This window comes from Pseudopipra pipra, chromosome 5, assembly GCF_036250125.1.
Source record: "Pseudopipra pipra isolate bDixPip1 chromosome 5, bDixPip1.hap1, whole genome shotgun sequence".
Taxonomy (NCBI): Eukaryota; Metazoa; Chordata; class Aves; order Passeriformes; family Pipridae; genus Pseudopipra; species Pseudopipra pipra.
In genome coordinates, this window is record NC_087553.1 from 55,781,317 (window position 1) to 55,897,375 (window position 116,059).

A 116,059-nucleotide genomic window follows, 5' to 3' on the forward strand; every position below is an offset into this window, starting at 1 on the left:
GTTTCCTTTCTTTCTTTAAGTCAGTCCAGTCAAACACAATATTGATTTCTACAAGGGCAGCAACAGACCCTAAATCAATAGAAACCAGCAACCAGCAGTATCACAATGACAGTGACTTGAGTCCTGCTCTGGAATGAATACAGAACACGAACACCTTAGTGGGCAACTCTTCTGCCTCATCAGGTCATCATGCCTGAGAACCTGGCTCTGCAGTTTCTCAGTAATGAAATTCCCTCCAATTATTGAATGTAGCTATTTTCAAAGTACATTTCAACTTGAACATTTTCAAGTTCAGATCCTTAGTTTTGAGAGACTGCTTTTCCTGATACTGGTATGTGCATATATTGGTATATCACTTCAGCTACAGACCTGTATGGTTGATGTAGTACCTAATGGGGCCAAGTGGATAGTGGATAGGCAACCTCAAGGATTCCCCCATACATTTGTAACATTGTCAGCTGAGCTGCTGCAACCAGGAAAATATTCACCACTGGAAGTACAGTGGTATAAGGGAGTTATATAGCTTTAAAACTGGCCTCCAGGTCCTATTCTTTCACTTTGCCTTTATTAAGAATTTCATGATTGTCGTATGGCAATTTTCCATATTTTTTCTAAATATTTATTGGTGTTTAACTGAAGTCCTGAACTATAATGGTTTTGTCTAAAAAATGAAGTCTAACTACAGTATTCATCTAAATGAATAGGATGTAGTGGGGCATTTTACTCACCTCCAGACTCCGTGCCATTGCTTTCGGGTGACTCTGAGTGACTGGCAGTAACCCATCAGGCAGCAGAGACCTTGCCTGCAGTCCCATCACAGGTGATGCCCCACTCCTTGGCTGTCGAAGCTTCCTCTTGTACCTTGGGTAGAATAAGACTCTGACTATGCAGGTGCAGATTTGTTATTTAAAAAGTCACACGGGTGACTTTTCCCATGGCTGAAAGGAGACAAGCCAGTAGGAGCCATTGCAGTCATCATCTCCCAGCTGCCCTGGATCGAACTCCATGTCCCCCATTAGCTTCATGCCACACTGCTCCAAGACCTCAGGGTGTTACTGCCAGGTCCTCCAGCTGTGCCTAACCCCCCTTCCCTGTCTGCAGTATGCATCCTGTGCCTTGCTGCCATTTTGGTATTGGGCTGTTCAGGCCAAAAAGGCTGGGCACAACTGATGTAAGGGGGAATGGTGGCTTTACATTATGTGAATCACATGTCCTGCATACTGCTTATCATAAAATCCCAATTGTATGTAACTAAGTGTGATGGACAGAACTTTGTTTGGATGGGCTGCTTGAGCCCTGCTATCACTTCCCTGATAAACCAGGATTGATGTTTTAAACAAAGTGTTTTCCTGCCACTGTAAGGGAAAAGGTCGATAAGAAGGAGATCCTGTGGAGCAGGGATAATCCTTTTTATCATGTCAATTTCCCCTCTCCTGATAAGGCTGACAGTGTAAAACTCCCTGGGGGGGGGGGGGGGCATTCATATGCCAGCCTGAAGGTATTCCTCCCTAAGGAAGGAGGCACAACTGGAACAGTTAAAAGAAGGGCCAAACAGTGGCCATGTCATTAAAAGGGGCCACAAACCACCAAAGATCGCTGAAGAAAAGCCCTCCCCTGGGGAATTACTGGGGCATTCCCACATGAGCCTGAAAGTATGTAAGCCGTGGAACTCTTTGTTGTGTGGGCCCCAACCCCAATGGATCGACTGCCATGACGACTCTGACACAGACATTGAAATTGCACTGATCAAGTCTCGTTGCTGGATCCATAGTGGTGACATCTTCTCTCTTCACTATCTATTCTTGTCCTTTCCTTCTCTTTCTTTCTTCTTATGTATTTTCTTCATCATAATTTCATAGTTTTATAGAAAAGAACCAAAATGGCTACCTACCTCCTTTCCGTTGCAACCAAATTGTTTTAAAATAAACCTGCCTCATAAGTATACACAGGTCATTCAGTGTCATTTCACTCTAATCCAGCCCTAGGGATCTACTGACAAGAATCTTGGTTACCTTGCTTTAGAGGTGTGTTGTAACACTTATGCTACGAAGTAGTACACATTAAAATATTCAGAATAATAGGTATTTATTTTCAGTGCTATTTTCATTAAATATTGGTATAATATATGCATGTCTGAGGTAATAAATTAAAAATAAACTCAAGATTTCAGTCCCATATTTGTGCTGCATATTTTTTTCTACCATTATACATAATTTTGAAGCAAACACACACAGTCTGTAATTCTGAATGCAGCTAGGAATATTATTTTAACACAGTCACTTTTTGTTTCACTATAATTTTGCTGAGAATGGTTATTGCATGATACACTTTTAATAGATGTTTTAGTTATACTATAGTTTTCTATTAAATCACACATACCGTAATTATAGGAAGATGGGCATGAAGATGTGCTTTGAGCCAAGGATGGCAAATATTGAATCAGAGTGATAGCACATACCGCAGGATTATTGTCTGCCTGCACTAGAGCCAGGATCCAGCAAAGCCATTTCAGTGTGTGCTTAGCTTTACACGAGTCATTTCAGTGTCACCCATGGCCTTAAGTGTTTGCTGAATCAAGGACTAGCCAAATCTGCAGAACTAAATTCGTAGACTTTAACTGTGTGTTATTTGACAACAGGTTTGCTGGTTTCATATTTTGTAAGATATTTTGTAATGACCTCCATAAGATTTTTCGTATCAGTGAAGCACCCATGAAAGTTTCTAACCTGGTTCATAAATACACTATGAAAAAATAAGCAGCTACAATGACTCTCTTCTACACATTTTGTTAAAAGTAACACCTGGTTTGAAAAGTTAATAAAGTAATTTTTTCCATGGTAAAATATAGTTAAAAAAATAAACTCTTAATCATCTTCCATCAAACATATAAGCATGTTAAAGGGCGGGGCATACTTCAGGTATTTTCATTTATAAATGCAAGAGATTGAGTGTATCAATCTTTTTGCACTGAAATGCTGGTGGTAGTAAGGCCCTTTCAGCTAAGTCTCCATCAAGCCCAACATCAGTGAGCTAAAAAAACAAACAAAACCAAATTTTGCTTGCATATAATTTTTTCAAAATCCTGAATTTAAAAAAAAAAAAATCCTCTCTGCTTAGAAAAGAACTCTTATTTAACTGCTGCCATTAAAAAAGTATACCTCACCTCCATGTTGTTTTTACTTTAATCAGTAATTCTGAATGCAAAGGATTTAAACACTCACTAAAATTGCTGTGGCAAGCCATCAGACTCCTAATGTTCATAAATTGTGCTAATTCCCATTTAAATCAGGAAGCTATAGTTTAGAGCTAGAGCTAGTGGTTGTCTTAGTGTTAAAGGTCTATATCCACCAGATTTTCTTTATTCTATTTCGCAAATAACTGACAGTGCTCATGATGTGATCCTGTAAAACTGTTTGGTGTTTTCAGCAGAAGCTACAGTCTGTGTGAAAACTCTCCATGCTCATGCAGTGAGTTGCATTGCTGGGGGGACCATGTTCTGCACTGTAGTGGTCTCAGGCCCAGCCACAGGGGCCAGCTGGGCAGCCTGGGGCCTTCAGTACTCCACCGAGCTCACGATTGCCATTGGCTCGTCAAACGTTGCCAACCTTATCTGCTTTGGGGTAGGGATGGAGAGAATTTCCCCCGTGTCAGTCGGTGAGTGAATCCCATTGTCCATTATGTTTGAAACCTCCTCCTCATGGTCCTCGTACAGTGTATTGATGTGCAGCAAAGGGTGGGCTGAGTTGCAGTTCAGTGCAGGTGTTGGCTCTGGTTTGACCTGGTTCAAAGCCATACTGGTGGCAGCAGCAGTTGTGGCTATATGGTTGTGGTTACACGTGACAAAAGCTGCAGCAGCAGGCACAGTTCTGCATGTCTCAGATGAGTACAGGATCTCTTTTGCAGGATGAGGGGTGTCTAGAAGAAAACAAAACAGCCAGTTAAAGGACAGGTAGTCTGTCACCCTTCCAGTCCCTCAGTCAGGAGTGTCCTGAACCAATAAAAGTCATTGGCAGGTTTGCCACCGATTTCAGTGGGATCAGAAGTGGACCCTGAGCTGAATTTTCTTGGGAACCCTTGAGAAATCCAACAGGACTGTTTCAAAATAACAGGGTTGTATGCTCAGGGAAACAGGACAAACAACAAATGGGGTTTGTATATCTGGCTGTTTTTTACGCATGCTCATGCTTTCTTATGTGAATGATATTTTTGTAAAATGATGAAAAAAACAACTGAAAAATATATTTTATTCCCCTCTACAGTATGGCCGGTGTTTTATAAATGTTTTGATTTAATGTTCTGACAAACGTTATGACTATTGAAATCCACAGGATGGAATACAAAAGGCACTGGTAGTTTCAATGGGAAAAACTAGTGGTTACATATTGTAAGCCACTTGTCTTTAGAAAGAACTCAGCAATTTGACATTAACTGATGTCTCTTTCCAGAAATTATAAGTCTACCTTACCTGATGGACTGCAATGTAGGTCTAACTCAAAAACAAAGCTGAAATTTTTTAATGCAAATGGGGAGTCACAGAGCCCCAAAACTCCTGTAATTATTTTTTGCCCTTAAAATATTAAAGCACTAATTTAGATAAAGGTAATTGAGACCAGAAAACCCCAGTAGTTTTGAGGAGTTGAAATCACAGCAGGTAACTGGATAAGGAATGCTGTAGAATAGCTCACATGCATATTGGGGAGTTGGAGGGCTCTAAGGAGCATAGGGATTTGGAAGTGACAGAAACTTTTATACCTCAAATCACTTCTTTGCTGGGCAGTGGGGTGACGGTAGATGTCAGTCTGTCGAAGCCCAGAGGGAGGTCTTAGCTTGTAATGAGATGAGAGCCATTGCTTTAAGTACATACAGATTTTTCTGTAACTTCAACTGCATAGTGCTTCTTTCTTATGTCAGTAGCTTACAAAAATAAACAAGAAGATATCTGTCTATCAGTTTATCTACTGATCTATCACTTTTCTTAATGTTCAAATGGCTTTCCTCATCACTCTAGCACCTAGCAATTATTGATATATTTGAAACACTCCTTTTGAGTTAAGACAGGGACAGGCTTTCCAGGAAACACATAGGAAACTGAGGCGCAGAAAGAGCATCTCCTGTGAGGCCACACAGGAAGGGAATGGCAGAAATCCTGAATCCCTGACCAGCACCCACACTTCAGACTATCAATCCTCTGGTCCACATGAGACACAGGACAATTTAAAGCATCTCTTGTGTGAAGGACAATGTCAATGAGCTGAGTTGTGACTTCCTATGTGACAAACACATGCCAACTTGTAAGAGTTGGTAGTTAGAGATTTTTGTTCTACAGGCAGCTTTAACTGCCATTACTAGTCTTCCACATGCTCCTAAGGGGCTATTACTGATCAGAGGACTGCTCATCTACCACGGAAGTTTCCATATGACTTGAAAATAAGGCATGTTTGAAATGTGCCAGGTGCTGGTGGAGAATGAAGGGTATCATGGGGCCAAACGCTCCTCATTTCCTTGGCAAGGCATGACCACATTTGTAGTGGTCATGCTTACATTTAAAAAACTACCCACATCAACAGCCTGCATCCTGTTTTGTACAGCTCTACTGTAATAATCCTTACCCTCCACATAGCTTTTTAAGAGAGAGAACCTCTGTTTCTGAGACCTGTAAGCCCTGAGATTATTAGCTATCCCAAAATCTAGCAAGGCAAGTCAAACCGTTCAGATAAACTTTGAGTTCCTGAAGATTGCTATGCAAATTATGGTCTGTGGAGGTGGTATGGGCATTATGGCATACTGTACCTTTGAGAGAGGAGGTAACGTGAACTACAACATTTTCTTCCTGGTTTAAAAATCCACCCTCTTGGCTTTTTGATGTAGGCATCGAGGGGATGGCTTGAACCTCTGGCTTGGGTTTTTTGCTACTAAGTATATATGGATGAACATCCAAGGAAAAGTGCCGTGTGTGCTTTTTTTCACTGCTTGTGCTTGGGATAGCACTTGGCTCGGTTTTATGAGCAGACGATTGCTGTGAGGTTTTTGCAGCAGACTCTAACAAAGGAGCTATAAGGCTGTCTGTTGCTGTTTTCCTCCTCACAGGCTTCGGTTTATCAGGTTTATGGTTTTCAACCTTCATAATGGCTAACTGTTCCTTGAATGGCTGAGGAAGGGGATTGGTAGTCGGGATCCATTTCATCTTCTTCCTTGGTCTCTTAATGATGAGCTGTTCATTAGCATCAATGTCTGCTGGATCAACACTTGGGTCTATTGTTTGGATCCCTGAATCACGCATAGTTGGAGTAGCATCATGATTGGACTGGGCCAATGCTGCAAGCAGCTGGCGTACCACATTGTCATACATCAGATCGCTTTCATTTGTAATAAAATCCAGACGGTTCAATGACTTTATGTGGTCCCTATTTTCATTACAAAACATGGCCAAAATATTGATATCACAAAACTGGGACTTCTGCCACTGTTTCTTGGTCTTTATTCCAACTTTGTTCAGTTTATCAAATATGAAGTTAGACTTCCGAAATATGAAGAGGTGAATTAAGTTGATGAGGATTATCAAGTTCATGAAGCAGAGGAGAACAATATCTACACCAGCAATAATCCGCTGGAGCTGGACAGACGGCAGCTTACAGTTCACTCTGATGTGCAATTTGGAGCTGCTAGTTTTGTCTGGAGGCTCTCCTAGAGCACATGTAAATTCATTTTGCTTCTGCGTAGCATAGTAGGTGGATAAGTATGTGATTGGTATGATGCTTAAAAAGATGATGAATAGGTGCCTTGCAAGATAAAGCTTAGCTAAAAAGTTACTTCGTCCTCTTCTTTCCAGGTATTTCTCAAACAAGTTCTGTTCAGGGCTTTTTTCCTTCTCTGCATTCTCAATAATTTCCCTTTTTTCTCTCTCGGTGATCCCTGGGCCTTTGGACTGAATCTGTTTCTCTATTTTTGGTGCCCGCCCTTCAGCTGCACGGTGGTAGCAGTTATCAATCTCCTGAAGCAAAAAATTAAGCTCTGAAGTCAGCCGGGTGGAGGCGAGGAATTCCCAGCCCAGAGCTGGAATGTACATTATCCCAGCAAAAGCCAGCAGTGCATAAGGTAGGAACTTATGCTCAAACAAGGAGGGCCAGTGGCTGGCATCAACTCCTGGCAAGGCATCTTTTAATTCTGTCCAACAATATCCTCTGGCATACAAGGCTTGATCGCGGGTGAAGTTGTGTGGTGTATAACAGTATATTGGCTCCTCTGTATAACAGAGAGAAAAGTCACTGCTGTGCATTTAACCTAAAAAAGGAGCTCTGGAAAATAAACATTTCAAATTATATCAATTTTATTTTACCGTATCTTTACATGAGCATTAAGCCCTCCATGTCTACTAACCAGCTTAGCCTGCACACATCCTCGCAAAGCCCAAGGCCAAACTTTTTACCTGGAAGTTTTAAAATGAACCTGAGCTAAAAATGTCAGCAAGAAATACGTCTTTTGGTTTAGTTAAATCCCTGAAAACAATATCCTAACCAACTGCGACCTGAACTCTGCAAAGCTAAAAGACCTGATATTCACGACATGGTCAGTAGCTGAGGATGTTCCATGCAAATACTGAAATTTAGATGAAATTTAAGGTTCATCCCAGCTAAATATTCTTCCAAATAGAAAAAAGTTAGATGTAGCTGAAAGCAATGTTTTTAATACTTATTAACAAAGTCTATTCATTTGATATGGTAAAAAAAAATTGAAACTTACGACAAACAAGGATTTAGTCAACTGTATCCCTCTTAGGTAACATTCTTGAATTAAAGTGTGATCGATCAGGACAGAATCTGGTGTGTTACCAACTTCTTGCTATGGAAATTTAATTCTACATTAGAAACTGTAAAACTGTTTTTTTCACACAACATGTAATTAAATGGTGGAACTCACTGTCAGCAGTATTATGGAAGAAACAAATACTGCGGATTAAGAAAGCAATCAGACAAAGTAATGGGAGAAAAAGTATAGCAAGGATTATTAAATACACAGTGATGCAATTTTTCTCTCAAGAAAAGTTTAATCGCAGGTTGCTGGAGGGTGGAAGGGTTTATCAAAGGAAATTACACTCTATTTTTTTTTTACTATCAGCAGCAGGATGGTGGGATAAAAGGACTTTTGTCTTGACCTGGTAGATAAATTACGTTCTTATACAATCAGATTTTTCTAGCAATACATGAAAGAAAAATAGAAAACCTTGTGAAAACTAGAGCAGCATTAATTGCCTAAAGAACAATGACCATTATGAGGAAACCCTATTCAAAGAGGAAGACCATGTTTTTATGTTTTGGCTCGTAGAACAAAGGGACTATATTTTACAGTGTTCTGGTATACCTTTAAAAAACCTCCCAAAATGAGACCCATAGGGAGAAGGCATGTTCTCCTGACTTGAAAATCACTCAAGAACACCAAGCCTGCTCCAGTTCTGAATGTAGTTTACAATTCAGATCAAGAACAGCTCACTGGAAGAGAGTGGTGGCAGTGTTCTCTTAATCATAAAAATAATAAAAAAAAATAAAGTATCATGTTGTTTGATAACAATAAATAGAATATTAAAAATTAATATGCAGGCAAAACCCCCTAATCTTTCTGGCTTAACAGATGACTCCTTACTGGACCAGTTGCTTTTTACATGTGAGCAAATCAAAAGCTAGTTCTTTGGTGTGGAGGTATAAACCTCTTCTGTGACCTACAGAGATCTACATGCTGACAACTGCACAAAAATTCTGGTCTTTTTTTTTTTTAAGTGATTCAGTGAGAATTCTTTTCTAAAAATACTACCAATTTAAACAGAGTTGACAGAATAAATGCTGCTACCCAAGGCAGCATGCACAGTGAATAAGCCCAGCAAATTCTTTAATATCGCTTCTGAAGACTATTTTAAAATGATCTAAGTTCAATCTCTGAGAAGAGCTTAAAGCACTCTGAAGTTACACAGCTTCCCATTTAGACTATTTTGTGTATTTACAGACATGTTACAAGAAAAATGCTCACCGAGTCCCTCGGTTTCGGTAATTTACATGCCCTCTGAACCCTACCCATGAAGGGATGCATACAAAAAAATTCATCTCCTACTATCAAAGACTTATTGTGGGATTTATCAGGAGACCAGACAGATTCCTATGTGAAAATGTTCCCATGGGGAAATAAAAAAAGCAGCATGCTACATTTCTCATAAGTGGAAATTTTTTTAATTGGGTGAACTTGCCAATAGGAAACCCAATTTCCTGTGGCATACATGGGTTCATTTCTCCTAGGTCTCAACATCACGAATACTTCAGAAAACAGCAACAAGTATTCATACAAATCACTCATAAGGATTATTTTTTGATTGATGTATCAGTTGCTACTATCAAGTAAACGGAACAGTTCTTCCAGTTCTGTTCACTGAGACCTGAAAGCTAGAGTGACTTTTGCCAAAATTGTATATTTATACAACAATTCAATATATATTTATTTTATAAATAAAAAAAGAAACAAAATGTCTTAACATTTACATTTACACTGAACAGATACACTAAGAGATTAATGCTGCACCCTATCCATTGCCCTATCCATTGCTTCAGAGAAAAGGGGGGCTGTCCCAACCAGTAGAGACAGCAAGTGTCATTTTACATTTTGCCACTAATTCAGGTAAAGTTATTCCATAGGGATATTTAGCTTAACCCCCCTCTCAGCACAGGACTTGATTTACAAAGCATAGGATTGGCTTTAAGAAGCTCACTCTTCTAGAACATGCTCCAGACAATGGAAGTGAGGAATTCCCTTCCAAACTGATTCAAAGCAAAAGACTCATTTAGGTGTTGCCTGGCAGAAGAGCTTCTCTCTCTCTTCGTTGACAAGAAGCTGCCAAGCCAGATCGACACCAAGTTTGAGTAGCTTTTGTGAATGTTACCTCTTAGGTGATGGCAGATTTAACCTGGCATTTAACAAACACCCTGAAGATGTCTGATCCCATTATAGTAGGGTATGGAACTGTTTCTCCTCTACTGCAACCTGTGTCAATCACGAATAAATTAAAAAGCAGTATGTCAATAACTAATCTTGTTTGTTATGAAAGTTGGCAAAAACATACAGCTGGATCTCAATATGCAGATCTGATGAGGACAGCAGAGTAACAAGTTTTCCTCACATGTATAACTCACTCAGTAGTCAGGGCCCTTTCTAATACAGTTTCAAGAAGGCACAGCAGATCAATTTTTTTTTTAACAGTGTTCTCCTGATATGTAAGTAGTATGAAAAAAAAAGGCTGTAAGACTGTTAAAATCATAGCTCTGACACCGGATCATAGAATCAGCTGGGTTGGAAGGGACCTTCGAGATCATCAAGTGCAACCCTTGATCCACTACTGCTGTGGTTACTAGAACATGGCACAAAGTGCCACATCCAGTCTCTTTTTAAAAATCTCCAGGGACGGTGAATCCACCACTTCCCTGAGCAGCCCATTCCAATGTCTGATTACTCTCTCTGTAAAGAAATTCTTTCTAATATCTAACCTAAACCTCCCCTGGCACAGCTTGAGACCATGCTCTCTTCTCTTGCTGATGGTTGCCTGGGAAAAGAGACCAACCCCCACCTGGCTACAACCTCCTTTCAGGTAGTTGTAGAGAGTGATGAGGTCTCCCCTGAGCCTCCTCTTCCCCAGGCTGAACAGCCCCAGCTCCCTCAGCCTCTCCTCATAGGACTTGTGCTTGAGTAATATTAAAAAATGTATTTGTTTTCAACTTTCATAAATATAGAAAGTTCTATATTCATAAATATAGAAAGTTTCAACTGATACTCTTATTTCACCCTGAAAATCCTCAAGCAGTTTGGGAAGCTTCTTTTTCATATAACCATTCCAGTCACCATGAAACAGCTTTTTCCTGAGACTCCGCAGTTGAATTGCATATGGCATGGCTGTTCAATTGTGTAGGAAAATACAAAAGAGTAAGGTGCTGTAAAGAAATTTTTTTAAAAGCTTAGGGAGCATTATTATGGCTGAGTGGATTGGTCATCCTCTCAATGTTGTTTACTCTAAAGCCTATAAAAAGAATCTATTCCTCTGCTCCTTGAAAGCTACAGTCCTGTGAGCCTAAGGGACAGACATTCCTATAAAAAAATCTGGAAAGCAAGGTCATCATCTTCAAAATAATCTTTTGCCAGTTCCAAACAATTATGAAAAGGTGGTTAAGGGTGGACATGAAGCTACGATTTGCCCATTTGTGTATTTCTAGCAAAGGCAAAATAAAGGTAACTAAGCTGCCATTGTTATTGGTGGATGGAATACTAAACTCTACTTTTCTGCAGTAAATGTGATGCAAAACTTTTAGTTTTAGTTTAGTTACTGCAAAACTTTTAGTTCTGATGCTCAGAGTAAAGTCTCAGTAAGTTCAAAGTCTGAAGGTGCACCTACAGAAATGTGTTAACTGCATGCCAGAATATGAAGTTCAACATAGTTTCAGAAAAAATCAGTAGGAATACCCAGGAACAAATCCTGATTTCAGTAATACTTTCCTACAGTCACTGTCATTCCCAGGAAACGTCCCTTTGAATAATTAAGTATATTAATTACAAAAAAAGTATATTATACTTTTATCTTATACTGACTTGAGCATAAAGATGCACACTAAGATGCTTAGTTTCCCCTTTTTCAGATGTTTTTAACAGTTTTACATAAATACATTTTATTCTGCTCATTATGCACATTAGTAGCTTCCAAATATCCATAAAACTAGTCTCTAGGACAAGGTATGAGAGACATTTCACTGAATTTTTTCAGACGTGCAATCAAGATGAAATAATCAATACAGAATTACTTAGTTGTGTAATATAACTGATTATGTTATGTCACTTGAAAAATTAAAATCTTTTGGCAGCTGAGTTTTTTCACATGCTCCATTCTGCACCATCTCATCCCATCAGTATAAGTGCTACTTAAATGGAGAAAAAATTACTTACAGGAGGTACAAAAGGCATATTTTAAGGGAAGGAAAGTGCATGGCTGTGAGAAGATAGTCAAGGTAGGGAGAGGGACAAAGGAAGGGGCTGTACTCAAAAAACTCTTTCTAAAGAATCTAAACAGATGGTATTAAAAGAAGGAGGGAAGGCAAAGTATGGAAGCTAGGAGCTGTCAAGTCTTCTGCCTTTTAGAAAAGTCTCTGAGAAATGCTTTTGGGCTTCCTGGAGGCATAGGCTCCTACTCCTACTGTTCCCAACCCAGGGTCTGTCACCTCCTTTCAGTGGCTCCCCAACTATTATACTCTAGTAAATCTTCAACTTCCCTCTTTGAGAGGCCCTGAATTAAACACCAGTTGTCAGGCTGCAATAGCTAGGCATGAAAATATGTCTGATAAATAAATATCCTACTAAATTTCTAACTGAAGTTACTATACCACAAACTCTAAACTCCTCAAGAAAGGGGCAGGAATCCTGAGGTTTGAGGTTGGAATTCCTGTGAAACTTCCCACTACAAAAATGAATCTCAGATCTGGAAATGGAGTTAGCAATGGAAAAATCTGATAACTGCTATTCTAGAACATTCCCTGAAGTTATAATGCAATGCAGAATCCTGGAAATGCCGCCAGGAACCTCGGAAGTTACTGAGTCCCACATACCACTCGAAGCAGGATCAAGACTGATTTCAGACTAGCTTAATTAAGGCTTTGTCAGTCTGAAAACCTTCAAAGATGGAAGATGCCTGAGCATCCTATTCTGATGCTTGATTATCCTCAAGGTGAATTTCCTTTTTCTTTAGGTCATGTTCAGCAGGAATGGCTGATTCACGCGAGAATATTTTTTTTCACTTTTGAGAAATGTCCATTTCCAAAAATGGATGCAATGGCCAGTGGCACTAGGAACACATCAGGTAAAATACAGCTAGAAGGCTATCATTGACATACATCGAGCTCAGGCCTCAGTATTGCACCTCAATCAAAGGAAGAGATACCAGCAGCACAGTTTAACAAGGAAGCCCCGAGTGTGTGTGTGCACATACGTGTGTGTGTATATTTGCCTATCTATAACATGAAACACCTTGCAAAAAATGTGACATGGGTTATGGTATGCTGAAACGATGCTGTCAAGAAAATATGGTGAAGCCGTAGGTATGTATCACTCTCCATTGTCCATGCAAGTTTTTACAGGTCTTCCCGGGAAAGTGAGTGAATTGCACCTAACACATTCACTAGCCCCTTAAAAATAAAGACAACAATGGCAACCTCTTAGCATTCAACAGCATAAAAAGTAAGACCTGCTCCTAAAAAGACTTAAAACTTCAAGTATTGGGCATTTCCCTTGAAGCCAATGGGATTACTCACAGCACATAAAATCTGGCATGTGCATCTCTCTTTGAAGAACTGATGCTGTAGTGGGGTCACTTTCAAGCTTCTAAAATATTATTATGAGCAAAAGTTATTTAAATAAATATGGACAACAAATTTAGATGCTTTGGTAGACATTACAAAGTAAGAAAAGAAAATATTAGTAATAAACAGTATACGCCCCTGTGTAACAGGGCAAATGACTTTTTACACCTACTGCATTCCCAGTGGAATGAAGTATAGTTACCCAAAGCAAAATATAAACTGTAATAACAAATTGTGCATGTTTCCTGTGGCCTCCAGCTTTTAGAATTTACTCTGGAAAAAGAAATCACACCTCATTAATCTTCCAACTGAATTGCATGATTTCAGGATTCCAGTGCAGTAAATCAGTAATGCAGAAGAAACAGTACAATTTTGTAATCACAGACAGAAAAAAAAAAGTTTTCAGAAAATGTAATTCAAATATGAAAAAAATATGAAAATTCTTGTGCTTGCTATACCAAGGGAAAGGTAAGTATGACTCTTGTGCAAAAAGTTCTTCAAGGATCTAGAAGTAAATACTCAGCCTTACCACCATGGCCCTACATGGGTATAGGCAGCAGAACTGGTGCTTAAAGGCTGTGGAACAGGCTGGATCTCCTGGCCTCATGACAAGTGCCTAAACCCTCATACTGGAGACCCGAGCCAAGTATCAGGTAAGTATATTGATAAGTGCACTTACTGAGTCAAATATACTCTAGACTCACCCTAGCCTAGTGCTTCCTAGCAACTGGCATCTGTTTCTTGAAGAGGGCTGCTAAATATCCTCAAACCTGTGCCCAACCTGCTTATGAAGAAAAGATGGCAAGCCAGTCAAGATCTCTGAAGCACTCCTCATACTCTCCACTTGTCTCTAAGGAGTAATTCAACATTTAGGTAGAATTTCCGAATCTCCCTGCCCATCATTCCCAGTGCACAAGTTTCTAACAGACAAAATAATTTAGAAACTCCCTGAATTCAGCAATAAATGCCAGTATTTGACAAGGGTATTCCTAATCATACTGCTGTCCTTACTTGGTGTCACATACATGTGAGCAATCTCATATGCATGCCTCATTTATCTTGGGTACTAAAAGGCACAAGAAAGCAGGTAGCAAACTGTTTATTTTAAGAAACAGAAATAATTTATTTAGTAGTTTCTCAGCAATTTTTAAAAGGAAAAGAAGAAATGTCCTGGATCCTCTTCTCTCTGAAAAAAAAATGGATAAAAAACATTCATGTTACTAAGTCTGCAAATGTAGTCTAAGAAAGTAAAACATTATCTAAGCAGTATACATGTTTTCCATCTCAGTTACATAGTCCACAGGGAATATGTAACTCTGCCTTGAATGTGATTTTAACAAATGCTGGCTAATACCCGAATTAACTGACAGCAAAAGGAAAAGCTCCCTTAACTAGTTTATTTCAACTACTTTATTTAAAGGTTAGAAATTAGTACAGCGTAGGGATGGATCTCTGAAACTACTTTTGTGTATCAACTGTAGTCATACAGTCCTATTTAACAAAGTTTAGTCATATGAATAAGAAAACATCCATCAAAGTAAGCCTTAACTCAGCAAGCTAATTACTAAGAATTATTACTTTTATCAAAACAAAAAGACAATACCTTTAGCCTTCTTAGGGAATATTCCTTCCAAATCTGAATACAGGTTCCATGACCATGAAGTCTTCCTAAGGTACAAATTTCTCCATGATCAGCAAGGTAAGGTATAGCCTTTTTTGCCCAATCTCTGAAACCACTTGTCCTGTTTAAGAAAAAAATCTTGAAAAGAAAGTCCCTAAAGAAATGAGATAGGAAACCACTGCTCCTATTAAGTTTTACTGGCCTATACTCTACAAGGATTAATCATAATGAGTAAGAAGTAAATAAGCAGCTTCAAAGATGTAGAGGTATTGGGTCACCCACAGGGGTAACTGCAGTGCAAGGGCTGCAGCAGGTGTCCCTGTATTTCCAATTTGGTTTTTTTTTGCTTGCAAGACTGTTGCTTGAACTGCATACATTTTAGATCTGCAGAATCAATAAATTAGCAATGCACTTTCCTAGTGCATATATAAATTTACAGAACTATATTCCCTATATGTAATAAATACTGACTCTTCTAAAAGTAGCTGGTATGCTGAAGTTCCTTTACCAGCAATCTGAGGCTTAAAGATTTGCAACACCTGCTCAGGTTAGTCAGGAGAAAAAGGTATCTACTCCAACTTGGCTGATATGTTGAAGGCTGTTGGAGAAAGTTATTCCAGAAACTGCAACTATTATGCAGAAGGTGCAGAGACACCTAAGTGAAATCCATTCGGCTGCTCCTATAGAGGAATTTTCCTCAGCGATGAATTATCATCCACCATGTGATGGCCATGCAGGATGGTGGTAACAACACTGGAAAGAGAGCTTATTTATAGTGACTGTATTGTTGAACTTCACTAGCAGCATTTCTTTCTGTGCTCAAAAGAGCTCTGTGAGCATTCAGAAAACACCTGGAAGGAAATGACAATGCTTGTGATTGTACAAAGAGCTCTGTATTATGCCAAGATTTGAGGGAAGGTTAGATCTGAATCTAAAGGAATGTATTCATCAAAACATAATTAATGAAATTCAGCCATGCAGGCAGTCCTACAAAAGAGATCTGAATAACATTTACTTCTAAATTTAGCATTAACATGAGGAGGTGAGAGGAATTTTGGTGATGTACAGATCTTCCGCATAGTAGAAGTGGTAAGGTGTGAAAATAATGTTTTAATGTTTTGCGAAGATTAAAAAAATAATGTTGGCCAATTCAAAAATTGTCCTCTAGAGATGAAACTCCAAAGCAACTACACAGACATTATGGTAATATGGACTACAGAAACACCTAAAGTAAACTGCAAGAATAAATGCCGAAGTGAAATGAATTATGAAAATCCAGTGAAATTGATGATACATAGACAAGGGTGGCTTCCTAAACCAAGGGTCAAATGCAAAATACAACCACAGGAAGCAAAAGGAAACAGTAGGTTTGTTCTATTGCACCACAGTTATTTAATGACTAGAAATAAAAAAGATGGCTTATATTAAGTACCTCTTGCCATAATCACAGCACCCAGAAAACTTCATATTGAAAAAGAGGAAAAAGTTTGCTCATTAGGTAATAATATTATTTTAATAACATAGTATTTATAGGGCAGAGATGGCCAGTCTACTGCTTTTTGGAAAACTGGTTCCTCCATGTATAGAGAAATTGGGTTTTCTAATGTATCACAACTGTTTTGATTCATCACAGCAGAGACAGAAGAATTGGCAGCTCCCAGGGGCTCTGCCAGTTCCAGTGTGGAGGTCTCCTGACCTCCTGAAGAGATATGGATCTTTCAGAAGATAAGGTACCCCAACCTCAAAATGTGAAATAACTATTTGAGCATTTAACCAAAATGCTCTAGAAATAGTCACTGAGCTCTAAGCTGCAAAAAAACCCATACATCTCAGCACCTGGCTGCAGCACTGCTCCAGCAACCATGAATCTGCATGACAGGCACAGTGCCACTAAAGAAAAGCAAACAAATCCCCAAACCTTGCTATCATAATGAACTGCTGCATTTCCCAGTTCAAATGCAAGAGTATAATACATGCCTGGGACAAAATCCCCAGTGATGTAAATATCTGCACTGAATTCAATGTTTTTCTTAGAACAAATCCTGTATCACGTAAAACAAATGGCACCTCTACACAAATCATGCCAGCCTACTGCGAAATTATTCTGCTTTTGTAATTAAACATGTATACCTACTGAGGGTGCCTACTGCAGTTATTTTTAATACTGACAGAACCCAAGTAACTCAGTGACAATGCAGATTCTTTTTGAAGAGTTTTACAGCTCTAAGAAACCACATGAGCTGAGATTTCCTCTGCATCATGGATGCATGATTTCTATCTAGTTTAGAGACAACAGAGAGCTTCAAACGACTCAGGGTAGGTTTAAAAAACAGACTCAATCTTACCCTTATTTATTCATAAATTTTCCTCTTTGACAAAAGGTGAATAAATTAAGTAGCTCTTAAAAATATTTTTGACCATCTGTTCAAATTGCTGGTTATCTGAAAGGATGTAGTAAGATAAAACTCATCCACATTTTGGACCTCTTCACATATATGACACTTGAAAAAATGAAGGGGTTAGTAGCGCAAACAGGGTCTTTAAAGACTATATAACAAAACGATGTATGTGTGTCGATGAAGTTCGAGAAACAGAATTTATGACAGGAAAATATTTGTAGCTGCTAGGAACTGCAGTTCAGTGATTACACATGTATTGCTCATGGATTTCCTCAAGAATACTTTCTATCTACCATTCACCTGTGTAACTGCAAATCTTTAAATTATCAAAACTCGCAAAGTCCCAGCATGTATATCTTGGGCACACCTCGTGTTTGTATGTGAGTAAACTGCCCTTACTCTTTGGAAAAATGCAAACAGCAGCTGAACTGCAGCCAGCCCATGCTTGTATAATTTAATCCTTTTTAAGAATACGTGCTTAGAAAGCACTTAAGGGTAATGAGACACTTTCAAATTCTCTTTTCTCTGCTAATATCGCCTCACAAACAATTTCTGCACTGGTGTCATCAGGTACACAAAACATTCTGGCCCTGTACTCTTAGCACTAAGAATAATCACTTGGAAAAACTTCATCTTTACTTTCTTACTGTATGTTGTTTTAAGTGCAGTTGAAGAGAAAAACTGGAAAACAAGATCAAAAGTCATCTATTAGATAAGTCACCTAAGTAAGCATATGAAAATATCCTGCCACAACTTGAAACAGAAATACAAATTAGAAAAGCTAATCAAAAACACAAAATAAAACTCCATCTCATAATACAGAAATCTGCAGCATATACTGTTTCAACCATACTGTAGCATGAAAAGCAAAGAAGACATTGAACTCATGCATATACTGTACTACACAGTGAAGTAAGCATTGCTTACGTAAATCATTACAAAACAGAAAATAAAACACAAAAATTTGAACTGACCCTTCAGTCATTTAACTTACTGTCTCTTTCCATTGCTTTCTCATGAAAATTTTTTAGCAGAAGGATGGTAGAGGCTGAGCTATGTAACTGCTAAGAGACATAGAAATACAGTATTTTTGAGCAACTTTTTTTGTATTTTGTAGGCACTGTTTTATAAACCTAGCACGGAAATCAGTGCCACAGTTTGGCTTTTGACTAAAGTATAAAAATCAACTAGATGATTGCTTTGCTTTATTTTAATAAAGTACTGGTATTTAACAGCTTCTGAGAGAAAAGCAAACATGACTGCAACATGGAAAGAAAAATTCACTGTAAATAGAAAGCATGAGGCACTGTACAAGAGGGATATGACTTAGCAATGCTTTGACCACACCAGTTTTGAAACCAAAATATTTCAATATTGTGGAGATAACACATAACAAAACCAGCAATGTATTCTCCTTTAGGGCCCACCACTCTCTGGTCCCTTGCACGAAGAACTTCCCACAGACATTACTGATGGCATTGCTTCTGGACCCGGCACAACACTGAACTGGAATATTTAAACGACTCACTAAACACGAAGTGATACAAACAAATTAAGCAGCACATCATGAAAGTCAAGTATCTCTTAAACTACTGGATTGTAGAACAGTGTCTTGGAAGTTCAGCAAATGCCATGAGACACTTCACTACAAAAGGCTGCCACCTGTAGCACTGTTGCCAGTCAGGGAGGACAGAACACAGCACTTGCTGACCCAGCAGCATCCTACTTGTAGCTGTGGCTTGTGCGTACCAGTACCATGGTAAAAACAGGGAGAGTAAAGGATGAAAAACTCATGGCACATCTAACAGACCCACTTCAAACTGGCAATGAATGTTGCTGTCTAATACTCCACATTCTGTGCATTTTGGAAAGGAAGTGAAAATGGTAAGGCAGTGTTTTAAAGGACTAATACCTTTTTATCTAGACCCATACCACTCCAGACTGACCATGTCTTGACAGGAAATACTGAAACATTATAACTAAAAACCACTGCTGAAAACCAACACAAACTGTAGGTGGACTAGAACTACATAACTGAGATCCTTACCTACTAACATTTAATTAAAAGTTTGGTGGTTTACCATTTTTTTACCAAATATTAACCTAAGGCTGGCTTACGTTAACAAGGAAACACTTTAAATAAAAAGAACATCAAAACTTTTATCATAGGAAAGGGAACAATCCAGCAGGCTCCAATGCATCTAAAATGAAGAGACGAAAGTGACAACCTATACTCACAGGCTCAAAATTTGCTTCACCACCAGCTAGTACCTGGTATAATCACCTATTTATGCCCCAGGACAGCACAGTACTATCAAATCTGAACTCTCCATTCACATTGGTTGCATTTTACTTCTAGTTTGCACAGGAATAACTAAATGCTCAAGTTGTTAGGAAATGAAAAGTTAGATAGGTATGAGAAATCAAACCTTCACAGAGTCAAATACAAGCATGGACCTTTGCAAAGCACTGCATATACACCTGCATGGGTGCTCCAGCAGATGCCTAAGACTATATAGGGTGTGATGGGGGTCATGTCACTGTTCTGACAGAATTTCAAACACACAGGCATTCATATTCAAATAAAAAATGTAATTGCTATCTTTAAAGCACTTTTATTTCCAAACAAAAACAGAGCAAACCAAAGTTCTCTTGGGACCACCAACTGCACACACTGTTATCTCAACAAGGACATTGCTACAGGAAAGGTTTCTCTTAGCCTGTGCTGCTTTCTGTAGACACCTTTACCAACTCCAGGAAACCAGGAAACTCAAATACAGATCCACCCACTCAGTCAGAGAAAAATGCTTCAAAAACTTTCCTTATTATCCTTGAGGTCAACATACACTGGCCCTAAACAGAGGATGTGCAGGTTTTATATCAAGTTTGTTCACAGGTGAGTTCTAGAAAGGGAAACAATATTCATTCTTCTCTTGTTTGTGCTTCTCTTGTTGTGCATTGGGTAGCTGAATAGCGCTTCTAAATGATGATCTCATGATGATCTTATGCCCAGTATAAATATGGCACATGGATTTATTTTAATTAACTTTCTAGGGGTGTCCTTTCTGGAATCACACTGGTTTGCTTGAAAAACATTAAAGGAGAATTGACAGACTCAGAAATAACAATGTAGGAGGTTAGCTGAGTGACTTTCTTTCCTCTTATGAAAAAAGTTTAGGAAGTGAGGGCCACTGAAAGAATCATGTTACTTCAGCCATCAGAGTGAACTCCTGTCCCCATTGAAATCAATGATAAAACTCTTACTGCCTCCTTCGCAGCCTGAATTTAATTTTCAGGAGCATATCCTAGAAGTGTGTATGCCCTTCACTCTGCAGAGAACTCAACTGCACCCCAAATGCACTGCCATCTAGAAGTGAAGTTTGGAAACAAAATCTTATTACCGGATAAAATTTGGTTATGTTACAGATTCATTTATAGGGCTAAAGTGAACCAAGGATGACAGCCCTTTTTTAACCTTGAGTAAGACTGTAAAGACACCAAGCATCCAGGGCTGCATAACATGGAGCATGTCTAGCAGGTTGAGAGGCCCTCTGCTCTGTTCTCCTGAGACCCCACCTGCAGTCCTGCATCCAGCTCTCGGGCCCTCTGCACAGGAAAGATCTGCTAGAGTGAGTTCAGACGAGGGTCATGAAAACGATCAGAGGGATGGAGTACTTCGATGGCAGGCTGAGAGAGCTGGGGTTGTTCAGCCTGGAGAAGAGAAGGTTCCAGGAAGACCTTATTGCAGCCTTGCAGTACTTAAAGGGGGCTTTTAAGACAGACTTTTTAGCAGGGCCTGTATTGACAGGACAATGGTTTTAAACTGGAAGAGGGTAGCTTTATATTGGACTCAAGGAAGAAATTCTTTACTGTGAGGGGGGGGAAGCACTGGAATAGACTGCCCAGAGAAGTTGTGGATGTCCCTTCCCAAGGCCAGGTTGGACAGGGTTTTGAGCAACCTCGTCTAGTGGAAGATGTCCATGTCCATGGCAGGTAGTTGGACTAGATAATCTTTAAAGACCCTTTCAACCCAAACCATTCTATGATTTTATGATACATGTAATAGAAGAAAAGCACAATACCTAATTTAAAGTCTTCTGTAAAGCATTAAGTTCAGATGGATTGTGATTTATTCAAAACATCAGCATAGTATCTACTAAACAATTAGGTCTTGCCTTTTATGTTATTAAAGCAGTAATTTGTCACTTAATTTCTCAAAAGAGATGCAAAGATCAGAACACTCCAGTGCAAGGGCAAACAAATCACTTTCATGAAGAGTATATGAATTTACCTAAACAATGATTGCACTAAAACAACAAAATTAAATAAATAACTTTATCTCTGGCCTATGCACTACATAATATATTTACTAGAGATGTAATGATTTTTAAGGTTGTTAATTACAATCTTTTAAATAAACAACACGCTCTTTCTTTGTTGCAGGGCTGAACTCTGCTTTCAAACATGCTTCACTGCAGCCTCTGGCGCCAGAAGACTTACTGCTGCCCTGGGATGCCCAGGCTTCCTGTGATGATGGGGTGCCTTCTGCACACCCCCAGGGGAGGACACCCACACTGCTTGGCCAAGCAACTGCCACCACACTTGTTGCACAAACTGTACAGTTGCTCTTGACTGCGCTTTAAGCTACACTTTTCACTGACATAAGCTCAAAGGTAGAGCAGAGAAATAAGAGGCTCTTACCTCCTCTACCCACTCATTATATAGGTTCTTTCAGTGCTCAGCAAACAAGTTTTGTGAGAAACCACTGCTTTTAGGCAACTACACTTTTATGTCTCGAGTGCATGCGCCATTGTTCCAAAAGCTTTACCAGTACTGATTAAATAGGATGGTATAGCCCCCATCCACTGGTCAGATTATGTGACTAATACATCTGTTCTAGAACAAGCAGCAATCACAAGTATTGAGGCCATGTTGCTGAGAATACAGCTGTGCTGGGCAGGGCATGTCTCAAGGATGAAGAATCACCGCCTTCCTAAGATCTTGCTTTATGGTGAACTTGCCACTGGCTGCCGCATGAGAGGAGCCCCAAAGAGGAGATACAAGGACTCCCTGAAACAACATCTCAGCCTTGGCCATATTGATCAACATAACTGGTCTACTCTGGCCTCCAACCGGGAGGTCTGGAGACACACCATCTATAACGCTGCTGATGCCTTTGAGAAAGCACGCAGGATCACCCTTGAGGAGAAAAGGCAACGCAGAAAGAATCGTGTCTTGCAGAATTTACCACCTAAGGAGTCTTTCTACTGTGCCTTTTGCAATCGGACGTGCCTGTCTCGTATTGGCCTTTTTAGCCACCAGCGCGCTTGTGATAAACGTGGGTAGAGACCTTTCCCAAATCTTTGTTCGTGAAGCCCAGCCACGATGACAGCCCCCAGAATAGGGGGTTGTTTTCAGTTTAGTGGCATGATGGTATCTTCCCGCTGGACATCATTAACAGAATGAGGAATAATAATAAGTATCTGATAAGCATACAAGTGCCCAAAGGAAAGTCTGGGAAACTACTACGATATTCACAATAAAGGGGCAGTAGATACCTTACTCAATTTTATCAGCAAAGTTTGAACTTCCATACCTATTATTTAAATTGCACAGAAGCAGCAGTATCCAAAGCAAAGTTAGATGTTTTTTAAGATCAGTGACAGTGCATGGGTGAAAAAACACAAACTGCAGAATCAGCAGTAAGCATGTATCCACCTGAACTGTTATTTCCAGTGTCAGTGTCTCTGGACAAGCCTGACTTACTAAGAAGGCCGAGTAAAACTGTTCTGTTAAAGAGTGACATCTGATTCAGATCACATTAAAACTAATAAAAGTTTTGCTCTTGAACTCTGTGGAAGCAGAACTGAATCTACTAACCCCAAGCTCTTTGACTCAACCCTGAAAAAGAATCTCTTTAGTTTTGTCAGATCCTTAGAGTTTTTATATTACATTCTCTTGTATTTGCAATTTTTCCTTTTTTTCTCATATTATTTTTCTAACTGCAGACCATCTGAACAAACACATGACATCATATGAGGGAAGAATGTTACCCCATGTTTTCCCAGAGACATAAGGGTGTTTTCTGCGATGCCTTATAAGCTTTGCCCTGGCAGGATACAACAGGCTACTGCTCTTACTGGGTCAAAGCAGAATACGCAGTCCATAAGTAGACATAAGTGATATTGCCTTAAGCCCTTCTGAAAAACAAATTTGGAACACAACTGTCAACCTAGAGAATAGTCTCCACAGCACAAAATAAACTCAACTGCAGAAATATAGGCAGATGCAAGTAAATTCAGTAGACTCCCTTTCTTCCATGTATGTGTGAGGACCACAGTTTAGCTGTGCAGAGGGACATCCACTGTATAAATGTCAGTCTCTTAGACTTACACTTCCTCCACAATCTGCAGTCTCAGATGACTAGTTCATATGGAGCAAGTTACTGCTGTCTGAACAAGCAATGAGTCATCGAAGGGCTTCTGCTAGGAAACACTATGTAAAGGAACACACATGAAGGGGGACATGACCTTGCCTGCACCCAAGGTTGAGTTTAGGCCTACTGAGGCTCAAAACTGTACATCTCAAACAATATGAAAGCACATATATAAGTAAGGATGCACTCTATTAGCTTACCTAATCTCAAAACTTTTGCATTCCACAGAGAGTCCCCAAAGGTGACCTTGAATCCTGTCCTTCAGTTGCTATGAAGAGTTGGTTTTCATGTGCCCTGTAAACTTGGTTTCTCCAACATACCCCCATCCAAAAAATGAGGCTCTTATTAAGTGTGGCTGATCTAAATCTTGATCTAAATAACCGTATTTTTTTAAAAATTGAGGGAGATTGAAAAAGTTTTAACTACAATTAAGAAAAATCTCCAGACTCCATTTGCAAGCAGTTATTCTTCTAGGTGATTTATCTCATAAAGAAAACAAGTATTAGGGATATTAAGTGCTGGAAGTCAATCCCAAAGCAGGGAGGTTTTTACCAACCTCACAAGGTACAGACTTCCAGGTCCATCCCATATATTAAAGTGCTAATAATTTCCCATGGATCTTCAGCATGGAGCTTTAAGGGACATAAAAAGGAGTCATGCGCTGGCAGCTACACTCATCAAGCCTATACTTCACAAAGCAAAACAATGTTTACATATGCGCTAGTGGCCCAAAAGGTGTCATAACAGTTTACTGGATCAGTAATTTTCAAGGCTCATCAAAATGTGACCTTCCAAGACTGGTGGTGATGGGCAATCAAACCAGGCTTTTTAAATTGTTACTGGGTGTATGCAAGATGTAGGCCCTCAAGAGGAAGAGACACTGGTGATTTCCACTGTGATAATATTGCAAAGTACATTGTGCATGTGGCTCCATATACAGTATCAGCCTCTCCCTAGCAGGCCAGTTAACACTCATGTTGTAGCCGTCTGAAGTAACAACAGGACACTGCTTGACGCCAGCCAGGGTCCAGCTTAGGACCTGCTCAGGATCCACCTCAAGGAGCATTAACCTGCACCCTGTGTCACCCACACTGGCGCTCAGCGGCTGCAGGGCAGCAGACACCTCCCTGCAGGTCAGTGCCCTGGAGGGTGGCTGGGGACCCCTGCCCACCGCTCACCTGCCCGGCAAAGCGAGAGGCAGCAACTGCCCCCGTCAGGGAGCGGCCACCACGTCGACACCGCTCCCCTGCCCGCCAAGGCGAGGGGCAGAGGCCGCGTCCTGGGCACAGGTTGCTCTCAGGCAGTGGCTGCTGCCGCCCTGCCGCCGTCCCCGCCTGCCCAGGCGAGGGCTGGCAGACACCTCTCAGCACCAATGGTCCCGCTCAGCAGCCACTGGGGCACGGCCCTGCCCGTCCTTCCGCCCTTACCGGCAAAGTTCTTGGTGAAGACGAGGGTGACGAGGAGGATGGGGATGAGGACGGTCCCGATGGTGACCACGCGGTCGAAGGGCAGCTCCAGCTTCAGCTGGAGGAGCAGAGCCGCCAGTGCACCCGCCTTGTCATCCTGCTGCCCCGGCAGGATGAGCTCCTTCAGCTTCTCGCCTGCCAGCAGCGCCGTGGCCATGTCGGGGTGGTTATCGATGATGTGTTGCATAAGCAGCGGCGGCGGGCGGCCTCACGCCGCCGGGCCTCCCCGGGGACGGGCTGGCTGCGGGCGGTGCCCGCCCGGCCTGCGGGGACAACACCGACAGCGGTGACGGCGGCGCCCGGCCGGGCTGCGCTGCCGCAGCGGCACCGAGCGCTCCCCCGGCCCGGGCAGCGCGGGGCGGGCCGGGGTGATCCGGCGGCGGCAGCTGTGCAGGGCACGGCAGCCTCCGCTCCCCGCAGCCCTGCGGGGACGTGTCATGACAGACGGGCGGCGACATGAGCTGTGCCGGTGACAGCTGTGCCATTAAACGCTGCCTCCGCTTCGCAACCCGCGCTGTACAACAGCGGCGCCGCAGCCATGCAACCAGGCAGACCGGAGCCGCCTCCCTAAGTGCTGCAGAGAAGGAAGGGGGCATTTACCTGGCAACTTCGGTTCCCTCGGCTCTCGGAGGATGTTGAGCGAAACCGATGGCTGGTACAGAACAGCGGAAGCCGCAAATAAAGTTACACTGGACCTTCCTGCCGAAAAAATGTCCCTGCACCTCCAGGAGTAATAAAATCGCCCCGGGTGCGGAGCGGGAGGCGGATGACGTGCTGATGCTGGTTACAGCAGCGGGCGGCTGGCGCTCGCATGGAAATGCCCGCCTGCACCGATCGGCGGTAACGCGCGGAGCAGTTCAAGAAGGGGCTCGCAGCGGCTGAAGGGAGGAGAAGCAGGAGGAGGCGGCGAGAGCAGCCCGGAATGAACTGCAGAGGTCCTTTAAGGCATCAAAGCGAGTAGCTGGAGCCTGCGGCTCCGGGCGCGGCCGCAGCAGGGCGGCCGGGAGCGCCGCGGCCGCGCAGGCGGTGCGGCACAGGCAGAGGCAGAGGCAGAGCACAGCCCATGCGGGGCTGCGGAGCGCAACACGTTGCGGCGGCGGCGGCGGCCCCGGGCGGCGGCGGCGGCCGCGTCCCTGCAGGAGCCACCGCGCGGCGGCCGCACCGCGCATGCGCCGCGCGGCCCGGGGGGCACGGCTCGCTGTGCCGCGGGGGCGGCCCGGAGAGGGCTCGGAGAGAGAGGTCCTGGAGCGGCCCAGCGGGAACGGGTGGCCCCGGCAGGAGGAGGCTCGAGCTCCTTCCCTTCTCCATCCCCCCGCCCGCCCTGCCGCGCGCACAGCGGAGCTCAGGCCCGGGTACACAGCGAAGGAGCGGGTGGTGGTGAGGGAAAGGGGAACCCGCACCCGAGCAGGCTGTGCCCTGAGGGTCTTGGACCTGCAAGCACGTCAGGATTTAGGTGCTGCCATTAGAAAACCCTTCCTGATGCTGTCTTTTTGAAGCACAGGTGGGGTTGGACACGCCTGCTGGAAGAGCCTAAAGGCAGAGCACTTGCCAGAAATGCAGAGGTTGCCTTTCAGCCTGATGGGGTCCAGGCCTGTATCTTCACAGACCTTGCTGTCCTCCTCTGAAACAGGCTGGGAACAGAGCACGCATTAACACTCTGGGCAAAAGCTGGACCACACAGCATATGTGCTACATCACAGCCAGCAGCTATGATGTTCAGACAAGAGCTCCAGGTCACAGTTCCTTCTTCTCAAGTTGTTTATGTTTTATATTTAGCAGTACTGAGATGAAAACCAGAGATAGGCTTCAACAAATACTGCTGATATTTATCTCAAAGATTTGCAGTTGTTATCTGCAACTTGCATGAATAAAGCGTAGATTTTCCTCTTCACTGTGAAATTTTTCTTTCCCCAGTCACTGTGAACAATATGAGGCTTCTGCTGATTATTCAAGTTTCAATACTGGATGCAAACTTTAAATAATACTTCTTAGCAGGGGTCCTTCCATCCAGGCAGAGATGTAATGAGCAAGGCAAGAGGGATGTCCTGATGGTGACAGCTCTGATGAAGGCTCCAGGCAGCAGACACAAAACTGTTGGTGCCACATGCTCCTGAAGATCACCAAGGATCAGAAGGCAAGAGAGCCTAAACTTGAAGCTGTTACCATCACTTGTTCCATTTTCCCTGCTTCTCATCCTCTATGGGCTCTGTACCTCTGTTGGATTTCTGTAATGACCAACAAACGGTATCTGCCTCATGGGGAGAAGACAGGGAGGAGAGGTACTCTCTTCTTACCCCCTTGTCCAGGTACAGTGGGTGCTTGCAGTGTGGTCTTCTTGGTCACAAGGAGTATCCCAGGCAGCAGAGCAGGCAGAGCAAGGTAGGAGACAGAGCAGTGAGGATCCTGGTGCAGTGATCTTGGGAATAGAGTATAGCCTGTGTTGTCCCCCACATGTGAGGAGAAGTAGGGACAGTTGCTGCGTCAGGCTTCAAGGCTCAATAATGCCCCCCATCTGCAATAAGGGCTAGATGCACCAATTTCTCTTGCTATAGCTTTATTTGAGCTAAATGTGTATTTTATCAGCCCGTAATATACAGGCTTTCCATTCCAACAACAAAGAACCAAAACACCTTATGCCCTTGTTATTGCTGTTGCCAGAGGGATGATATTGAGCATAGGAGAGTACAGTACAGTAGTACTGAGGAAGTACAGCTGATCTTCTGAAAAACTTTTTCTCAGACTTTCAATATCGTCATCGTTTTACCATGCTTTTTTCTGCTGTTGACAGACTTGTCCTGCTCACAGAGAATATGGCTGAAAGACCATTTCCCCAATCCTTATTATGTCATCCCCTTTTGAATCCTCTCTTTTGCCCATCCAGTTACTTAATTCCTCCTATCTTCCCCTGTCTAAGCCCTTAGCATTTGTCTGCTATCTAGATGCTGACTCTAGATCCTTCCTTATGTTTTTCCATGAGGAAATAATGCCAGTTCCAGTAATCATTTCTGAGGAAGCTTGGTGTAAGCATGTACAAATTTTAAGAACTTAGGAGAAGACATCTAGTCCCTTATATCTCCACGTGTGGCTGTAAGTGGTCAATTAAAGAAGTGTTAAAATGAGGCATGCCTGTTCCCTAGCACCGTCCCAGCTTCCAACAATGTTGAGAGAATTTCCTGAGCTTGAGGTCATTTAATAACCCCCAAAAGGTCTCTTCGTAGGATATTTTTTCTGGTCTTCTGTTGGGACTGTGCAAATTTCTGGCATCTGCAGCCTCTTCTATTAAGGAATTCCACAGGTTTACATCCTGTTGTGTCAAAACCACCTTGTTCTGTTTGTTTCAAACATAAACAAATCATCAAATTAGATGTGCCTTAATGGGAAGGTATTTGGATCAATACCTGTCTATCTATTCCATGATGCATATGCTTTTGTGGACATCTATTATATCTTCCCCCTAAATTGTATTTAGTTCCACATTTAATATGCAAGGCATAGAAGAATAACTGTAAATCAGACACTCTACTTTTAAAATAAATATGACATCCACGAGTGAATAAAATTTATCTTTTGAAGCTTGCTTCATTATAATACCATTATTTGATTTAGCCATATTGATTTTATAACCCTGCTTGGCAAGATTATGTCTGTACAGCAAGCCAAAGAGACAGACAAGATGGAACAGCACTGTCAGACCAAAACATGGGTAAACAGAAACCTGTAGTAGGGCAGAGAGCGGGACACGGAAAATTACTGTCATAATTTACAGACAAACACCACAGCCAAGCTTCTCAGCAATAACATGCTGGCATGTATGCTGCTAGATGGGTGATCTAGACAATAATCAGGCTGTGATAATATTCCTGTGCTAATAAATACTTCACAAGCTGCTGGTAGGGTCAGAAATTGATTTACAGATCAAAGTAGAAAGTCATGTGAAGGAATTCTAATTAATTCTAACAAAAGATCAAAAAAGGAAGTATTATTTTTTAGACAGTTTGAATAAATAATTTGTTGTTATCATATAGAAAATATTGTTTATTGAAGGTAAAGTGTGTGCCTTTTTAAAATCCTGTTTTCTGAAGTTTTGAAGGTTTAGAATTCAAAAGCAAGTGAGAAAAAATGAAAGACTGATTACAAGTTCTGACAGGGGGACAGACCAGTAGCATGTAGAATTTGCCTTCTAAGCAGAGGGTTTACTACCTCTAGATGCAGTGTGAGATTTATCTATTCAAACATGAAGGCATCTGAGCAAGATACTGCAGAGCACTATTCCTGAATCATGTAGGATGAGAAATAGCTAAATGTAATGGTGCAGTTCATGTGACCAAGTGTAGATGTCCTCTTCAAAATGAGATGAATCATTTCCACACTGTGGGTGTCCAGAGTTTACACATGAATCCCACTCACTGTCTCTTATATTACAGCTTGTCCCAGCTTAGCCATCTCCCTAAGGGTGACTGTGTGCTGTCCTTGTTCTAGTCAGTTCTCAGTCACTTGGGAATTGCTGCCTTTTAATCTGGTAGCTTTAACATCAGTTGTGCTACCATGAATCCTTCATGCAGTTCCCCAGTCTGAATTTATGGAAAGGACGCAGCTTCTCTGATAACGTTGTCAGGGAGCAGAAGGACTGGGAAGTACTTGTGGAGCGTTTCTTGCCTTCAGCCAAGGCTGCGACCCTAATCCATGTGGTCTTTACCTCATCAACCCAGTTTGGGAATCACATCACTCATGGAGCAGTGGCTTGGGGGTGGTGTGGCCCTCGCACAGACCAGCTACTCCTTGTGGTGTCAGGGATGCTCTCGCTAGGCCAGACTGGAGTTAGTGCTGCCACAGCTCTGCAGGTGCTGCTGGCTGGCTGTGTGAGCAGAAGTCACACCTTTGGTGAGAGCAGCCGTGCCTTTGCAGATGCTCCCAGTGAGACAAGACTGTAGGGTTGGCAATGGGAATGGGCAGGTGGCAGATAAGCTGTGACAGTGGGTCTTAGCACTTAGGATTTTGGTGGTAAAGTGAAGTGAGATGCTGGATGATAGTGAAAAGTGGCAACTGGCAATGCAGTCTGGCTGTGGCTGCTGGCACTGAAATGAGATTTTGGCAGTAACAGGAGGCTCTGTGCTTCCTGGAAAGAAAAAGTGACTCTTAACAGTAAGATGTGATACTGTTGCTGACATCAGTGAAGTATTTTTTGCTGCAATGCACATCTCCTTGATACTGAGTCTCTTCTGGGGTTGTTTAGAGTAGAACAGACATTTCAGTTTCAATGAACATCTAGTCCAACTGCCTGATCACTTCAGGGCTGACCAAAAGTTAAAGCATGTTATTAAGGACATTGTCCAAACACCTCTAAACACTGACAGGCTTGGAGCATCGACCTCCTCTCTAGGAAGCCTCTTCCAGTGTTTGACCATTCTCTTGGTAAGAAATGCTTCCTAATGTCCAGTCTAACCCTCCCCTGGTGTAGCTGTGAACAATTCACATGGGACCTATCACCAGATACCAGGGAGAAGGGATCAGCATCCCTTCTCCACATACCCTCCTCGGTAGCAATGAGGTCACTCCTCAGCCTGCTTTTCTCCAAATTAGACAAGCCTGAAGTACTCAGCCACTCCTCAAAGGACATTCCTTCCAGCCTTACTGAGCCAGAGGCTCAAACATGGCTTCAAAACGGGCTAATGCTGCCATAGGAACCTGGAGGATGACTGAAGCTGTTCAAGGGCAAAGAGGTTGTGTGAGCACAAAAAGGGTTATTCTGTTGCTCTGGTATGCAAGCTGTCTCTGCATAAATCAAGAGTAAGTAGGGAAGTCAAGGCTAAAGTAGGATAACATATTTCTGTTCAAAAAGCATATGGTATAGATGAAATGTAATCAGCTTGAATGAAACGGGCTGAAGGGAGTCTTGGGACTATCTAGATTAATAGGATGAGCAAATACCACATTGTGTCAAAACTGCCTAGATAACAGTGTTAGAAATATCAAATTTGGATGTGGATGTAGCAGAATTGGCACTAATGAGGAAAAAATAATTAGAGGCAGGTCATTAAATAGGTCCCATTTTTGTGGGAGGACTCTAGGCAGAGAAAGAGAGATGCAAGGTTGTTGACAAGGTGGGCTTAGGAAAATAAACACTAGGAATTAAAATAATTAAATAGGAAAAAAACCCAGGAAATAATTTAAAAATAGGCATTAGGTATAATTCTGTGGAGAACAAAGAGGCGTGGGATATTCTGGTTGTAGAAGTGTGGATACCTCCAGTGGTAAAGCTGACCTATGGATGGTGGACAACACACTTGGGACAGCCTGCTGGACTCTAATCAGGTCTATGTCCAAAAGACTTGGCATGCAAGGGTGGGCTGAGAAGGGGTGGGCTTATGCCCTAATACTAAGTGTAGAAGGGAAGGCAATAGAATTGTAATGTGATAGAGCTTGCATGTGATTTAATTGATTTCTTCATAGTAATTGTCACTTAGTACTAGAGGTAACAGGCAATATAACTGGAACTCAGAATTGCTGTGCTCATAGTGATACAGTTGTGAATGAGTCCTGCTAATATTAGACATTTGTTCATTAGCCAATTAAGGTAGTATCAGTCTCTCGTGTTAGTCAGTTACAGGTAAGGTCTCCAGTCTAAGAGAGAAGAGTCAGACACATAAGATACCATGATCATTATTTTAAAAGCTATTTTGTATGCAAAAAGCTAAAACCATTTCATTTCCCCCAAATATGCCAAGTGATTATTCACAACAATGAAGAAAAAGAAACAGGAAGAACTTTGGTGTCCTGTGATGTGGTCCTAGTGCTTTCATTCTGCTGTCATTATGACACCGATCATTGTGGAGTCAAGAGAGCTTGCAGTGGTGCTATGTGGAGTCCAAATGTGGAAGTTTTGTGGGGGCTCAATACTGTGGCTGAAGACAGTGAGACAGAAGTGCTGAAATGCTTCCGTAGCAGAGACTGCAGCTGCATATGGTTTGCTTGTGGCAGGAAATGCATCCATGTTAAAAAGGTTGGCATGATAGTGCATGGGACCTGGAGATGGAATGACCAGTGTGAGACTAAAGACACATTCAACCTATTGAAGGTATAGAAACTAATACCAAGGGGAAAACAAACAAACAAAAAAAAGCCAACAAGAAAACAGCATCTTAAAAATCTATTTGAATTTAATTTTGGCAGATTGTATGGATTCAGAGGAGACTAAAGACATAAATGCATTGGGTATTTGTTCTGGTTTTGGCTGGGATAGTCTGAATTATCTTCACAGTACCTAGTATGGGGCCCTGGTTTGTATTTGTCCTGAAAACAGTGTTGATAACACAGTGATGCTTTCATTGTTGCTGAGCAGTGCTTACCGCCTTTTCAGCAGTCAAGGCCTTCTCCTCATACCACCCTGCCAGAAAAGAGGCTGAGAGTGCACAAGGAGTTGGGAAGGGACTCAGCCAGGACAGCTGAAACCCCAACTGACCCAAGGGATATTCCATACCATATGGCACCATGCTCAGTATATAAAGCTGGTGGAAGAAGCAGGAAGGGGAATGTTTGGAGTGATAGCATTTGTCTTCCCAAGTCACATGTGATGGGGCTCTGCTTTCCTGGGAATGGCTGAGCACCTGCCTGCCCATGGGAAGTGGTGAATAAATTCCTTGTTTTACTTTGCTTGTGTGTGTGGCTTTTGTTTTACCTATTAAAGTGTCTTTATCTCAACCCACGAGTTTTCTCACTTTTACTCTTCCGACTGTCTCCCCCATTCTTCTGTGGAGGAGTGAGTGAGTGGCTGCGTGGGGCTGAGCTGCCAGCTGGGGTTAAACCACGACAGTACTGACTCGATGGTGTCTTTACACTTGTATCTTTCTGTAGTCAGAAGACAGCTTGTTGCTTGTTTTAGTTTCTTGCTTCAAAATTTTAAATTCTGATAAAAGAAAGCAAAGCACACGCTGAACGGCTTTGCTCAATACAGACTGCAATCAGCAAATTCCACTTTGAAGCTTGCAAAGTAAAGGCTTCATCCTGCCAGGCAGGGTATTAAATATCACATGGAAGGCAGTCATAATTCCAGTTCATTGTAGCAAGGAACATTTAAAGTTGAAGTAAACTCCATAATGCAAGTGAACAAGGAAGTACAAGAGGACATGGTGATGGCTCTTTTCTTATTAAACCCTAAGTGAAGGGATATTTGCTGCTAGTCCTGCTTGTTTGAGCATCACAAGCTAAAATACATAAATATAATCTGGAGCAAGGAACCAAACTCTTCAGAACTAATAAACTGCTGGGAATCCTCATCTTGCCATACTACACACACATCCCCTATATCTTGTCCCCTCTCCCTAGTCCCATTTCTTGCACTCTGCTGCACACTGGCTCTGCAGCAGAGTGGATGGTGAACACCTCATGCTTTATTGAGAACTTTATTAAGAACAACAGATTCAAATTTCTTCAGGCTGAAGGGGGCTCAGATTTTTCACTTACAAGGAAGTGCTTTAACCTCTAGGATATGTTGTCTCCTCTGCTACAGGATGTCAGAATTTTCTTCAATGAAAAATAAACACTAGTGTTGTAATTTTACAGTTATTCAGACCATTCCATTATGCTAAATTGTTGTCTTGCTATTTCTTCAGCATTCAAATAAATGGTGTATTAAGAGGAAGGTTTTAAGCCTACATCTTGTTGTACAGAAGTATTACTGGAGGGATTCCTTTTCCTGCATGTTTGTTAAGGAATTCTAGCTGGATGGGTTCTCTGGGAACTCTGAGATCTGCAAGATAAACTGTGCTGCCAGAAGGCTGAGCATCCTGCTGCTACCTTGGAGGGGCTTTAGGAAGAGAGCTGTGAAATATTTTGCCGCAGAGGCAAAAGAGAGAGGCTGTGTTCCAGGAGGGAGAGCAGTGCAGGAGAAACAGAGAGAGAACTTCACACAGGTTTGTGGAATAAGGAGAGTCGAGGTGAGGTGAGGGGCAGCAACACCTTCACAACTACCCTAAGCAGCTTCCAGCATTTTCTTACTGATCTGTGATCATGTATGGAGTTATGAGTACACAGCTCCCCTCTCCCTGCAGTGGGGGTCAGATGTCTCTGTCTTGTTCTGGAGAGATTCATGTGTTTTTCACTGCAAACATTCCTCTGCAGATGCTTAACAGATGCTTACATTTTTTGCTACTGAAAAAAGGCAATTCCAGGGACAGCTCAAGCAAATGAAAGGGGGAAACAGTTCTCATCCAGGTAATCTGTAGCCAGCCCTGCATCACATGTCCAAGTAAAGATGCAAAAGGGAAAGGAAATGAAAAGGAACAAGGAGGTATGTGAAACTCCTGCATTTTTCATCAGTTTTTGTTCATGCAGTTTGCAGGCTTTTTGATAGGCACCGTTAACTGTTATTATCAATCACCTGTTCTAACTACACAACTATTTTAACCCTCTTGAATACAGTGACAAAATGAACACAGGTCATCATTTGTTTTTAACACTTGGTACTGTCCATTTAATTGTAAGGAATTAAGAAGGAGCAGCTCTGCCAACATATTATTATTAATGTACTTGAACACAGTGAGTAATCTACACAGTTCAATTATAGGGATCCCTATGTCCCCAAGACAGCAATTGTAAAGATTTACATTTTAATTGATATCCTATTCTGTAAAGAAAAGCCCTCAGCTACCTAGGTCCTTACAATTAATTAGGCACAAAATACTCCATAAAGATTAACAGCACCCTCATCCCTGTAGTGCTCAAATAAAAAGCCCCAAAAGGCAAAAGCACTTTAAAATCTGTAAGATATCAGTATAACATGTCTAACAACAGTTCACAATCCACAAAACAGCACATGCATTTGCAGTGAGCAATTACTCATTAGAATTGTCAGATGTGGTATGAATTTGAGCACATGTGGCATCCCTAATTTCCATTGCCTGCTTTAGCCTTAAGTCTGTAGTTCTTATGAAAGCACATTGTTTGGTTAAGGGATCCATAAGCATGTAGGCTCTGCTCCACGAAAAAATATTTACCTTTCGTTTTGCAGTTACAGATTGTAACCAAAACAAGTCATGGCTGTATGTACAGTCTTGACATCCAGGTGATTTCAAGCCAGTGCCATTTTGCTTTTGTGTTCCACATGCACAGGACAACCCCACCCTGAATCTTCTAAATGTACTGATCTGCAAAGAAAATTGCTGACAGCCCATTTGTGGCTTCAGTCACGACTTCTTCAGTCATGTACCATGGCCTCGAAAGGCTAGAGCACCTCCCTTGCAGCATGCCATCCTCCAGACATTGTGGAGCCATTACTGGTCATCCCATGTCAGCAAGGCAGTATTGTCCCACCTACCATGCTGTGTCTTGTTCTGCTGTTCCTTAAGTGTTGATGGATGAGAATGCAGCATTTGCCTTGTTTGTCAGATTTATCATATGCTCTGTGTTCAGTCTCCATACTCAATGCCTTCACACAATGATGAACTGTCCCTCTGATCCAGTGTCCCAAACCACAGCTGCCAGTAAACACAACCACAGTGTGCAGGCCCTGCAAAGCCATATGCCTTGGCAGACTGACACAACTTCTGCCCCGAGCCTGCTACAAAAATCCAAGTCTCACAATGCACCACAGGAAGTGTCCTCCTGGGACCAGCTCTGCATTCCCATGGAGGGGGTGGATTTGCCCTACCAATTGCCACAAGACTGTTAGGCATAGCATGACTATCGACAACTGTGGACTGGAGCCTGTTAGACAAGGCAGCATGTGTGGAGTGGAGGGAGTTTACTTGTCTCATCCACATATGCAGATGTGTGGATTCTTGCTAATATCTACCTGCCTTGGAAGGTCAATTATTTTTTGTATATTGAATTGTGGAGGTCAGGCAGCCTTTGTCACATCTTCTGGCAGATGCTGCCTGCATATGAATTTGGGCATTGGCCTACCCTCAAGAGATGTTCCAGAGTGTATTGAACTGGATATTGGAAGGACTTAGTGTCCAGCTGGTGATATTCTTCATTTTTAGTAGAAAATATTCCAGAAAAGGTAATGCAGAAACCGAATACAATCTTCAGTGGCTTTTGCTGTCTAATGTTTGCAAACACGTATGTACAAATGGAGATTTTCTGGCATTAGTTTTTTCTCATGGATGCCAAAATATATATTTCTGAAACAACAAGACATAAATTCCTAATAAAACCAGTGCTTTGCCAAGTTTATAATAAAGTTTTTTTAAAAAATAGCATAGCAACAAAGAGAAAGAGTTAAAATAGAAAATCATGTTTTTACTGTTCAAGAATTCATAATCATCTTTCCCCCTATGACTGCAGCTTATACAAGAATATTTCGGCTTTGTTTCAACTCAGAGATTTAGAAGTGATTGAATTAAAGAGCTGAGAAAGGAAAGAGTTTTGCAGCATTTCTCAAAAAAATTAGAATTCAAATATATTGAGAAAGAGTCAGTTCTTCACAGCAATAGGCAATATTGGTGCCACAGGTATCATGCAGTACAGTGGAAACATGATTTTGCACATCAGAACCAGCAGCAGCAGGCAGCACCTGTGCTGCACACTGCGGTAGGACTGCTGTGTTCCTGACAGAAGTGCATGAAATCTGCCACACGAGACTTCTTCTAACTTCTGCGTGCACACTGCACCCATTACCTGCCCAGCCCAGTTATGTCCAGAGTGTTGTTTGCTGTGTGCTAGCAGACTGTCTGCTATTGCAGTGTTTGCAATAGCAAACAAATTCACAGTGACACCAGCTGCAGATCCCTTTGCCCCACTGGCCAGTGCTCTTTTCTTCAGCATTCCTGTACTCAGCACTGGTGAAGTTGTACCTTGAATGCTGTGTTCAGTTTTGGGCCCCTCACTACAAGAAAGACATTGAGGTACTGGAGCGTGTCCAGAGAAGGGCAACAAAGCTGGTGAAGGGTCTGGAGCACAAGTCTGATGACAAGCAGCTGAGGGAACTGGAGTTGTTTAGCCTGGAGAAGAGAGAGAAATCATTGAAACTGCCTTTGAGAAAGACTTACCATTTAGGCAGAAAGCCTTCCTAGGGAAAACTGAGTTCCTAGCTTTCGCATTACAAATTCTTCCGAAAATCAAACTATCCCTACAATCACCATCCCTCGAGGTATTTAAAAGACCTGAAGATGTGGCACTTAAGGACATGGTTTAGTAGTGGACTTGGCAGTGCTGGGTCAACCGTTGGACTCAATGATATTATAGGTCCTTTCCAACCAAAATGATTCTATGATTCTATGTCCAGCAGCTGGGTCTGAACCATTGCTACAACCAAACTGCCCAGTGCTTAGAAGTAAGTGACAAACAGTGAATTCCTTCTAGTCCACCCAATAGCCTTGTCCCAGCTCTCCAAAGGGCTGTTAGCTTGTCTGTGGTATGGGACAAAGGCAAGAACCTGCCTGGTCTGAGAAGGAACAGGAAATAGTTCCCCAAGAATCTGGAGCGCTGAGCAATGCCATGCAAGGTCATTGAGTATGACTATAATTTTTGCTGTGTTATCTAGATTTTAAGACTATCTGAGTGTCCTAGCCTCTTGTGCCCTGGAAGCAACTAAAATTACAGTTCAAAACTGGAATAATGAATATACTTTCTGTAATTTACATCCTCTTGAGGAGCTCTATTGACTTAATGTTTAAATGGTGTGCAAGCAAATGTGATGACTAAAGTTATCACGAGAAAAACTAAGCTGATAAAGATTTGAAATAATATGAATTCTATCTTGTTCCAGAGATAGTTAGTAATTATCAGTCCTACAGTAAAGGAAAAAAATTGCAAATAGATCCTCCCAGATATATTGCAAGGAATTTCTGCTTCCTTCAGACAGCTTAGACAAAATTAATTCTTTTTTATTTGGCTTTATTTTTTATTTCAGAAGACTATTGAAGATACATTTTTGTCTTCACCTTTGAGAAGACAAGGACACAAGTTTGAACAATAGAAATTCTAATTAGGTGTAAGAAAAGAAATTACCATAATGGTGGTCAAACATTGGAAGGGGTTGCCCAGAGAAGCTGTGGACTCCCGATCCTTGGAACTATTGAAAAGCCCAACTGTACATGGCCCTGAGCAACCTGACCCTGTTGTACAGGCTCAGAGCAGGGAGGACGGACTAGATGATCTCAAGAGGTCTCTTCCACACTAAACCTATTTATAGCTTTATGTTACACAGGTAGCATTTCGCATCTGACTTACATCTGGAAAGATGCCCAAACCCAGAAAGAAAATATGCCTTTGGGAGATACTGTGGTTCAGTGCTGTATAGTGGCTGCAAATCATGTCCCTCCATTCCTGGCTACAAACATTGAGCTTTGTAAGTGATGTTCCCCCCAGAAGAGCTATTAGGGTAGGATTACATGCAGCACATCTAATGAAGAGCTGGATTCTCATCTATCAACATAACAGGTTTTTCTTGTAATCCTATGAATGTAGCCTTGGGCAAAACTTTTTTAATTCATGTGCTGGTTTGTTAGTTTTGGCAAACCTGCATGTGCTGCTGGTTGTGTCTCCCAGGGTTCAATAACCCTGATGCAATTTCTTAATTTTATTTTCCCTCACAGTCAGCCATACTTAAAAAAGTGGAAATATTCTCATCAGTAAGGCTAATCCACTGCACATGTGCTTGCAAATGGTCTGCATTTTTGCATGACTTAGCACAAGTGGGTTCATCTGGCCAAGCTCTCACTGGACATTGCTGTAGTCTTAGTGCAGGAATGTGGAGGTCTCCAGTATCATCTCGGCTGCACTGAGCTACTTACCTCTGAATAGAGAATATCAATGGTTGCATCACTTCCCATTATGCCAAGTTTATATTATAAAATAATGATTGCTAGAGTATGCCTGAAGCTATAAGCTGAAGTTCTTGACTGAACCTGTTTTGTTTGTGGGGACAAAGACAAGAGGCAAAGTTCCTTATATAAACTTGGACCAGATGAAACCTTGAGAGCCAAACAGAGCAGACAGTGGGCAGGGAGGGTAAAGCTGTCAGTCATGATGCAGAAAATGGAGTTACAGTAAATTAGTATTTTCTTTGGAAAGTATCAGGAAGATCAAATTAATATACTGCATTAAGGGGAGATACTTTATATCCCATAATTATCTATTAGAGCTTGTTAAAAAATAACTAGCCATGTGAAAAGCCCCCACAAATTAAAGGAACCAGCTAGTCTGCAGACAGTTTATTAAGAAGTTAATTAAAATGTAATCTATATAATTTTGAATATAAACAACTGCTTGAACCCTGAAGAAGTTCTGTTCAGTCTGGAAAACCCCCACCACTTTACCAGAACTAAAATGGGTGAGTGCCACATCATGGGGAATTATGGGCTGTGTAGTCTGCCCTGAGGAGAAATTGCAGAGATCATGCTGTGTACAGTATCATAACCAATGCCAGTCAATAAGGTACGGGCAGACACTGTCGCAGTATGAAGGCTATGGAATGGATGTGGCTTCTTCCTAACCCTGCTAATGTCACATCACAGGATATTTTCTGCTGGCAGAAACTGAAGGCTTTCCAGCTCCTCTCTGTGCTGTAATGTCTCTGTAGCTTCTTGTAACTGATGTATTTTGCTGCGAAACCAAAAAGCTGCAGGAGTTATACTAGGAACCCAGAAATTCACATTTGAAGCAAACTGTATTAAATATATTTGGACAAAATGACAGATTTGGTTGATAAACACCGGAAATAATTACTTTATGTACTAGACTTTTAATAAGATATTAAATATGTATATCTTAGCTTTTTGATACAGAAAACTACAGCATATGAGTAACGTTCATGCTGATTTACAAGCTGCTAGATATATGACAATAACAACAGCACAGATATTTGATGGAAAAAGGTTATTGGTGTACCTTATTAAATAAAGCTTATGCCGGAGCAGCATTACATTACTATACAATGAAATTTTCACATTAGAAGACAAAGTCAAGCAAAAAAAATAACCGTCAAGTTAAGCAAGACAGGTAATATCTGCAGAAAATCTGATGATGCCCTTGGACACTCAACTTAGTGTCTGTGGGCTAAATGATCCTAAAGCCATATTAGATCACAATGTATTTTTTAACACGAACGTAAGAGAAATACATATTTTTGATTAGTAGAAGAAATGAAACTGGAAAAAAAATAATAAAGGAATATCAAGCGGCCACAATCTTTAACAGTTATCCTAATAAAACCTGCAAACCCCTATTTTCTTAAGAAAGCAGCAAGATGCCTGTGTAAACCTTGGAAAACAGGAGTAACTCTACCAAAATGAAATGAAATACATGGCATGGAACTGCTGGCAGTGGGAACTGGATCAGGCAATGGGGTTTCTTTAAACACAACAGATTTGAGACTCTGCAGAGGGCGTGCGGTAATTCCTTCCTTTGCCATGGAGAGGGAGGTGTGTGCCTCCCCAGGCGCTGCTGATGCAGATGATGTCAGCGAGGTGGAATAATTGTTGAGGTACCTGCCTCATTCTGTCTGTGCTAATGGAACTGCTCAGGTGTTAATGGATTACAGCACTGCATACATCTACCACAAAATAGGCAGCAGCTGCTCAAAAATTCACACTGAATCTGTAATATCCTGGTAAAAGGGGAGAGATTCAATGTGTACCTGACCAAAAGTCATCATTTAAAGGTTTTCAGCCCCAGTGCATACAAATACACACCGACACAGAGACAATGCATTTCCTGAACATTTAAAAAAAAAAAAATTACCTTCTGGGCTTTCAATGGGATTTTTTCCTTTGCAGTAAGTGGAGAGTGGAAGATGTCCTTATACAGAGCTGGTACCTGCACTGCATAAAACAGTTGCTTTTTAAAGCATCAGAATGCTCAGTAGGAGCATTTGTAATTGTACCCTTCCAGATGCAAACAGTACACAGATATTTTTTAGAAGCCAATGTTTGGGATAACCTTTAACTGGAAACTGGGATGATTTCATTCCTCATGTTCTTAACTATTTCTACAGTTCCCAGTCTTTCAAATGAGGCAAGTAAATCCACAGCCCCACAGGCCTGGCTGTATGGAAATTGTGGATTTATTCACACTTTTAACATACCATTAGTTGTCTACATTTACATTCAGGCACCTGGGGTACTGGGTTAACCTCTTCCTCACACTCTGTGAGACTTTCTGCATACATCCCTACCTATTACACAGAAAGGAGATGGGGAAAAAAAAAGTTAAAACTCTTAAATAAACATATCTACAGTTTCAAAAATTCTGTAAAGTCCAAGAGGTTACTCACAAGTTTAAATTACATTCCTTTTTGGGCATGGATTGTCCAACCCTGTCTAGGAAAATGTCTGAATTTCAATGGCATTGCTCAGAAGAGTGAATTTACTTATTTGAATCTAGGCCCTATCTTCAGATTACACCAGATAATCCCTTGAAGAGTTGTTTTATCATTCAGCAGAAGGCTTGCTGATACAAATTTTATCTGCAATTTTGTCTGAATAGAGATTCCTGCTACCTCAGGCCTGTGAATTGAAGGTCTGGCTTGCTATGGGTTTCCAACCCCGAGTCCAGTGCAAAAACTCCCAGTATAAAAAACTATAAATGGCAAATTCCTTTTACAGTAAGAGCACAAGAAATTACTAAAATAGACATTTTTGGAACACAGTTGCTCCTGGATCTCAAATGGAATTATATTTTGCAGAGAATAATGATGAGCTTGAAGCACCTGGGGACAAACAGAAGTAAAGAGAGAATGCACTTTTAAGGCACTTCACTGTATTCAAGAGGTTTTTTAAAAATGTACCTATGGTGTGAGTTAAGAGTTGATTTCCACTTGGTTCATTGAATAATTTACTGTCTGAAACATCATTTATAAAAGGAATATTTATATTTGACACCACACTAACATGCAGTTCAAACCACTGTCACCAGCCTGTTCACTACCATATCTTCAGGGTATGGTGATGCAAGGCTGATTGTCAAGTGTTACGCTTTCCCTAGTATGTTATGGCTAAAGGTGTGACTCTGCTCTTGACTGGATGCACACAGAGTGATGCAAACACTATGACATGAGAAACAGAAGGGAAAGCTATGTTGAACTGTTCACACTTCTCATGCTGGGGAAAGAATGGTAACTTATTTCAGGATGTATCTACAAGCAGACGGCAGGACAGTACAGATTGGCTTTTGAGTCCAGACTAAATCTTGTTAACTTCAATCCCAGGCAGATCTCCAGTTTAATCTGGATAAAGATTACACAGCAATATACAAACAGTAGCATTAATCTGCTTGTAATGAATTTATTTTTATTTCTATTACTAAATTCAGTAAAATTAATTCTGCTTTATTTGGTAACCTGTTTCTTTCCATGTGTATTTCTGCTGTGAGTCACTTTAAAAGAAAACCTACTCTGTTCTTTAAATTTTTTCTTGCTAGATTTTTCTGTGATGGTAGCAATGACTCCACACACAAATGGGGTTCATGTACAGGGCACTACCATACAGGTCACACATGCTTATAGCACACCATAATTTTTAAGATTTAATTTCAGGACATGATGAAGTAAAAAGCGATAATATTACTGTTACCATTTTCAGTGCAAAGGCAGAACGTATCTGGGATGACTTATTGCTTAGTTAGTGGTACCTCGTATTTATACCATTTAAAATAAAAGCCTGATAGCATTATACTGGATGAAGAAATCTGACTGAAGACTGGCAAACAAGTTGTTTTTAAAAATGGGTGATGGCTTAAGTAAAATTAATGAACAGCCCAAGACAGTTAACTGCAGCTATTTTCTAGCCTATTATTAGCAATTGCTTGGGTCTGAAGTTAAAAATTGCCACATCTGATAAATGTCAAGTCTTAAATGAGGCAACTCCAGCACAACCTCAAGACTATGGAAATTTGGACAGGTGAAATGAATTGCATCACCTGACAGCATGATGACAGTACAGCACAAGCTGAACTTGACTGGTTCTGCCCATTCCAGCACCTGCCCCTTCTAGCACAGGCTGCTGGGCTGGTGGCAGACGTAAGGAGCCTATGAAAACCAGCGTGCTATTTCAAGGATAGAAATACATATCTAGAGCGTTACATGGCTGATAATTACTGTCACAGTTTTTTTCTATAGCAAGACCTGAACAATCTTCAGAGAGCTCTCCCCAAAACAGAAATGATACGAGGTGAAAAGGTCTTTCGGTCACTTTCCTGTTCCACACAAAGAATATCTTCATTTTAGGCAATCTAAATGGAATGTTTATGTTGGATTTCTTCTTCTGCCTCACTTATCCCATCTGTGCAGTTTGCTCATTAATTCAAGGAAAGCCGAAAGGGGAACCTTCACTACCCTTTTGTCCTCACTGCCTTGTCCTCTCCATTGCCCCAGGGCGTATCTGTTAGTAACAGAATGGAAGCCATCACAAGGCCCTTAACTTCCCAAAAACTGTTTTCAGCAAAGTGCCAAGAACTGACAATATGCACATTTTCAGGCTTCTGCCCTCCACCCTCCCTGCTGCTGGGGATTTGCAGGGTTGTGGCTCCACTCTCTGCCCACGGCCTGGCCACTCGCTCTGTGCTGAAGGCAAACCCATGAGTGTAGCAGGGACTGCACCTCGCTCTGGCAGGGTTCCTCTGCCATGTCAGCCCTGCCACCCTCCCTGGCCCCAGGACCACCCTGCTGACAAGGACCAACTGAAATAACAAAGTTGCAGCACTAGGACTTGTCCTTTGGAGCACATTTTTATCCCATCATCAACACGGTACATGCGGTTGCTTAAGAAGTCTCACTGTGAGGGACAATCCTGCATCCCCTTTGCCCCTTACTGTAGCAAGACTGCCCTCTAAATACACTCAAGTATTGTGATAACCATCACCTTAGCGGTTGTCACTGACTGGGACATCTCCCTGGTATTCATACAGAGACACATTTTGTGGCTTTTCAGACACAGAATCATAGAATCATTGAATGGCCTGGGCTGGAAGGGACCTTAAGAATCATTTAGTTCCAACCCTCCTGCCGTGGGCAGGGACACCTTCCACTATACCAGGTTGCTCAGAGCCCCATCCAGCTTGGCCTTGAACACTTCCAGGGATGGGGAAGCATATATTATTAGGAATACATGGATCTCTTATGAAAACATACACTGCTGTTAAGCATCATTGTACTAAAAGGCTTAATTTACCTTTGTACTTAATTAGTACAAAGGGAGATATTTCTGTTCACAAAAAAGTAGCTAAATACCCCAGCTTTCAGTGAAGCAAAGTGGGTTTTGGGATGCCAACTTTACTGTATGCCACTAAAGATGTGCCCAGGCATGTTAAGACCTGACACACAGGGTATGTTTTATGGACCTCACCTCCGCATTATCACCTGCATGGTTTTATGAAAGAACTGAGAAGCCACAAAAGCATAATGCACCAGCTAGAACAGCACCTTCAGGCATCCATATACAGATTCAACACCACTACCTCTCCTTAAGAAGAGTGCATATGGAAATATTTCTCCAGTATTCATCTTTGCTATTGTTCCTACCCAGAACTTCTGCCATTGCTCACCTTCCCTTTAATTTTGATACTTTTTAGACACCTTTTTTCTCAACTGAAAACTACAACGTGTGAACCATGAACAACAGTATCGACGTACTTCTACCTTGTGTACTGTGCACACTCCAAAGTGTAAAAACAAAAGCAGCAGTATTTTCCTTGAAGATGGTAACTGAATTCTATCATATTGAAGTGTACCAAAAGCAAAAGCAAAAGCACCCAAGTTTTGTCCAGGACTTGTCTACATATGAACATTATTTCCCATTAGGAAGGGTATGTATTTGAAGAGCTGCTGAACTCCCATGCTATTTTGCATCACAAACAATTTTAACTGTTCATAAATTTTAAAGTGATCTAGAATAATTCATGCAAGTCTCTTGGACTTGCAGTGTGGGTGTTGTTATCTGAGGATTCCTGTCATAATGAACACCTCTCCCCATTTATCAATAAACCAAGGTATTTGGTAAATTTTGTGAACTTAAATTTATTCACAAACCCAGTAAGACTGTACTTACATAGGCCTTATTTTATTCTCCATGTGATCACTGTTGTTATTCAAACTGGTTTGATATCAATTGCATGTAATGTCTCAAGTTAACATTCCTCACACTGAGATGTAGTGAGCCCTGCCATTGACTCAGAATTGTTCTTCCACTAACGCAGCTTTTCAGTAGCTAGTGATCACTGAAGAATTTTGTCCTACTGTATGTAAACCAGTTTACATCAGCAACCTTTACTTTCTCTGCAAGAGAAAAAAAAAAATTCCAGTTCTATAATTTTTCCAAACACTGTCATATCCCCTCTTACCTACACTGCTATTCACTAACTTACAGGTAAGACCTGTGCTTCTAGGAAAAGATAATGCAGGCAGCTAAGGCAGGTTTTCCCACACCTGGCTTTGGTTATCAAGAACTTGGCCTGTCTCAAGTTTCCAGGCTCCTTCTCCAGTCAGGGGAAGACAGGCACCTTCATGGATTCATTCACATATTGCAGACACATTTTTAGGATGAAGTAAACCACCTTCAGGATCCATTTCTCTCTTTCAGCTAGAGGTAGCCTAGACAATCTAGACAAAGTACAACTCTCAGGCATTTACATCGCCAGCTGTGTACACACCAGATGACAAGAGAGGAATCCACTGTTCAGTTCTGGCACTTCCACACAAGTTGCACCTTCCAGTTAGGTAAAAGGAGAAGTCATATACAAAGAGCACTGCAGAGAAGCAAGTAAAGATTAGGAAACTAACTCTGGTAAGGGGTTTTTGTTTGTTTATGTTTGTTAACGCTCCCCCCACCAAACTGTTTCCCCATTTTCCCATTCCTGACTGTATTTCATTACCTATAATCTCTTCTGACTCCTAATTTTTACTTCCTTGACATTGGTATTCCTTAAAAGAACTATTAGTTTTAGACTGGAACTATTAATTTGTGCCTTTTGGGCAAATTCCAAGGCTTTTTCAGATTTTGCACTTCAATAGCACTTCTTCCTTTTTTACATACAGTTCTTCATTCCGTGGTCTGCAGTTTGACTGACTTCTGTCTTTCTACAGCACATCACCTCCTCACTTACTGTACTTCTGTGAGGCACTGCAGTGGAAGTGTTTCCTTTTGCTCTCGTGAAGCAATTTTCAAGGGACCGATACTGAAATATCTTTAAAGAGATACTGAGACATAACAACACTTAAAGCTGTAAGGAAATTTAAACAGTTTAGTAGGATTATTTTATACTCCCACTCTTTTCACACATCCTGATTTAGGATCCTGCCAACTACATCAATTTGTCCCAAACGAGTAGTTTAGGTTGCTTAAAAAATCACTGTCAAAGGTATTAGCAAAAAGTATGTTTAATATAAACTTGTGAAAGTGAGACTTTAAGTTAAGGGCAAGGTTCACTATACTACTTACTACATGGATGGAACATACAAGAAGAAAATCAAGTTATAATTGAGCCAGAACAATTTACAGAGAGACTGAAGGGGCAAGAAGGCTAGGGAGACTCTCCCATTGGGAGAGAATTGGCTTTAGGCATCAGTCAATTTCCATCCGGACCGTAATCCAAAACAGTAATTACTGGAATTTTTCAAAAGTCCAGTAACAATGGTGCTGTTTCACTCAGGCTCCGATTCAGGTAAAGAATGTTCTAAGGTTTTCAGGGGATGACTGATTATCTCTTGTTCCCCTCCTTGGTCAGACAACAGAAGTTCCTGGTATGGACAGTGCCACCCTCCCCTTAGCCATGCAAGGGTTCCTGGTGTGGTCAAGGGACAGTTCATCAGCCAACTCATTACAGGAAGGCTAAGGCTTAACAGGAATTCCTGAAATCATAAAGCAGCCCCAAGAATATATCACCACAACTCATCACCACATGCTGGAAGAACACCCTTCCTCACAGCCTAGCACATTTTCCTTATTATTACTATTAGGAAAAAAGCACCAATTATTTAAATAATCAAAATACCTACATTTTAACAAGTCTAATAAAACTAAGACAAATGAATTGTTTCAGAATCTGTGAAAGAATGTTCTCTTTTGGTAGTTGCAAAAAACCAATTTTGCTTTTAGAAAGAGTCTGTTTATTATTAAGATTTAAAATACTCATTATTCTGGTACCTGAGCTCCAAAATGTGCAGCACAATACTTGACACCTTGAAACTATTTTATTTAAAGGAAAGAATCTATTAAACTTCCATAATATTGTCAAATCAAGGCTACAGAAGACAGTAAATAGTGGGTGCAGTTGCCTGCATATTCTGAATTTCCTTTCTTGCCCCACTGATACAATGTCCTTACTGGGATAATGTGCTCTATGGAAAAGACACGATCACACAAGACATTGAATACAGGTTGTAGCTACAGCCTCCATTTTTTTCCACTTCAAGTGTAGACTGAGCACTGTACAGGAGGAGGAAAGACAGAAAGAATTAACAGGGCTTTCACCCTGCATTATCTGGAAAAGTACACACAGCCTATCCCTGAAGCCTGATCACTGTAGCACTGAGCACCCAGCCATGCATCTGTCTTGGACTACAGAGCTGGTATGACTTGAATAATTAGATTCATGTCAGAGGGCCACAGTCTAATCTTCAAAATGTTGCTTTGCAGTTGATAGGAATGTAACATTCACTAGATAGAGCACAGTATAAACAGCTGTTATGAAGAAGATGTGGAACTAACAGCAATAACAAATGAAACATTAAAAGTACTTGGCCAGTAACTCCTTCATCAATCAGTGTGACCTGACCTACACGGCCCCATCATAGACAGATAAACAACAGCAATTTAAGGGGAACTTAAAAATATTTAGAAATAGTCACTGGAATACTATAATAAACAATAGGAGAGAATGCCACTCTAATAAAGCTTTTACATTCTAAAATACTATTAGAAGTACATACTTTTACTTGTGATCTAAATGCAGCCACCTACTAGGTAAGGTACCTGTTTGAAAAAGCAAATACCATTTATTAAGGGAACTCTTGGTACCATGGCACAGAATTCAGACGTCAGGAGTGCTGAGACTGCTACAATGCAGAAGATACTTCTCAGACATTTGCTACTGTTTTAAGCATACTGTGGAAGCAAGAACCTGTTCAGTGTTCTTGCTTTGATTCTGGCAAGGAAACCTCTGATGTTTTCTGACTGTCTTTTGAAGGTATTTTTTAAATTTCAACTCTTAACTGCTCATGTCAAATGACTCAGGAATCATCTACTTCACAGAGTATACCTCTTTCTCAGTCTCTTGTTTTTCTTGAGCTCACAATGCCTCATACAATATATGGAGGGAAGCAGGGAAAGAAATCTGTAATAGTGGTCCAGTGTTCTCTGACTTGATCTACCTCTGATGTGCTCCTTGAGATGTGGTGTAACCTCCTCTCTGGCTTTTGTAATTTCTTAGTAAGGCAATGAATTAATAAATCAGAAACAGCCATGACAGAGCTTTATTTTTTTTCTTTTTTCTGAGGGAAGAGACTGTTCCTGTAGCCAGAACTGAGTATCTGGAACATGGTTTTCATGCAAAGTAAGGCTTAGTTGAACTGCCTGTAAAAGAAAGAGACTGACTCTAAAGTGACTCTGTCATTGCTCCTTTTGTATGCAGTGGCTGAATTCTTTTTTTGCATACCCAAAAAGACATTTAAGTACATTTTTGTCACAAGAAAAATGGAAGATGATTTCAACTTCTTAATCCAGGGAGTGGTTAGTCACTAGAACAGGCTCCCCAGGGAAGAGGTCACAGCACCAAGCCTTTCCAACTCAGGATATTCTATGACTCTAACCAATAGTGAACACTGTTTTATCCCCTTTTCTTCATTCCAGCCCATCAGGTCCTGTCTTCATGAAAGAAATGACTAGAATATCAAAGCTAACACCTCTGGAACAACCAGCTCTCCCTGTGCATCAAGCTGCCAGAAGGAACTGTTCTAAAGGTGTAAGCACTGCTTAATCCTGTACAATTCCACAGGGTAGGTCTCTCTTCAAACAAGGTTTTCAGTAGCAGCTATGTAGGCAGAACTGAGAAACACTGCAAGATAAGGAGGAAGACAAAGGTGGTTTATATCACGCAGAACAACTTATCAGTCACTCATAGGCAGGAGCATGCAGGGTGAGGTGAAAGGGTTAGAAAAAAAAATGTAGTTTTAAATGTATAACAATAGATCTAGAAACAGAATCCCCCTTCTCCCCATTCATCAACATAAAATGAGTACAAGCTTCTCTGGAACCATTTTTTAAGACTGTCAGAGACTATTCTTAGTAACTTGGGGAAAAGGTTGTGGACAATATGAGTTACAGAAAGAACAGTTACCAGTGAAAAGAGTACATGAGTTTCTCCACCTGCAAAATGTTGTTGTTGGATGAAAGATTTTTTGTTTTCTTCACTCAAAATTGTGTACTTGCTCTTTAAACTAAGAACTCTTCTAGAAAAACCAACACCACATATGATAATAGGCACTGGTCATCTGAATTTTGCTGAGTATCAAGCAGTTTATCTTTGTAGAAACTGATGTTAACATGCGATATTACAGTTAAAAGATTATTAAATTGTAGCTATTAAGTATCACAACATAAACAGTCCTCTGCTACTCTGCTATGCAAAGGTCATGGAAATACTAATCAGAAGTTCTGGATTGTATCTTGCAATAAAGGAAAGATTATCCATCTCCATTACAATTTCTTCCCTGTTCCCTCAAGAGAGCATGAGCACACTGACAAAAACCAAGGCTGGCAGCAGTGTTTTATGAGATGTGGTATGTCATAACACTATCCTGAAGCAAGAGCTCTTTCAGGAGGCAACAACTAGGACAGGCAGAATATTGGCATGGCATCATCAATGCTGGTATTTTCAGAACCATACTGCAACAACACACACATCATCTATCTGGCCTGTCATGAGTGAAAGCAAGTTAAGCAGCATAAAATCATGACAAAGTGACTGGGCTGAATAGTGTGGAGTGCTGCTCAAATGCAGCTGTGACTCACCCTGGGCACACACAGTGTAGTCTGGGTGAGAGGTAGTTCCAGGCACTCTACCCTGCCATGGTACAATGAACCTACCCTTATGTTGTGTCTGCCTTTGATGTTTTACCACACTTGCCCTCCTGGAAGCTGAAGTATCTACATACTGTGCATTGCAAAGGAAAGAAGTACAGTGCACACCAGGAATGGAAGTGATATGAGTGGACTGTAAACAAGCAAACAAAAGCTTGATATCTTTCCCCCCCTCCATTTGTTTCTCTGTAGCCTATAGTCGTATCTAAAATGCTTCTGCCTGTTACAGAAAGCCATCTTGTTGTGCAGAGAGTTTATAAACACAGTGTCTAGTTGTCCAACTGTTCCTAAAGTGCTGTGTGGCAGGACTTAATCACCAAGGAGAGGACAAGGAACAAGAGAAAAATGCTATTTAATGGGAAAGCACAGTGCAAAATGAAGCCAAGAGCAGGAATACTGCTAAACCATCAGTTATTTAATTTTGCCAAAATAAAACAAGGTACTTTGTTCTACAGTGTATTTATAGAAAGGAAAACACATTTTCTATTTTTCTCTTTTTTTTTCTTTTATTTTAACCCACCACTTAAAGTATTGTTCTGACATACACCACAGCAAATGGCTGGACTGCAGTGGAAACTAAACAAAGGCCTTAAAAACTTGGGAGTTTTTAAGCATGCTTGGCTTAAGGTACTCGACATCAGTTGTGCGATGTTAATGTATCATTCCAGTTCACATTGCAGAAATATTACTGTAACACTCCCATGACAATGACACCACACATATATGTTCTTGGGACAGTCCAGTTTTAGGTGGCACTACACAAGTCAGAGAAAACTGAGAAGCTGAAACAATTATAGAATAAGGAAAAGCTTATGTAAGAGTTCTTCAGTATTTTTCTTCTGAAACCTGGAGGATTCAGGCATACAGTTATAGATTCAGGCATACTCTTCTTTGCAGAGGCCCGGTCATGTACATTTTAAACAGAAAAGAAAGTAAGTTGCCACTACTGTTTTATACTATTAATTTCAACTTTTTCACTTCTTAAGAAAATAAAAATCTTGTTTGCAGAAACTTTCATCCATTTCAGACCATGTGCCTCTCCCTGAGGACAAAAAATGCTTCATTTGCTCCGGGCTAAATTTCTGTTAAGTATTCTTAGTTTCAAAACAGATGAGGACTGAATGCATCTTGAACACCGAAAAACTAGTCACACCTGTCAATTAAGGGGGGTAAGATAAAAATCTTGCTTACCTTTCCATAAACAACAGTTTTGATTAAAAAAAAAAAGTAGTATCATCTAGTACATAATACTCATTTAACATTGTATTACATGTTATAAGGGACATTTAAATCAAATTTTTAATTGTAATTTTTTAATTACAGTGAAATCACCTTAAACAGTTTCCCTGTCCACACCCCCCCTTCATGGTCATCAAATATGTCATCATCTGGGGATACAGAAGATACCAAAGTCAACAGCAGCTGTGATTTAATAATTAATGCTCCGATTCTTCTTATGGAGTCGGAGAAAATATGGTTACATTACATGTCATTATATTTACACAACGTTTACTTAGGAATGCAAAATCCAATCACACTGTGATATCGCATGTTGTACTGATCAATCTTTCCAATGACACTGGCTTTAAAAAGTACTGTAATCTGATCCATATCTAGCAAGGTTAAAGTGAAGACCAGAACTTACTTCTGCAGGCATTCCAGCTCCGAAGGCAGGTCACAACCTACATAAACTCTATTCATTAAACTATATTCTAACAGTGCACAAAAACAGGGATCCTACAAGAGAACATTAATATATAATTGCAGTCATGCTGCTCTGTGAAATGAATTTTCAAACAAATTAACATGGCACATGAATGCAAGAGATTTAACATGACTTCTTCAAGAAAAAGAACTCTACAAATGGTGCAAACATGGTGTAACGTGGGAGGAAGACACCTATAGCTGCTCTAATTTACATATGTTACATGTAGGTGTAGGGGACTAAACTTTCTATTCAGGCCATTTGTGGAATATTGCTTTCCTTCTTATTCGTAACGTCAGACATAACATCAGATATTAAGAAAAGCTCAGCTTACTCCAATGAAAGGACTATGCATAGGTTCAAAAGGAAACCACCTTCCTGGCAGCTGCTGCATTAATTGGGAACAATCCCTTCTGCCTCTCTCCATTTAAAAAGTGAAGGTAACTTCACTTGAGGCTCTCTTGAGCCTTGAGGCTCTGACCTCATCTAGAGATGAAAAGGACTATGAGCCTGTATGCACAGAGTACCATTTCCTCTGTGCTTGGAAATCTACTGCGTAGGTACCCAAACTGTCTATACTTACAGGAACCCACGGTGTTCATATCTTCCGAAATGCAGACTGAGGACAAAGTACAAACTCTTAACATATTCCAGTGCTCCCTCAGATCAGATTAACACACAGAACCATTCAATTACTGTGGCAAATAACACATGCAATTCAAAGATATAAAACCAAAACTTACTTTCACAAGAACATGAGGATTTCCCACGACAATCAGCAAAGCTTTTGCTCTAGTAATTGCTACATTAAATCTCTTTGGGTTACAGAGAAAGCCCAAACAGTATTTTTCATCATCAATTAAGTCTTCCTGAGATCGCACCTGAAATAAATTAAGGATGATTTTAGAAATAGAATAACAAGAACACAACTTACCTAAGCCATAGTGTAACTTAATATTTCCTGACTGCAATGATCCACTCAGTTGAATGACAATTCACAGTGTGTCTTTTCTGGAAGCCTTCTTAAGCAGTCTCATCAGTGTGCTTTGACTTGGCTTAAAAAAACAGCCAAAGCAACCAGTGAACCAGTGTGCTGTAACTATTGCTCAGTTGTTTTTCACCTCTGTTTTGTCTATATTCGAACCTATCTTTGAAAAATGAAAATTTTCATGACCTAAATAATGAGTTCTTCTAAACAGCAGCATAGTACATACCCAGAACTACTTTAAGAGAATACAATGCTGGACTGAAAAGCTATGGTATGAGGCAAAACAAAGAAAGTAAGCATTGTACCACTGCCCTCAGGAAAAAAAAAAAAGTGAGAAAATCCCACAGACTCTTCCCCCAAACCACAAAGGTAAGTACTCAGTACCATAATCTAAACAGAAAGCAACAGATTTTTAATAATCCAGATTTTAAAGAGAAGAATAACTCTACATGCATGCACCTAAAAATAAGCTCTACCTTCAAACACTGTGACAGACTGATAAAAATACAGCTTGTAACTTTTTTAAAGGCCTATATCTAAAAGGAAACATAGAGAATTAGACACATATAAAAACACCACAATAAATATACGTACTGTTGATAAGATAATAGCTGTATACTCCTGCCCTTGAAACTCTTCTACTGTGCCAACTTTAATATCTGCCAAATCAATACTTCTCAGAAGAAATTTAATCTTTTCCACCTACCATAAAATAAAAAAAAAGTTTGAAGGAATTTACTTTTACATTTGAGAGTGGATTACTTTTAAAACCAAAGCCACACCACATATACAAGTATGAGTTTTAACATGGCAATGTCAAAAGGAATGCCTACAGTAAGCTTAGCCACCATCCACTACTAAGATTTTAAAATAAAACAGTAATTTTTCCTCAGAAATATCGCACTTACCACACAACGTAGAAGATGAAGTACTTCCTACCATAATTTAAACAGAAAGCAAGAGATTTCTAATAATCCAGATTTTCGAGACAAGGATAATTTAGCTCCATAAACCCTCTTCTTCCAATGTGCATCATATCCAAAACCATGGATACCACAGATGTGGTAGGGCAAGCAGCTTCCTCCAGCCCCTCAAGAAGACTGTACAGAGATTCTACCTTTGCTTGCCAGGTGCATCATACAGAGTGAAAGGCAGAGGTGAGATATGATTTTAAGTACCCTCCCAAAAGAGAAGGAGCCTCATGCACTGGGATCCTCGCACTCGTGGGATCACTATACCGCCATCTGCTAAAAGCTGTTTGGAGATTATACCTGAAGTGCTCCAATAAATTTAAGAAGGTATCATGCCTGGCTAAGATGAGAATTAGAGTCAAAGACTACTTTCTAATCAGTGTTCCCACAATACAAAGTGACTTTCTTGAAGCAAACATTACTATCACATGCCTTGCATCACAGGCAGATGAAAGGCACAGTCACATTAAACCATGTGAAATCATCATTTAGGGAGTGTAAGAGGTTCGGTCACTTCAATACTATATATAAATATATAAAAAACAAGTAGTAAAGGTAAACATGGGCAGGTGAAGACACCTGACCAGACGGATCAGTACAAGCAGAGCTTTAATTTGCAAGTGAGATTTCTTCACAAGGGCTTGGTCTTTTCCTCACACCTCACAGTGTTTCTCCCAAGCCACACATACAAAGTTATAAATACTGAGATGTGAACACCAAGAAGAACAATGTGCACACTCTCCACGACCTCCTCTGGAACTGAAAGGGTATTAATTTTATTTCTAAAATGAAAGTAAACATCACATATTTAACACACCTGAATATAAATACTTTTAAAAATAAAGCATAGCATTTGATCTTCAGCATTATCTAGAGGTTTAAATAGCAGCCCAAACTTCAAGTCTGACTACAAGTCAGCTAAGAAGTCACAATTTCTCTAGTCTCTTCTAAGTCATAACAAGGTGACATGCCACCTACTTAACTACATTTCCCTTTTGTTCTAGTCCTCAGTACAGAGTGACAGAACCAGATTGCTGTTCCAGCTATTGGATACTAAATTCTTGACTTGCCCTCTTTACTTCTAACAACTGAAAAATCTGCTTCTGTCTCCAAATCTGTCTCCTTAATAATTTCCTGATTTTTAAAACTAAAAGACCAGTAGAATGACATTATTGTTTTCTCTAGCTCTATATTTCAATGGCAGCATCATTAATGATTGATAATACAATGTGTAACATGACACACTACAGTGAAATTTTAAGATATGCCTCCCTGCTTTAATGAACAACAGCCACAATATAAAACCACAAAATGAAATACAGCAACTTTGAAGCTCTTAAGACATTAGACCTGTTAAACATCATACCTGTTTACGATATGGTGTAATTACTCCAATATCTGTCGCTGACACTGCAGCGTTTTCATTTTTAGCAAGGTGGCAACAGTACTGCATCACTTGAACTGCTTCAGCTGGATTAAACCATGAAGGACTGTGACCTTCACGAGTTTCAGTGCCCTATATCAGGGGAAAGGAAATGAGATGATGGGGATCAGGTGCAAAAATGACTATGTATTAATACATTATTCTTATACGTCCCGAATGCAAAAAAGAGTGATGGAATGTTATATATAATTTCTCTTCCTCTCTATACACCCTTTCCAATGAACGAGTATCACCTAATGTTTTATAATATTTTTTATACGTATATGAAGAGAATTGATAGGACAACAGTACTTTAAGTGTGCAACAAAGGAGTTAAATCTCAACTACAGTATAACGCGTGTTATAAAGTTGGTATCTTGCTTTTGTGCAAGGTAGAAGAGTTCAAGACCAAGCCTCTCCAAGCAGGGGATATTGCTACTTTTTACTAACTTCTTAGAAGACTAAGGAAAAACTTTTTTTCCAAGGTAGTATTTTTTCCCCTGCTCACTTAAGCCTTAATAATCCTTTAGTTTTAGAAGATTGTATATCCAGTTTAACGTAGCAAACTCTCATCAAAGCAAGCTAAAGGCAGCTGACTGTAACTCCATCTTGGTCATCTGCTATGAATTAGAACTTGCATCAAAATGCTTCCCAGAATACACCTCAATAGGCAGCTGCTCAAGTTCTTAGCAAATATTTGACTTCAGTAGTTGTTTCTAAAACCAGATGCTCAGGAAGTCACATTACTTGCAAAAGGCAGTTTATTCTTTTTTCATATTCTTTCTAGAATTAATTCTAAAGAAAACTCTTCCACAATATCAGCAAACTGCTATGAGGCCTATAGAGTTCATTATATGAACATTTTACATACCTTTATTCCATGAAAAATTAATGGAAATCCCTTCCTGGGCAATTTACACCAATTCAGCAAAGAAGTTACTACTGAAGCGTCTGCACAAACTTCTAGCTCCTTATGATAAAACAATTTAGATGGCAAGGCAAGCAATGCAGAATGTGACCTGTAGTTCTTCGTGAGTTTTGTGATCTGCAAAGTCAAACCCCAAAATCCAAAACTGAAACAGGTAATTCATCAGACTTCTCAGAACACAGCTTCCAAGCAGATACTACCTTACCATCATCTACCATTTAGCATTTCTAAAGCTGCCAAAAAACTGTACTCAAGGCAAAAACTGCAGGTTGATCTAAAAACTAGATCAAAGCAGTTTTTTGAAAGACCATCTCTTTCCTCTCCAAAGGAGAAACAAAAGGAATTGAATGTACATGACAGATGAATTGGTCATTCTTTGTTTTTTAAAAACATTTGATCTATAGGCATATTATTTTTTTTTAAGAGTTTGATTATTTTCATGGAGTTTCCATGGGTGTAACCTGTTATTGTGAGGAAGTCTTGACAAGCAAAAAGGGAGCATAAGAACAGCTGACAGAAGCTGGCCTTAAGACACTGAAATGTAATTGTCTTTAAATGAAAGAATAGTCTTAAGGAAGCATTTTAGACAGTAATAACCAGCTTGAAAAAAATATGTCCCGTAAAAAGGATAACATAGGATATTCCATCCAAACATATCCTTAAAGCCCTCACACTTCCTGCTCTCTGACTATGCCAATTCTCCTTAAGCACTGTATAAGGAACACAACAACAAAATTTTGCTGTAACAGATTTTAGGAGGAAGCATGACAGGTTTTTCAGCAGGCTGACCTAACCTAAAGCCTAGGGCCATACACTCTCACTTTCCCTCTTAAGTCTGCCATCAGGTTTCCTCCCTTTTCTACTTATGTGGTCATCTAGTTATATTTTGCTCTCAGTTTAATTCTTCAAAGTATGTTACCATAAGAATAGGAAGGCATCTTAAGAAGTTTGACTTTAGCCCTATTTTTCAGATTCAGACAGTAATTTAAAGCAGCTGGAACATCTGTGCTTGTTTATATACTACGCTACCTCTGCCACTTAACATAGACTTTAGGTACTTCACCATACAAGAGTTTAGGGAAGCTATCCTACAGAGGAAGAGATGATAAAGAAACCAGAACAGTTTCTTTTTCCCTTCCTGAAACATGACATTTACAAAATTAATCCTTAAACAGGAGACTTTGTTTGTCAAAAACAGAAGTTGTACTTGTTCAACTGTGGAGAACTAAGTTATGAAGTTATGGTAAATGTGGTCAGTGAAGATGAAAAGAAATTTTAAGCTATTATTTACAATTGTGCTTTGTGCACCCTATTTGACTTATTCTGCTTAAGAATAGAGGACCCCCTCAAAGAAAGGTTTTAACATACTGGAGGGCTCAGCATCCTTACTATTCATAGTATATATGCAAAATAATCAAGCTTTTATAAGAACTAATGCTCAAGCTAGACTTATCACTAAGCATCAGGGAGCAAAGTAGTGGTAAAGAAACAGCAGGAACCAGAATTTCTCCTTATTTTGATTCAACTGAAAAATGTTAATGGAAAGTTTAACTCACCAACAAAGGATTATATGCTCCACAGGCACCAAAAGCATCCTCATCTCTCAGATATAGCTCTCTTGATGTCAGTCTTTCCAGCAAGGAGATACTTAATCCAAAAGTCAGCGCAAGTTTAGATTTTATTACCGGCCCTAACTGCTTTGGATCTCCAACAAGAACTATCTGTATATGCAATTAAAAAAATCCATTTTACATTAAAACAGTGGTTATTGAAACTACCTTTTTTAATGACATACTCATTTCAGAATTCAGAGATCAATTCATATCAAGTATTCTGCTTTCCTTCAAACATCTGTTTGCAAAGAACGGTTAGCCCCAGGAGAGCAGTACGTTGTTGTCTTAAACTAAGAATGCATATTTTTATTTTTACATCTTCCACACACTGATCCAGTCCTACACAGACTTGTTTTAGATGTAAAACAACTCGTTAAAGTGCTGGGAATTGATATGGTGCATGAGTAAGATCTATTAAAAATATTCAGAATTTCATACTCATACCAGAAAATGGCTGCTTGAATTCTACACCATTCACAAAAATGAAAACAATAAAGCAACTTTTTTCCTTTCAGTAAATGATGTTAAGAGAACTACCTGTCCATGAGCTTCTGAAATCAATCCAATAGGAATCAGGCTCTCCGGTTCACTTGCTTGCCCTGCTTCATCCAGAATCACATGAGTGAAGTGTCCAAGCCTATAATTAAATAACATTAACCTGAAACAGGGCTGTTTTCAGATTAGTTCATTCTGCCACCCTGTGGTTGACCTCAGCAGTTCTGTGAACATCCTTGTCAAGTGTGCCAGGTAACTCCACACACAGAGCAAAGATGGATATTTTTAATAGGAAATATAGAAAAAACAACAGTGTAACTTTAATTTTTGACTTTACTTACACACTTTGATATACACAACCACCAGAAATCTTTGGTTAACAGCACTTGACATGGTACTTGCTTACAATTAGTAAAGGTGACTTTGTCACAAACACAATATAATTTTTAGTGTGACAATCATTTTGAGCCAAAGTGATTGTCAACAGCCATATAATTTCCACTGGTGGCAGAGGAGAAGTTACTGTGTCAAAAATTTTAAGCATTAATCAAGATAATTCTTAAATTTATTATGGAGAAAGTTTCTTCTAGAACATTACTAAAACCAAGTGTTTTGCTCTATTTCACAGTAGAGACACATGCCATGAACTGTACTAAAAACAGCCTAAGTTATAGTATAGAGTCTCTAAAAGCTCTGGGGCTTGTATCATCCGGGTATCTCCATGATACTCCTATCTATAGTACTCTACCGTGTATCTGCTTGATAAAACAATCCTGCACTGCTGCACGTTGTAATTACTATCCTGGACCACAATGCTTTCTGAATATCATCACCATCTTTGCAGTAAGGTTTCACTATGTCATCAATTTGCTGCAGAAAGAAAAAGGTATTTTGTAAAACAAAATGCCAGAAAAGCACTCTGAAAACTATTTTAGAAGCTGAGCAAAACACATAGATTTAGACCCATTCATACACCAAAATGAATTAGTAAATTTACCTAAACAAAGTAGTACATATGCAAGACATCTGTGCTTTATTGTAAGGAACAAAATGGAACATTTAAGTGTTTCATGTATATGTAACATACACATGTTACATATCTATATGTATACACACACACACACATATATACACATATGTATTTATATGTGTGTATATATATCCATACATACCTACACACATATATATGTATAAATATATATGCATATGTAATGAACCCACAATGTGTGTGTCCTGCATAAAGATGACCATCCTACTTGTTTACTTTCTGTGTAAGTCGTCTTAACTCGGACTGATAAAATAATTTAAAAATTAAATTAAATGAAAAATCCCCAACAATACTATTTGCTGCTTGTAGAGTTAAGCACTGCAAAAAAGATGTTAAGATTCTATGCTCATACAATCAAACTAAGGATTATGATCAACATTTTCCAGTTAATCTTCTGGAAAAGCTAAAGTAATGCAATGCTTTGGATCCTAAGCAAGCCTAAGCAGTCTAACAGCAACTGAAGTTACAATACCAAATTGGTATTTTAAGATAAAAATATTAAAATGGAAATATTAACTGGCTGGTATCTATAACATTTACCTCTGCTGACCTGAAGGCAGCATTAACTCGGACCATAGCTCCCGGTTTTAAGAGACTGCTTTGATGCAGCCGCAAGCAAATCAGATCTGTTGCAGCATTTGATGGTGCACATACCAAAATCCGACTATCTGGTAGAGTATAATGTATCTACGTTAAAGAAAAGAGACATTTAAAAAGGTTATTTAGAGAAGTAGCAAAAGCTCAAACGTTCCCATTTTATTTCACTGAATAGAAAATCCAGAAGAGTTTTGCGTACACGTTATACTCATTGATTCTTTTTGCAGTTCAGTAACACTCGTGTTGACAGTCAAGACTAAGTACTCTCAAACTGAGTGTACCCACAGCACAGTTAATTCATGGTTATCACATTAATGTGTATCTGTGCTCCATGAATACATTATGCACTACTGGAATCACAGTTAGATACTGTTCACTGAAGCTTTAAAGACAAAGACAAGAAGACCTGAAGCTTTAAAGACAAAGACAAGAACACCTGAAAATAAGCCATTCTCAACTCTGCCAAATGCATGTGAAGATGGGTTTTCCTCTTTCACGGAGCTACAGAAAATGATCTTAAATAGAGTATTTTGAAAACACCTTGGAAAAAAAATATGATGATACTTACAGAAATACTGTAAGTATACTGAAAAGATTAGAGGTGACTGATTTGTCATTCACCACTACCTGTAAAATAGCTTCAATTACTGTTACTGTTTTTCCAGTTCCTGGTGGTCCAAAGAGAATATAAGGTGTTGGGCGACATTCACCACTCAGTATCCTTTTCACTGCCAGTTTCTGTTGCACATTCAGCATCGGATTGAAAAATTCACCAGCTCTCTCTTTAAGTGCCACAGTTTCACCAACTACAATCAAGACATCCATATATTAGAATTTACATAAATATTTGTAACATATGTAGATTAAAGCAATTCCAATTCACAATATGCTTCTGAAAATTTTTATTTTCCTTTTGTGTTAACAACTAAAGAATTTCTCAAAAATTCAGTTTTTATAGAATATAACGTAGAAAATAAGCCATTAATATTTCCAAAGTGTACTGGGTCTTTACTGAAGACCAGAAAAGGATTGTGATTATGTAACCCAACAATCTATAAAAACTACTTCAAATTATTGAAAGTAATTTGAGCATCAAGATCACTTTTTGGTCCTAGAACAGCAAAACTGATCACTAGTAAATTACAACTATTGGAATTTTTTTCTTAATCCTGTCTGAATTAGTTTAGTTTTAGCTTTCCACAACAGAATCTTATTAACCCTTGGACAGAAGTGCATTCTAGGTAATCTAATCAGTAGTTCTTTAGGCATCCTACTGATACAAAATGACACAATCACCCTTTTCAGCATTCAAGTACACTGATATTTAAAGTCACACTTTCCAAAAAATTGTAGCAATGATCTCAACTACCTGAAAAAGTTTGAGCATCTTTGGCAAAGAAGCTCTCCCAAGGATGAGAGACAGCATTCCGGTAACAAATTGCAAACTCTGAATATGACCAAATATTTTTGAGTAAACTACTGTAAAATGATAATTAACTAAAAATATATCACCAGATGTTTGCTGCCTCCTCCCTAGAAACATTCAAGGCAAGGCTGGATAGAGCTCTGAGCAACCTTGTCTAGTGGAAGGTGTCCCTGCCCACAGCACAGGGGTTGGAACTAGATGATCTTTAAGGTTCCTTCCAACTCAGACCATTCTAGGATTCTGTGAACTAGAGATGTTGAAGTAATGCACATAAAGCCTCCACAGAAACTTCCCGCTAGCAGTTCTAGAATTTGTCTTTAAAAGACAGAGCACAAAGACATCTTAAAGGCATCTTACTCAGCCCTGGCTTACTGAAGTAATTGCAATCCTGAACTGTAATACTTAATATTCAAGTACAGAAAGTATACCAAGTTGGCTTGTTGGCAGAGTTACTCTCATCATATCCTGTACATTCACCTCCCTTGATGTCATGCCTTTTGTCTGTTTGTTCTTCTTTTTTTTGACCTGAAAACAGCAAGTGAATATAAATGCATTTACAACCTTAAGACAGGCAACTATCTTCACTAAAACTTCTGAAGTTAAGTTTTAATTTTTTACCCATCAAATACCATTATCCCATTAAATAGAATATCTACTGTGAAAACAGAAAGATAGGAGTAGTAGAAGGTGCTAGGAATTCCCACATTAAATTTAAGATTTCTAATAGTTTTGCTTCTATTAACATTAAATATTTATTTCGCAAATAATTTGCAGCTCAGATTTTGAAGCTATGGCTGAATAACTTCTTTCCTTCCACAAAAGCATTCCCGTTCCATACCACTAAGCTAGATACATGGATACATGGACACACGCTTCTTCCTTAGCGGACACACGACCTTTCAGATTGTAGCATGGAAAAAAACTGCTTGTAGGGGATGCGGCACTGGTAAAATTCTGGACAAGATACCTCAGTCATCTTAATAATACTGATTCCAATTCAGTGGAGTGATGGATATTAAGGGTTGATTACTCCTTGTACAGGATAGAGATCTTTGTTGCTTCTACAGAGCCACGATGTCATGGAAAGACTGCAAGGCTCATTTTTAGTCCTTCTGACTACTGCCTTTGCTGCTCACCCCTGTAGGTGCTAGTGACATTTTAGAGCAAGAGGAGGATCTGGAGTAAAAGCATGGGTGGTCCAGGTGATATTCTCCACCATCCTTCTAGTTTAACAGAAAGGTCCCAGTAGAAGCAGACATCTTGCAGAACAATAACTGAGAGCAGCAGCACAGCTCTGGGTCTATGTGAGAAGCTCCTTGACTACATATTACTAATTGCAAAACCAGAGATTTGTCTGAGTTGTTACCACAGAGAGATGGACTAGCAGCAATATTATCTAGTGGTCTGTAACAAATCCTCTCCAGAAGAAAGAGAACATGGAGGAGATTTCTGACAAACAACTGGCATCAGTGTCCTGATTACAGATGGTGAAGCTTCCTGGAGATTTCAATCACACACCTGATGCAATTCACTTAGAAAACATCTAGAATTCCTAGACTAGTTGGTGACAACTTGTTAATGTAAATGGCTAACATACTGATCAGAAACAACACTCTATTAGACTTACTCCTCATACACAGGAAAGACCATATATCCATATACCAGATTTTACTGCAGGGATTTGCAAGGTTGGAGTAAGGCTAAGAAGGTAAATCAGTAGTCAGAACTCTGGCTCTTCTAGAACAAACCTCGATTTCTGTAAGAACTCACCAAGCAAAACCCTCTGAGAAGCTACTATGTGAGGAAAAAGGTGCCCACGAGAGCTTAAAGATGCTTATTGAGAGACTGTAAACAAACCATCCTGTTGCACAAGATCATCGGGAATTTCAGTAGAAGGCCTGCTTCTTGATGAATTTATAAAAAGCGTATTACAAGTAGAAACAGTGACAGGAAAAATATAAAAACGGAGAGTTGGACAAAATCAGAAGGTCAAAGAGATCAAGCTACTGCTCAAGTTAAGAGAAAAACAGCATAGTAAGAAGGGATTTAGCAAATGTGGTGGAAGAGAGTTCAACAATCGTGAAGGCTCACAGTTGGATAGGAATAGATGGATGACATCTGAAAGAACTCAATGTACTTTCTGTCTCATATGCACACCTTCAGACTCCTGTGCAAAGTAACAGTAAGTAAAAGAAAAGGACAAGTAACAGAAGGGGAGCTACAATCTGCTTAAGAGACACTGGAGAGGGTAGATGTGATCCACCACACTCATATGACTGGACACTGCTGCCTATCACCCATAATAAAAAATAATCAGGACAAGCCAGGGAATGTTTCTGATAGCAGGAAAGAGTCAATACTGCTCTGGACAAGGAAGACCTAGGGAACTATAGCTCACCAGCCTCACTCTAGTCCCTGAGAGAACACCCTTCTGGATTCCACAGGCTTCGTATAATTGGAAAAAACAGGTGACCAGGAACAGACAACACAGCTAAACCACAGGGCAGATCTTTCATGACCAACCTGATTTTCCTCTGATGAAAAGACTATTATGTGTAAAGACTATTACATGGACAACAGAAAAGCAGTCATTGTAATATTCGTTCACCTCAGCAAGGCTTTTGAAATGGTTTACTTACCACATCACTCTTATTTGTAGCCTGAAGACATACTAGCTGGATCAACAGACAGATAGGATGAGTTGAAAAACTGACTGAACTACTGGGCTTAAAGAGTATTAATCAATAGCTTGATGCTCAGCTGGAGCATATGTGGATGCCAGAACTGTATATGAGCCATTATAATGTTCTGAAGTGGAGAGGCTGTGAGCTTGGATTTTTAATTTGGCCATGAGAAGATGCAGAGGTATTCTAACAGCCCATGATGGCTTATATCAGAGTTACGAAAAATGAGAGAAAAACTCTTCTTTGTAGTCACAAATGATATAACAAGGAACTACATCAACAAATTGCAAGTGGAAGATTCATATTTGGAATTAGGGAAAAATGAGTGTAAAGCTGGTGAAGCACAGGTTATGCAGATGCTGTGGAAACTCTAGACAAAAATAAAGAATTGTGCCTACTCCTCCCCACTTGATTTAGTGGTGGTGACAGTCCTGCTTCAAATAGGAAGAGGACCAGGCAGCCTCCTGAAGTCCTTTCTAAGAAAAGTTATATTAAGAAAATGTAGAAATCTAAATGGCAGTTAAGCCTGGGTGAATCTACTCAGAACAGGATGATTACCTTCTATCACAAAATTATTTCCTGCTGCAGTAACAGAACTTAAGCATCTACTCAACAGTAGCTATGAAAACTAGTTTAAGGTAAATCTCATAATTCCCATTACAATCACACACTTTATAAGCACTTTCCATTTGAGATGGGAGTGCTTAACAGTATCAACTACCATAAAATTCTCCATCTCCAGGCAGCAAACAAAACTTCTGTCATCAAAATGCAGCAGATTACAGCTTTGATTCTTTGATATTCCATTATGTAATTCCTTTCTAACAATAGCTGCACAGTAGGTATCTGTAACCAATCTGAATGAAGGTTATAATTTTAAGGAATATTTAAGGAATATTTACAGAATAGATACCTTACTTTCCTGCTGTGAAGATTGTTTAAGGCCATCATCAACACCACAGTACTCAGTAGTATTCTGTGTCTTGATAGCTTGTGGTGATTGCAAGACAAGCCTTTCCGGAAATAACACTTCGAATTAAGCAGAGAAAGAGAAAGTAGAGAAATCTGGAAGTCACACAAACACTTTTCATGTTTCACTAATTAACATTACTACTGATATATCAGCTTACTCTGAGCTGCTAAAATTGGTTTATCAGAATGAATATGGTAAAGACCTGCGTAAAGTTCACATGGATCGTTCAACTCAACCATACGACAGGAAATCAGCACTTTTCAACAAATTTTGAGGTAACAAAAAACATGGCCATTTCATTTGCTATTATTAAAGCAGTATAATTTCTACAGTTCTTACTGGCTCAAATAGTTCACAAAAGTTTGCTTCCAGTCCTCCTCCCTGTCATGGCCAACAGATGAAATCATTCTGATGAAACATTCTATAGATTCAGAAAGTTGCTTTTTGATTTTCAAAACAAAACCAAACCAAAACATAAAAAGCCCCCAACAAACACATGGATAACTCCTCTAAGAACAAGTTACAGTGCATTCCTATCAGTATGCTCCGATGTGAAAGAAATATAAAACACAAGACTCCCCACAAAGAAACTCCTCTAGCCAGTTTAAGTCAACCGAAGTGTACCTTTTTCACCCAGGTAGGAAGCTTGCTGAATTGCCAACTGGCATCGCCTGCTAGGAATCCTGTTACCAAATACAGATTTGTAGATTACAGTAAAATCTTACATTTCCACACTATAGCAGCACACATCTACTAGGTATCTGGTACTTTTTACTATGCACCAGTGCATATAAAAATAAGAGTTTTATATAAAACTACTTTTTTTTTAAAAAAGCATCTATTGAGAAATACGCTGCAGAAATGTCAACAGCTTTGCTATGAATAGTATTGATACACATATTCTCTAGCTCTTCAGTGATACAAAGATGGCCTAGTGTTCAATGCTTAGTCTTTCAAGGAACTTCTCTTCAAAGCTAAATTTACAGAGAAGATTATGTAACTCCAAACAGTTAACAATATTCCATGAATAAAACAAAAGTATAAAAGGACGGGTGGTTAACATCAGCTTTTTTTTTTTTTTGCATAGTCTTGTAACCACAGTGGTATAGTTTTTTCTTAAAAATGGAAAAAAACTAAGAAAAATACCCCAAAACACCCCACCTCATTCCCTCTCATTTCACTTTCTGGCATTGGTGTGACAATTTAGAGAGGATTAAGAGAAGAATTCTTTGTACACTTGTACAGTTGCAGTCTTTTAACAATGAATATGGTGGCAAAGGTGTATTAAGGGAAAGAAGTCAAAGAATTGGCAAGATCTTATGTCCTTCTCCTGTCTGTATCCACAAAAACAAACAGTTGACAGTCATGTATACTTTAAAAGTCACTTTACTAGAGGAATCATTAAATGCAGCTTTTTTGAAACTTATAAAAACACCTGCATTGAACAAATTCCACATCCATGGGTTCCAAGTTGTAAGCTTGTTCAAAGTCTGCATTAACTTTAAGAGTAACATCTTCATGACATATCTGTTACAAAGAGAAAAAAAAAAAGTCAAGACATTGATGAAGATTCAGTACTTTAAACACAAAGAAGCATCTCTGAAAGCATGGAACCCCTCCATCACTTCTAAAAAGAACACCTAGATTTATGTGCTATCAACATACTGCATATCTAGATTACGTTACAAGTGCTTTTACAGCAGGTAAACATAATCTCAAAAGAATAGGGAAGCCAAAGCCTTCAACAATACAATAAAAATACAAAATTACTGCTCAGAATGTAAATAAAACAAACCTAGTTTACCAAGAAAGGTTAAACTGGTCTGTAACTCCATGAATTGCAAGCTTCCCTTTTGAAACTTGTGGACCACTGTATTTTCAAGAGGAGATACACTTTGCTTACCTCAGTAATAAAGGCAATGTACTCTATTATATGCTCCGAGTAGACCTGACTTTTCAGTATCACCTTATCACCTAATTGTAAACAAAGTTAAAAGGCAACATAGTGTTACAAGGAATAGTATAACTTCTGCTGCAGCATATTTCTTCCTCTTTAGCATGTTTAAACTAGGAATTTGCAGGAGGTTAACTTCAGCAAAGTTGCTGTATCTGTGACTACCTGTTCCTAAATGCCATATGCAGTTGTATACTACACTTTAAAAGGCAACTAGTATCGATGACATCAAACAACATCTCCTGAAAACAAATCTTCATTTGAAATTCTGAATTTAATTTTAACTACTTTCCCAGCTTTTGCTATACCTACTGTCTTTTAAGCTATTACTACATTGCACAGTTTATTTTTGCTGAAAGCCTCACTAATTTTTGTACATGAAAAATCCTATTGGAACAAATGTAAGAACAGACACATGCAATGCTGCTTCAGACAGCAGCCATTGCAAGACTGAGCCACTAATACAGCAGTTCCCCTGTCTAGTAGCCTAAATTAATAACTTTGTGTTCAAATATGTGAAAGACTTCTTTAAACAAATGAATAAGCAACAGACTGAAGTTGTAGTGAAAACATGGATCAACATGCCATTTGGCTTTACCTCACATTAATTTCTACCTGGAACCAGGCGAGGTCTGCCCTCTTCTACTCCTGGCACTTCCAGCACTAAAAAGTTCCCATTCCTTTTCAAAGTAATCCCACTCATGCTGAAACATTTTAAATCCATTTCTTCTTGGATCTCTTCAAGCCACAAAAGAGTAGAGAAGTTTGCTTTATAATTATCTAGATTAAGACGCTGAAAAACAAAACAGTACGCATTATTGTTGTACAACAAGACAGGGAACCCACAATTACTAACATTATACAAAGTAGCTTTCGAAATGGACTGCACAGCAACTGGGTTGCCAATTAAGACATCTATATACATGTATCCATACAACAGATGGATACATTAACATAATTAACACTCCCAGTCAAAGAAAAATCAGTATAGTCCTTGGACCTCAGATACAATAGCCAGTCAGCTAAAGAGTTAACCAAGTCTCTCCTTACTATAGTGGTAGTTACATCATCTGAATTCAGGGGCAGTCTACAAACTGATTTCTATGCTCAGCAATCCTGAACAGCATAAAATCTAAGTACATGGACAGAGATGGTTGAAGAGAGTCATGTCAGTCTCGTCCCTGGCTGATGATTATACAACTTATAGCAAGCTGAAAGAACCTGAATTTTCTTCCTCAGCTCTTAATGAATCTCAGTGCAGAGGTATTCAACAGGACAAAGTTCTATCTAAACGATGATAGCACAGACTGCTTTCTATTTGGTATCTTCTCACTCAAATACAAGGCAAACGAACAGCGCTTTCTGATGCAGACTTAAGTCACCAGTACCAGACAGAAATTAAGGTGTGGTAAAAAAGAACATAGTCATTAATGGCAGGCCTTCGGTATAAAATTAATTCAAACACTACAGAATTTTATCTTCTTTTTGAGAGATGACCATTAATCTGCTAGCTTAATGCTATGACCTCAGGTTTTGTGTAACCTGTTTAGACAGCAGACAACATAGCCTTTTACATTTTTAGAAATGGTACCAGCCCCAGTTCGTACGTACTTAAAAATGTACCGAAAAAACCGTGACTTACAGCAATATTCTACATGACATCAGGGCAAAGTTTTGGAGAAAGAATCACTGTTCTTGTTAAGACTCTGGTGGGGGGAGGGAGTGGGTTGGGGTATTTTGTATGTATTCTAAAATTGCTATACTTTGTAGGAAGAATTGGAACAAGCCAATAGTGAATTAAATCTGAGGATGCTTAGGCAAACAATTTTTAACAGCCAGAAAAGAATCGTGATATTGCAAGAATTTAAGAGATTCTGCTTTCATTTTCTATGAAACAACTGTTCTCGGACCTCAAAAAACCCTTTCCAATGATGCTTAAAAAGTAAGAATATAGAGGATCTTTGTTCAGCTTCTGTAATATCCCCCCCCCCCCCCCGAATACTTCTGCTCCCTTTTCAGTTTTTCACATCTAGGCTTTTGTGCTCTTGTAAGCTTGTATTCTGTAACATACTGAAAACCCATGAAGTCTAAGTCTACTTGGCAACTGCGTTAGGTCATCGTCAGTTACACTGAGGACTACACATTTTTGCTAAGTTAAGGCAAGTTTCAACAGAAACACTTACATAAAAAGTATTTTCTTATATAAACCTACACTTGCATACCTCTGCTAGGAGGGGCTGAAAGGTCAGTATGTCTAACTTCTGCTCCACACATCTTCTTAATTCATCCGGTATGGTATAATGTGGGAGAAAGTTTGAACACCACCTTCTGTTATTTCTAAAACAAAAATGTATGACATACCACTTAGCTTTCTCAAATTATATATGTGAAAGACAGCTAATTAACATGCCACATCACCAAGACTATAAACCCAAAACGCATGCACACAGAGGACAGACCCAATGACTCCTTCAAAGAGACAGTTGAGAAGTTTGCCATATTGAGAAGACAGATAAACAATCCTCTACAGAGATGCTGCTTGGCACTGTAGGGAGAAAAATCATGTGGCCAAAGCTCAGTTGGAGTTGAAACTGTTCCAGTACTGTGGGAGACAAAAGAAGTTTTTCAAAATATGTCAGTGGCAAAAGACAGTGCAGAAACAACATTGGCCCATTACAGGATGAGGATGGTCACCTCACAAACAGAGACGCAGACAAGGCAGAGGTGTTTAACACTTTCTTTGCCTGTCTTCAACACCAATGAGGGTCTAACGGGTGCCAGTGCCCTGAGCTGGAGGACCATGGCTGTGAGAATGATAAACTTCCAGCTGACCCCAAACTTGTGCACAATTTGCTCCTGCAGATGGATCCCTGTAAGTCTATGGAGCCTGACAAGATTTGTATGAGTACTCACAGATGGCTGATATTGCAAGACCATTCTCAATGATTTTTGAATGGTCTTGGGAATCTGGAGAGATCCAGTTGACTGGAAGTTGGCCAATGTTGTCCTGATTTTCAAGAGGGGCAAGAAGGAGGACCCTAGAAACTACAGGCCTGTCAGTCTCACTTTAGTGTCTGATAAAGATACAAAGATTATTATTTTGCAGGACACCTGCAGGACAACACAGTCAATGGTAACAGCCTGCCCAGGCTCATGAGGAGAAAGTCCTGCTTGACCAACTTAATTTCCTTTTATGACAAGGTAACCTACCTGCGTGATCAAGGGAAGCCAGTTGATGTAATCTTTTCGGATTTCAGTAAAGCTTTCAGCACTGTCTCTAACAGTATCCTTCCAGACAAAATGTCCAGCAACAGCTGGATAAACACATCATGTGGTGGGTGAGTAACTGGGTCATGGGCTGAGCATAGAGGTGAAGGGCCCTGAGGGGAAGTAGTACGAGGAGTGGCCGCAGGTCACTTGGTCTGTTTGGTCTGGAGAAGAGGAGACTGAGGGGAGATCTCATAGCTGTCTACAGCTTCCTCGTGAGGGGAAGGAGACAGGCAGGCACTGATCTCTTCTCTGTGGTGACCAGTGACAGGACTTGAGGGAATGGTCTGAGGTTGTGTCAGGGGAGGCTGAGGTTGGATATTAGGAATAGGACCTTCACCCAGAGGGTGGCTGGGCACTGGAACAGGCTCCCCAGGGAAGTGGTAATGGCACAAGAGTGCCAAGTGTTTGGACAACAACCAAATTTCAAAAAGTGTTTGGACAATGCTCTCAGGCACAAGGTGAAATTCTTGGGGTGGTCCTGTGCAGGGCCAAGAGTTGTACTTTGATGTTCCCTGTGGGTCCCTTCTAACTCTAGCTATTCTGTGATTCTAAGTGTTCTGGTTACAGATCACTTGAAAACATTCTGTTTCTGCTTTTTCAGTTTAGGTATATTTTTATAACTAAGAAAATTTCATAAGTATAATGGAAACTTATTTGCAAAAGGAAAAGTTCTGAGTGAAAGATGGGAAACATTAGTCAGATATAGACGTCAAAGTTGTATAAAGAATTAAGAAGCTTATTATCCCAGAAAGCTATTTTCAATTTACTATCTTTTTTCTTAACAATACAGTTGTTACTTGTGGATAACTAGGAGCCATGTTTTATCTTCTTTATTACCGTACTATACATTAGAGATTCTGTTTGAAAAATCTACAATGAAATCAATAAGTTATTTACTAAAACAACTTCTTTTATCTGCAATCTCCACAATCATCTTGTTTACAACACACACATATATGTAGTAAACATATAAACATGCACAGACTCTCCCAGTTTCACATTTTCTTTGTTAGCATTACAGAACAGATATAGCAATACCAAACAGAGCAGTATTACCTAAGTGTTATCTTTTGCTCTAATTCACAGTACCTTCTGTTTTTAGGGCCAGTCACTGTTGTCTTCCTTAGCTGAGAATCTGCAATAATTTTAGGCTTTCTTCGAGAAAATGGTTCCACAGGTGCTATAAGTAATTCTTCTTCATTTGTTACAGTGGCTTCAATATAGCGTCCAACAGTAAAATCAGAAAAGCCAAGTAACAGGAGCTCTTTACTGTGCCCATGATTCCTTCAAGTGAACAGAAGTTATGTTCTTAAAACCAGCATGGTCACACTTCATTTTCCCCAACCATAAGTATTTTTTAAAATAAAACTGTAGATTCTCATTTCAGTAACATAAGAGAACTGCTAATTTAGGGTAATTCTTCACAGTTACTCCCCACCCCGAGTTCAATCTAGGTATCATAAATAATTAAAAAAACCCCGAAACAAAACAATAGCAAAAATCTCAAATCCACGATTTCATCAAAACCTGGGTAAAGAGCAAAATCCCTTCATTCAGCATAGTAGAGTATAGAATTAATACTTCTGTCAACAAGGAACAGCTTGGAATTACTGATACTGAAAAAGATGAGCTAAACAGTTCCATCAGAGGAACCCCTTTAATGCCTGCAGTAACAGCTTTGTTGCAGCCTGCCTCAGAACTGAACCCTAACTGTAAACACATGAAATGGATAAAGCAGGAAGGATGCTTTAATTCTGAAAAACATATTTTATATATGTAAGTGTTCCTTGGGGAGTGACAGAGGGGAAAAAAACAGTAGGGAACAGTTTCCTCACACTGGTCGTTAAGAAACTTAAGCACTACTTAGAGTCCAGTTCTCTCCTACTAACTACGTAGTCCAACACTGTTACCATGTGCCCAAACAAATGCATCCCAGAAGGATTCCAGCTTACTCTTTGGCAGGAGTATCACCTTTTGTACTTCTGCCAACTAAAACTACCTGCTCAGGTTAAAACTATAGCCTGATCTCTTTGCTGATGCCGAACTGTCCAGACTTATGGTCTAAATGTGCAGTCTCTACGGTCCCTTAAGTGGCCAGCAAGCTCTTGTTATCTTCATGTGCTGCAGCCTCCCATTGAGTTTTGTGTGGATTATTCTGTATTAGAAGACTCTAAGACTTTGTGGCCTTCACAGATTTACAGTGAAATATAAATTATTCTTTCTACATGTCTTTCTTCACAAAGGCAGGCCATGCCTTTAGCTTTAACTTTCAAATTGCAGCTAAAACATCCTCCTAAGAAATTTTCTACCCCTTGCCTCAATATTTAAAATGATAAGAGAAGTAGTGTGAAAATTAATGCAGTGTTATTTTGATGAATGAAACCATTTGACCTTGTTTTCCCCTGTCTAACTTTTAAATTATCATCCTAAGACTCCATGGCTGTGGAACACAACACCTACAGAGCTTCGGCTGGAAATAATTGAAAAATACACAAATGTAAGCTTTGCAGCATGAGGTTCCTACTTGAATTCTGAAAAAGTTCACACAAAGCCACTCTCTTAAATAAATTAATTAAATATTTTGCACAGCATAGTATTTTTTGTTTTTCAAGGGTTTTTAATATCTGCAAACCACTTCCTCTGTGAATTACACCTTCAATGAAGAAAGCTGTTTCATTCTTATTTCAGCATACATAACTTGAATTTCCCATCACAGAACAGGAAAGCTTGAGATGGGGCATTTAGCAATATATGATACTGAGACTGAAGAAATGTATCAGACATAACACAAAAATTCCCAGGAAATCTGCATTAGCTCTTGTGATCGTGGAGCAATGGATTTCCTGCAAATAATATAACCATCTGTTATGTTCACATCACTGTCATTTTACAGACATTATCTACTCCCACTATGTTACTTCATTAACTACTACTATTTTCTTCCAATAAAAATCAGAATTGAGCACTAAAATGATAACTAATTTCAAAATCTAAAACAAGATAACTTGCTAATATGGCTTACTTTACACTATATCATGTACTGGTTTTGACTGGGGTAAAGTTAATTTTCTTCATAGTAGCTAGCATGGGGTTCTGTTTGGCTTTGTGCTGAAACCAGTATTGATAACGCAGGGATGCTTTCATTGTTGCTGAGCAGTGCTTACACAGAGTCAAGGCCTTTTCCCCTTCTCGTACTACCAACGAAGAGGCTGAATGTACACAAGAAATTGGGAAGGGCCACAGACAGGACAGCTGAGACCCCAACTGACCCAAAGGATATTCCAGACCATATGTCATCATGCTCAGCATATAAAGCTGGGGGAGGACGGAAGAAGAGGGATGTTCAGAGTGATGGCATTCATCTTCCCAAGTCACTGTTACACGTGATGTGGCCCTGCTTTCCTGGGGATGGCTGAGCACCTGTGTGCCCATGGGAAGCAAAGAATTTCTTGTTTTACTTTGCTTGTGTGTGCGTGGCTTTTGCTTTACCTGTTAAAGTGTCTTTATCTCAACTTGTGAGTTTTCTCACTTTTACTCTTCCGACTGTCTCCCCCATTCCACTGCGGAGGAGCGAGCGAGCAGCTGCGTGGGGCTGAGCTGCCACCTGGGGTTAAACCACGACACACCAAGAAGAGAACAATGCCCAGAATAAGGAAACTATTAAGTCTCTTTTCATGACTTCTTTCCATTGTATTGGTTAGAAACAATGGAAAGAAATACTTACACAGCTGTGCATATGATCACTATGAATGTTTTTCCACCTGGTGGTATTACAATTTCTCCAGTAATTTTGCCAGTTGGTTGCTCCACATGTTCTCTTTGCTCACTTCCTCCATTTTGTAGACTTTCATCTTTCACCAGGGAAATGTTTTCTTCAGTCCTTGATAAATTTGTATCTTGAAAATTCATTCCTTCTGTAGTAAACATATAATAACAAATTTTGTTACCACAATTGCTATTGCTAACATAGGCAAGTCTTCTCAAACAAACCTACAGGTCTCCTGTTAACACTTCACTGTACCTGGAATGACTCCATTCTTTATAATGGATGTATTGTTCGATGACTCGCATATTGTTCCTCCGCTGCTGTTAAATGAATTAACTCCATCTTTTGAGAGGTCTTCTTGATTTATTGGAAAAGATGGCAGATATGCTTCTGGACTGTTCTCACATTTTTGAGGAATCTGAACCCTGAATTGCTTGTCTTTCACCCATCCAGCTAATCTGCAGCTGATTAAGGACTGTGGTACACTCCCTTTATTCCTAGAAGTAGTTATGTGATTAGCTACATAATTAAACCCATAGTGAATGTTCTTGAGAAGTTAAATTCTACCTGAAGTCAAGTACAATTGCCTGCAGGTTAGTTCACCATTATTTCAAAACTGCTATCAGAAAGAAATTGCACTGCTGCTTCTAACTCATGAGGACTAAACCTCTACTTTACGTTAATATTTCTAGGTCACATCAACTACCGTAAGAAGCATACAGAAATATTGTGTATAATAAAAATCTACGGGAGCTTAAAATTCATCAGTGGGTAATTCTTAGAGAAGAATATAGGGTAACAAATAATGAGTATTCAGGTGTGTCTTCATTTAAGACTTTATGCCCAGATGTGAAAGAAAAAAAAACACTAACACAAAAAATAGAGAAAATTACCAAAACAAAAAACCTCTCAAGGATACACCAACATAGTTCTTTGGCATCCAAGTTTAAAAAAAATTAGAAAAAAAAAAATCTAGTCTGCTTTTAATACATGAGTATGTAACAGTCCTCTTGTTCTAAGGTTTTTAAGATGGCAGCATATCTGCAGTTTAAATTGAACACACTTACAAGCAAAAGCATTTATTTCAATCCTTATTCCAGAAAAGATCTGATTAGGATTGAAAAAAGATATAGGACTGGGGAGGGTTAATGCACTCTGCAATATAAATACTCAATATCAAAAAGGTTACCCTACAGACATTAAATTTAATGTTAAATTCTCTTTATTTCCATAGTATCTGGAGATTATTTGAAGATTAAAAATCACAAGGCTCCACTACAAGAGGCTTCTGTATGAAAGACAGGTTTACAGACTATGGAGAGATGAAAATAAAGAAATCTTCAAACAAAAAGAAAGTCTTACTCTATCCAAATGATAATTCTTTTAGATTCCCCCTGCTTCAGAGTTCCAAAGTTAGTCATTCTTGATATTTTCAACTCTCCTTTTTCTCTCATTAAGTCTTCATAAGGCTCATCTGTATTACCTCCACTAGAGTGAGATTGTCTGTAAAAATAATTTTAGGTAGCAATTTTTAAACACTAACAGACTCAATAAATATTTTGATTCAGCACAAGTTTAAGAAGCACTATACAAAGGCACAGTCACAATATTTAGAAAGAAGAAGGTGAGACAGCTAATTTTTTCTCAGCCACTTATACTTCCAAGGCAATTGGATTACCTTTCCTAATTTAAGCAGCAACAAGCTTTTGTCAGCAGCACAGTAAACCAGCATAAAACTTTGGACACAAGATTGAAATGATTGAGAAGTTAGCTAATCTTTGCTGAAGAGCTGAATCAAACAGTGACTGAAGCTGTTATGGATCTTCCTTCGATTTGAAAAAAGACACAACAAAGAGCAGCTCCTTAGCAAGAGACATGTGTAGAACTGGAGCTTAAGTAATAAAATTACTAGACTGGAAGTGTTTTAACCCAAGCACTTGCGTCTTCTGCTTATTGCTCCAATCTGAAAACAGCAAACTGAAGAAATTAAAAAACACATGAAAACCAAAAAGCACCCTTGAAAACTTCAATCATGCATACTACCAAAAAAATATCTGTGAAACCAGTCACATGCTCTTTCCAGTCTGAAACACTGACCACAGCTCTAACCTCCTTCTACCTGTAGAAACAATTTTTTTAAATTGCTTTTATGCTGCAATTAGGAAACTATTCATTTAGATGGAGTGGCATGAAAATAACTCGGAAATATTTTAATAATCTCACCAATATTTACACACCCTAAGTATTCCTGAGTTCTCTAACATACTGAAGTAGAAAAGTAATGCAGCTGCTCTTCATTAGCTACATCAAATTACTAGCCAAGCCCACTAGATGTCTCCCCTTGCACCTTAAGCTGCCTCAATTTTTTGATATGGTGGGATGTACACTAAGCCTGAGAAATCAACCCCAAGGTCTACTTTTGTTATTTGGCTTTAGTAATACTTTTCTGTATAAAATCCATCATTAAAAACAGGTCCAACTGAAAAAATATGTGAACAATTTTTACTCTTTTGCAAAATGATGTCAAGACTTCAAGTTTCATCTAGGTACAATTTAAATCTATTTTATCTGTTATCTTTAGTGAAAACATCTTATTTCATTCCTTGTAGATTCCTTGAAGATGTGAAGATGTGTACTGCCCTTAGCTTTATCTCCTGGAGATGTCCAAAAGGCAAGTTCTCCCAAAGACTATGTTTGAAAGATATCACAATGTTCTTTTGCTCTCCCCTTTGGACTTTGCAATTGGTTGACAATTTATTTTTGGCCTGCAGAATCAGACTCTAATCCTACCAAGGCCTTAGCATGGCAAGTGATAGATTTTGCTGGTAATAGCCCTATTTATTTAGGTGGTATTTGTTTTTCACAGGACAGACACTTAAATTCACAGGTCAAACTTCAGATCTTTGCTGCAGAACTGCTACTTCCTAGTTGCCATTCTACATCTGTAAAGCTGATTATTTCACTAAGTGTTACTTCTTCTCCCTGAACATCATCTACTTTTTCCAACCTCTTCTGCAATCTCTCCTGATCCTCACATCACATACGTCATCTAAAGTGCCTGCAGAACCTCTCAGTTTGATACTTGCAAGTCCAACGAATCTCTATTATTCAGATTATTTGACTGTTCCATTTAGGACAGATACCTCAGCAATCACTCTAACTTAAGCAAAATGGATTAAAGAAACATTCATTTTATATCAGTCTTACTGAGAATGGTTTTCGAACAGTCAAGTCCCCACTAAAAGAGCACAGATTAGAGGAAACAAGGTAAGAGCATGAGCTTGGCATTTTTCTAATAAAGCCATGCAAAACTCCTACCCTGCCAAGCAATATCCCCGAGCTTAGCTGCTACTAATTTTGCTTCTCTAGTAAGTACAGATGTCCTCACCTTCTGGAAAGGGGGGGGAAACAAAAAAAAAAGCAAGGGCCATATAATAACACCCTCTGATTTTTCCAATGATCTATCATGCCTTCTAGACACCTAGGGAAGAATTCCCACTATTTCTCATTTAACAGATAAAATGAAATGTAAGCTGCATAATTACACTACATCTCTAATTGTTATAAAGAGAACAAAATAATGAATATTACCCATCCTCGCTGACTGGCACCAGGCAGAGAGCTCTCCAAATATAACATGACTGACTGCTCTCCACCACAATTGTATTCACTAGATCATGTCTACGAGGTGAATAGCCATCAGGAAGTCTCAAGGAATCCAAAGTGAAAAATATATTCTCATCTACTGTCCCCATTCTTCCACAGATGCTGGAAATGCGAACCTGTAATAGTTTGTATTCAGTGTTACTTGATATTATCTGCTTAAGCTGACAGACATAATAGCATTGCGTATTGTTGTCCTGTGAAACAGGCCTTCTAGCATTAACAAAGCTGCATTCTGAACTTTCAGTTATTCATAGGGGGTAAACCTAGATCTGTAACCTGTGCTTGTCTTTAGATTTAAAATCGTAAAGAAAAACATGTACTTCAGATAAGCATTAGGTTCCACTTAAGTGCATATTACAATATGTACATTTGCCTTAATTACGATACCTCTCTTGTGACAGATCAACTTACCTAATTTATACTTCAATATAGAAGGCACAAGAGAAGAAATATTTTCCTATGCTTGACATGCAAATATTCAATATATACAGTTAAGACAAAGAAAATAAACCATTAACCTAATATATGCATTACTAGAGTGAACAGATACTTTCATTAAAAAAGGGGACAATGGTTGTTTTTAAGCCAAAACACTTGGAAAAATTAAACATAATTAATTCCACAGTCATGACTTCTTAAAAAGTTTGAAAATCCACACATCCTCATTACAACCAATAGTAAGCATTCAAATCAACAATTGATAATAAGTTAGTTACTCTTTCTGTTCAAACCAAAATGTGTATGCTTTTTCAAAAAGCCTTGATATTCTAGAAACAATCCTACAAATGGATAAATTGATACATTTTATCTTTTGATTAAAGATGTATAACAGAAGATCTACCAATATTCCTAACTTAAACCAACTTCAAAACCCCACTTCACACAAGATTCCTCTTGCCAAAAACAATGTGCAGAATGTTTACCTTGTTTACTTGCTTATATCTCAAAGGCCTTACAGCAACTGCTTCACTCTTCCATGTTGTCAAATTAATAAAATACTTTGCTTGCACCCAATCACCTTCGTAGGGTTTGAAATCTATATAAAATGGAACATTTCTTAAGTTTAATTACTACTGATACTATTTAATTACTACTGATATATGGATTTACATTACTCTCCTACAGAACTAGTGTAAGTTAAGTAAAATCCAGGACAATGCATTATTCAGATCCACTGACTCCAAACTTCACTTTGCAGTTCCTCTCCCCATAGGTTATGCCAAACTACATAAGAGATCCTGGTGGAAAAATACACCTGTTTTCTTCACCCATGTATGGGTGTTTCACTGCACACTCTATTAGAACTTACTCAGGATCTCAACTGCAAGTCTATCAGAAGATATTTCTATTGTACATATGAATATATTAAGAAAGAGGAAACAAGAAAGCCCCTACACACCTTCCCAGACGTCTTCCTTTGCAAAATAAGTATTTTGATTAATATAGCCACCATGCTTAGAGAGAGAGGTAATACTGCCAATTAATGTTTTGTTATGTAGTTCAGAGGCATCAAAAGTAGGACTGAAGTCTTCTTGTGTATCCTGGATGGTGTCTATCTATTAATACAAAAATAACCCCAAGATTTAAACAGCTGATACTTAGAATTACATGTTAAACATCTATTCCTATAACAAATATCAGAATTTCAATTCCTTGTGGTAGCAAAGCTTCTTATTAGACAATTATTTAGTCACTGTAGCTGTTACTTTTTGTACACAAAAACAATGAGTAGTAAACAGTAAGTAACTTCTTTAAAAAATCTGCTTTATGCTGCAATGCTGACTACTATAATTACATGCTGATTTTTCAAATCTTTCTCAGGCTTCCCTCGCTTTAGGTCTACTTAAGAATTTTCTTCATATTGACAAGAGAATCACCCTCAGCAGTGTGACTGTACACAAGCAGACCTAGAGCTAATCACTATTTCAGAAAGCAAAAAATATGTTTCTAAGATAGTGTTTATAAACACTTTTTCAGACTGACCCTCAGTTGTTCTTCAATAATTTGAATAGGAAAACCCCTAGAGCTGCTTCTCACAGACTCTCTAAAGCACCACCTCCAATCTAAATTTACAGAAGTCTGGTCTAATCTGAACTGGACTATGGTCCTAATTTTTATATGATTTGTTTTGTTGAACATAACGCATATTACCATTTAAGATAGTAATAAATAGTCTATGTCTACCTCTACTTCAGCGTTTGCAAACCCTACAGTAAGACTACATATACTTAGCTATTGTTTAGTCAATACAGTGATATTGCATTTAAAGAACTATCATTACCTGATATTCCTTTTGATAACATGAAAACTCACTGTAAAAAATATAATAATAATTTAAAAAATCTATGTTTTGCTCCAGTCTGACAGACATACCTTCACATTCACCAAGAATATCTGAGTTAATTGGAAGGAGATAGTACTCATGTTCAAGCATCACTTTGTACAGTATTTAATGATTATACTCGTCAGGAAGCTAGATTTTCTCCTCTGACAAGGAGTTTAAAGAGAGACTTAGCTCTTTGAGTCTGCCCCCCAAAAACACTACAATGTTTTTTCTTATCAAACTCAGAGTGAGTCAAGTTTGTGCCACTACATGGGATGTAATTTGAGACATCAAAAACTATAGAATGAATTTAGGTTTTTATTCAAATACTTCAAACAGACTTTGAAGAAACGAGTTTTTTCTTCTTGCTTATTGAATCAAGACTGTTCTTGGACTTTGACTTTCTATGGAGTCCAGTCAGCTTTTGGCATAAACTCAGCTTTCAGCTTTTCACCCAGTCACAAACTACATTGCCAACAGTCTGAGATGCCCGTAGGATTATGCCTCACAAACAGGAATAAGATAAATCACTATACTTTTGAAAAAAAGATCTTTTGGAAATGCCATTATCTAGAACACACAGCAAAACATCCCACAACTGCTAAAACATTACACTTGTTTTGTAGATCCTTATGTAGTTTTTCAGCTGCCAGGTTTATGTATTTTGGAGCAACAACAATATTTCAACAGCATGGTGAAAGCTGTCAGTCAGAAGGAAAACAAGGAAGAAAAAATAAGATTTAAACTAATCCATTGTCTGACTCTATGTGGGTACTATTTTACCAAACAGCATTGAGACTGCTTGTTGGACAAACAATATTTAGTTTTTATATAATAAATTAATTTCAATTTAAAAAAAAGAAACAAAAGGAAATAAGAAGAGACAGGTTACCTTACAAGACACTAGGTTTTTGATAACACTGGAGCCAGTAACACTTTAGAAACAAGACTTCTCTTTTACTTTCCTTCTGTGTTTCCTTTTAGATGACACAATAAAACTCTCTCCCCACTAACAGTCTTTCTTCAGTTTTATTTAATCAATGAAACTACATTGGTTTCAACATTAAATATGCTGAGAAAAAAATCCCCTCAAAATTTGTGACAAGGTATAATCAAGCTTGAAATAGATTTACAACTGAAGTGTTAAGCAAGCAAAGTATGGGTATCTCCATTTTTATTACTGTCTGTAACACTAACTCGCCAATTTTTACAACAGGGAAATTTATGTTCTTACTTCTGTGCAAAAAGAGTAAACTTGCAGCCCCTGCTTTTATGTTCTTATGCATTCATATAACAGTAACATAAAACTGACTTTGAAACTCAGAAAAGTTATGCATGGATCTGGAGCAGCTATGACTAAAAAATTCGGATGCAATTATCTCAATCAGTAGTTTCATATCCCCTACATCTACACCTATAATCAGAGAATCATTATTAAACACAATTTTAAAGGTGATGGAATAAAATAATAATAAAAAAAATTGAAAAAGAACTCATCCCCACTGGGTGAAGGGCTGGCAATTTCTCCTATTTTGTAGAATTTGTGAGGCCAGAACTATAGCAACTTCCAAAACAAAGCCTCAAGCTACTTACACAGACTACTATTTATCTTCACCTCTTACCCTGATAGCCTTCAGGCCACCCGATGTTTTATCCTCTTCCACTGTGGCAATAACTTCTTGTCCAATGGCCAGCAACATATTTTTTGTAACAACATCCTTTGTGAAGACTATCATGTCATCTATCATCCCATAATCATGGCAAAGTCTTGTCACTACTCCTTGTACTGTTTTCAATTCTCGATCACCTGCATCAAGAGGAAAAGCCCAAATCATGTGTTTACAGAACTATGCAACAAGTTAGGAATGCTACTAAAAGTGCTATCCCTTCTATCAAAAAGCCAACTAAAAATAGCAACAGTTGCCAACTAATTACTTTTACACTTAAGTCTTGAAGTCTTATGGCAACTTATCGTTTCAACTAATTAATAAAGGTAGTTAAATACAAACTATATCGTAAAAAGCCACATTTTAAGCTGCATTAAAAAAAACCCCAACGACACAGAATATCTTGAGTTGGAAGGGATCTATGAGGATCATCGAGTCCAACTCCCTGCTCCTCACAGGACTACCTAAAACGAAACCATGAGTCAGAGCATCATCCAGATGCTTCTTGAACTCTGACAGGCTTGATGCCGTGACCGCTTCCCTGGGAAGCCTGTTCCAGTGACTGACTACCCTCGCAGTGTGGAGCCTTTTCCTAGTGTCCAATCTGCATTTCCCTTGGTGCAGCTTCATTCCATTTCCTCATGTCCTATGGCTGCTCCCCAGAGAGAGGAGATCAGCACCTCCCCCTGCACTGCCCCCCTTGAGGAAGGTGTCAACTGTGATGAGGTCGTGCCTCAGCCTTCTCTTCTCCAAGCTGAAGAAGCCAAGTGACCTCAGACACTCCTCATAAGTCTGACCCTTGAAGCCTTTCACCATCTTGCTCATCCTCCACTGGATACATCAAACCATTATGTGTAATTCTTGCACTGAGGCATCCAAAACTGCCCACAATATTCAAGGTGAGGCCACACCAGTGCAGAGCAGAGTGGGACAATCACCTCTCTCGACCAGCTGGCGATGCTTTGCCTGATGCCCCCCCAGACATGGTTGGCTCTCCTGGCTACCAGGGCACCGCTGACTCATTCAACTTGCCATCACCCAAATCCCCAGATCTTTTTCCACACAGCTGCTCTCCAGCCTCTGTAGGTCTGTCTTTTTTCCCATTTAAGTTGGAAAAGACCTTTAAGATCAGGGAGTCGAACACTGCTGAGTTCAACACTAAACCATGTCCCTATGAGCCATATCCACACAGCTTTTAAACTGCTCTAGGGATGGGGACTCAACCAATTCCCTGGGCAGCCTGTTCCAATGTTTGATAACCCCTTCAGTGAAGAAATTTTTCCTAATATCTAATTTATTCCTGATACGACCCAGGCTGCCATTGGCCTTCTTGGCCACCTGGGCACACAGCTGGCTCCACGTTCAGCTGCTGCTGACCAGCACTCCCCGGTCCTTTCCCACTGGGCCTCCTTCCAGCCACTCTGCCTCAAGCCTGTAGCTCTGCACGGGGTTGTTGTGACCCAAGTGCAGGACTTGGCACTTAAACGTGTTGAACTTCATGCAACCAGCCTTAGCCCATTGATCCAGTCTGTCCAGATCCCTCTGCAGAGCCTTCCTACCCTCCAGCAGATCAACGCTCCCATCCAGCTTGGGGTCATTTGCAAACTGACCGAGGTGCCCTCGATCCTTTGGTCCAGGTCATTGGTGAAGAAAATATCCACAGACTTTCCCTCATCCACTAAGTGGGTCACCTTGTCCTAGAAGGAGACGAGGTTGAACAAGTAGGACCTGTGTCTCATAAATCCATGCTGGCTGGGCCTGATCCCCTAGTGTTCTGCACATGCCACATGATGGCACTTATGATGATCTGCTCCATAACCTTCCCTGGCACTGAGGTCAGGATGGCAGGCCCAGAGTTCTCCGGATCATCCTTCCCTTCCTGTAGATAAATATCAGATTTGCTAACTTCACACATACTGGGACCCCCTTGCTTAGCCAGGACTGCTGGCAAATGATGGAAAGTGGCTTGGTGAGCTTTCCTGCCAGCTCCCTCAGTGCCCTGGGGTGTAGGTCTTGTAGGTCTGCGTGTGTCTAAGTGTTGTAACAGGTCACTGCCCATTTGCCCTTGGATTACTGGGGCTTCATTCTGCTCCCCATCCCTGTCTTCCAGCTCAGTGGGCACTGGTCTTGCTATTAAAGACTGAGGCAAAGAAGGCATTAAGTATCTCAGCCTTTTCCTCATCCTTTATCACTGTTTCCCTCTAAGCTAAGGCTTCTCTTTAGCTCTCCTTTTGTTGCTATCATATTTACAGAAACTTTTTAGTTGGGTTTTGGCCTTTTTAATTTTCTCCAAGCATAATAACCTCATGGTACCCTTGCAGTCATCTTGAGTTGCCTGCCCCTTCTTCCAAAAGTCAAGCTCTTTTATTTTTTTCCCCGAGCTCCAGCCAAAGCTAAAGAGCTACTCCCAAAAGCTCTGGGTAACCAACTATTTTCAAGATTTCCCATAGTAAAAGAAAGTTCTCAGCACACTTTGTATGGCAAATCTAACATATTTAAGATTTCTATACTGAAAAAGCAGGAAGAGTAAACAAGCTGTACAAAATAATTCTTCATTTTTAAAAAAACATTATAGTTAATACACTTCTGAACTGAGATGTGGTGTTGTTTTCCTAGAACCATAGGAGTTTCTAGTTTTTTGGATTATAAGTACTATCTCCTTAGGTATCACATAAACATTCAATCAACTGCATTGCGCTGCAACTTCAGGCTTAAAGCTGAACTGAAATACGCTAGTTTAGGCTTTAAACACTTTATTAGCTACACTCACAATCAAGAAAAAAGGAAAGTAATCTTTTTTTGCTTTGAGTATTCATAAATATGAAAAGGCATTTTTTGCTCCATTGAACAATCCTACTAAAAGCACTTGAAATGTCTACCATTTTGGAATATGAAAGAATACACCACCATCTCCATTCTACAGCCCACATAAAATGACGTTTTATTTATTAAGACAGTAGCACAAGGGAAAACCCAAAGCATCCACCACAACACTCCTCCTACACCGCACTCCACACTCTAAGCAGGCACAGTATCCTGTTCTATGCAGGAAACAGTGACAAACTACTTCTGGGAACACTCCCACATTTCTGTAATCAAAACACTGTCTTACAACCTTCTCGTTTCCTTTCTTAAGGAAACAGGTTCGCACTCAGCTCCACTCACGAGGCGGACGAGACCACCAGCGCCCCCACGGCTCTGAAGCTGCACCAAAAACCCACAACCGGCCCGGGGACCCCTACCTGAGGTCGCCCATCTCTCATCTTCGTCACCTGCACGTCTCCAGAAGTAAGAGACCGCCTTAGAAAGGAGGCAGAACATCCCGGAGCGGCTCAGAGCGGAGCCAAAGCCTCCGGCAGCGCCTCCAGGAGCACACGGACGACGCTCGCTCGCGACGCCGCCGACCGAGCTCTGCCCCCGCCGCGCCTCGAGCCCCGCGCCGCCGCGGCCAATCGCGCTGCGCGCTCACGGTCACGTGCGAGCGCCCACGCGCCTCGGGCACGCCCGTTCCCGCGGCTCCGAGGGGGCGGTGCCGCTGGATCCGGGAAAGGGCAGCTGTGGGGAGGGGAGGCGGCGTCTTTTTCCCCGTCATCACCGAGTGGTGGCACTGTCGGCAGGAGGGAGGGTGAGAGGGTCTTCATCATAGAATCATAGAATCAGCTGGGTTGTAAGGGACCTTCGAGATCATCAAGTCCAACCCTTGATCCACTACCGCTGTGGTTACTAGGCCATGGCACTAAGTGCCACATCCAGTCTCTTTTTAAAAATCTCCAGGGATGGAGAATCCACTACTTCCCTGGGCAGCCCATTCCAATGTCTGACCACCCTCTCCGTAAAGAAATTCTTTCTAATATGTAACCTAAACCTCCCCTGGCACAACTTGAGACCATGCCCTCTTGTCTTCCTGATGGTTGCCTGGGAAAAGAGACCAACCCCCACCTGGCTACAACCTCCTTTCAGGGAGTCGTAGAGAGTGTAGGGTTTCAGCTGGCAGGACTGAGGGCATGTTAAAGGTGGTGTCACACGTGGTTACCACAGAAAAGCTTAAAGCAAAGCGGTGCGTGCAGCCCATTGCTTGCTCGTGGTGCTGTTGTAAATTGTGCTCATGTGACACGGTTTCAGTAAGTGAGATGTCCTGACCAGGGAAAACCCACGGGCAGCCGCTGGGCTGAGGGCTCTCTGTGCGCTTGTGTGGCCCTGGGAATGAGCCAGGCATGGAGCCCATCCGGTGTGATGAAATGGAGTGCGTGCAAGAGTTTGCGTGTGCAAATTGCACGTTATTGGATCGCTATTCTCTCAAGACCAGCCAGTTTCAAAATGATAGGGTAAGCTGTAGAACATGATAAACTTGCCTAACAGAAAAAAAAAAAAAGTATTTTTGTCCTAATATCATAAAAATAGGAGCTGCTGTGGTGCTAGAGGAAATAAAATTTTAATGACTTGCTTACCATCTTCATAGTTCATATTTTTACCAGTTCTCTTCACACAATACGCTTCAGGTATCTTGTATAAGCCCCCTTTATATCTTTTTTAACAAATACTGTTTCACAAAGCATAGTTCTTGAGTTGATGAGCTCAGCATCCCAGTAGTTTCAATAGGAACTGCCACATAGGACTGCTAGAGGAGGTGGTTTCAGGAACTTGAGCAAGGCAGTGTATACTTTTATGGGAAATGGTGGCTGTTGCGGAAAGGCCAGAGTGATTCATTGCATTCTGTGATTTAAGTTCTGTCACTAAAGCAGCAGTTGTCTTTGGCAACTTTTTGGTTTCTATTTGTAGGGTTTGCTCAGGATTATTTAGGCAAAGAAGGTCCAGGAATATATTTCTGATTATTTAACACTTTATAGAGTTCTGTGCAGTTCCTACAGGAGAATAAATTCTTGTTGCCAGTAACTGCACACGGGTTCCAGTGTGTCACTCTGAAGTAACTGAGATGATGCTACTGGGAGGAAAAATGTGTATGAGTATCTGTAGTCAGTGATGTTTTTAGAGAAGTGCTGAAAGAGTGATAGTCTCTTTTTGATATATTGATTTAAAGAATTTTAGGTACTCTTTTCGTTCACTAAGATTCCAGTGGAGTGCAGGCAGTGGACTGTTAGTTGTCAAAAATGTGACAGATGAAGAAATAGGGTTTTTTTGGAGAAGGGAAGTAGTTATACATGCAAAAATTCTCGCCTGAAGATTCCGTAACTTATAACAGACTTCCCAGGCTGTGCTTCTTGGTAATCTTATTGCAAGAGAATGTACTAGGCAGAAAAAAACAGTATTCAGTTTGGATGTACTTTAAAATTGTACCATGATGTGTTTATGACATACATAAAACTAGAAGAATTTTAACAGCATACAATGAATAGTTTGTATGCTGATGAAACCTGTTCAAACTCTTCAAGTGATGATTCACATGCAGGACTAAATCCAAAGAATTTTATAGTATACGGGGGGAGCAAGACATCCACTTGCAGCTATTGGACCTGCATTTTGCCCTTGGTTCAGTACATGCCCAAAGATATGAGCTAGGAAACAAGGACCAAAGAATCAGTTTCAGAGAAACAAAATGCATTAAGGAGCTGCTTTTAAAAGAGCTGAAAATATTGAACAAGGGATACAGGTAATGAGCTAAAATAGTGTAATTAAATATTTTGTGAAAGAATAAAAATGTAGTGCAATAAGAACTCATCAGAAAATGAAGAGTTGGGCAGGACAGTAAACATAAATTTCACCTGAGCTTCAGGTGCTGGTCGCATTTCGATTTGGGAACATGAGTGTGAGCCTGGGTTGAGTGCTAGAGAAACTGGCCCAGGACAGAATGCTTTTTTGTTAACTACTGATAGCAAAAGTAGGACTATGACACTTCACTTATGCTTGTCAATCTCTTTTTTATCTTTTGTGGTTACTGTGGAGGATGCTTGCGGTGCACAGCCTATGGCAAATGACCAAGTACCTGCTACAGCCACTTCAGGCAGCTGAATTTGTTCAGTGATAATTTCTGTGATGGAAGTAAGTAGTTCTTCACAGCTGCTCACAATTTGATTTGATTTGATTGTCATGTTTTGAGATCTTTTGGCCTAACTTAGTATGAAACCACTTAATTTGTAAATCCTTTTCAGAAGCCTGTCGTGTTCTCTTGGAATTGTTCTACTTCCTGTAGTCTTTGTATAGGTTTCCTATGCATTCTTTAGAATTAGGAGGAATCTCTCTGTGCAGCATGTTTGTACCTTATTTAGCATTATAAGCTTTTGAGTTGTGACTTGGGCTCTGGTACCAGATCTTGCCTTGTGGTTGTGTATACACAAAAATGAGACTTCTTATGGAATCAGAAACATGAAACAAAGGGAACCTAAAATAAGGGCCCCTGAAAATATTTAGAATAGAAACTGCAGTGTGAAGTTCAAGTGTTTTTTGTTGATGCTGAGGCCAAGTGCAGAGAATACAGTGGTTGTGTGGTGAACCTCTGTGCAAAAAGGAGATGGAAAATACTGAGAAGTGCACAGAAAAAGGGGGCAGGAAGAATTTCACCATAACCAGAGAAAATACTATAGTGCCACACTTGAGAGAGGGAACTTTCAGATACAATACTGGCTGAAACACTTGGAATGGTGAACAAAATGTTCTAGGGTTTGAACTCTGCTCTGTTCAGTGGTGGAGGACTTTATAAATTCTTTTTATTCAAAGAGATTAGATCAAGTAAATACCTGAATGTCTCACCAATTTTGTGCAAAAAAAACCCAAACCTTCTCCCTAAATTGGTCAAAAGGGTTAAAATATGATCCTCTTTTGTATCTATGGTAATTTGTGTTAGAATAAATCAGTACCTAGCATTCATCGATAAAGCTTGTCAGGTAAGCACTACCCATTTTCCATTAAACCATAGTCTTTGGAAAGTTACAGAAAATGGAAATAGTTGCATAGTATTTGCTCCATGAACAGAGGAACAGAAGGGCTTAGTTACTGAAGAACAGTTTTGCTTGACTACATAGTCTTTTTTTCCCCTCTCCTTTTCTAACAGAGTTTACAGCTGTGTCTATTGCTGTGTATGGTGTAATAATTTCCCTGTTTATTAGAATGTTATAGTTGTTTTAATAATTCTTTCAGTATTGGCTGACATTATGAGAAAATTAAAATCTACAGTCTGTACAAATTGAGAAGTTGCACTGTTCAGAAGTTTTTCTAGCATACTTTAAAGGTGATGCCCTTCAGAATACTGAAGATTTAATTGTGTCTTGGTTACAAGACTGTTTAAAGTTTAGACAAAAGACCCTGTCATTGCTGTAGCTGTCAAGGTGCCAACATCTTCAAGATAAAAACATTCTCTTTTTTCTTTTTTTTTTTTTTTTCTTTTCATTGCCTAATAAGCAGGAGGACTGGATCCAATGTACCCTGGCCATTGCATGTCACTGCTGCCTGCTAGATTTAAAATATGTTGTTTAGTCAGCTGGGTGTTCTGTAAGTACGAATGACAGCACGATTGAAGTGTGCAGAGTTTATCTGAACACTCCAGAAGAGTAGGGTTAGTAGAAAAAGATAAAGTAGTGTTACACAGTGAAGAGAATAGTCTTGATAGATTTCTAACCTGTAACTTTTGAACCTCCTATCTTGTTGGGATGCTTGAATACTTGAATTTTTATCTGTGTTTTTTTCTGGATACTGCATTGTAAGTATCTTTTGCTCTTTTGAAACAAGAACTAAGTTGTTGGATATTGTGATCACTTTCTGTTATAATAGCTAAAACTGGTAAACTGTGAGGAAGCTTTTATTTAAGATACTAAGTAAGGGGTAGTACTCAAATAAGAAAAGACACTTGAAACTTTTTTAATTTGTTGGTCTGATTTGGAAGCAGCCCTATGAGATGTAGTACAGTCATTTTCTAGTGTGTTCTGTTAATTAAAATTCAGGAGGCATTTTCCTGTTCCCTGGCTTAACTGAAGTTCTTGCTGTGCTTTTGTTCCATATCTGAATAGATGTTGTTGGAAGCCAAAGTGTAAGGGAGAACTTTTCAAAGCCGGCATGACTCACTGAACGGTGAGAATATCACAAAGTGTACAGGCAGCTGTGTTCACAAGGCTGTTTTAAACTGACAGTTAACTTTTCAGTGGAAGGTAAGCATGAAGGTTTTTAACTGTTGAAAAATCTGAAGTAACTTAATTCTAATATAATATACTCCTCAAGGTATTTGAACAGATTGGCAAGCTGTGAGGTGAACAAAAAAGGACTGAGTGAACAAGAGAAATGATTGATACTAGGTAAATTAGAAACAGTTTGCTGTAGCTGAGTTATTGTGAGTATATGTGTTCATCGGACTCTTAGAGAAGTCTGTCATTTTAGATAGCTGATAAAAGGTGTTAAAATCAAATGGAACTTAATATTGAAACAATTTTAACTGTCTTTTCTGTCCCAGAGTTTAAAAAAAAACAACTTTGGTTGTAGAGGTAGCCTCAAACTAAACATCTCTAAAAATGGTTCTTAGATCTTGAAATAAAAGTCTGTTGAGGTATCATAGGTATACAAACTTTCATTTTATTGCTATTTATACTGTGTTATTATGAACTCTGGCTGTAGGATGTAATTTACTTATCGCATGCAAGTAAGTTGTTAGAAAGCTTGCATATTTTGAAGTGTAAATACAGCTAATAGCTAAATATTGCTTTTCTTTATTTTATCATTAATAGACAAAAACTTAGTTGAGCACTGATCTGAGTATGTGAAGGAACTAAAGTATATATTTTTTCTCTTTTTTCATAATTTCCATGATTATTATATAATTGCCTTTGTGAAGTGTTATGACCAGGGAAGAAGGTTACAGAGAAGAATTTAGCTATGACAGGATGCCAACTTTGGAGCGGGGAAAACAAGAGAATGGAAATTATATACCAGATATCAAATCCAGTGACCTTCAGCTGTCCAAAAGGCTGCATCCTTGCTTTAGTTACAGAACATGGATATTTTCTTTGCTGATGGGAGTAAGTACTTTAAATGACAGAAAATTTAAAAATGTAGCTGAGGTCGTAGAGCCCAGTATCTTTCTGTTTCACATCATTTGGGGACTCAGAATTTCATCAATGATAGTACTGAATGTAGATTTTTGTAAAGAAAAAAATATATTTAGCAAATTTGGAATGTAGTAATTCATTGACTACTGGTATTCTTTGGATATTTTTTCAGTAATCAGGGATGCTATATGAAGGCTTATTTTTATCTTTAGTATTAATCATACAGCATAAGCAGAGAATAAGTGTGGTATTGGTAAATATAGACCCATGTGTATGTATAAGCAGTGCCTTTTGGTAGAGTATATAAAGTATGCTGACCATATGCATTCTTTTAACATATTTTTAACTATTAAATGTGCTGTGGCTGCATGATAGCATTTTGGCATTAAAAATATATGTGGTACTTAATTGCCACATTCATGTTTCAGGGTTCAATAGCCACGTAATTATTTGGTGTAATAGTTGTGTAGTGAGGTATATACTTTGTTTCTTACATGAATGTCACAGTGATTTGAATTTTTGTGTCACTGCTAGAATCACAGGACACTCATCTTGCATGTACATCATACGCTTCTCCATGTTCTGAGCCAAGTTAATTAAACTTCATTATAGCAATTAGAATTTGATCTTTTTCTGTCAGCTTGTGTGTTTTGAAGCGTAATTTTTATTAAGAGTGAAAAGTGTCTCACTTTTAATATGGTAATTGCTTGTTTTTGCACAGTGAATAAAAGTACTGCCTTATTTTTGTGGAAAGAGCTGAACTTTTTTTCCTTTCTGCCAATCTGCAAAGCTTGGGTTTCCTTTCAGATGTACTGTCACATGAAAAGAGAGCAAAAGAAGCACTGGCTTTCTTTGCATGACATTTTCTCAAACTTAATTGTCCAAAAGGACAACTGTCTGTAATTAGATTATTCTTTTTTACTGAGTTATTGTAAATGACCGGAGATGCTAACATTTAATGATAATTTCCTGAAGTCATATTATCAAGAAGAATGAATTTTATGGATAAATGAAAATGCAATTTTATTAATAACTAATCCAATCAATTCCAATTAGATTTTTCTCCCAAGTATTATAGTGGTTAATCTCTATCAACTCTTCTGAGGGACAGTGTCCAGAAAAGAAAGTCTGTACACTGAGCAACATATGTCATAGTGAACAGGACAGTCTACTTCAGGAAGCAGTTGTAAAGTGTAGAGTGACATCGAAGTGGCTGACAGTATGGGCTGGATTTGTGCAGGAACAATTCAATGAGCTTCAAGCACAATTTCAGCTTGTGGTTTATAAATTTGCCCTTCCTGTCTGCCAGAATTCTCTGTGTGTGTGTGTTTATACACATGCATACGCTCTCCTTATTTTCTGTCATTATTTGACAAGGACTTTTTAAAGATCCTCCAATAATTTTCTACCATGAAAAAATGCCCAAATAAAACAAAAGAGCCATTCTGTCTCTTATCTTCTCCTGCCCCTTCAAAGAAATGCCTTCTCAGGGGAATGACAGGGAAAACAAAAAAATGTTAGTAGGAGACATTGATCATTTATTTTAATGTGTGTTACTGTCATAGTTATGAAATAAAAAGAAGAGTTATCAAGGGAACAGGAGGAGTTGAACATTTATGGGTCTGCTGCTGAATGAAAGGAGGAAGAGAGTTTGGAGGGATGCAGGAATATAGGTGGAAGAATCTTCATTAATGTATCCTAATACTATTTTTGTTGTTGTGTTCTAGTTGGCAGTTGCGCAGCTGCCCATACGCATAATGAATGTTGGTGGAGTCAAGCAGAGAATGCAAAGTAGAGACTTATCTGAGGTTTCTGAAACATTTTTACCACTGAACTACCTTTTGAGTAGTTTTTCGAGGTATTTGCCAAGTCAGGGCAAAATGCTTGATTCTAACATGATTATATTGTTCAGTATTATGTCTTGGTAACCAGGAAAACATCTTCTTCAGAACTCAGCATGTTTTGGTGCTTTTCTTCAAGTTTATTCACTCAAAACCTGCATTATTGAATGTCCATCAGTAGCTTAATTTGAAAGGGATTACTAGTTTCTGACTAGTTGCTTTTTTAAAAGGTTTTATTCATATAAACCTATCTTATTTGTTGCTTTGCAGACTTGCCTCCTTATTACTTCTGGATTTTCACTATATCTGGGAAATATTTTTCCATCTGAAATGGATTATTTACGTTGTGCAGCAGGTTCAGTAAGCATTCTTAATTATTTGCTGTGACTTTGACAGCAGACTCAATAGTATGTAATGTTTGTGGGTTTATGTCTTTTATTTTGTCTGTCTTTTTTTACTACTAACTTTCTTCTTGGAAGATTTAGTTCTGTTTAACTGTTCATTAAATGGATTTTCATCCCATGGTTAAAAGAGTAACAGTTGTCATAAAGACAACTGGTTTTTGCTACCATTTTTTGTTAGTCAGCTCACCACTGGCATGTAATATTACTCTGTTTGAACAGTGTTTCTGTGCTTGATTTTAAGAAAATTTGCATTGCTATGTATTTGGGGAATTTCCTGGCTAAATGCTATCAGAATGTATTTCAGATTGTATTTCAAAGTATTAATTTTTCATTTTATTTTGCTATAGTATCCGAGTACTGAAGCAGACTAAAGTTGCTCTGTGAATGAGCTGTCACTTAGGTTTCCACTACAGGTGTTAAAATACCATTGAAGCAGTTTTTGAAGTTAATATACTCACAAGGATGTTATTCTCTGCAACAACAGTGTTAGTTACTGAGAAGTCTCTTTTTCTGCCTCAAATCCTGTCTCTTTGAGCTTTGTATCTATTGAAAATTTCCAAAGATCTGGTAGATGCAGACGATTATCACGTTGGGTTTGAAAGGCTTGCTGTGGGTGAAGGTGTGTATGTTTGGGTGTCTGTACGTCAGGAAGGTGTTAGAGCTCTTACTGCAGATAATGGAGTCAGTGCAGTTGGAAGAGCTTAGAGAGCTGTAGAGCCGACTGGCCACAAAGTGTCTAGTTTAGCATGGAGCTGAATTGCTCTCTAGACTTTTTTTAACCATGTTGAATAGTAGTAGTAGTAGTAGTAGGGTCCTGTAGTGTTCTAGAGACTCTTGGGTATCCAGGACAAAAAAGGATGTTTTAATTCTGTTAAGTAAAGGTCATTTAGGTATTAAAGAAGTGCTTCGAAGAATTTTACGTGTCAATATTAATCTTGTTATAGTGTTCCATTGTCAAGCCCTCAGTGTTCAGATGTGGTGGGAAGATAATTGAAAATGTGGCATTTTTTGCACGTTCATTATTTGACATGGAAACATTTTTAATAATTTTAGTATGTATTTGTGTAAAATAGAGTTGGATCTGTAATGGAACCATATCTATTATGGTGAGGAACAGCTAAAGGATAGAGAAATTACTTTGTGAAACTTTTACTTACACATGATTTTTCCATTTAGCTTTGCCCTCAAGTATGAAAACATAGTTCCTACTGAACACAATGGAGATTCCAGGCACAATTCTTAAAGTGTAACTTGACTCAACAGATTTTCACAAAGTTCTTCAGAACTGTGTTGAGACTGGGCAAATTATAGCTTACTCAACCATGATGATGTCTGTTTAAAAATGTGCAGGCCCAGTTTGGGAGTAGCACTGTTTTTTTTCCTGCTCAAGGATCCCACGCCTTCTAGAGTTAATTTAAACTAACAAAGGCATGAAATGCCTCAAAAAAGACTTTCTTTGTTTCTTTTATTCGTCATATTGTGCTGGGTAGTTAGTCAAAATTGAGAGATATGGAAGGTATATTCAAACCTCCTGTAATCATCAGACACTGATTGTAATTAGTGAGCTCAAACAAGAGTGACATGTTTTCTTCAGAGTTTCTGATCTATTTGTCTAAGTTAACTGAAATATGAATTCAAACACATAAAATAAATCTATAGAAATATATATAACATTGTTTGTACAGAGTATCCCACTAGTCTTCTCTTTTAATTTTCCCAGTGTATTCCTTCAGCAGTTGTGAGCTTTGCTATAGCAAGGAATAAAATTAATGTGGTAAGTATGAGATTTTATTGTCAATTAACCCCCCTGTGGTTAAAATGAGAGAGAAACCTATTCTGAAACTTTTTTTCAGATACCAAATTTTCAGATTCTGTTTGTCTCTACGTTTGCTGTTACAACAACGTGTTTAATTTGGTTTGGATGCAAACTTGTCCTCAATCCATCAGCTATAAATGTAAGTTACTAAAACAATTACTAATTGTACTATATTTATCTTTGTTAAAAAAAAGGGGGGGGTATGAGGTGGCTAGAGATCACATGTAATTACTTTGTCTGTGAGGAGACATCATCTAGCAGAAACTTTACATTTCTCTTTGCCCAGTGTCAGTTACCTGCAATAATATTCATAAGACATCCTTCGCTATATGATTTTAATTCTTTTTGCTTGCCTATTGCTTGTCCATACTATGTAGTAGATTACTGAAGAAAGTAAGTCAGAATAACTGTATGCAAAGCTGGCTCTGAAGCTTTTTTTAAACTTTTCTGTCTTAAGAGTAATTCATGGTGCTGACTTGCTTTCCTCCTTGAAAGATACTCTTTCAGTGAAACAGGCTCACTGTTTGGCATTTCCCTGCCAGCTGTTTTCGGTTACCCATGTGGTACAAAGAAGATGTAGAATACCATCTCTTTAACTGTTCTTTCATAATCATATGTATTTTCCCTTCCCATGGGAAACTGTGCAAGAAAGTAATACCAGATCTTTGAATTGCTGCCAGTAGTTTAAAAGCAGTAAGACTCATAAAAAGGATAAGTTTGTCCTAGTCAATTCACATTTAACACCCTCTCTCCTTTATAAAGGACCTAGGTAATTCCTCATTAATGTTACTTATATTGATATATATCTCCACAAAATAACTTTAGATAGATAAATGGAATGCAGGATACAAGCCATGCCCCTGTGACTTTGTGACGCCACTCTGGGAGGGTGCAGTTCTGTAGTTAGTTTGCTGTCAGCGTAAAGGATGGGATGTGTAAAAGATCCAAGCTGTCACTCTGTTCTGTTTTTAATACCTGGTGCAGGTTCAGAGCAAATTGCATTAAGGTTGTACTAATGTAGTACTTTCTACTCAGTTGCACTTGCATGTTCCTTAGTCACAGAAGAGGATTAAGGACACAACTAGTTTGGTTCTCTGCATCTGGTGATAGATTTTATGGACAGTGGTAGTTATAGAGAGAATTTTCTTTAGATTTTAGGAATCTAACATTGAATCTCTCCATTGTTATAGATGGTATAAAAAGGTACTTACTTGTAGCTTTAGCTGTACTTCTTTTTAAGAAATAGATGCAAGTAAACTAAGTCAACTCTGAAATTGGGGATGAGATATTTTTACCTTGGTCTAGGGGTATTGAACTGCTTTTATGAGTGGAAGAATCTAGCTGATATTCTAGACATGTATCAAAAAAAATACTAGAAAGATAAAAATCTAATTTATTTACTGTTACTTTTTCAGTTTCTGTTATTTACTTCTTATACCTAGGACTAAGTGAGATAGTCCATCAATGTAGTTACAGTGCTTCCTGACTCAAACCTGTATATCTACTTGTCACTGCACTGCCAAGTGTGATGTATGGCCTTGCCAGCTTGCATCAGTACCAGCACTGTGTCAAAACACATCTAAATTGTGGGAATTTATAGTCTGGATTAAATTGATCTGTGGGCCACACATTTGACACCTTTTCTTTTGCCAAATAATGCCTATATTCTTCATTGTAGCACTTTCTCTAGGAGTTTACCGCTATGGCATTTATTGCAGTTTGTGGTTTTAGTACAACTGTACAGTCTGTTGTGTACAGCAAGGCACATAGTTCCAATTAAGATTTCCTGAGAAAGGGTGAATTTCAGTGCCCAAAAAAGCCTCTCAAATCTACCACTTACTATCTTTTTCAAAACACATGTGCTGCAAGATATATGTCAGAGAAAAACAGATCTGATCATTTACAAAGAAGATCTGGCATGAGGGAACAATATAATTCTGTTCTAAGTCATTGAACAATGGTTTGCTTTAATTGCATAGGTTCTGGATGGAGGCAGTTCTCTCTAAACTTCTGCTACTTTGCCCCAGTGGCCTGACTGAACTACCAAATGTTTTCTTGGGCTGTCAGTGGAAAAGTACGATGCTTTTGAACACAAGAAAGGGAGATCCACTCTGCCTAACTTGTGTGCCTCTAGGGAATTATTCAATCCATGTAGAATAGGTATCTATCTCTTTTCATGAGAATAATAAGGAACAGAAGATGAATGTTAAGTATTGCATTCACTTATTTGTCTCTTGAGTATGAGTGATAGCAGCATCCATGTTTTTGCACAATAATGTGGTCTGTTAGGCCTGCAAGAGTTATGAAACCATGAAGAGTGTTCGTCAATGCTCTGCTAACACTAAGCAGGACACAGAATTAGAATCCTTGGCCCAGTTCTTTGGACTGTGTTTTAGTTCATAATCCAGTATGGTATTGCACGATTTGGGATTGCAACATAGGGATTGGGAACCTGTGGCCCTCCTTCCCCTAAGAATATTCCATCATTTGCTGCAGTGTTCTGGTTTCAAATGGAAGGTCCTGCAAAATGCAGAAGTACCCAGCAATCATTACCTTGTCATTAACTGCTCTTCTGGAAGACAGTTAATATTCAGGCATAATATTTCCATAAATGAAGTAAGTGTTTCTTTCTTAGGTTAAGCATTCTGTGTATTATGTAGGCAGCTAAATGTTGTTCTTGCAAGAGCCAAGAAAATGATTAACAAAGTATCTAATCAATAGATATGTCTAGGTGTCACAGAAAATAGACAGCCTGCTGGATCCTGCTAGACTCAGCCCCCTCCTTATTTTTAATATGGAACATGTAACTCACTTATGTCTGGGATTTTACTGACAGATAAATTTCAACTTGATTCTACTTATTCTGCTGGAAATCTTCATGGCAACTACTGTGATCATTTCAGCTAGGTCTACTGAAGACTGCTGTACAAGAAAGAAAGTAGGTACCCTTAAAGTTTGTGTGTGTGTGTGTGTGTGTGTGTGTGTGTGTGTGTGTGTGTGTGTGTGTGTGTGTGTATGTTAAAAAATATTCCATTTTTCCTCTATTACATACATTGTTAATTTACTGGCAACTGCAGTGTATAACTTTGCATTCTAAAACTAGATTTGAACAATAAATAAAAGTACCATACTAAACAGTAATAGTCTCTTCTATCTTTTAGGAGTGCAGTGACCCCTCTGCAAAATGCCCTGTTGCAAATTATACAGCACAGGGTTTTTTGAATATTTTATGAACAGGCATGGCAAATGCTTTATTTCTGTTTTGTAAAACAAAACTTAATGATATGTGAAACATTGGAGTATGTGACTTGTACATATGCAAACAATGCCATTTTGAAGTCTGATGCGGAGAAAGTATTTGTGGCATATGCCAGTTTAGTGGTATCTGGACAATGAATCTTGGCTTCAGAATTTGGGGCTATAGATAAAATTTCCTTTAGTCACAAGTGCTCTCCCAAATCCTGCCCTCATTTTTCTACAACAGTACTTCTTTTAGGTAATACTCAAGCAAACATGCTATGCCATTTTGTATTCCAGTGGAAATATTGATTGATAAGGTTGTGTAGTGTCCTGTCCTCCTTTGGTTACTGTTATCCACATCTGTAAAATCTGAACGCTCAGAAAGAAAGTGTGTTTTTGAAGGTGGAAAAGGGAGACAAGATGATGATAATATTTCATTGTTGAACGGTGACTAATCTGGGACTACTTAATTTGTTTCTAATGTAATTGATGTGGTCTAACACTGGAAAACACCGTGATGTGTCACTGTTACCTCTTATGGACCAACCAGATGTTGCATACCACCGTTAGGATCTGTAGCAGGTTGTACAAGATATTAGAAAGAAATGTATTGCTTTGTATATTTTTGATCATGATTTTTTTATTCCCCTCTAGAACACTGCATATGACAGTGCCATTGTTTTGAGCAACGTCAGCTTTCCTGCTCGAGTTCTGAAGTCATACTCAGTAAGAAAAGCGTTGCTTTCTTTCGTTAAATCATTTTGTTATTTCATCTTTCTAAGTGCGAAGGTTCTTTAAAGTCAGAAAGAGATCAGTGTAGGTAAGAGCTGAAAGAATAAAGACAGAAATGAGAGATATGTCTTAAAATGTTTCCTTTTAGAATATTGCAGGTAAGTAACTGCCATTTATAATAGGAAGGAGACTACTTAATGACTTGAGGATAAATAGTGTAAACTGAACTGTTGTTCTGTGAAGCTAATAAATGAAAGCATAAATATGTATAATGAAGCTGATCTTGTTTTCACTTAAGCCAGCTCGAGTTTTGCCATATTTTAGATGTCAAAAACATCAACTGTCTTCATAGCTAGTAGCATAAATGCATTTTATTCTTTCCAATGAGTTCCTTTCTGTACGCGAATAGGAAATTTCGCATTCAAATACACTGTTAATAATTTGTGTGCTTTTCTTTGTTTTAGGTAATTGAGGTGATTATTGGAATTTCATCAGTATTTGGTGGAATAATTGCTTTGAATATGGATGTTCTAGTCTCAGGTCCATATCTCTCAGTAACATTCTTTTGGATCTTAGTTGCTGTAAGTAGCGCAAATGGAAGATACTGTTTTAAAACAATGTCTTTAATTCTTTTTCATTTTTCCTCTCCCTACTGGAATATTTATTTGGCTCTATTACTAATTGGCAATTGCTGCTTAGCAAATGAATTAGCACTTCAACATACTTAATATATTTATGCAATATTCTTGTTCTATTCTGATTTACAATACTTTGATTCTATTAAAATGATCTGATGCATTTTCAATCCTCAATTAAGTAAAATGGAAATGTGTAATAAAACAAGGGTATTAGAAATGAAGTGTTTTGTCAAAAAAGTCATAGGTTTTAGAATATTTCGGGCTGCAAAATAAGAAGTTCAGTTTAGTTTCAGCATGGTAGAATCCTTAGAACATCCTGTTTAACTTTTCAGTCTTAACTGTTTTGAAAGCCTGAATCTATGATTGGTAACGCTTATCACTAATAACAGCCTGAACCCAGGAGCAGTGGATTCATAAAAGATGCTGTGCCACTCTGCTTGCCATGAATGAACTGATTGAGAAAGAAGACAATGACCATTATGTTTATATATGGTTAATGTATCTGTAAAATCCCTCATCATGAAGTGGAAAGATTATAAACAAACTTTTCAGCATTCAGAATTCCCCTCCCAAAAAAAAGCTGTGACTGGTGGGAATTACTGTAACTCAGTTGCATTTTTTGTAATTTTCAAGTAGGTAAATACTTTTTTTGTTACACTTTTTTGTTTAGTGCTTTCCAAGTGCTATTGCAAGTCATGTAGCTGCTGAATATCCAAGTAAATGTCTGGTAAGTTTGTAAAATTCTTGGATTTTGTCATTAGAGTGAAACAATGCTAAGAAAGCCTGCCTGTGGTAGTGGGCACTACTCAAGTTTGCTCACTTGTTTTTAGCTGCTTCTACAAAATGTGAGAGCACTATGTAGCACAAGTGTTAGCTGATATCCCTGAAAAGAACTCTTGTAGGTCCTTTGGAGGCTTAATTCCACCAATTCTAGAAAAGAATTCAAAAGTTTGTGGTTCGAGGGTTTTTTTTGTACTGTTTTCTTCTATAGAAAAATGACATGCCTCATATTGTATGCCCAGAAGTGCTTTCAGGCTCCTGAACTGAGGTTCTCTCTGTTCCCTCTCCTTTCATTATGAGCTGTGGGTTCTGAAAGAAGATTAGGTGTGCAGGCTGCACTGGACCTAGAACTTATTTTAAACAAACTCCTCATCTTCATGACTAGCAACAAGGACTAAGAACATTCAGTGGAGTTCATTTATTCCTTGAATGTCCCAGATGTGTAGTTAAGGCTCCATAAAACATATGTTCTAAATAGTAGTCATGCAAATATATTTAAGTGAGTAATGATGCCTTACCACAACTGAAGTTAGAATATAATCCTGTAGGGTTGATATTTGAATGAAACTAGGCTGCTGCTGTATGGCAATAAATTTGCCTGAAGGCACTCAAATTTAATTGCCTAAGTTTTTTATAGGTTGTAAGTCTGCAATATCTGCTGCTAATTCTCATTATTTCGTATAAATTGAAGAATATATGATGCCTCTATACTGGCTCTCTTCCTACCAATACTGATATTACGTCCTTTATGTGCATGTGAAAGGCACTTTTTAAATAGAATGAAAACATCATCATCTGTATTAAATGAAAAATGAGTTACAAAACAACAGTATTTTGGCTAGAAAATTAATGTATTCAAAGCTTGCTTCTGTATTTCCACAAAATGTGGATAGCTCTTAATATTTGTCTCTTATGTGTAATCTTATGCACCTTTACATGCTTCTGTTATGCTTACTTCAAGGAGATACAACTCACAAACCAGTGTTTTTAATTCTAATTTAACATTTATTATCTTATTTTTTAGGTTGAGGTCCTGATTGCCATTAGCAGTGTTACATCTCCATTGTTGTTCACTGCTTCTGCGTACTTATCCTTCAGTATCATGCAAGTTGTTGACATCTTTAAAAATTATCCACCTGCTGTTAAAGTATGTGTTTTTATGCAATTGAAAAATTAACCTGTATCTATTGCAATAGCAAGACCGTAGCAAGGAATGAATTAGGGATATATGAAGACAAGGTGCTGCATTATAAAGATCGAATAGTATGTTATAGAAATTATTCAAAAACTCTTATTTAACTTATGATATAATTTAAGTATGTTACATCCATTAGCACCCTGGAATTATAGGTTAGAATAACATCCTGGTTTTTTTTAAAGACACAGTAAAAATAATATGCAATATGCTGGACTCCTCAAGGTTTTTATAAATGTGTAGTATTTAAATTAAAGATTCTAGGTTTCCTTGAAGAATACATTTTCTGTTTCTTAGGATGTTTACCAACAGTTGGGATTGTAAGCTTACATCTGGATTCATTCAAAGCCTGGATTGGGACAGAGAAGAAAAAAGTTTACAAATTCAAAGCATTTCAATATGAAGTGTTCCCTTGCATTCCTGAAGAGCTTTCTAGAACTGTACTGGCAAAGTGTTTAGCGATCCCTGATGATGTTCAAAGAACCATTTATGGGCGTCTTTACTCTTAGTATCCACTAGTCATTAAGTAGTCTTGTATTTTTAGAAGAAAAGCGTGAAAATATTTATTAATTTGATAACTCGGGGACTGGAAAGCCAGCTTTTGAGTATGTGATCCTGTTCTGATACTGGAGGAGCATAGGGTATTGTTGGACCTGAGGGAGTGACCACAGTTTACCTACTCTAAGTAGCTTTTCCTGTCACACGTGTTGGAGACAGACAACTGCACTATTTAGACAGTTGTTGTGACCCTGCAGAGCACTTCTTACATTCTTAGTCTGCGTTGTGTCTGGATACAGCAAGAGTGGGTTGCTCTGCACAGGAGAGTGAACAATGGAGCAAGAGGTGACAAAGGACAGTAACATCATTGGCAAGGAGTGCAGTCCTACAGTACCCAGAGAAAGAGAAAAGCAAGACTTGTCCAGCCGTGGTAACCAGGTTCAGCCAATGGTTCAGTGGTTGCCAGACAAGTCCACAGTAGTGAGGCAGATCCAAGGTCATCTAGGAATTCAGGTCAACAGGGCAAGGTCAGAGCCAGCAAGGCACAGGTTGAGGCCCAGACATAGCTGTGACATTGCTTAGGTCGGAACCACCAGTGAGGTGCTGTGTTTTAGTGGATAGTTTCCTAAGTTCTCTTTTATTTCTAGAGACATATGCAACTTAACATTTTCTTAAAAATCATCACTCTCTTCTACTTTCAGCAAACTTAGTAAAATTTTAGTTGAAATTTCATGCTGAAATAAGCTAAATTATAATTTGAGTTAAAAAATCTAGATATGAATCTTAAAGGTTATGGAGGTGGGAACATTATAAAATATTTTATTCAAGTAGTTAACAACATATGTGTATTTTCAGCAATCTTATGATGTACTCCTGTTGCTTCTGATGTTGATGCTGCTAATTCAGGCATGCCTTACTATTGGAACTGTAATACAGTGTGTAAATTACAAGACAAAAATGAAACTACAAGATTCGTCATGGACAGCAGCACAGGTTAAAAAGCAGGAATACAGAACAACAGAGGTATGTATTTATACTCATAAAATTTGAAAATATGTATTTTAAAAGATTTTTTCTGCTAATGTTTTGTGGTACTTAATTCAGATCCCAATTAAAAGCTGCTCTGAGAAACTGTGAGTTTTGGAATGAAGAGATAATATTTTGCTGGTTAGATGGTAACTGTGACAAGTTGTCAATCTGTGACAAATCCTGTTATGAGAAAAACAGTTGTAAGGTTAAATCTCCCTTTTTTTCTTATTTTTAGTGTGGGCTCCCAATTACAATTACAGACGTGATCCACCATTGTACTCAAATAAAATGTTAGTCCTGCTCCACAGGACGCAGATACATAATCACTATTTATATGTCAGAATGAAGTCACAGAAAAGATAATGGGCCTTGCATGACTGTTCTCATGAGGACAGAGGCATTTGTTAAGAAAGAAATGGATTTAACTCTTCCAGTGCAAGCAGAAGTTATGGGCTATGGAATGAGAATACTTGATGTAGTTGTACTTTTTCAAGGCCTTCTGTAAGGCAGTGACTTTACTAAGCCAAGTTAGTTCACTTAAATTCCCTAAACTTTGAATGGGAAAGTTAAGAATGTGGAGCATAGGAACAACAATGGTTAAGATCAGTGAGTGGCTACCTGTGCTGGACAGTATGAAGCAGTGAGCCCAGCAGCATGCCTGGAATTCCAGGTGTCTCCATGTCTTAACTACACTACTATAGCTGGTGATACAGATCAGAAGTGAGATATCCCTGCATTTCTTGCCTGCATGCACAAGTTCCAGCCATTCCTTCAGATACAGATTTGGCACGTTGTTTTTTTTAGAGTGTGGTGGTACTGTTACCACTCTCCATATAATCATTCAGAACTTGAGCCCTATTTCAGGGATTGGAAGATCCCAGCTTTCTTCAGCCTATGTACAGTAACTACATTCATCTCCTACCACAACACTGTAGCCCTTAGGCTTTCCTCACCTCTGCTGTGCATAGCCAAGCACTGTGTCCTTAAAGACTCTGAGAGAGTAACTCACACTTACTGCATGGGTTAGTGCTAGAAAGAGAGTGCTGGATTCAGTCCCTGCTCTAGGAAGAGCATCTTCACTGAAACAGCACTGGATAGAAAGCACTGGAAACAGGAACTGAAATCAGTCAAGTTGGTGTACAGTTGGTAATGGAAAGTGGAAGCTGTGGATTTATGTCCCCTCAAACTGCTGAGGGCATTTGGTGTAGGTTGCTTATTTTCTGGATCTGTGTCCTGAAAGTTTCATTCTCTATAAAAGATGAAGCATAGCAGCACTTCCACTGCTTCAAGTCACATTTTGGAGCATAGTCATGTCATGGCTAAACAGATCTCCTCTGGGCATTATGTATAAAATTATTCTAGTTTGTGAGTCACTCAGAAATTGGGTGCGAGTTAAATGCTAAAAGGAGCACTTTTTCCACAAAAGCTACGTCTTTTTGCTTAGCTTTTAATATCTAAACACATGGATAATGTTACATGAGAAGTTTTATGTCCCTTTGGCTTCTCAAAAGTCCGCATTCTAAGGCAAGCCTTGGTTTACTTGGATATATGTAGATAAATCTTGCTTCATTTGCACCACAGTGGGCTGCTTCTGTCTTTGGGATTAGAGATTCAGGGTTCAGTCACATATTAGCAAAAATCTTGAAAAAATGTTCAAAGTCATGTGTTTAAAATAGGAATTAGGCCAAGCTTTTTTGACCCAAATGTCTCAAGTACTATACAGTTTACACTATTATATTTTATACCCTAAATGTAAACTCTACTATATACAAAACCATACAATTTACAGTGTGTAGAACATTTTAATAGCTCTGGCTGTAACTATTCACATTTTCATTCTCCTAGCTTCTCTCAGATATTTATTTGCTTGAACTCCAGGTTTTTAACCAAAGCATTTTTTAATGTTTCCATTTGTCTGAAATGTGTTTTCTTTTAGGTTTCCAATAATACATTAAAGGATTTTGACAAGGATAAAGCCTGGAAAGCAGTTGTGGTACAGATGGCTCAGTAGTTTGGATTCTACAAATGCAGCCAGTACAGCACAATCCAATACAGTAAATCAACTGTTAAAGTTTAAAAACTTTTCAATTTTTAAATGGCAATATAGTTACAGCAGCAAGAGCCATGGAATAACACAGTAAATAATATGTCTTCTATTAGTTTTGAAATATGTTGATAATATTTTTAACAAATCTGTCTTTTCTGTTGGTATCTGTAGTCTAGTGTTGCTTTATAAGATACCTTTAGAAAAAGGTTATGAGTCACATGGATTTATGCTGATGGCAAAGTAAAATATTACAATTATGTAGTAGGCTTCTTATATTTGCAAGAGATTGTTATAACTGCAGTTATGCAGTCAGTGTGACTGATAAATGCTTTTGTAAAGTTATGAGTACAAGTCATAATTGATGTTTTTGCTTATACTTCACTTTTGTAGGAGTTGTAAAGTTGTTCTGCATCTTATTGCTTTTATATAAATAAAAGTCTTTATTATGTGGAAACGCGAGAATGTGGATTGACATTCTAATTGGAGAGGTGAAAACAGAATATTCTTTCCCATTAAGCTTCAATTTCTGGACTGTTAAAGGAGGAAAAGGCTTTTTCTGAGTGCTGGAGCACAAAAGCAAGTAGCCACAACAAAAAAAAAAAAATACCAGAGAAGCAATCAGCCAAATAATAGGAGATACTACTGATATTAAAAGAGTTTTGTTCACATATGAAAATGCATTTTTAAGTATATTACTTTTAATTTATTTATTTTTCCTAACTATCTTTAAAACTTACAGAATGTAGCTGCCGTGAAACAAGGACCATCCCCTATACAGATTGCCTTTTCCTTCTGGCTAAACTGTGTGTATGACTTCATAGATTTCAAACGCTATTAGAATTTCCAACAGCACTTAACTACATTTAATTTAACAAGGATTCTTTTGTGATTTACTGTACTATGACAGTAACTTACTTATAAACCTAAATTACTTAACAATTTAGGAAAGCGGTATCCCTACCCATTTGATATAGCATATGCACTCAGACATAAAGAGTCTGTGCAATGCACCTGTTGCGACCCAGAAAGGGGCGATTAACCCAGGTTCTTATTAATAAATTCCTTGGGGTGGATTAGAGTGAAACGACACTGAATAATCAGTGTTTGAAAAGATATATATGTAGGGTTTATTTTAGAACAATTTTGTTTCAAAGGTAAACAGGTATGTTGCCATTTTGGGTGTTATCATCTATATCTATCATCTCTAGCAATATGGTATAAAGATAACCTTTAGGGAAAATGCATAAGAGAGAGAAAGGGAAAGACAGGATAAAGGTAAGGGAGAGTAAGGGAAAGAAAAGATGAGAGTGGAAAAATGTAAATCACTTACCACAGGGTCCAGCGATGAAGCTTGGTAGTTGCAGCTTCCATATCTGTTAGTTGAAGTGGTGGTCTTGATCCGTTGTGGGTGGGGGAGGGAAGCCCCCATGCTTAAAGAAGTTATGAGTTATTATATCCATGGATAGTGTCACGGGCCAACAAGCCTCAAACATCTCCTGGGCATGTGCAGTTCCTGTGAGGGGCATGGTGAAAGGGTTTTTCCCACCTTTCAGGATTGGCGGGGGGATGGGCTTTGATAGGCCATCCCATGAACCTCCAAAGTCTCCGACAGCCCAGGCCAAACGTGCAGAGTTCATGGGAAGGGTGTGGTAAACACGGCTCTTCCCACCTTTTCAGGACTTGACACCTTCAGCAGCACTGGCAGGGTTCAGGGGAGGGGGGGGGGGAAGTGGGTCCAGCTGCCTAATCCCAGTCTGCAAAAGTCCCCTGTCAATCCTAGAATGCTTAAATCATTAACTGTTTCAGTCTCTGACAGTACCTGTGAAAAATTTCCCTTGTGTTCCATCAAATACTCACTTTGAATGTTTTGCATTCTTCTCAACGGGCGAAGGATTGAGTCTCACTGAGATGTCAGCGCAGGATCCATTGGCTGGTGATCCGTCAAGAAATAGCGAATGTGAAAGTCGCTAACTCCGAGAGGTGTCCCAACTCAGAGGGAGATTGCTGCTCACAGCCCGCTGCACCCCAGGAGAGCTCAACGAGTCTTACCTGAACCTTTGTTTATAGGGTCTCAAGAGATTGGGCCTTAGTCATAATAACCTTTCATCTTGGCTGCACTTCTCGTTCTCACACTTGGAAAGTGTGCGAACAAAAACTATTATTCCACTTGGATTGTTATTCAGGCAAAAAAAGAAGTTTCCAAGGATGTTCATTAAAAAAGCAAGGAACTCATTGAAAACATTAAAGTCCTGAAAACAGACAATGTTTCTGATAAGCTCAGAGGAACTCAGCCCAGGCGCTGTCAAGGTTGAGGCCTATCAAGCATTTCTGTGATCATAGTGTGGCCTAGTGGGGGGCAGAGGGATGCACCACGATATGCATGAGTCCTTCCTGAGCTAACAATTTATCTAGGAAAAGCTAAGAAAGTGAAGGGAGAAATTGCAGTTTTAAGAGCATACTTTGATCCTCTCTGCTACTGCAGGCAAATTTCTTGCAGCATCTTGCCAGGAACAAGAACACACAGTTGACTATTGGTATATATTTTTTTGTTGTTTTCAGTAGTAATTTGTCTGCCCCTATATTTGTAGGGAAAGCAGCCAAGGAGTGAAGTAAAAGTGATAGAGCTGAATGGGCTATGATGAATGAGATTCATGCAGAAGGAAAACCATGCTTGTTACCTTTAAGCAGTGAAGAAAGAAATGCCCATGCGAACAGTTCGCATGGGCCAATCACTTCCTAACCAGTGTTTTGTTCATATCCAGTTATAACCATCAAATAAAAGCAAAAACTGCTTTTCTTACTTCCCTTTTCAAGACAGGAGAGGTCTGCAGGTATAAAATATCCGTACATAACACTTCCCAGTATTTTCCTCAGAGTATTTTTTTAAAACATTTATTTCCTACTCAACCTTTCTCTTTAATTTGTTCAAAAATTACAGCTTCTTTATTCTTTTCTGTCCCAGAAAGATAAACCATTTCTGGAGAAAAAAAAATTACAAAACTTATACTAATTTTTCTTTTTAAATGCTTTTTCCTTTACCTGGCTCAATTTTTAAAATCTGTCGTGGTTTAACCCAAGCCAGCAACTAAGTGCCACATATCTGCTCATCTGCTCACTCACTTTCCACAATGGGATAGGAGAGAGAATCAGAAGAGTAACAATTAAGAGTAAAAAACAACAACAACAAAAGAGTAAAAAGACAGTTCAATAGGTAAAGCAAAGCAAAACAAGTAATTCATTCATCACTTTCCATGGATTGGCAGGTGTTTAACTATCCCCAGGAAAGCAGGGCTTCATTCATGTAGTGGTTACTTGGGAAGACAAACGCCATCACTCCAAACATTCTACCCCGCTCTGCTTCCTTTTTCTTCCCCCTCAGCTTTATATACTGAGCATGACAACATATGGTCTGGAATATCTCTTTGGTCAGTTGGGGTCAGCTGTCCTGGCTGTGTCCTTTCCCAGCTACTTGTGCACTTCCAGCCTCCCTGCTGGGGAGTTGAGGTGAGAAGCAGAAAAGGCCTTGACTCTGTGTAAACACTGCTCAGCAATAAGAAAAACATCCCCGTGTTATCGACACTGTATTCAGAACAAATACAAACCAAAGCCTCATACAAGCAGCTGTGAAAGTAATTAAGTCTATCCCAACCAAACCCAGCAATTGTTCCTAATCCAAGAAACACATTTTATATAGATGCCTGGTAGTGGCCATTTCCTCAAACAAAGGGCAGAGTGTTTAGTTTTAAACAGGCCCATATCTTTTCTCTGCTGTTTACTGTGAACCATGGAGGCCGAAATCCAGATATCCAGAGTTTGTAGGGATTTGTACCACTTGTATGTTCTGGAAAGGGAAAATAAGGATTTTAAGCACTCTGTTGAACAGGGTGATTTGCTGTTTCGTATTGCATGGTTTTGTGCTTTATGCCATCAGACTTTGGACATCCAGAAGGAGCTTGGAAATGTCTTCCCATATTACCAGCTCTGCTTTCCAGCACCTACAAGAGGCCAAGTGCTTCTGCAGGGACTGAGTTGCTAGAGGTTGCCCCAACATTTCTTGTTTCCAGAAGTGCCCTCAGAGGGGAGATGCTAATGGTGTGCCTCCTGCCTCTGTGTTTTCTACCTGTCTGTATAGGGTATAGGTGGTATTTCCTGCTGGACCCTATTGAGAGTGCAGGGATCATGAAAGGTTCTTGTTTGTTCCTGGGCTTGCCATTTGACCAGGATTAATAACTACTCTGAGGCTTGTTTTTCTGGAGAGAGGCCTTGCCTCACTCAGGCTCAGTTCTGAGGATATGTACTCTTTGCCAGACGTTCTGGTTTAAATTATTCATCATGTTCTGCTGCTCATTTGCCCATTTCCATTGAAGTTTATGGAAAGAGTATCATTTATTTCAATATGACTCATCTTGACATTTTTGTATTTATTTTGTGTTCTTTCCAACATCTGACTTATATAAGAAGTTACATAAAATCAGAGTGATTTTACCTGCATTATATAAACACTGAAGTCAAGATTGAAATGGGAAGGAAAAAGATAGCATTAAAACTTCAACCTATTCCACACTGTCTGCTATTACACTGAGTTCCACCAGGACATTCGTGATGCTTCAAACTCATCTGCCTAAAAAATCTCCCAATCACTCAAATCATGCAAAATAATTCTTTGTTCTGGGGGAGTTTTAAAGCTGCATTGGCTTTTTTACTCAGTTTACAACATTTCTTCACACCCTCAGTTCAACTGAAGGGTTGAGATGCATCAGCACAGGGCAACAGATACGCTGTTATCTTCAGCCAGCGTTGTTGCTGCTTACAACATTTTCAAATCCTATCCTAGACTTCCCACTCTTTGAGGGATACATAGCATCACTTTCCTGATAGCTGCCACTCTGCCTGTCTTTCCAGACTTCCTCATATCACTGTAATTGCTGGTCCATGCTTTTCAAGGAAAGACTTTTCCTAGAAAGAAGGAGAACCTGGTGAGAAGCAGCTTCCTTTTTTCTGTGATTCATTTTTATTTCTTCATGGTCCTGATGTTAATACAGTGTAAAATCTGAAATCCTACCATGGTGACCTCAACTGAAATTTTGATGACCTCAGCTTTGAGGAGGAATTTTCATTTCAAACCTTCCAGATGGTTAAGGAGTTCTTTCTGTTCTAGAAACTATTGATGTCCCCGTATGCGGCATCTCTGGGGTGTGAGCTTTCATTTTTTGTGTTTATCATGACTCAATACTTTGATATCTATTCTATTTATAATATGATCCATAGATCAAGTATCTAATCACAGAATATCTATTTCTTTCTAAAATCCATTCTGTCCTAATAATGATGCACTAGGACTATAAAGGCGAACCATAATTGTACTCATGGACATGTCATGGAGTATGAGAGAATCTCCTGCCTGCTGAACAAACCAAAGCAAAAGAAAGATCGAGTTATTATCACGAGAATGAAGTAGACCTTATGGTAAATAATCCAGAGGGTTTCGGTAATGCATTTTCAATTAGTAGTATGACTGAGTTGGTTTTAATTTAAAGTGGAAAATTGAGAGCTTTTCATACAACTGGAAACAAGATTGTTCTCCACAGAGGCAACTGAGTCTGTTTATTGTCACTTGTGCTTGCTTGCACTGAGGAGGGTTTAGTATTTCAATCTTACTTTGTGCCACCAAGACTTATTAGAAGGTGAGATCTTCACTCATTTAAGAACAAGTCAGCAGGACAAGAGACTTCAGCCTGTGCTCTTCTTGATGATGTGAATCCCAAATACACTTCTAGGTAAGGATGGATTCTAATTTTCTCATTAGCATTATTCCTTTAAGCAGCCACGATTGAAAAATATTTTCTCCATAACAGAAAACCAAGTCAGATAAAATTAATGTTTTTATATTTCTAAAATAAAAGGAACAAAGTATTTCAAGTACTTAGTTGCACTTTCAGCTTTGGTCCAGTGAAAAAAAAGGTAAATTATATGCATTGCAGTTCATATTAGGAAAATTGGTTCTGAAGAACTTGCCTTTAAACGGTTTTCTATTTCTAGGCAGTCTAATTTTCATCTGCATTAGGAAAAAAAGTTAGGTTATGGTAATGTTGGGGTAAACTTGGGATGTTGTATTGTATTTTTGAAATGTTGCTTTATTTGTGTACTAATGTTGTTAATGTTATTATATAGGTGTGGGAATACATGATGATAACAAAACAACTGAATTTGAGAAATGTAATTTTTTTTAGACAATATAAATAAAGCAAAATCTTCTAAAAGTAAATAATCATAGGGTTTATATTCTTCCCTACCTAACAATAGTCAGCAACCTCAGGTAAAAATGTTCTGTATCAAATCTGAAAAATTCCAGATCTCTAAGCCTTCCAGTACATGAGTAGTAATGTAAGTAGTAAAACCGAATAAATAGATGTAGTCTTTAGCACAGAGATGAATGAAAAAATTTCAATACTGCTTTTGCTTATTGCTGCTTGAATTGTCACTTTTGCTTTTTTTATTCTATAGGGCTAAAGCGTAGAAATGCACAAGAACTACTTTCTACCCCAAAAGCAGACAAATACAATTTAGTAAGGTTTTTAGAAAGACAATTAAGGTAAATAGATTTAATAATTGATTTATTTTTAATTGCAAACCCCCCACATTTACTAATAACTCCAGTTTCTCTGAGCTTGAAGTTCATAAAAGTATATAGATTGTCTACAAAAAGGCTGGAAAATTATGAATATGCTTTATTTTTATTGTATTTTACTCTTTTTTCTCTTTAAGAGGATTTTTTTTGAACACTTAAGTTTGTAGTTTTTTCTTTAATAATTTGAATAACAATTTTATACTGGTCTAAAATATTATTCTTTAATATTTTTAAAATACTTTTTTTCTAAATTAATGCCCAGGACTTTCAGCAACCTAATTTGGAACTAGATGGTCTTTAAAATTCCTATCCAGCCCAAACCATTCTATGATTGTATGATTCTAATCTTAGGAAAATAAAGTCTTTACATCTGTGGGTTGTACCCAGGTTGTAGGCAGTGCTCCTAAGGTGTTGCCTACTGTGATATTTGCCATCATTACTGAATACTTGTCACTCTTGAAGGAGAAGGATGGGTTGGGGAAAGAGAATGAGAGTCCCCTTGAATCACGTAGATGAAATCAGTAGCAATTGCCTTTGGACAATGAATCAGTAATATGTTAAATACAGAAGCGCTGGGTAGCTCCTGTTTCACCAACCTGCCTTGCAGCTCTATGGGACTTATGTGCCCTGCTGGTACCCTGCCCTGAGTACTTGCTGTACAGGCTCACTCTGCACAGGAGATGTAGGCACACTCCTGGGAAAGTACAGTTCTCAAGTAGTTCTGAATCATTGTGAATATTTTGTTGTGATGACAGTGGCACCCCCCACTGCTCCACTCCAGAACATGTCTGACATGACAGGAAGCTGTTAAGCTATAAACAGCTGTCCTGTGTTTGATGTGAGTGGCCCTGAGGCAAGATATCTGTTGTCTGGTGCAGGCAGTACAACTGCACATGAAGTTAAAAGAATTACTATGGGACTGTGCTGGCCATGACCCTTCATCTCAAGACAGCTGTCATGGTATGTGTGCCTGTGTTGGTGAGACTTGAAAGTATGTAGTGATACACCACAGAATCCTCTTTCAAAATATAGGGTGGATGTGGCTATTGTGCTCCAAAGACAGCTGGAGAGATCAAGCTTGATCCAAAGGAAAATGGAGAATGGAAAATGCTGGATTTTGCTCTGTACTCTAGAGTCTACCTTTGCATTTTATTAAAAAGAGCCTGAGCAGCCAGACTACCACCCTGAAATGTGCAAGAATTGGACTCAAACCTTCTTTGACTGTGAAATGTTTAGATTCTGGTTTTTCCATGTCCTTGATCAGTGCTCTAATAAAGCTTTAGAGCACAAAATGTCCATATTACCCAAGTGCAAAAGGAGGCCCTTCTTATTAAGATTTTCTTTAAGAGTCTTTTTTCTGAAGATATAGGGAATGTTGGTAGAAGCAGAACAGTATATCTTTTGCTATCATCTGTTCTTCAGGGGATGAAGTAATAAAAACATCAAGACAAATGTTGATTAAAATATAGGTAAGGTGTAGTGAGGAACAAGGAATAAAAGAACCTGTTATCAAGAAATTACTTTTAAGAATTATGAACAAGAATTAGAGTCTGATTTGAGCAGGAAGCCTAAGAGCTACTGCCCCTATAAGTATCACATGCTTTTCCAAAATTTCCATAATTTTCCACTGATGCTTTTCCATAAATAATAGTTTTCAAGACACCTGGCATGGGTCTGTTATGCTGCCCAGCTTTTAGTGAGAATCTTAGCCTAATGGGCATTCCAAAATCTGATGTAATAAAAACAATGAGTGTACATGGTGCCATGGTAATTATAGGATACAAATTATATAGGAACAGTAAAGTAGTTTAGACATGATTTTAAAAAGAGGTTACTGTCAAGTAAATAACAATAAGGTTGTTGCCTGCTGAACTTAATGACACCTTCAGTCCACACAGAAACATTGACTGAAACACTGTTCCTACATAGGAGGAGTATATTGTTAGAGCAGTGCTACCCAATGACTTTGTTCAAAGGTGACAGAGGAGTGCTAAGAAATACCAGAAACAGTAAGAGAATAAAATTTCCTAAGTGAGTGACATCAGTAATTTTTGTGGAAACTGGAGGAGTGTTACCTCAGGGTGATGCAAAAACTAAATTTGTATACACTGCAAATGGCTGTTGCTTGGAGCAAATAATCACAGACCCCATAGGAAGAGATAGAACTTTTGGTCCCTTTCCAAGCAGCAGCTCAGAAAGTTGCACTTCAGTAGTGACACAAGTTGAACATCAAAAAAAAAAAAGTGCTGTGCTAATATGTAAGCAAGAAAGGAACTATGTAAAATGAATAAGTCCCCAAAACAAAATTAAAAGGAGCGGTTGAGAGGGTAGAAGGTTTCCAGGCACAAGGAGCTGCTTTAGTGTAGGGAAAACTCAGAACTATACATATATACAATATCCTCCAAAATGGCACCTGTAAGAAAACATTTTTTTGCAGGTCCCAACACAATATTTTTGAGAAAGGTCAATACCATCCATTTTTAACCCAAGACAAGAAGGAAGCCTTCTAAAAAGTCTGTGGAGCTGACTAGTAATGGAGATATGAAAGGACACCTTTTGCTCAAGGAATCCAATAGCACAGTAAAAACTGAAGTGTGTGCTTGCAGTGGAGTTCATTACAGGGAAACATACTGAAGGGTGAGTTGGAGGAATTGTCTCAGTTTTCATTTTAAAACACATAATCCAAAAGAATAAGACTAATATATGTAACTATAATCAAACAGTATCTTACAGGGTTTCCCATAAACTGCAATTGAAATTGAAGTTGCAAAGCTACCAGCTGTGGTGTGTGCTGAACTTACTTGCTTGCCGTAGACTTACTGGCAAATGATGCGATAAGGAGAGACAAACTGGTATTTGTTAGAGAATCCTTGACCTGCTCACTCCTGAATATTGTGTGCAGGACCTCTATCTTACAAAAGGGTATAATAAAAATGAAGAGGTATATTATTTATCTTAGGAAAAATAGGGGAGGTATGCTGGAAAACAATACAATTGTGACCATTTTGGCAAAGGTGAGATGACAATGGTTATTCCGTGGTTTTTTTAAGCAAGAACCTGACTGAACTATTTGGAAGCAGTTTTAAAATCAAAACAAAACAAATAAACATAGTATAACTCATTGCCTCAAGAAGTTTTTGAAAACCAAAATTCATGTTAGAAAGTTCTAGAAACAGGTATTAAAACAAGTGATGTGCACATGCCATTCAGTTCAGTAAATCCACAAGGTCCAGGTAATGGAACTTGGCAGCATATAGGTTAAAATAATCCAGAGAAATAGGATATTTAACTTATTTTTCCTAACATCTGTTACTGATCCTTTTAGTCACAGGAGAGTGGACTGGGCAGATATTCCATTTGGTGTATTTTTGTGTGTAGATGTGTCATGTCCCACTTCTACACAGAAGAGAGCACCCAAGATTCATAGATGCCCGTGGTCAAAGTTTTTCTGGACCTTTCTGGTAATGGATCAGGAGGCTTTGAGGGTCTTTTGGTGGTCTTGATCCCCCTCTACTGGACTGAGCCTCAGTTAACAGTTCAGGCCACTTCTTGACCTCACCTCTGTGCTTGCTCTGTCCTTTACATTGTGTGGTCGCCATGGACCAGAACAGGGAAGTGGGCACCAGGAAGGTGCTGCCCTACCTACACATGGCCCCCCTTTCCAGACACATCCTCTTTTAACTTGCCTTCTTGAGTGGTCATCAATGTTTGAGGCATAGCAATGCATTAACTTCTTGCTGTCCAGGCTTCTACGAGATGACAAAATTTAATTATTATTTTTTAACCAAAATAGTTAAATTACATTTTGTTCAGTACTGTGATTGATAGTGCTTATCTTCAAAAAATAAAGCCTTATTGGAAAATTGACAAAGTGGACTCACATGAGTATCTCAAATACAAGTATAGTAATACATTGACAGAGTAGACATTGTATTTTATGTGTTACTAAAAAAAGTATTAGTAAAGCCAGATCCTAGCAGATGGTGTTAATTGTATGTTCCCTACCGTAATGGATATAAAAGATTTTGCAAGAGCACTGATTAGCTGGGTTCTGGCACTGTCCTACTGAGAGATATCTCTCAGCTGTGGGCAAGCTCTCTCTATGGAGGAATGACTCCCTATTCGCCTTGGGTGTAACATAGTCTGTATGAACCAGAGAGGGTGTTTTTGGAATACTTGTTACTTGTAGTGTGACTATGAATTGTAGCAACCAGAGGGACGTTCTTGGGAATTTTGTTATGCTAGCAGGTGTTGAGGTGTTGTTACTCACTCCTACATTGCTTTCTGAGCTGGTGGTGTTGAGCTTCTTTGTAAAAACATGCATACTTTTTGAGAGCCTTGAAAATCCAAAAGCTCAAGACTGGCTATTGACCAAGATGCCTCTATTGATATAATTAGGTAATAAGTGAAATAAGTTCAAGGCAC

At 39.1% G+C, this 116,059-nt stretch overlaps 3 protein-coding genes and 1 long non-coding RNA gene across 14 annotated transcripts; 2 read left to right on the forward strand and 2 right to left on the reverse strand.

Annotated features, from left to right (window-relative positions):
• Positions 1-2,068: 2,068 nt before the first annotated feature.
• Positions 2,069-26,352, reverse strand: PANX2 (pannexin 2). Of its 5 annotated transcripts, XM_064656205.1 has the most exons (5): positions 25,893-26,351; positions 25,254-25,555; positions 5,791-7,242; positions 4,753-4,826; positions 3,808-3,915 (listed from the first exon to the last, which is right to left on the reverse strand). In XM_064656205.1, exons 2-4 carry the CDS (start codon positions 25,477-25,479, stop codon positions 4,795-4,797), a joined length of 1,710 nt encoding a protein of 569 aa, XP_064512275.1. In that variant the 5' UTR covers positions 25,480-25,555; positions 25,893-26,351; the 3' UTR covers positions 3,808-3,915; positions 4,753-4,794. The 5 variants fall into 5 exon arrangements, with proteins under 5 accessions (XP_064512272.1, XP_064512276.1, XP_064512273.1 ...); XM_064656202.1 differs by lacking the exon at positions 4,753-4,826 and having other exon boundaries at positions 2,069-3,915; positions 25,893-26,346; XM_064656204.1 differs by lacking the exon at positions 3,808-3,915 and having other exon boundaries at positions 4,826-4,914; positions 25,893-26,352.
• A 97-nt stretch (positions 26,353-26,449) lies between these two features.
• On the forward strand, positions 26,450-32,942 carry LOC135414897 (uncharacterized). The gene is made up of 2 exons (XR_010430884.1): positions 26,450-32,292; positions 32,650-32,942. It is a non-coding gene; the product is annotated as an uncharacterized LOC135414897 (long non-coding RNA).
• Positions 32,943-47,529: 14,587 nt separating this feature from the next.
• Positions 47,530-85,228, reverse strand: MOV10L1 (Mov10 like RNA helicase 1). Of its 4 annotated transcripts, none has more exons than XM_064656207.1 (27): positions 85,042-85,228; positions 81,755-81,939; positions 79,209-79,365; positions 78,733-78,845; positions 77,735-77,925; positions 75,506-75,646; positions 74,399-74,640; positions 74,102-74,291; positions 71,467-71,661; positions 69,330-69,444; positions 67,723-67,900; positions 67,057-67,127; positions 66,589-66,680; positions 65,778-65,836; positions 65,094-65,209; positions 61,925-62,021; positions 60,698-60,876; positions 60,014-60,160; positions 59,174-59,295; positions 58,468-58,567; positions 57,874-58,038; positions 56,261-56,434; positions 55,333-55,482; positions 53,590-53,697; positions 52,751-52,888; positions 51,948-52,039; positions 47,530-49,277 (listed from the first exon to the last, which is right to left on the reverse strand). In XM_064656207.1, exons 1-27 carry the CDS (start codon positions 85,118-85,120, stop codon positions 49,244-49,246), a joined length of 3,630 nt encoding a protein of 1,209 aa, XP_064512277.1. In that variant the 5' UTR covers positions 85,121-85,228; the 3' UTR covers positions 47,530-49,243. The 4 variants fall into 4 exon arrangements, with proteins under 4 accessions (XP_064512277.1, XP_064512280.1, XP_064512281.1 ...); XM_064656208.1 differs by lacking the exon at positions 47,530-49,277 and adding an exon at positions 50,640-51,455; XM_064656210.1 differs by lacking the exon at positions 59,174-59,295 and having other exon boundaries at positions 60,024-60,160.
• A 4,529-nt stretch (positions 85,229-89,757) lies between these two features.
• Positions 89,758-105,468, forward strand: MLC1 (modulator of VRAC current 1). 4 transcript variants are annotated; one of them, XM_064656213.1, is made up of 12 exons: positions 89,758-89,895; positions 90,573-90,756; positions 92,898-92,987; positions 94,752-94,805; positions 94,885-94,986; positions 97,684-97,785; positions 98,742-98,813; positions 99,284-99,400; positions 100,128-100,184; positions 101,262-101,384; positions 102,786-102,953; positions 104,896-105,468. In XM_064656213.1, the coding sequence occupies exons 2-12, from the start codon at positions 90,577-90,579 to the stop codon at positions 104,968-104,970; spliced, it is 1,140 nt and encodes a 379-aa protein (XP_064512283.1). In that variant the 5' UTR covers positions 89,758-89,895; positions 90,573-90,576; the 3' UTR covers positions 104,971-105,468. The 4 variants fall into 4 exon arrangements, with proteins under 4 accessions (XP_064512283.1, XP_064512285.1, XP_064512284.1 ...); XM_064656212.1 differs by lacking the exon at positions 89,758-89,895 and adding an exon at positions 89,964-90,039; XM_064656215.1 differs by lacking the exon at positions 94,752-94,805 and having other exon boundaries at positions 94,900-94,986.
• The last annotated feature ends 10,591 nt before the right edge of the window (positions 105,469-116,059 follow it).

What these genes read in the sequence shown, in the direction of transcription:
- PANX2 (XM_064656202.1), bottom strand. Translation starts at nt 25,479, where the DNA reads ATGCAACACATCATCGATAACCACCCCGACATGGCCACGGCGCTGCTG. An exon ending in CTTCACCAAGAACTTTGCCG is followed by an intron (nt 7,243 to 25,253) that starts GTAAGGGCGGAA and finishes TCTGTTATACAG; the next exon opens with AGGAGCCAATATACTGTTAT. An exon ending in CGTTACCTCCTCTCTCAAAG is followed by an intron (nt 3,916 to 5,790) that starts GTACAGTATGCC and finishes GTTTTCTTCTAG; the next exon opens with ACACCCCTCATCCTGCAAAA.
- MOV10L1 (XM_064656207.1), bottom strand. Translation starts at nt 85,120, where the DNA reads ATGTTCTGCCTCCTTTCTAAGGCGGTCTCTTACTTCTGGAGACGTGCA. An exon ending in TTTCAGAAGCTCATGGACAG is followed by an intron (nt 58,039 to 58,467) that starts GTAGTTCTCTTA and finishes TTGCATATACAG; the next exon opens with ATAGTTCTTGTTGGAGATCC. An exon ending in GAGCTGGAATGCCTGCAGAA is followed by an intron (nt 49,278 to 51,947) that starts GTAAGTTCTGGT and finishes CTTATCTTGCAG; the next exon opens with TGTTTCTCAGTTCTGCCTAC.
- MLC1 (XM_064656212.1), top strand. An exon ending in CAAGGAATAAAATTAATGTG is followed by an intron (nt 94,806 to 94,884) that starts GTAAGTATGAGA and finishes ACTTTTTTTCAG; the next exon opens with ATACCAAATTTTCAGATTCT. An exon ending in AATATCCAAGTAAATGTCTG is followed by an intron (nt 100,185 to 101,261) that starts GTAAGTTTGTAA and finishes CTTATTTTTTAG; the next exon opens with GTTGAGGTCCTGATTGCCAT.